The sequence below is a fragment of the Mesoplodon bidens genome, assembly GCF_964165515.1.
Source record: "Mesoplodon bidens genome assembly, chromosome: 16".
NCBI classification, from domain to species: Eukaryota; Metazoa; Chordata; class Mammalia; order Artiodactyla; family Ziphiidae; genus Mesoplodon; species Mesoplodon bidens.
Window position 1 is genome coordinate 75,857,238 of NC_138173.1, and position 138,531 is coordinate 75,995,768.

The following is a 138,531-nucleotide window of genomic DNA, read 5'->3' on the forward strand; positions in this document are numbered from 1 at the left end:
ACGCAGGTACACGAGACTGTGGCAGTGAGGTGGCAGGTGGAGGGCACCTGGAGGAGTGAGCCTGGGCCTGCTCAGGTGGCCTGGGGACAGAGGTGGGGCCCTGCAGGATTCCGCACAGAGGAGGATGGGCTCACGCTTGCCTTCCAGGGGTCCAGGTGGGTGGGTGGTCGGAGGGCATCCTCTCCGAGAAATGGAGGCAGGACCAGAGTCTGGAAGGAGAGGCTGGGCACTTGGCTGGGCTGGGGGTCCATGGACTGGTGTGGGGGACAGGGTAGGGCGAGTGAGGCGCCCGGGAGACCCTGGCCAGTCTCCATGCGCCCTCTGTCCTGGGTTTCCTCCATATATCACCACTGGCCGAGCCATGAGCTCCCTAGGATGGGCTGATCCATAAGGGGACCTCCTCACCAGTCCCCAAGGGGGCACCTTAAGATCCCCCAGGGCCCCAGCACCCGCCCCCCGAAAGCCACTTCCCGCCCCATGTATCATGGGCGGCCTGGGGGCCTCGAGGCCCGGTCTGACCCCAAGCCCCGGGACAGGTGACTGCTTTCCGTAACCCATCCTCACGGCAACCCGCTGTGCGCGTCGGGCTCAGCCGCCGTCGACACAAGAGGAAGTCCAGGACTCCAGAAGTTTCGTGAAACCCTTGGACCCCAGACTCCATCCCTCTGCCTCGGTGCACCCTGCCCTCTTAACCCTCACTCGGGGTCAAGCCGCCCCGCAAGCACCCCGGTGTCCTGCAGCAGCCGCTTTGCGAGGGATATTGGACCACAGTCAGAGCCCACGGACACGCCCCTTCCCACCTGGGCGGGGCTCCGGGGCGTGCGCGCGCGCCCGCGTCTCCCCGGTGTGGGGAGCGCTCGCATTGGACCGCGCCGCCCACGTGATGCGGCGAGCCCTGCCCGCGCGCCCGGAGCGGGGCCGCGCACGCGCCCCAGACCCTCGTGCACGCGCACGCGCCCAGAGCCCTCCGCCCGTGGAGCCGGCGTCCGGACCGCCAGGTCAGTTTCCTCGTGCCCGCTCGGGCGGGGGCGCGCGCGTGGTGCGGGCGCGTGGCGGGGCGCGCGCGGGCCGAGGGCGGGCCGACTCCCCAAGTCCAGGGACCCTGCTCCCGGCGGCCGCTGCGGCGCGAGCGCGGGCCTGGAGGCTGCCACGTGCAACTCTCAGCCCGGGGGCCGGCTCGGGACTCCGCCCGCCGATTCCCCCCGCGGCAACGGGACGCCCGGGCTGGGAGGCGTGACCCCCTCCCCCCTCCCACGATTCTGGGGGCGGGAGACCCCCCCACCCCGAGTACCTCTTCCCCAAGGGCCGGCAGGGTGTCGGGTGCTGCCCCCCATCCCCTGGCTCAGTTTCCTCCTCCGCACAGTTTGGGGGGAGTTGGTCCCTAGCGCTCCTGCCCTCCACAACCCCACCGGATTCCCTGCGTCGTGATGGCGGGGGGTGCCGGCGAACGTCGCCGAGGCTGAGCTCCAGGTCCCGGTACAGGTCCGCGCCCTGGCTTTTAGACCACTCTGGGGCTGGTAGCCCGGCAGTGCCTCATCTGTCCAAGCAGTCCCCCAGCTTAGAGCAGGTCCCAGCCTTGTCCCAGGCGGCTCGTGATGCGCTCCTGTGTTCTCCCGGGCAGCTAGCTGGTGGCCGGTTGAGTTGGGGTGGGTGGCGTGTCAGCTCCAGGCCAGTAGAGCAGCTGTCGCCCTGGTCTGGCCTTCCTGGGTGGAGCATGGTGACCCCACAGGCCGGACCCTGATAGCGGGTCTGAGGGTGTGTAGAGTCCAGGCCAGCTGGTCACAGTGTGCCGGGCATTCCAGCCCTGGCAGGTGGGCATGCACTGTGCCTCCTCTCCTGGCTGGCCGGCTCTGTGGTCAGCCCTGCATGTGATGGTGGGTGCCTGGGTGCTGGGCATCAGTGGTGTGTGGACTCCAGCGGGGCCTGCTCCTAGGCTGGAGCAGTGTGGGGCTGTGGACCAGAGAGGGTCAGCAGACACAGGGTTCCTGTGGCCTTGCCCAAATGGAGACCCCTTTGCAGCTCTGTGCAGGCGCCTTGCCTCACTGACCTGAAATCCTCCCATGAAGTTCTTAACCCCACTTCTCAGATGAGGAGACTGAGGCCCAGAGAGGTGGAGTCATGTCCAGCCCCTCAGCCTGCAGACCTCACCAGAGCCTTGGTTTTCCCACCTGTGAAGTGGGTGCTGGTTGACCTTCCTGGCAGGCTGCTGTGGGGAGTAAGTGGGCCCTGAGGCAGGCGTGGGGGGGGGTCTCCCCACGGCCACCCAGGCCTCCCTTGCTGCAGGTATTCAGGAGAAGCGGCTGCCTCCCAGATGTCCCCCTGGGGAGCTGGCCACCCCCAACACCCCCATAGTGCTTGCCATGCACTGTGTGCTAGGCCCGGTGCTGGACTGAGGGGTGGACGATGGCAGGTCCCGCCTCAGGCCGTGGCGCTGTGCCTCCTCGTGTCCTTGTTGTCCGGGTGGTGGTCCTCCCTGAGCAGTCTGGCTCTGAGCAGCCCGTCAGGCATTCCTTTCTCACTGAGTCACCAAAACTTGAGCACCTACTGTGTGCCAGGCCCTGATAAGCTGTTGTCAAGACTGACCTGGGCCCTGGCCTCGTGGAGCTGGCAGTCAAGTGGAGGCGCCCACACACACAGGTGGCTGTGCCGTCTTGGGCATGTCCCCGCCAAACCTCACAATACCCTTCTCTCACTTGGGACGGTGACGCCGCGTGACGGATGGGCCTGTGTGTGCCCACTGACGCATGTGGCCAGGATCCACTCTGCCAGGTGGGGCTCCGGGCACTGAGGACCAGGGAACAGAACAGGTGTGACCCTGCTCTCCTGGACCCTGCCTTCAGTGCTGGGGGTTCTGGCGGGTGGGTAGGTGGGCTGCCGGGCTGGCTGGGAGGCCCAGGGCTTGGCCAATGCACCCTGCCGTTTTCCTGGCCAGGAAGCCGGGCCTGGAGGGACTCTGCAGGCTGGAGGGAATGAGGGCAGGTCCGTTTGTGTGGAGCAGGTCCACGTCCCCAGGGTCACAGCGTCTCCTGCCGCCGGGACTCTGGGAGAGGGGTGGTGGCTCCCCTTCCAGGTGGGGAAGCCGAGGCTCAGAGAAGGTAGTCACCAGGTGTGTTGGGTGCCTGCTGTGTGCCGGGCCCCTCCCCCATCCTGGTCTGTCCCCCAGCAACTGAAGTCACTGTCCACCTGTCCTGCAGCGAGAGGCCAAAGTTCAGCGAGGCTCCTCACTTCCCGAGGTCACGGGGGCCTCTGGGCAGTGATGGCTCAGGGAGGAGGCCCCTCTGTCCCACGCCGCCTCTGGTCCAGGGCCCCGAGTCCCCCGGGCGGGCTGGGAATTGTTCCTGTCGGGACTCTGGAAGGCCGCCCAGGTGTGTGGAAGCCCCAGCCAGGCCCAGTTCCCGCCACAGTGACCGTTCTGCTGCCTGGGGTCTGTCTCCTCCTCCGCCCAGGCCTCAGCTGGGAGTGTGTGTCCTCTGCGAGCCCTCGCAAGGCAGGTGGTGTGTACATTTGTTTTTGTTTTTGTTTTTAATATTTGTTTGTTTATTTGGCTGTGCTGGGTCTTAGCTGTGGCACGCAGGATCTTCGTTGCTGCGTCCAGAATCTTTTAGTTGCAGCATGCGGGATCTAGTTCCCCCACCAGCGATTGAACCTGGGCCCCCGGCACTGGGAGCGTGGAGTCTTAACTGCTGGACCACCAGTGAAGTCCCTGGTGTGTACATTTGGATGTGAGGACCTAAGCCTCAGTGCCCGAGGGTCTCAGCGGGCAAGGAGGTGGCTTGAGCCTCGTGGAGACCAGCGTTCTCATCTGGAGAAGGTGACGACCCCCCAGGATGGCTGGAGTGGGGTTCCACTGTCCTCGGCCATCACCGCCAGAAGGGACTTGAGGAGAAACCGGTCCGGCAATCAGACCTGAGCCCCGCGCGGTCCTCCCGCTGCCCCAGCTTCTCAGGCCTCTGTGCCACGAATGCCCTCTCTATCCTGGATCTTCCCGGCCACCACCTTTATTGTGCACCTACTGTGTGCCTGGCCGGAGCTTGGCTGAGTCCTGGATGAGTCCAGGGGTGGGTGTCACCACCCTGGGTCTCCATTCTGCACCAGCAAATGAGGGGCTGGATCCCAAGGTTGTCAGTGGGGGAGGTGCCCCCAGATGCTTGGTGCTCTCTGAGGTGCGCCCATGCGTCCCCCAGGAGATTCGGATGCCCCCGGGAAGGAAGCACCCATGGCTGATGTGGGCAGATGGAAGGTTGGGAGCCCCCAGACTGTGTCGTGCTGTGGTTCTATTTCCTGACTCAGATTCTGAGGCAAGGGGCGGCAGGAGCCATGGAGTGTTCTAGAGCAGGGTGGAGGGATGGTCTCTGGTGCGTGGCTGGGGGCTGATGTGCTGGAAGAGGGCTCAGCCAGGACGTCCGTGGGTGCTGCTGTGGGTCTCCCCAGCATCCCGGCCTGGCTGCCCAGAGCCCCCTTCGTCAATGAAAGGTCATTAGCCATCTGCCTTTGGGCCAGCTTTTCTCCTCTGGGGCCTCAGTTTCCCCTTCTGCAGAAGGGGGGCTCTGACCTGCTGTCACCAGCTCCTCCATCCCCCCAGTCCCTCCTGGGAGCTGCAGGAGCCTGTTCCCATGGCCTCACTCGGCACAAAGACCCCGAAGCAAGGGCTGGCCCAGCTGGAGGAGGCGGGCGGGCAGGCAGCCCTGCCCTGTCCCCTTCCCATGGGATTGGTGCTCCCTGCCCCTCTCCTGGCCCCGGGGCCCCTCTTGTGACTCAGGCTTCCTGGAAGAGGCGCGGGAGAGCGATGAGGATTCCCCGCCACCCCACCCAGAGTTCCCGCAGCGACCGCCTGCGTGTCCCGTCACCGCCCCACCGCTACCTACGGTGGGCTTCACCTGCTGTCTGCTCTGCGCCTGCCCCCAGCAGGCGCCCCTTCCTGCTGCTTCCACTGGCACCCTCTGGGCGTCGTCTGTTGGCGCTGGGACAGGCCCCCCTCCTCCCTTGCCTGGACCAGGCCCTGCCGAGCCAGACATTCCCTCCCCTTTCATCTCCCCGCGGGCCAGCTGCTGAGCCTTCTCCGGGCCTTCACTTCTCTCTGGCTGGCCGCCCAGTGGCCCATCTGCTGGGAATCGCCATGCGGAGCTCAGGGGGTGCCCGAGGGTGCCCGGGGCTCCCCATGGTGACCTCGCAGTCCCCTCCGCATGGCCCTAGGGAGCCCAGAGCCGTGGCCCCGGCTCTGCCAGGCCTCTCTGGGTGCCCCTGGGCTGCCCCCTGCTCTTCCTGGGCCTCAGTTTTCTCGTCTAGAGAATGGAGAGCTTGGAGCAGACCTTGGACCCCACCGCAGACTGGGTGGGGGGTCAGGACAAAGCTGGTAGTCTTGGTGGTTAAGCCCAAGCCACCTGGGCCCGGCAGACTCTGCATTTACGGTCTCTGATGCCTGCAGCCTCGGGAGGGGCCGTCCGTGGGTGTCTCCGTTCCCCTGTCCGTCAAGTTGTGCTCTTGGGCCACACCCTGTGCAGGGAGTGGGCAGAGAGGGCCTGGGGCCCTGCTGTGACGGTACCTCCTGGGCTCAGGAACCCACGTTGGGGGCGGGGACCATCCGAACAGTGCCCCATGTTGTTCAGTACAGATTCAGTGGTGACAGTCAAACAGCCCTGGAAATTCACAACTGCTCTGGGCTCTGGGCTGCGGGGCACATACCGGAGCTCACAGGGACAGGCTGCCCACGTGCAGCATGTTGTGTCTCACTTGAAATTTCCCTCACCACTGACTGTGGGCCTCTCTCCTGATGGCAGTTGGGGGCCTGGGGCCCTGGTCTGGATGGACCCTGTTTATGAATCAGTACCCTCGTGATGGCCTCTTCTAAACAGGGCCCTGCATCCCTCTTGCCCCCGTCACCACCAGCTTGGCTGCGGTGTAGTGGGGTTGGGGAGGCAGCCTACTGGCTTGGCCTGGCTCCTGCCTTCCCGTGTCTCTTGAGGGGCCGCCAGGCCTGCACTGGCCCCTGCGGGGGACGGGAGAGGGCTGAGAAAGGTGGTTCTGACCCTGGGAGGGACCATGGGTGAATAGGACCTGCAGGAGACGACTGTCGCCTTCCTGGAGAGTGTGTCCCCAAGATTTTGAGGTCGTGTTGGCGCAGGAAGTCAAGGTAGCCTTCTGAGAGGAGGTGGTGTCTGGCTGGGGCTTGAAGGATGTGGGCATCGCAGCAGCTGGCGGGAGGGGCTCCAGGAAGGGAGAGCTGGGCGAAGGCAGCTCCCGGGAGCTCGGGGCCTGGGTTAAGAGCACCCCTCAGGGGCGCTGTCGTGGTCTCGCTCTAGGCCGGAGTGGAGCTGGTCCAGGGCACGGCCTTCATCCTCATGGCCAGCTGTGTGGCAGTGGCTGTCACTGCCCCGTCTCCCAGGCCACATACCCTGTTCAGGGTGGCAGGCGTGTCTGGCTGGTGCCCCTCGACTCGGGGCTGTGCGGTCCTTGTAGAACGGCCTGGAGCCAGACTGTCGTCCCCTCGTTTACAGATGAGGGGCCTCCAGGTGTGTGTGGGACGGGGTGGGGAGTGGACCTCACCCCAGTGCAGCCACCAGCTCGTCCGGCCCGGGGGACCCTCCCCTCTCTGGCCTCAGTTTTCCCTGTTTCTCAAATGGGGCCGGGAGGACCTGCCTCCACGGGTGGGTGACAGTCTGATAAGGAAGGGACATCTGGTGAGCAGGAGGCCCTGCTTCTGGCCTCTGGTGTTAACGTGCCGGTCCGTGCCTCAGTTTCCCCCTCTGTAAATGGAGGTGTGCACCCCTTTTGTGGGCATGTTGGGAGGTGTAAAAGGGGGCACCCCGCAGTGAGCAGAAGGTGCTCTGCTGAGGGTGCAGCCCTTCCCTGCTCCTGTCCCATCCTCCGTGGCCTCGAGGGCTGGGCCGTTCCCACGGTCGCCGGGCAGCCGCAGGAAGCCATCTGGAGGCCTTGTTTACCCCTCCTCCCAGCTTCCCTGGCAGGAAGTCACCGGAAGGGCCGTCCCGAGGGGCCCCCAGGCCTGTGAGGACAGCCAGAGGCTGGGGGTCCCTGGGTGGAGCGTAGGGGGCAGGGAACGCGGAGGAGCCAGGCAGAGCCGCTGGGCGTGTGGGCTGGAGTGGATTGAACCATTCATCCAGGGTGTCCCCCTGTCCGCCCACCTCGTCAGCTGCCCCTGCCCCCCACAGGCCCCCGATGAGGCCCAGCATGGCCACAGCCCACGAAGTCACGGTCTGCAGACAGCAGTGAGGCCACTGCAGCCTCGGCCCTGGGTGGACTGTGTGCCATTAGGGGAGGTGTGGGGTCCAGGGGGCCGGGGGAGGAGCCCTAACCTCCGGGGAGGGGTCAGAGGAAGGGGCTTTGGCGCCAGCTGAGGGTCAAGGAGGAGGCGTCTAGGGGAAGGGCTGCAGGTGGAAGGGGGCAGCCTCCGGGGCGTTGGAGGTGGGCGGGGTCTGGGGGCATGGATGGTGACCGTAGGGGTGGTCATGCCCCACAGACCCCTTTCTCTCCTCCCCTCCCCCAGCCCTCCCGCCCTTCCCCCTCGACCTCCACGAGACCCCCCGATCAGCCTGCAGGTCTGGACGTGGTTGGAGCAGGGTCGGGGCCTGGGCTTCCGCCCCTCGGGACGTGCCCAGCTGCCCCGGCATTTGCTGCAGCCCCGATGCCCACTGACTGGCCTGAGTGTGGCCGGCCGGGCCTGGGGACTGTTCCCACAGACACTGCCAGCTGGGCCTGCCTGGCGCTAGGAGGGACGCTGACCCCTCAGGGCCTCGCGTCCTGTCTGCTTGGCTGCCTTGTGCCTGCCTGGGCCTCCTGTCTTCAGAAGGAGCCTGGTGGGCTCAGGGGTCAGACAGCCCTGCCCAGCCAGCCCTGGGGAGGCCAAGGAGCGCCCCACCTTGGTCTCCTCCCCTCTCTCCCCCCCTCCTCCCCTCTGTCCCCCTCTTCCCTCCTCCCCTCCCTCCCCCTCCTCCCCTCCCTCCCCCCTCCCTCCCCTCCCTCCCCTCTCCCCCCTCCTCCCCACCTTCCTTGGAAGGCTCTGGCGCAGGTTCTATGGGCAAAGCCTCCCAGAGAGTGTGCTGGGGTTTCGGGGCCTGGGTGAGTTTACGGTACCCCACCCCGGGGAAGTGAGCGTGAGAACCAGGGTTTCGGGCGGATTGGGGATTCAGGAGCATGCTGCCGGGAGGCGTGTCCACCGGCCAGTCCTGGGTGAGACTGGATGGTCCAGGGGCATCCACGGGCATCCATGGGCCGAGGACAGACACTGTGAGCCTGTCCCAGGAGGGTCAGTGACCCTTCCCAAGCCTGCTGCTTGTGCTGCTTGCACGGACCCAGCCTCACGGCCGCCGTGGGATGTGGGTACCCCATTTGTGGAGGATCAGCTACCTCCTGGCGGTAGAGGGCAGCTGACCCCAAGTCTGAGCAGTGTCGGCCTCGCTCCGCTGCCTTGTAATGAAATGCCAAGTCCGGCGGAACGTGGAAGCAGAGGGAAGGGTGCTCTCTTAAGAGATGTTGGCTGCGTGTGTGAGCAGGAGTGGGGGGGGCAGCAGGGGGCTGAGGCTGGGCTCCCTGGCGCTTGCTGGGCGGCTGCTGAAATGGGAGAAGCCTCGGGGCGGGGTTGGGGGAGCCCTGCGCTGAGAGCCCGGAACCTGGGGAGGCTGGGGAGGAGGCTGGCTGAGGGACGGTGGCTGGCCTCAGCCCCCAGACCATTTCTTCCCGGGTGCCGCGTGCTCTGTTGATGGTACGTGACAAGATAGTGCCCTCCACGCCCCTCCCCTTCTGCCAGGGCGTCTGGGTGGAAAGTAGGTTGAGATGGGAGCTTCTCAGTGGGTCGGGAGTCCAGCCGGGGCGGGGGCTCCTCGGCAGCCGAGCGCCTCTCTTCTTCTCTTGCTGCTGCTGGGGCCGTGGTCTGGGGGCGCCTGGCCCTCAGGGTCACCACCTGGCTGCCGTGGCCAAATTGGCTGTCGTGCTAGGAACTGAGCTTTTCTTCCGGAGAGCTCCTTTGGACCCAGAGCATAGCCAGGGCATCTAGTTGGTGCTCAGTAAGTGTTTGTGGGCTGGTGAGCCGGCCTCCAAGGAGGTGGGGTCTGGACAGGCACAGGAGAGCCAGGAGGGAGTCCTGGGTAGGTGGCACCCATTGGCAAAGGCCTGGTGGCAGTGTGGAATGGTGCAGGGGCAGAGAGCTGGCAGAGGGCACAGTACGTGCAAAGGGCCGGAGGCAGGATCTCAGAGGCAAGTTTCAGGAACAGCAGGAGGGCAGGTAAGGCTGGAGCCGAGGAAGGGAGTGGGGGGAGGAGGTCAGTGGGGTGGGGCCTTCTTTCAGGCCTAAGGATGAACATAGGCTTTCCTTCTTCGTGATGTGGGTGCCATGGGAGGGTTTTAGCCGAGAAGGACAGGATGGACTCAGCTGTCACCACGTAGGGAGCGGGGGGCAGGGTTGGGGGGACCTGCGATGCCAGCGCGGGTCTGGTTCTGGGCAGATGCTCCTCAGGTTCCTGGTCACCCCAGGTGGCTCCAGGCACCTGGGCCCAGGTGTTGCCGTCTCACCACCCACGGCAGCCGTCTTGCCCCCGGCTGGGGATTGTGGGGAGTTCCCATTTCCCTACCTTGAGCTTGATTCTGTGACACGCCTGGATTTGGGATTCTGAGGACCGGTGCCCCGCAAGCCCTCCTGCCCTGGGGACCAGCTCCCTGTGGTTCCCCTGAAGGCTGGGTCACCTTTCTGCTCCCTGCCCTTTCCTGCCTTGTGGCCTTTGCTCAGGCCATGCCCTCCACCCAGACACCTACCCCATTCACCCAGTTGGATCTTTTAAGGCAAAAGGGGGACGGCGTGTCTTTCTGTGACTACTGGGTGCTGTCCAGCAGGCCACCTGGGGCAATCCAGCTCTCGAGGGATGTCCGTACCTGCTTCTGATTGAGTGGGGCCTGGATTTGGGGGAGTCGCATGAATGTGCGGTTCTGTCTGGTGGAGGAGGTTGCCTCCCTGGGGCCCCGTCGAACACCGCTGGTCTCTTCTCCCCTCTCGCATTTTAGCACTCAGAATCCGCGGGCTGAAAGCACTCAGTGCCGTGAATTCTCTGAGCCAGCGTTGCCCCCTGCCAGCTCCGTCACAGACGATTGACTAGATCTCAGACTACTCAGTTTACGTGTGATAGTTGTGTTTTTTTTTTTTTTTTTTTTTGCGGTACGCGGGCCTCTCACTGTTGTGGCCTCTCCCGTTGCGGAGCACAGCCTCCGGACGTGCAGCGGCCATGGCTCACGGGCCCAGCCGCTCCGCGGCACGTGGGATCTTCCCAGACCGGGGCACGAACCCGTGTCCCCTGCATCGGCAGGCGGACTCTCAACCACTGCGCCACCAGGGAAGCCCCAATAGTTGTGTTTTTAACTTCTAAAAAGGCTTTGACAAACCTTTCCCATCTTTGAAGGCTAGCACTGTCCTGCCTGGAACCCTGGAGGGCCCTTCCCCCTCCGTCTGCCTGCCGGGGCCTCTGTCGCTCCCCGACATGCCCAGTGCCCTTGGCAGCCTGGTGCAGCCCCGGCGGGCCGGGAAGGGGCTGACCAGGTGCCCCCAGGTGTGGACCCAGATCCTCTCTGCCCACCTACCCTGTGTCACCTGGATGCCCCAGTCCAGCATCGCTCCCCTGGTCCGTGCTGCTGCTCAGTCCCTGTGGGTGAAATAAAAACAGACCTGGAAATGACCCAAATGTCCGTCCGCTGAAGAGCAGGTAATGCAAGATGTGGTCTCTCCACGCAGTGGACTAGTACTCAGCGTCCTGATCTACCCTACAGCATGGGTGACGCTTGGAAGTATTATCCTGAATGAAGGGGGCCAGACGCAAAGGACCACACGGTGATGATTCCATTTGGGTAAAGTGTCCAGAACAGGCAAATCCATAGAGATGGAGAGCAGATTCCCAGTTGCCAGGGGCTGGGGCGGGGGATGGGGAGTGACTGCTAACAGTTGTGGGTTTCTTTAGGGGGCGATGGAAGTGTTCTGGAATTGGTGGTGGTGATGATTACACGACACTGTGAATGTACTAAAAAAACACCGAAGTGCACACTTTCAAACAGTAAAATGGAAAACGTCACGTTAGGTGAATTTTATCTCCATTAAAAAAAAAAGTAAACGGCTCCCCTGCCCCACACAGCCTGGCTTGAGCAGGCTCACAGTCTGCAAAATAGGATGTAACCCAGCTCTGTCCCAGGGTTCGAGCCCGCAGGGGCTTGATTCGCTTGCAGGAGAAAGTGAAGCAGCCCCTGTTTGCTGCTTGGGACGTGGGGCGCTCAGTGGGTGTGGGAGAACAGGTGGGCCATCCTTTCTCCACGGCCTGAGTTTTGCTGAGTGAATGGACGAGTGAGGCTTAGGGGCAGGTAGACATCTGTGTGCAAAGTCCCCGCCCTCCCCTGCCCTGTGACCCGCGTCCCCTGCATCAGCAGGCGGACTCTCAACCACTGCGCCACCAGGGAAGCCCCGATAGTTGTGTCATCATCACCCTGATGTGTGGGGCCTGTGTTCTTCTTTGTCTGGGATCTGTCTCCGGTCTCTCCCTTGCTTCAATCCCCTGAGCCCGGGCAGCAGGGTGCACCCGGGGGTGTGGGCACAGCCCCTGCCCTGCTCTGCACCCCAGGTCCCTGCCCCGTGCGGAGCTCACGGAATCGCCGAGGGGTCAGATGAAGCCAAGAGGGCACCCGCTTGGTCACCTCTGAAGTGTGCCCCCCCCCATGCCGTCCCTGCATACGTTTCTTTTTTTTTTTTTTTTTTTTCTTTTTGCGGTATGCGGGCCTCTCACTCTTGTGGCCTCTCCCGTTGCGGAGCACAGGCTCCGGATGCGCAGGCCCAGCGGCCATGGCTCACGGGCCCAGCCGCTCCGCGGCATATGGGATCCTCCCAGACCGGGGCACGAACCCGTATCCCCTGCATCGGCAGGCGGACTCTCAACCACTGCGCCACCAGGGAGGCCCCATACGTTTCTTTTTATGTTGGCCTTGCTGGGCCTGGCGAGTAGGGCTGCCGGGCCCGTGCACCCACCTGGCTCTGGGCATTTTTTTTTTTTAATTGAAGTATAGTTGATTTACAGTGTTAATTTCTGCTGTACAGCAAAGTGATTCAGGTATATATATATATATATGTGTGTGTGTGTGTGTATATATATACGCACAGACATTGCTTTTTATATTCTTTTCCATTATGGTTTGTCACAGGATGTTGACTGTGTCAGTAGTTCCCTGTGCTCTGCAGTAGGACCTTGTTGTTTGGCTCTGGGCGTTTCTGCCCGGTGTGAAGGTGCAGCCCAGGGGCCTCCTGGTCCCCGAGGGGCTGCCCCGCGGCTGCCCCCCCGAGTCCTGGCCCGGCTCTGCTGGAGGAGGCCTGCGAGCCGCCGCGTTTCCTTCTGACCGTGGCAATGGCCCGCATGATGCTGCCAGTGGAGCCTTTCCTGTGCCCTGGAGGCCACCCTCAGGCCAGCTCGTCCAGCCCTCAGCCCGCAGCCCGCAGCCCCTCCCGGGAGGAAGGCTGTGCTGTGCAGCCCAGGGAAAGGGGCTGAAGTTGGCCCCTGGGCAGGGAGGGGTGGAGGGGCTGGAGCAGCCCTCGGTGCCTGGCGCAGGTCTGCCCTCTGGCCCACAGCAATGCCCAGAGCCTCCCAGGGAGCCAGGGCCGGTGCAGACCCCAGGCTGGAAGGCGCCTCAGTCCCTCAGAAAGCTCAGGCCCGGGAGAGGAGGGGTTTCCCTCAGGTCATCCATTCTGATGGTTCCCTGCTTCCTCCCCTGGGAGCTGGGCAGGTGCTTAAGGTGGGTGGTGTAGGCAGCCCGGGTCCTGATGCCCAGCTCCCCAGGACGCGCTGTGCCCGGCCCTCTGCTGCCTTCTGTCTGGGAAGGCAGCTCTGCTGGCATAGGCGGGGCTGCCGAGGGGGCGGCAGGGGCCGCGGGGAGGGTGGCATGGCTGGGCGCTTGGCGGGCACTGGGCTCCCTGTGGCTGGGGCCTTCCCACTGCCCGCTTGGGCTGGGCACCCAGCCTCGGCCGTTCTCAGGGCAGGGGATGCCTGCATCCAGGAGCTAATCCTGCCACCCTCAGGTCATTGTCGCCACGGCAGGGCCAAGGTGGGGACACGGGGGAAGCTGTGTGCTCTGCCCCCACCCCTGCTGTGACAATCACACAGTGACCACCAGCATGGCCCGCCTGCACCACTCCTCACAGCCGGGAGTGGCACCCAGGCTCAGAGAGATGGTCCCAGACACACAGACGAGGAGGAGCCGGGGGGGGCCAGGCCAGGAGGCTCTCCGACCCTCACAGCTGGGAGGCTGGGGCCCAGGGCGCCCTAGCCTGGCGTTGCCGAAGTGGGGTTCTGTGAGGTGCCTCATTGCTAGGGCCTGGCTTAAAAAACATCCTGGAGGGACTTCCCTGGCCGTCCAGTGGTTAGGGCTCCGCGCTTCCACCGCAGGGGGCACGGGTTCGATCCCTGGTCAGGGAACTAAGATCCCACGTGCTGTGTGGCGCAGCCAAAAAAAAAAAAAAACCGCATTCTGGAAACGCGCCGCTGGGATCTTCAGGTCCCTATGTCTGTAGAGACATCCTGCGGGCAAGAGGTCCCCTTGAGTGTCCCAAGGAACCCACTGGGAGAATCATGAACCTGAACGTGGACCAGTCCTGTCAGAGCCCCCATGGGTGTCCAGCATGGTGGGAGCATTCGGGGGACGCAGGCAAGGCTGCTTGGGAGGGGAGTGTCCTTCTAGACCCAGGAGAAGAGCCAACGGCAGCTCCGTGAAGGATGAGCCTCCAGTGAACCTGTTTTACTGATGAGCAAACTGAGACACAGGGAAGTTGAGGGGTGTGCCCAGCGTCACACGGCTTGCAGCGGGGAGCCAGGGTGGGAACCACGCCAGGCCCCCGAGCTCGTGATCTGCTGGGAAGGGCAGACTCTGGGGGCAGGAGCAGCTTGAACAAGGCTGTGGGGCAGAAGCCTGGGCCTGGGGTGACAAGAGGGGACTGTCCCCTCCCCCTCGGCCCCCAGAGAACCTGCCTGGCCCGGCAGTTTGAGTGAGGCTGCACCTCAGGGTCTTCTCCCCTCTCTGGGCCTCACTGGCCCGGAGGCCAGAGGTTCCCATGGGCCAGATGGTCATTGGTGCCCACAAAGCTGTGGGGGTGGTGGTGACCCGCCGGGGCAGGTCGAGCCCTGGGCCGGAGGCTGCGTGTGGCCGGGTGCCGTGCTGGCATCTCCGGGGGGTGGCCCGGCACGGCAGGGGGTGCCCGTGTGGGCACGGGGGGTCCCTGCCACGGTCAAAGCCTCCTGCGGCGCTGTGCGCCTAGGGCCGGAGCCACTGGAGAGCGGAGAGCAGAGCCCCTGCTCGTTTCAGGGGTCGGATGTGGTTCTCTGTCCGGCCAAGGGCCCAGCACAGAGCTTGGTGGCCGAGAAGGCCCTTAACTGCCAGTGGGACCAACGTGACCCTGACACACTAATGGTGCCGATGGGCCTTTCGAAAGGGAGCCAGCCCAGAGAGGACAGGCAGCAGTGCGGGGTCCCCCAGCAGGCCCTCGGCCACAGGTAGAGACCCCGCATCCTGGGGCTGGGGCCTGCCTCGACCGCCCCTCTTGCGCCGGCTTTTTGGGGGTGCTGGGGGGCTGCGTCTTGCTGCCAGGCTGGCCCAGAAATAGCTGTGACCTTCTGCGCCCAGCTTGGCAGCGTCTGGGGCTGAGAGGCCTACGTGCGCCCGGCTGGTCCTTGCAGGGCGGTGGGGCTGGTTATTTTGGACGTGGCCTGCCGAGGCCAGGTCAGAGCTCTTTCCCGCGGCTCCTGCAGGCCCCTCTGACGTGCGTCCACCAGGGCCTTGGCCAGCGGCCCCGGCCACCTCTGTGATCTCGTGCCCCCTTCCTGCCCGCCTGACCATCAGTGGCCCTGTGCTCCGGGCGCAGCAGGGGAGGGGGGCCCCGGGGACTGGGGCAGGCGCCGGGTGATAGGGCCGCCTCCTGGAGCCCTGACATCTGTTGGAGGCTGGCCCTCAGTTTCCCTCCAGGGGCTGTTTGAAGGAGAATGTACACAGAAAATGCCCACCCTGGGCTGGCTGGGAATCCTGGCTTGGAGCCTCAGGCAAGTCACTGATTGCATGGTCTGAGCCTTGGTTTCCTCATCCGTAAAATGGGGTGGTGGGTGACTTCCAGTGCGGCTTTGGGGATGGATGTGGGGAGCGGCCTGTGACGAGGGCACAGTGCGGGGCCGTTACATGGAGGGGTGCTTGGGCCTTCTCCCGCTTCACGGGGCTGGACGCTGGGCCCAGGGATGGGACATACATGGGACGTAAGAGGAGGGCTGAGCTGCGTAAGTGGCTGAGTGTGTCCTGAGGCTGCTGGGTGGCCCATGGACCTGGGTTCAGCTGGGCTGCAGTCTCCTCTCTTGTGACCTGGGCAGAGTGTGCTTCTCTCCCGCTCTGGCCAGGCTCCTGGGTCTGGTGGTGAGCAGAAGTGGCCACCAGATCCTGATGCTCCAAGGTCCACTCACCCCTGGGGCCCACAAGCTCCCCGAGCACCGTGCTAACAGGGTCCAGCCGTGGAGGACAGGCCGGTTCTGCTCCCCACCTCCCTGGTGGGTGCAGGGTGTTTGGGTGGGCACAGGGGACTGGCTGCCCTGTCTGAGGGCAGAACCTCCCTGCCGAGGGTGCTGGGGTGGGCCCCGACCCTGCTCCCCATTGGGATCAGGGTGCCCGGGAGCGGCGGGGAGGGGCCGCATCACTTGCGGGGTGCTGGCTGCCGCTCACAGCCCTTCTCCTCCTGTGTCCCTCCTCACCCTCGGGGAGCCGTCCCTGCACTGGCCAGGGGTCCCAAGGAGTTAGCCATAGCCACTCCTCCACGAAGAGGGCTTTGGGGCCGTGGCCCAGTTTGATCAGGCTTCATTCTGCAGAGTGGGCTTCACTGGAACCTGCGTGTGTACCCCACCTCCTGCCCTGCAGGCCACGTGAAAACTCCGTGGGCACCTACGGGGTACAGTTCTGTTTTCTTATCTTTCAATGGGCCTGTTACGCCCGCTTTGTGCTGGTGACTCAGAAGGCCCAGAGAGGTGAGGAGATGGGCCCAGGGCACACAGCAGCCAGGGGAGGACTTTCTCAGCCGCCGTGGGCATCCCAGTGCGTGCGCCTCGCGGGCCTTGTCCCCTTGCCAGCTGAGGACCCTGTGGGGTCTCCAGCTGATCCTGGTGGGTGAGGATTTGGCGGGCAGCCTCCTCCTGGCCAGCGAGGAGGCCTGTTAGGCCACATGGACCCTCTGTGAGGGCCCCGGCACCCACCCCTCTTCTCTGAGGCCCCAGCCCGGGAGCTCAGCGTACGCCCGGGGTTCCCTCTGCCTGTTGAGGGTCCCGTGTATGCGCTCATGGAACAGGAGGGGTCGGGGCTCTGCCTGGGGAGCACTTAGCTCTCGGGGAGGCCAGGATCGGGGGCCTCCTCTGGGCCTCCTGGGGGCCTTCACTTGAGCAGGGGGGCCTGGGGGGCGCGAGCGCCTCACGGGGGCCATTAGCTTCCAGTGGACCCCTGAAACTCCATGCCCTGCTGGGACGCCACGCCCGTTCTGGACACCGGCCTTTAGGGGCCTCGGAGATGGGGCGGCATGGTGCCAGGCGTTGGTGCCAGCCCCACGGGGCCCAGGAGGAACGCGCCGGGGACTGTGGGTGCAGGTCCAAGTCCGAGGGCGGGGCAGGCTTTGAAGCTCTGCTCCTCCTGGCTGGAATCCCAGCCCGGCGCCCCGCACTCCAGAGTGATGGGCTCTGCAGCTCAGACAGCCAGACCCCTGGGACTGGGGGCTCTACAAGCAGGGAGCTGGGGGCGCGGCAGGGCCTACACGACACTGCTCCCAACTGCCCGGGTCAGCCCAGCTGCGCGTGTGAATACAGAATCTGGGGCCCCGAAGGGGGTGGTGAGGCCTGGGCTTAAGAAGGGTGGGCAACCCATCTCTGTGTGGAGGTCCCTGGCAGTGTGAGGCTGGAGGGCTGGGTGGCTGGGGAGGGCTTTGGGGACCGGCCGAGGCACCGGGTAGCCATGACGGGCTGAGCCTGGGTGACGGGCCCTTAGGAGGGGCCTCCGTCTGGGGGTGGCAGCCGGTGGGAACCAGTGGGGACCTGTGGATGTGGCAGGGCGTGGGGAGGTTATGGGGTAGCCGTCTGGGTGGCATGGGGTAGAGGCCCCTCCTACGGCTAGGAAATGCCCCCATTGCTCACCTGGCAGGGAGCAGGCATAGCGTGGACTTCTTGGTGGCCTCCCTCTGCCGCCAAGAAGTACAGTCCTGGGGGCTGGGTGGGCCTGAGATACCCACCCCCCATGGGCTCCACCCCTCCTGATGTCACCATGACTGGGGCAGCATCCTGGTGGGGGTGGGGCAAGTGACCCTGATCTGGAAGCAGGAGCAGCCCCTCCCCCATGGTGGGGTTCCCACTTCCTCAGTGCTTTTGTAGGGCCGAGGATCCCAGGCCTGGGCGGGGTGGGCTAACGCGCGTCTTCGCTGGCTTCCTCACAGAGGAAACAGGAGGAATTGAGCGCCGGGCTCAGTGGGGCTCTGGCAAACCTGGCTGCCCCCCAGAGCAGGCTGGGGAGGGCACCAGGGGGCTGCTTAGATTGGGGGCAGGCTGCAGAGGGCTGGGCTGTTTCTCTGGGGGTGGATGGGGGTGCGGTGGGCTCCCCACCCTAGCAAGGGAAGGGCCCTGGGACCCCCTTTCCAGCCCACAGCAGGCAGTGGGGAGACACGCCAGAGACCCGGGAGGCCTCCAGGCTGTCGCTCCGGTCCCCCACCCTCCCAGCTGCAGGGCCTGGGCTCTGGTGCCTCTGACCCCTCCCCGCTATCTCTGAGCGGGCCCCGCCTGCCCCTACTGCCCCCGTCAGCTCTGGCTGCCAGCAGTTACAGGGCCCTGGGGACTGTCCTGCCCCATGCGGGCCCCGGAGCCCGGCCCAGCAGGGGAGGGGGGCTCTCCTGCCTTCTTCCCGGGACCAGGGTGCCCGCCGTGACCTCAGACTTGTGCCCCAGCCCCCCTGCTCGGCTGCCTGGGCTGCCCTGGGAGACGGGATCCTTCCGGGGCTGCCCCTGCCTGAGCCCCCGCCTCCCGGGCAGGCGGGTGGTTCCAGGGCCTTTGACGTGGGGAGGGCGGGAGGCCAGGAGGCTGGGAGGGAGGCCAGGCTGGGGATAAAGCTGGGCTGGGGGCCGGCCTCTGCGGACTGCAGGACTGAGGATGGAGGGTGAGTGTCTGCGGGCTCGTGGCAGGCTCGGGTGGGGTGGGGACTGGGAAGTGGGCAGACCCCAAGAGAGGGCGGGGCCCTGGGGTCCCCAGGCCTTCCTGTTCATGAGCCTCAGTGGTTTCCTCCGTCAAATGGGGCGAGGGGTCCTTTTCCTTCCAGAGCCCAAACTGGACCACGTGGGAATGTACACCCTCCTCCCAGGCTCTGTGACGTTGTGCAGCCCGGGCCTCCGGGTTGTGGTACCCCCTGCCTCGGCGGTACAGGGGGAGGGTGACCAGCGGTCCTGGTCACACGGTCAGAGGCGGGACAGGGTCACGGTGCAGAGAAGGGACTCAGGGCCCGCCGGGGTCCAGCCGGGTTCTTCTGCCCCTTGGGTAGTGACCAGGCCCCCTCTGCACCCGTGTCCTCGTGTTAAATGAGGGTCACGATGCAGTGACCACACGGGTGATCACGTATCATCACGTTGGGGAGTGAAAGGAGGAGGTGCTGTGAATAACCACTCCTCGCCAGCTGCCCTGAAGGGAGCCATCCGGGGCCACCTGGCCAGCAGGGCCCTTGGAGGTGCTGGGGGGGGGGCTGGAGAGAGCCCAGCCCCCAGGCAGTCTGTGGTTGGTTCGGCCGTCAATGCAGATTCGGAGTTTGAGCCTCACAACAACCTGTCGGGCCGCGTTAAGTCCCCTCGTACAAAATGAATCAGGGGAGCTTTCAGGGATGCAGAACCCCCAGCGGATAAACAGAGGACCTCACGATCTGTTTGACCCAAACAGTCCTTAGGGTCTGTCAGAAAGCAGGTTCTGGACAAGTGGTAACTGCCGTTATTAATATTTATTGTTAATAAGTGGTAGCTTAGATTGCCATCCCTTGTTATTTTGGGTTTTAATAACCCCCTAAGGAGGTTGGAAGTATCCATCTTTCTAGGTCGGTCATAATTGTGTGCAAAGCAAGAGTTGCTGGGCTCTGAGTTGAGGACCGGGAGCTTGGTGGCTGATGCTTGTGGCTGGGCCTCCTGGCATCTGTTCTGGCTGCTCTGAAGGCCTTGTCTGTAGTAACATTCCCCCGGGCCTGGGCTCTGAATGGATGACGTTTGCATTGATTCATTGGGGTGAAGAGAAGGAACCCTGGGCTTCGAACCAGAAAACCGGGTTTCGGGTGGTTCTGCTCGGCCTCTCTGTCTGGCTTCTGTGTGGAATGGGGCTCATAAGTCTTCTCCTCTGATGGGTGTGTGTGTAGCAGTGAGGGTGACGGAGACAGTGGGGGTGGAAGGGGTCCTGCGCTGGCGAGCAGTGCTAGACGGGACACGCTGTTCTCGCGGAGCTCACGGGGAGTCTGATGTGTCCCCGCTCGGGGGCCCCTGCCATGGGTGCGGGTCCTGAGTCTCTGCCCAGAGGCCACCTCCTCAGAGAGGCCTCCATGTCTACCCCCTTACCCCCCAGTCAACGTCCTTTCTGTCGACCTCAATCCATCGCCTGGTTGTGTGTCCCCCCACCGACCCCCGCCCTGCCCTGAGGGTAGGGTCGTGAGGGTTCGCTTACCCCTGACCCCCAGTGCCCACGCGGATGCTGGGTAGGTACACATAGGAATGAAAACCCAGGCCTGGAGGGCACCGAGGGCTTCCTGGAGGAGGAGGGCACCTTCACCTGGTCTTGTGGGTGAGGAGTGTCTGGGGGCATTTTGGTCCCCAGAAAGGAAAGGGAGATTGGAGGCATGAATCCTAGAGCCTCCTCCTTCCCTCCCCCTACTGAGGGTAGAGGGGCAGGGCTGAAAATTCAGAACTTAGTTTCCTAGGCTATAGGGAGCCACGGATGCTGTGTGGGCAGCAGCAGGGTGGGCGCCACCATACCATCTCCAGCCCCAGGCCAGGCCTTGCTGTGGTGACCACTCACTGCGGGGCGGTGGGTGAATGACATGGGACCTTGATCCCGGGTCTAGTCTGGGGCTGGAGGCGGGATGAGCCCCCGTCAAACCTGTGTTGAGCCTCCCTCTGAGATAAGAACACACATGTCTCTTGCTACCCACCCTGGTGGGGAGGGTGGGCCAGCTGGTGGGGTGGAGGTGGAAGGGGGAGAAGGGAGGGGTGGGGGGGCTGGAGGTCCCTGCGATCCCCCTCCTCTGATGGGGGCAGGGTGGGCGGGCCTCCTTTGAGGACAGCTCTGTGTCCCGAGTTTGGGCCTCAGGTGGGGTCCTGAGCTGCCTGGGGGTGCTGGGGTGGAAGGGGCATAGCAGCACGGGGGAGGGACCCGGGGAGGCAAGGCCCTGACACGGGGGACGGGGTCAAGGCCTCCGCGTCCAGCCTCGGAGGCGGCGGAGGCGGCGGAGGCGGCGGAGGCGGGTGGCCATGCTGAGGCTGGAGGAGGGGCGGCGTCTGCGCTCCTGGGTGAGGGCACCGCAGGCAGTGCTGACGGCCGGGCTCCGCGCCAGGGCCTTGCCAGGCAGCTGCTGTCGTTTCCCTCTTTGCAGATGAGGAAACTGAGGCACAGAGAGTAATAACCGCGGAGGTCACCTGGTCAGTAAAGACTCTTGGAGTCGAGATGGTGTTTGATCGGGAGCTGGGGGAGGTGGGCCGCAGGGAACACGGCGTGGTCCCGGGGAAAGAGGCTCGCGATCAAGTGCCTGGAGTTCCACGGGGGCGATGCTCCCCCGGCAGGAGCCAGGGGAGGGGAGGCTGGGCCGGTGGCAGGTGTGGCCCAGGTGGGACCTGGGTAGCCCAGCGACAGGTGGCGCTGCGAAAATGCTACGTTCTAACCCTGTGAGTGACAGCGCGGGAAGCTGAGGCACAGCGTGGAGGGAGGTCTCTGCGAGGAACCCAAGGGGCTTGGCTCCAGGGGCGAGGTGACCCCTGGCTCAGTAGTGCTGCCTGCATGGGGCAGCCACAGTGTTGTGATTAGCCGGCCCGCCCATGCCCGTGGGAGGTGGGTTCTCCGGGTGGGGGTGGGGTGGAGGGCGGTCAGCAGTCCCCTTTGGGGGTGGGCGGGCTTTATGCCTGTTCTGGTGACTTCCTCCCATGTCCCCCAAGCTTAGCCCAGCACCCGGCACTGCAAGATGCTCAATGAACATTCGTAAGTTGCATGAATGAATGAATGAACGAACGGATGCTGGCTCCTCTGTCTCCCTTGGAGGGAGTCCTGAGCTCTGGGCCGGGAGCGGGGGAGGCCGCGGGGAGGACCCCGGTGGCAGAAAGGGCTCAGAGCCAGTGCTGAGGCCTCGGTAGGGGGGCAGTGTGGGAGTGGGGCGTCTTGGGCAATGATGGGTGAACAGTGGAGCTTCAAGCAGAGGCAGGCAGCCCCAGGGGTGCAGTCCCCCATGTACCTGGACACCTGCGTGAGCTGCGGCCAGTGTGTCCCTGTGTGATGATGTCACAGGCGGCCTGGCCAGCAGTAGCCACACCTTCCAAGCCATCTGTGCCCCCAGCTGTAAGCCTCCAGCAGGAAGCTGGGCCTGGGAGGGAGAGGTGCTGTCTCTGGCACCCAGGCAGGGGACCTCCCCCCAGCGGGGTGGCGGAAGGGGCACCTGCAGGGCACCTGGCAGTCCTGCTTTCCCTGTTGTACCTCCGTTTCCTCGTCTGAGCTGCTGCAGGGTGGCCACAAGGGCCCCGTTTTCCAGCCGTCAATGCCTGTCCCTTTGTCCCCTCGACACCCCAGCAAGGCAGGGCTTGTCCTACCTTTTGGTGAGGAGCCGGGGCTCCGAGGGGCAGGTGGTCACAGGCTGCTTTGGGTTCAGCCCCAGACCTGCGAGCCCAAAGCTCTGCAGGCAGATCGGCCCTTGTCCTCCTGTCACTCCTCTGCTCAGCCCCCTCCTCCGGCCCTACTCCTTTCCCCTCGTGCCAGGTCCCTTCAGGGGAGTGTCCAGGCCCAGCAGGGTGTGGCCAGGCCAGCTAGGGCCAAGGCGGGGAGGGCCAGGGGCCTGGGAGCCCGGCTGTGGGGAGGCCCAAGCCCTCGCCAGGACTGGGGCAAGGGTAGCCTGCAGAGTAGTAGCAGGCACCCTTCACCACGTGGGTGCCTGCCAGGTGGGTGCCATCGAGGCCAGGGATGCTTGGTGTGGGCCTGGCGGGCTTGGCGTGCCCATGGGGTTCAGGAGACCCAGGGTGCCTGGTCTGGCTCCACTCTGTGCCTGCCACTGATGACAGCCAGGGTGGAGCACAGCGGCCTTGCCCATACTCACGTCTGACCACGGAGGTGGCAGTTATGGCTCCTGGGTCTGCAGTGGAGCTGCGGCCGGCCCGGTCAGTGCTGGCGGCTGATGGCATGTGAGGGCGGGCCACTTGGGTTCGCAAGTGGGTACCACGCCCCACGAGGCACCATTAAAGCCACGGTGTGGTGAGGGCGGCCCATGCAGCGCCCAGGGGCAGTGGTGGAGCTCCGGGGAGTGTGTTCGCCGCCCTCTTCCCCATCTCCAGATCCTGGAGGGTAGAACAGGTGCCTTCCCCGGGTGGAAACTCAAGCCTGCTCCCAACAGCTCTGCTTCCAGGTCACAGCCTGGGCGCCCCATGACCGGCTTGGAGCGGGCCCCATCGGAAGGTGCCTTCCCTTCCTGGCAGTGTCACCGTTTATAAAGGAGGCCTCAAGCCCCAGAGAGAGCAGGCGTTGGCCCCGGGCTACACAGGGAGTCAGGGCAGCTGGTCAAGCCCTGATGATGAGGTTCCAGACACGAGGAGCATGCCTGTTCCCCTCGCCGGCCAGCTCCTCCAGGAAGCCTTCCCTGACCACCTGATCCTCCAGGTCTGCCCTTCACAGTGCCTGCTGTGCTGGCTTATTCTGCCCCAAAACTTTCCTGCCGCTGGTCCCCATCCCAGCAGGGGGCACTGAGGAGGCCCTAGAGGGAGGGATTCATAACTTGGGGAGCTGCCTGAGGGTGGAAGGTGCTGCCCAGGAGCAGTGAGCACCCTGTCACCGGAGGTGTGCAGGCTGGCGATCAGATGGCGTAGTGACCTTTGAGTTTCCTCTGGACTTCAGGGGCTGGGATCCTGTGATGGGTTCTGGATGGTTCCCGGATCTGGACCTCTGCCCAGAACGTTGGGTCACTTGTTCCTTCCACAACAAGTGGGGAGCCCTCCTGGTGCCAGGCCCTGTGCTGGAGGTGGGTGGAGTCGACAGCCTCTGAGCCCCTCCTTCAGGACACACCTACCCTGGGGCCAGGACTCTCTGCTCTGAAGGGCATGCGGCTACAGGAAGGCGGGTGTGTGTGTGTGTGTGTGTGTGGGGGGGGGTGTGTGTGGTGGGGGAGGGGGGGAGGGGAGGCGGTGGAGCTTGGTCAGCCATGGGGGCTGGACCCTCCGTGCCACGGGTCCAGAGGCAGGAGGGTTCTGGGAAGGTTTCCTGGGGGATCAGCGTGGACTTGGCCTGTGGGGTCTCCCCTCCCGGCCCCCGAGCAGCGTGTGGACTTGGGCTCATCTGGGAGGGTTCCAGGAACGGCTCCTGCCTTGATAAAAATAGACTTCTCTGAAGGGCTTGGGACTGTGCCAGCTGCAGCAGGTGCCCCCCAGGCCTGGCCAGAGCGGGTGCCCCAGGCAAGGGTGGACAGGGGTGCCAGGGCCCAGGTTTGCAGCCTCAGCAGCATGGTGGGCTCTGGGTCCTGCGTGCAGTGTCACAGAGCTTGATGGGACCTTTCACCTTGTATGGATGAGGATGCAATGTGGGGTGGTAGAAGCAGCTTGCCCAGGGCTCCTCTCTCCCAGAGGGCCAGGGTCAGGATGAGCAGGGTCTCTGGGGCCAAGCAAAACTCAGCCCAGCTTTGGTTCTTCTGTTTCCTTGGGCAAGTCCCTCGACCCCTCTGAGCTGCTGTTTTATTAATACAGTGTGGCCGACGTGTCTTGTTCATGGGACGCAGTGTCCAGCATGGTGTCTGAGGGGACAGCCTCTTCAGAAAGTGGTCAAGGTGGGAGAATGCCCTGCGTGCCCAAAGCTGGCCTTTAGGAAGAGGCTGCTGGAAGTGGGGACCCAAGAGCACTGCACTGGGAGTCCTGGCCTGAGCCCACCTTGGTTCTGGGTGGAGGAGCCCTTGCTGTGAGCCGGTGGGCAGGCCACCTGGCTTGGCTGGGATGGGGCTCCGGCGGGCCTTTCTGCCCTGTACACAGCTGTCCTATCCTCACCTCCTCTGCCTGCTTGCCCGGCTAAGGGTGGGAAGAGTGCGGGTCCCGGCATGGCTGACACTCTCTGGGTATGTGTGTGGGGAGAGCCTGGGAGGGGGCCGTGCTCTGGGCTGGGCCCCTGGCCAGTTCCTCCCACCCCGCCCCTGCGGTGCTGACCGATGATTGCAGGGGCCAGGCTGGCTGTCTGGGAGCTGGGCTCAGAGCCGGGTTCCCAGCGAGGCAAGGCCTCTGGGGACCCTGTGTGCTGGGGGCTCTCCCCACCCTGCTCCACCCCCTTCCGAGGGCCTCCGTGTGGGCCGGGGCAGGTACAGGGTTGACTGCGGCGCCAGGCTGCACTCTCGGGGCTCACAGGCTGGGGAGCACTTGTGTTCCTGACATGGTGCTTCCAGGAGGTGAAGCCAGGACCCTGCTGGTGGGGGCAGGCCCAGACCCAGGGAGGGCTTCCCATCACAGAGGGTCTTGTGGGGAGGGGGCGTCTGCACTGAGCATTGGAGGATGAGCGGGATGTGGAGACCACTCCCTGTGTGTCCAGGTGCTTCGGTTTCCTCACCTGCATGGGGGGGGAGCGGGACCGGGGGCATCCCGCCCACGGGTGTGGTGAGGATTCAGTGAGGGACAGTAGCCTCTGGCAGGAGCTGCCTGGGCCACGAAGGGGGCACACTGTGGAGGGGTCCCCGGGTTTGAGGCTGGAGAGCTGGGCAGGGCTCTGAGCAGGAGGGCTTCAGGGCCAGACCAGATGGTCGGCCACCATCCTGTGGGTGTCACCCTCGGGAACCCACCTGGGCCACAGGCACCCTCCTTCCCATTTGCAACGTAGGGAGCTCGTCCTCTGGGCCCTGGCTTGTGCTGCGGTCCCCGCCAGGAGCCTGGCTCCACGCTGAGCTCCTCACGACTTGGCGCCGCCCCCTCTCCGCAGAGCGAATCCTTCCTTGGAGAAGGAAGGCCATGGGGAGCCCCAGAGGGTTCAGCAGGGCGCCGGAGCACGGCGGGAGGAAGGCGGGGTGCGCGAACAGCGCCCCCGCCCTTGCGTTTCCCCTTCCTCCACGGCGTTTCCTCTCCCGGCTCGGCCCTCCCGCCGCCCCTTTGTTTGCCCCTGCGCGCGGGCCGGGTCGTGGTTATATTTAGGCGGCAGGTGTGGGAGCCACTACAAGCCGGGTCGCTCGCCGGTCACCGGCCACGCCGCCCACGTGATGCCCGGGCGCTATAAATAGCCCCCGGCAGCCTGGCCGCGGAGCACCGTGGGGAGGCCGGCGCGCCCCGCGAACTGGGTCTCAGCCACCGCGTCCCGGCCCTGCCCGGCCTCGCGCGAATTGGAGGCGGTGGAGGCGGGACGCCTGCGCGCCGGTGAGCCGGGGCGCGCAAGGGCGGGGGGCGTGCCGGGAGGACCCCAGCCCCGCCCCGGGGAGGGGGCCGTATCCCTCGGAACCAGCCTCCCACGCCCGTCACCCCCGCCCTGCTGCTCCGAGCACCGCGGGACAGGATGCTCGCGCCCACGGCGCCACCCGAGCCCCCTGGTCCCAGCCCCGCCCACGGTGCTCCCATGCCCCCCCTCCTTAGCTCTCCTGGGACCCCACTGAGCCGTGGTCCTCCAGCCTCCGCCCATATCATACAGGGTCCCGGGTGCAGAGAGGCTGGCGCTCTCTGAAGCCCTCTGCAAACTCCACCTTCTCAACCATTTGTGCCACTGGGAATGAGCCTCCTGGACTTGAGATTGAGAACGCCCGCGGGGAGCACTTCCCGGGGCCTGGCTTGGTCAGGGCCCAGAGAAGGCCCGCCAGCTCTCCCTGGCTGGTTTGTTCATCTGCAAACAGGGGCCGGGCTGGGGCCTCCCCTAACGGGTCTGGAAAGGAAGACTGTTCTGGACATAGCAGAGGGCTCAGAGCCGGCCCGGGTGGAGGCCGCTGGGGTCCCAGCCCAGCAGTGACGTGGGGCCGGTGGTAGGAAGGCCAGAGGGAGGGGCCTTGGGCTCCCAGAAGGGCTCCCGCATCATGGGGGGTGGCAGCCAGGAGCAGTGGCTGGTGGACTTGGGTCAGCCCTGCCTGGGGGCCTGCTCAGTGACCTCACCGAGGGGGTGTGGTTAGGAGGGAGGGCCCCTCCCTGTGGGGAGGCCACAGGCCTGGTTGAGCCATAGGCCTGGTTGAGCCACAGGCCTGGCTGCCTGGGGCAGGAAAGGGGGCTTTCACTGCTTTGCTCTCACCCTGGGGGTGTGGGCCCTAGACATCGAGGAGACAAGTGGGGTGTGTGGCTAGACCCTGACCCGGCCTGGGCAGTGATCTTGGTCCAACCTCGGCCCAGACCCTGACCCCATTCTAGCTAGGGCCGGGCCCCCTGACCCCAGCCAGTCTGACCCCTGACCCCTGCCAACAGGTGACCCTTGAGGCTCACGTGGGCAGCAGTGTGGGGTGGCTCTGGGCCCTCAGCTCTGAGGGCCGTCCAGGGACACTGGCAGAAGAGCCAGGCCATGTGCCCTTGCCCCCGGGGTCTCCCCAGGTGTCCAGCAGCTATGGGCGGTGAGGTGGCGGGTCAGGCCCTTGGAGAGACCTGTAGTCCTGTGGCTTCCTTGGGCCTTTGCCCTCCTTTCTTTCTGGTAAACACACACGCACACAGGAACAGCCCGCAGCCCCAGGAGGGGCAGGTGTTTGTGTGCTGCTCAGGGCGCCCGTGGCTGGCTCTTTCCTTGCCTGCTCTGGGAGTTGAAGCTCGCTCTGGGATGGTGTGGGATCCCTTGCCCCCCGGGGACGCCCGCGTAACCCTCCTAGACAAGGCACGGGGCAGAGTGTGAGCCTGGGAGCAGCGCTGGAGGCCCTCCACCGCATCCGGGTCCCAGCTGCGGGCCCTGTCTGCACCCAGGTTGAGGCTCCAGGGGCCCAGCCGGCCTGGTGGGCAGCTGGGGAAGGGGGTGCTGGGTGGGGCAGAGGTAAGAGTTGTCTGCCACGGGGGATGGAGGACCTGCCGGGTGAGCAGGTGGGATTGGGCCAAGCCCCGTGGCCCGGGGGGTCTGCTGACCACTGGGTTGTGCCGGAGGGACCTTGGCAGCATCTGGTTTGGCCCCTCACTGTACGGATGGGGAAGCTGAGGCCGGTGACGTGCCCAAGCCCTCCCAGCCCGTCTGCGGGTGGGAGTGAGGCTGGCTGGGTGCTCCTGCTGGGGCCCCTGGCCCTGGCCCTTTGGGGCCTGTAGAGTGAGAGACAGGCATGAGGTGCTTGATGGCTGTCTCTGTGTCCCAGCAGCGTCCCTCCTTGAGGCCCTGTCACAGCGGGACCCCGCTCCTGGCCACCTGCACTGTTACCATCTTGGCACCTGGTGGCCGGCCCTGGCCCTTTGGCCCCTGTGGTCTGTCCCCGCTTCTTCTCCGAGCTACTGGAGGGCAGAGCCGCTTGTTTACCTCCGGTGCGTGGCCAGCCCTGTGGGCGAGTGGTGAACGGTGGCCCAGGGCAGAGGCTGACCAGAGCTGGAGGTTTCCCTGGGGAGCCCTTGAGAGATGTGTAAGGTGGTGCATGGCTGTGAGTGAGGCTGCCACACGCTCACCCCACTGTGCTCTGGCGCCTTGGCCTCCGCCCCTGAGCCCCTTTCCCGGAGGACCGGCTGGCCCAGAGCAGTGTGGGCTTGGAAATGCCACAGAGGCTGGCGTTCTTCAGAGGAGGGGGTGACTGTCCCGGGGCGGGGGTGGGCATCCTGGGGTGCCTGGGCTCAGGGGATGGGGGCTGGGCCTCCGTTACCACAGACTGCCCTGAAATCCGTGTGTCGGGGTCCAGCATGCTCCCGGGGCAGGGGTGTGTCCCTCCGTCCCTCTCTGCCCTGCCCTGGTGGCTGTCCTGTCACCTCAGGGCCCTGGCTCAGCCCTAGCAGGAGCCGTCCTTCCTTGTGCTCCCAGATGGGGAAACCAAGGCCCAGGGAGGGTGGCTCGCTCAGCGTGGCCTTGCAGCAGGGCCCGGGAGAAGCACCGGCCGGGACCCCTCCCGGGAGGTGGGGCGCCTGGGGACCCCTTTCCTTTTCATTTCTTTCTCTCCCCTCCTCCCCAGACGCTGCCTGCCGCTGACCAGCCCGGGATTTATGGAGAGGGCCTCAGAGGGCCACTCTGAGTGCTGCTGCGGCCAGCATCGCCGCCGCGCCTGCTGCTGAGACCCCGCGCCTCCGGCCCTCACCATTGCCCTCGCCTGCCCATGGCCCCCGCCGCCCGGCCCGGGGCCGGATCTGCCGCCTGAGCCCCCTGCCCCCTTCCAGGACTCGCCGTACCCCGATGGGGTAACGTGAGGGAGACCCCGTGTCACAGCCGCCTGCACCCACCCCAAGGCCGCCCCGTTGGTTCAGTTCGAGTTCGTTCTTCCTTTGGTCCTTGGGGGTTTGGGGCCTTTGAGTGAAGGCGGCCGTCGACCTGTCCACGGATGCAGACGGGGTGTCCCCAGCGACAGGACAGCGCTGGCCACGGCTGCAGCGGCCGGACTCACTTTGGGCTTTTTAAAGTTTTCTTTGCTGACTGTTTTTGGTTGTCGTTACTTTTGCTTTTGCCCCCTTGTAATTATCCAGCTCTGAGAGGCAGGAGCTTGGACTTGTCCATTTTACTTCTGGGGGGCTCTTTCGTTCCTTTCGTTTTTTAAAGAGTTGGGTTTTCTTTTTTAATTATCCACCCGTTAATCCGGGCAGCATCCTCCCCCCTCCCAAGTATTTGCACAATATTTGTGCGCGGTGTGGGGGGCAGGTTTTTAAAGAAGCAGTTTCTCTCTCTTGGACAAGCACAGGGATCTCGTTCTCTTTGGGTTCTGGGGGGCTGCTGGGGCCTTCTCCCACCCGCGTCCCGGGCGCCGCCCCGCCTTCGGGGTGCAGCCATGGCGCGGATGAACCGGCCGGCCCCCGTGGAGGTCAGCTACAAGAACATGCGCTTCCTCATCACGCACAACCCCACCAACGCCACCCTCAGCAGCTTCATCGCGGTGAGTGACCAGCACGCCCGGCCGGGGGCCCCCCGAGGGCCGCAGAGTGAGACTCAAAGCTGTCGGCCCAGGGACTGCACTTGGGAGCGGAGCTGCCAGCCTGGTTACAGGGTCCCCGGGGGGCATCCGAGGGTGTCCTTCCTGCAGAGCTGGTGTGAGGGCTGCGGGGGGATCCGCTGGGCCAGCTGGGGCCTGCAGGGTGGGCAGCGGGAGTCCATGCTGCACGAACAGAGGCAGGTTCCGAGGTAGGAGAAGTGGGCGTCGCCTCCTCAGGATGCCACCTGTGGCCAGCGCAGTCCCGAGCCTTTGCTGGCCGTTTGACCTCTGTGCAGAGGCTGAGCGAAGGAGGAGGGAGGGTCCTCCAGGTGAGGACTGGCTGCTTAAACGGCCTGGACACAGGCGGTCGCAGGGCACGAAGGCCAGCTGCGTGGCCAGCCCAGGCCACAGGAAGCCCACCGGCGGTCGGGGAGTTCTTGGGTTGGAACAGGCCGGCTGGGGGCTTCAGGCCACAGATATCTGTGTGAGGAGGGGCTGGGCGGGAGTCCGAGGCGGCCACGGGAGAGAGTGACTCCTGTACCCTGGGAGCCAGCAGGTTGAGGTGTGTGCTGCTCATGGCCGCAGCAGATGGGGCCAGATGTTTCTGCAGAGCCTGCAGCTCTCCACCTGGCCCCTACAGGAGACTGGCCTCTGTAGTGCTCCTTGCTGTTTGCAGAGCCTGTGGCTGTGTGCAGGGCCATTTGTGGCCTCAGACCTCCAGCCAGTCCCTCTGCAACATGAGATAAGCTCCTTTGAGCGCTTGTCACGGTTGAACAGGGGCCTGGGCATGAGAGGACCTCAGCAACTCCATAGAGAGAGGCAGTGGGCACGCTGCCATTGGGGGACCTGGACCCTGGACATTGAGCTGGGACCCTGGAGGGGAGAGCTGTTCCCCTGTATAGCCTGTGATGAGGGTCAGGGCTGAGTGTGACCAGGATCAGGACTCAGTGTGGGACCAGGGTCAGAGCTCAGTCTGTCACTAGGGGCAGGGCTCAGTGTGTGACCAGGGTCAAGGCTTAGAGTGTGACCGGGGTCAGGGCTCAGTGTGTGACCGGGGGCAGCACTCAGTCTGTGATGAGGGTCAGGGCCCAGCCCTGGGCTGGGTGGAAGCACCCTCGGCTGCAGGCACAGAGGGACCTGAGGTGCCCCTTTGGCCTCAGAGCCCGGCCCCACCGCCCCCTGCTCCCCGCATTCTCAGGATGGCTCTGTGCTGCCCTCACTGTGTCCGTGTCCCCGTCGCGTGATGAGCAAGGTCCAGCAGCTGATTCCTCACTTCCCCTAAAATAGCTGCTGGGAGCAGGTCGGGATGGGTGCAGCCCCGGCACGTGGACCCCATGGAGTGGAGCCCTCCACCCCAGCGTATAAATATCCCTATGCCTGGCTGTGAACTGCCTTGCCCTTCTCCCTGGCAGCCTGGGGCTTCCCCGCTGGTGTGCAGGGCCTGGCTCCCTCCTGGGTGCCATCTGGGCAGGAGCCTGCCCTCCCCGCCCCGAGGCCTGCCCTGCCGAGACTCTGAAAGCCCGTTTGGGGTCTGGCTATGACTCTTGACTGGACTTGTCCCTGCAACCCTGGCTGGGAGGGCTGCCCAGAGCAGGGACCATGCAGGGGCTCATGTGTGGGCTGGTGGTGTCCTATCCCTGCCTGGGGACCCAGGATCTTGGCCTGGAAATTGCTGATGTGATCTGGGGTCCTGAGCACCCGAGAGGAGGGAGGTAGTGCTAGGAAGCTGGCTCCCGGCTGAGTAGCCACGATGGCAAGGAGGGTCGGTGGGGACACCCTCCCTGCTGCTGGGTGGGCCCAGGGACAGTTGCCCCAGGAGCATCAGGAAAGACTCTCCCACCCTCGGCAAGTCACTGAGCCTGAAAGTCAGTGAGCCACTGGTGATTCATGCTGGGCATCAGCCTTTCTGTCTGGTCAAGGGGGGCATGGCCTGGTCAGGGGGTCCCCAGCCCTGAGCCCCGCAGTCCCGGCTCAGCCCTGCCTTCCTCCCCCTGCCAGGACCTGAAGAAGTATGGGGCCACCACCGTGGTGCGTGTGTGCGAAGTGACCTACGACAAGGCCCCGCTGGAGAAGGATGGCATCACCGTCGTGGTGAGGGCTGCGTGCTGCGCACGGGGTGGGGGCTGGAGGTGGCTGGGGCCCCTCACTGGGAAGCAGGCATGCGTGGCCTCTCTGCATGCCCCTTGCTGTGCCCCCCTCGCTGTGTTCGTGCCCAGGCCTTATCTCTAAGGGTCTGGGCTGCCTCAGGGGTGCATCTCTCTCTCCCTGCCTAGCATTCGGGGCCCTGTCGCCGGGCAGCAGGTGCCTCCGGGAGGGTGGGCTGGGGGCACCCGGTGGGCCCCTGGGGAGGCTCTACCGAGGCCGTGGGGAGGGACCCTGGGGGCTGTTTCCTTGGTCCCCGGTGCTGGGGACTGGCGTCTAGGTGGCAGGCCCTGTGGGATGGGCCATGGGTTTCCCGGTGCCTCGACCAGAGCCCTGGGGCCAGCCCTCTGGGGAGGATGCCGAGCCAGGCAACTGTGGTGAGAGTGGTGGAAGGGTTGGAGCCTCGGGGTCAGACGGGCCTGCCTGAGTCCCGCCTCGGCCCCTTCCCCGCTGAGTGACCCCAGTTTCCTCACCTGTAGAGCGTGGGTGCTTGAAAGGCACCAGGTGAACGCTGTAAAGCGGCCTGTAGCACAGGGAGTCCACAGCCTTTCCCACCCCTCTCACTGCAGCAGGAGGGATTTGAGTTAGACTTACAGCAGCCAGGCAGACCGGTTTCCTCCAGGGGTTTTTGAATCTGGAGTCCGGCAACAGGATTAGATGACCCGGGGGCCTAGCCTTGGTGGGCACATGTGGATGCACTCAGCGGCACTAAGTCTGCTCCACTGGGACTTAACTGCTTCCATCCTCACTGGGCCCGGCCTGCTCTGTGCAGCTGTGCTGGGGGCTGGGGACACAGACAGGCACATGTCACCATGTTTGTGGGCCAGACCCCTTGGGCCTCCTGACCCAGAACTTCTCAGGCTGGGTGAGGGTCAGGCTTTGACCCCAGAATCGCAGTGTGGGCTGATGGGATGGGGAGTAGGGCTCCTGGGACTGCTCAAAGAAAAGAGCAGGGTGTTCCGGGGAGGCTTCCTGGAGGAGAGGGCAGCTGAGGGAGCGGAGAGGATGAGGAGGAGCCTCGCGGGGGGGCGCTCCCCGGCCCTGTGCCCTGACCCTCACCTCGTGGGCTCCCGACATCCTCTGTGCTTCCCAGAGAGCCCGTGGGCAGGCCGGCCTGTGCCCCTCTCCCCGCCTTCCGGTGCGGAGGGCCCTCACGGGCTGCTTCCTTCTGCAGGACTGGCCGTTTGACGACGGGGCGCCTCCCCCCGGCAGAGTGGTGGAGGACTGGCTGAGCCTGCTGAAGACCAAGTTCTGTGACGACCCCGGCAGCTGCGTGGCTGTGCACTGTGTGGCCGGCCTGGGACGGTGAGCTGGCGGGGCAGGGCAGCTGGCTTGAACTTGGGAACCCTGTGGCCTGGCTCACTCTCGCATGTGGGTGCTGAGCCCACACCACACATGACCTCCTTCCTTGGAAGTTCCCAGACCTGGGCCGGGAGGAAGTCCTTCCCGAAGTCTGACCCTGCTCCCTCGTGCTCTGGTTGGGACGGTGCACTTGAGCAGGAAGGAGTTGCCAGCTCCGCCCCTCTCCAGGCACAAAGGCACCGCCCCCAGCAGGTAGCCTGGGTTTCACTGAAGGACCCAGGTGGTGGAATCCCCGTTTGCAGAGGGACCGGCTGAGTGGGGTTGATAGCCAAGAGTCAGTCTCTTATCCACAACCAGACCTAAGCCCAGCGCTTTACTCTCCCTCCTTCAACCCTCCCACCAACATATTTACACACAAGGATCCTGAAGCACAGAGAGGTTGCCTGGCTCACCTGAGGTCACACAGCAGGGTCGGGGGGAGCCTGTGCCCTCCGCAGGGGAGGGCAGGGCACTGGGGGAGTCTGGGCAGCGCTCAGGCCCCAAGGGGGAAGGCCTTGCTCTGTGTCTTCAGTAGGCGGCCTGTCGGTGGGGGGGTTGGGAATAGAGGCTCGGATGATCTCGTTCTGCCGTCGGCTCTAGGGCTCCAGTCCTCGTGGCTCTGGCCCTCATCGAGAGTGGGATGAAGTACGAGGACGCCATCCAGTTCATCCGACAGTGAGTGGCCGGGGTGGGGAGGGCGGTGGCGAGCGCTCAGGGGTCTGGGCTGAGGGGGCCCTTGTCCTGTGCTCCCCACCCCGCAGGGGCCCAGTGCCCTGCCAGTGGGCACTCCTGACCCCTGGCCCCGGGGTGTCCTCTGAGGCATCCCCCGGCCCAGTGCAGCCTCCTGTTGTGGTACCAAGGCACCGCTCAGGCCGCCTGGCCCTGACAGAGGACTGGTCCCTGAGTGTGGCCTCCTCCCCTGGCTGGGAGGTATGAGTGAGGAGAGGCTAGAGTGAGGGCCTGGCTGGTCCCACCTCCGGGGCCCGCGGCTCCCTCAGCCTGGGGCGCAGGGCGGTCAGGACAGGCTGGGCTGCGTTGAGTAGCGAGCAGGCCCACAGAGGGAGTCGGGGCAAACAACTCCTGAAGCCTCCAGCACTCCTGATGTGGGCTGTCATTCTCCTTACCTGGGAGAGGAAGGACCCCCAGAAGCCATCCAGCCCAGCCCCTCTGTGGAAGGAACCTCCTGTGGCACCTGCCCACCTTCCCTAACACCCCAGGGACGACTGGCACATGGCGGCCTTTCAGAGCTGCCTTTCCAAAGCCCTGGCCCCTGGGGCCTCTGCCCAGCTTCTCAGCCCCCACAGGGTCTCCCCCCTCCCCCTCCTCGGGTGGGGGGCTCCTGTCTCTACCACTGCTCCCGGGAAAAGAGCCCTGGTGGTGCAGGGTCTTGGGGTGTCAGCAGGGACAGTGGGGTGGATGGCAGAGGACCTGGGCCTGCACTGGGCCCGAGTCCGCCCCCAGCCCAGCCGCCGTGTGCGTGCATGTGTGTGTGTGAGAGAGAGACACGCACACGCTCTGTGCCTGTGTGTGTTCTTGTGCTGCTTCCCCAGTGGCGGCTCCCAGGGCACAGCCACCTTTCTCCCAGAGGCAGGCTTGTTTACCAGCCAGGCAGCCAGGCCTGCGTGTGCCCGTGGGAGCTCAGGCCTCCTCGGGAGCCCGGCACTCCTTCATACACGCGTGCACACTCGCACACACAGGCACACGCTCTTTCTCCCCGTGAGCCTGTGTGCAGCTCTGCGCCTTGGTGCAGATCCAAGGGGCACCAGGGCGAGGGCCGGGCCTTCACCAGAGCCCTTCCCGCACCCACCTCGTTAGTGGTTCCCCAGCTTGAGGCCCGAGGCCCGAGGCCCGTGACTCAGAGAAGCACAGGCTTGCTCCTCCCCCGCTCACGTTTCCTTGGCCAGAGCAAGTCTGAGGTCACGGGCGGGTGGGGACAGATGGCCTCCAGAAGCGCCCGGTGGGCAGCCCTAGGTGCCCTCACACCCGGGCACCTGAGGTCCACCTCCCCCCTCTACTCCCCCTCCCAGCCAGCCGGGACGCCCAGGCTCCACCCCTGCGGCCTCTGGGGTCCCAGGTAGACATGGGGACCTTGGGGGTGGGGGTCAGGGAGCCAGCCTGGAGGAGGTGATAGCCAGGTGAGTCGAAGGCCAGCAGCGGTGACTGCAGGTGATGGGGGAGGGGTGTTTCTGGCAGCAGGAGCAGCCCGGGCAAAGGCCTAGAGGTGGGACGGGCTCTGCTGGGTACGAGGACCCGCTCCAGCCCCACCGGACTCTGGTGCCTCGAGGCCCTGGGGCAGGGCAGGCGGCCGAGCCCTGGTCCTGCCTGATCCCTACCTCTGTTCCGTCTGCCCAGGAAGCGGCGTGGAGCCATCAACAGCAAACAGCTTACCTACCTGGAAAAATACCGGCCTAAGCAGAGACTGCGGTTCAAGGACCCACACGCGCACAAGACCAAGTGCTGTGTAATGTAGCTCGGGACCTTGGCGCCCTGGCCTCGGGCTCCGCGGGGCTCCATCTCCCTTCTCTCCAGACGCCTTGGCACACCCGCCACCAGCGGTCCGGCCCGCCCCACGCGCCCTTTGCTGTCTCCTGTCACCGCCCCCCTGCGTCTCTGTCCACACGCGCGTGCAAGTGTGTCTGTGTGTGTGTGCTCGCACCACTGTCTGGTCCATCCTTCCTTTTGTCTACGTGCCTCGCGTCTCTGTCTCTTCCTCTGTGCCCTGTGTGTCTCTGTTTGTGCCCTCGGCTCCTTGTGTCCCTCTGAGGCTTAATTTCCCCTAATCTCCCCCTCACCCCGCATCCCTGGCTCTCCTGCCAGTGCCCTGCCGCTGGGCAGCTCTCCTCTTTGGCCCATTTGTTTGGGGGCTGGTGTATTTTTTAACCACTGGGCCCAGCCCCTCCTCTGCAGCCCCTCACCCTGACCTGTCCTTGGCACCTTAAATTATTTGGTCTGGGGCGGTCAGATGTTCTGGACACTCAAAGGCAATAAACCCGGACTCTGTGGCTGTGTGTGTGTGCTTGGAGAGTGGGGTGGGGGGCCCGGCGGCCTTGAGTGGGCAGGCGGGGCCCCGGGAGGCCCCTGAGCAGGACGGGCCGGCAGCACCTCTGGCCGGCTGTGCTGGGGCGCCCCCTGGCGTCCACGCAGGGTCCCTGCGCTCCCTGGCTTAGGGGCAGGGGCCATCCCAGATAGAACAGAGCAAGGGCTGTGGCCTGAGCGGGCTCCGCCCAGTTGCCATGGTGCTGTTTCAGGGCCGGGTCACTGGCTTGCTCCTGTGCAGGACAGGGTGGGTCACTTGGTAATTTCTCGGGGCTTGTGTCCAGTGGGGTGGCTGCCCTGCCCCCACCAGGTGTCCTTAGAGGCCCAGAGCAGGGAGCGGGTGATGGTGGCCCACTGGGCCTGCCATGATAGGTCAGAGTGTGTGGGGGAGGGGCAGGGCCCGCCTGGGGTCATGGGTTGCCCCGCTCCCAGCCTCCCCGAGTGCAGCTCTCGGCTCTCGCAGAGCTGGGGGCCGGCCCCTCCCTGGGTCGGGTGGGCTGCACCTTCCGCAGGTGGGAGGGTGGCCCACCCACCAGGTCACAGGCCCTGTCTCCCCGCCCCTCGTCTGCCTTGGCCGGCCTGGCAGTGAACTGTTGCTGCTGGTACGGTTAATGGGGCACCTCCCGTGAGCCTGGGTCTAGAGCCCCCCGCCCTGCTGGCAAGGACTGGGCCCCCTCCACTTCAGACTTCTCCTGCCTCAGTTCCCCTGGGGGTTTGCCCGGTCACCGTCGGCTCCAGGAACCTGTTGCGTCCAGGCCCATCCAGCTCTAAGCTTTTACTAAACCAGACTTCCCAGAGGGAGGGTGAACTGGGGCCGGGTGGAGGGGCGTGTGGGAGGCCTGCCTGCCCACTGCCCGGAGGTGGCCAGGGGGCAAGTGCTGGGTGAAACCAGGGAAGTCCCCCCGTTTCAGGAGAGATGGCACTTCCACCCACCAGCTGGACCGAGGGGACCCTCCCCCTCAGGCCTCTTGGTCCTGAAGGAGTGCACCCCTCCCCCCCCCAGGCAGGGGGTTGCAGCGGAGGAGAGGTGGGGGGCACCCGTGGAGGTCCGTGGACAAGATGGAGAGTCGTGAAAAGGCAAACCCACCCGGAGCTCCTCCTCAGGTTCCCTGTTCAGAGATGCACAGACCGGGAGACGGGGCTCCCAGGTGGAGAGGGGCCGCCAGCTCTACCGAGAGTTACTTCCTCCTTTCCCCAAACACACCCAAGAACACAGGTGAATCTGGGGCGTGTCCATGAAGTTGCTGTATTTTTTCAACCCACCATCCAGGTTTTGGGGTCTCCTGGGTGCCAGCCCTGTTCAGCCCCATCCCTGCCCCAAGGGGCTCACAGTCTAAGGGGGGTGGTGAGCCGGGTAGGGGGGTGCCCGGCCTCAGGAGGGGCTGATGAGGGGCAGGGGGCCTTGTTTGGCAGGCCCTCGAGGGATGGGGCTTGTGGAGGTGCCGAGGCTGGGGATGTGGGCAAGGCGCTCCGGGTGGAAGCTCTGCCTGGGTGGAGTGGGCAGGGTCAGGGAGGGCACAGGGGGTGGCGGGGGAGGCAGGGGGCAGGCTGGGCTGGGCTGGACCTCCTCTTGGAGGACGGCCGGCTGGGGTCCCGAGAGAGACACCCTGGGGGGAGGCCCTAGGGAGGACTCCGGCAAGGGAGGGTCTCACAGTCAGGGAAAGGGCCCACCTGCTCATTGCACAAGTGGAAAAACCAAGGCTGGGAGGGGAGGGACCTCCTGAAGGTCAGGTGGGTCTCCAGGGGCTCCCTGGGAGTCGGGGGACCCCTTCTAGCCTCAGCCCTCCAAGGGGTCTTGGAGGAAGGTCTTATTACCTATTTTACAGATGGGACAGGTGAGGCTCAGAGAGCTGCGACCCTCAGGCCACACAGCTCATCCAGGATGGGCCAGGCCCACCAGGAAGGTCTGACTCTGGGCCAGGCTTGTTCCGCTGCCAACCCCGGGTGCCAGCCCTGACTGGATTCGGGAGGCTAGAGATAGGGGTGGAGGGAGACCTTGAGTCCCCTGGGCTGAGGGAGACCAGCCAAGGGGCCTCTTGCCCACCGTCAGCACCCCCCAGTGACTACGGAGCTCTAAGCTGGAGACAAACTGAATGCCGTCGGGGTGCCTTGGTGAATGTCTCCACTCAGCAGTGAGCCCCGAGGGCCAAGGCTGCCCTGGGAGTGCCCTCCTGGCGCCCAGGATACTGGCAGGCCATGGCTCGGGCTCTGGCCAAGGGGAGCCCACCTGATCTCCATGAGGGGAGGGGTTGTCATTTGCAGGGTGCTGCACAGATTTCCCGTTTGTCTCTGGGGGACACGGTCTCCCTGGCCTCCCCCAGGCCTGCCAGTGTCTCCTGGGGCTTGCCTGGTTCCCCTGGGGACCCACGGAATGGTGGGCAGGGAGCGTACAGGTGTGACGCATCTTTGTTGAATCTAGATCTTTCTTTCAAGTGGAAAAATGTTATGCAGCCAAGCTCTGTGTGGACAGGGCAGGGCTGCCTGACACGGTGGGCACGGGGCTGGGGGAGGACGGCTGGAGGTCAGCGCAGTCTGGCTGCATCTGCTGAAGGAAGGAGGACTGCCTGGTGGCAAGTTCTTGGATGCCGGGCTCTGGGTCATTCTTAAGATCCTTAAAAGCTCCAGGAGAGGAGGGACAAGTCAGAGGTGCCCCCTGCGGTCCCGTCTGCCCACAGCCCCGCCCTGACAGGGCAGCGCCCTCATTCCCACCTGGGGTGCGGGGGGGCAGGTTGGCACCCAGATCCCACCTCCTGGGCCTTCCAGGCCTGGGTGCTCCCCTTCCCCACCCCCACCCCCCTCAGCCCCACGTGTTTGGGGGTCCACCCTGCCTGCGACACGGGTGTGGGTGTGGACGGGTTGGGGCCACTTACTGCAGAACAGCAGCTTCGTGTCCATGTCCTTGACCATCTGGGACACGGCCTGGGGGTGGTGGCCGATGGTATAACCTGTGTGACAACCAGGAGCACGCTGGCCGGTGGAAGGGGGCTCGGACCCGCTCCTGACCCTCCGAGGCCTCCCCCCTTCGCCACCTTTCCTCTTACCAGTGGCCCTCGAGCTCCAGCTGCAGTGGCGTGGCAGGCGCCGGGCGGGCGGGTGAGGCTCAGGGTGCTCAGGCGGGGCAGGCCCGGGGGTCCCCGAGCCCGGCCCCCGCTCACCATGAAGAGCGCTGCCCAGGTCTTGATGTGACGACGGCGGCTGTGCAGGTATCTGAGGGCCTGTGCCAAGTGGCTGCTGAGCCCCTCCTGGCTGTGGCTCATCTGCGGAGCATGCCTATCACTCGGTGGGGCCAGAGGGCTGGGCCAGCACAGAGCACAGACTGGAGCCCCAGCCCCGGGGAGCCCGGCTCCTGGCCCCCCTCCCCTCCCGTCCCCCACTGTGGCCCCAAACCAGGCAGCTCCAGAGGAAGTGGCGGGCACCGAGGCTCGCCCCCCAGGCCGGCCTGCAGGAGAGGGTGTGCTGCAGCCGCCATCGGAGCAGCACTGAGCCACGGTGGAAGGCGAGCTTGGCCTGCTGTGGGGACCGCAGGGGAGGGCCCGGGCTGGGGTAGGGTCTGAGGAAGCCGCAGCGCGGGCGCAGCCCCTCCTTGGGCTCCTGGGCCCCTTCCCACTGCTTGTGAGGCTGGGCTCAGCCCACCTACCTCCCTGGCCACGGCACCAGTCCCTGCTCGACCGAAGGCAGCACTCAGCCCCCATTGGCTTGGAAACTGGCCGCTTGTTGTCCATCTCCCTGGCCGCTGGGAGCTCCAGGAAGGCTGAGCTGCGTCTTAGTGGCCTGGCGTGGGGCGTGGGCTGGCACGCAGTAGGGCTCAGCCCATATCTCAGCAAGTTCAACGAACAACCTGAGCCCCGACTACAGGCCAGGCGCTGGGGACACAGCAGTGAGCAGGACAGACAGTGTTCTGACCACCGATGGCACGGCCACGTGTTTGCACGTGTGTGTCAGTGCACGTGTGTGAGGGGCAGGGAAACCAAGGAGGGGGCCAAACCTGCTGCCCCAGGGAGCACCCCCTGCCATCTGCAGACCCCCAGCCCCCAGCCCCCTGCCACCCGTGGGTCCCCAGCCCCGCCAAGGCGAAGGCCCATCGGGAGGCACTGACCGTGACGATGGCCCGGCAGCTGTCCTTCAGGGGCAGGAGCAGGGCCACCATGCTCTGGTGCACCTGGGTTCTCAGGCCACTTAGCTTTCTGCCTGTCATCGACGCCACCAGCTCCCCGACCAGTGCCATGGCCGCTGCCTGGATTCCATCCCGCTCCTGCAAGGCAGAGGCTCAGGGCCAGAGCCGAACCTGCCTGGGGCTCCTGACCCTCCACTCCGTGGTGGGGATGGGGCTCAGTCCCCTCAGCGGGACCCTTTCTCCTGGGCTCAGGGCTCTCAGGGACAGGGCTCTGCCTTCGCCCTCAGACAGGGCTCCTGGGGAGGGTCACAGGCCATCCTCAAGGACCTGAAATCGTTTCTCTCTCGTGCTCACAGTCACATCCTGACAACCCGAGTGTCATGAATGCAGCTGGTGGGGGCGGGGCTTATCCCTCTAATTTCCCATTGAAGGAAAATCTGCCATTTCAAACGTGCTGACAGGTCAGGAAGGTGAGGACAGGTGGGGTTGGAGAGACTGGATGTCGGCGCTAGTTCAGCCCCATGGAGAAGGGCGAGCGCCACCTGGTGGCCTCCGGCTGGTCCACCTGCGCCGGTGCACACCCAGGGAGCTGCCCTGGACCTCCACCTCCCTGCCCCAGCTGGACCGTGGCCTGGGGTCCTCCCCGCCTTCGAGGAAGGGAGCGGGGGAGGCACAGGAGGGGCACGAGATGGGGGCACTCGCCCCTCCCTGGGCGCACTCACGTCGCTGGAGAAGGAGCGGGCGTTGGTGGCGATGCCAAGGCTCTGGGCCTCCGTGCTGTGTGCGCCCAGGCGGTGCAGCTCGTCCGACACGGTGCCCGTGACGCGCACCACCGCCGGCTCGCTGCTGTGGAAGAAGCCGTCGAGGAAGGGCGGCGGCAGTCCACGGGGCAGGCGTCCCTGGGGGAGGTGGGGCTGGTGGGCCGAGGGTGCTGGGACCCCTGCCTCTGCACACCCCCCGCACCCCAGCCCTGCCGCGTAGACCCAGAACCAGCTCAGACTCTCCCCTTCCCAGACCCCCATCCAGGCCTGGGCACCTGTACTGCCCCCCGCCACCCTGCTGGATCCCGTCCTGGCTCTGCCCATGAGGGAAATGAGCTCCGAGCCCTCGTCTGTCCACTGGGAGCTGTGGACAGACTGCGGACAGGCTTCTCCTCTCCGAGCCACTGGGAGTCCTCCTGGGGTTAGGGGAGCATTAGCCCCGTGCTAGTTGGCTCCCAGGTCCTTCCTGTCCGGCCCTGTGCTGGCCAGAGGGCCCCCACCAAGTCCTGGAGACCACCCTTCCCTTCCTCCACCCCACCCTGCCTTTACCCCCATTCCTGGCCTCCCCATGGGTCAGAGAGGGCCTGGGGGGCTGGAGGAGACAAATTTGGTCAGGTGGGCACACACTGAGGTCACTGGCGAATCACATCATGGGGAGTTGGGTGCACCAGTGGTGGCTCCAGACCTTCTATGTTGCAATGACCATTTCCCATTTTTACATTACTTTAAAAGAAAAAACTAAGCTCATTTCCAGCCAATTCTTTCTGCTCCTCTTGTGTGCAGTGTGCTCATGAATTGTCTGGATGTACATGTCAGAAAGTGACATGTCAGCAAATGGATGTTTCCCGCCATCAAGCCCCTTATCAATGACTTGTGCAAACTAGACTGATTTTACAACTTTTAAGCAAGTTTTAGGCAACTTCATTGGCTTCATAAGCTGTGTTTAGTTTTACAGTATTAAATTCATTTCAGTGACAAACACTTTCTGAGCACCAACTGGGTGCAGCCAGGGGGCTGGGACCCAGATCTGGCAGTGGACTAGGCAGGCAGAATGGATTCTAACGGGAAGGACCCAAAGTTAAACACACAACATGGCGTGTGTCAGTCAGTGACGAGTGGTATGATACAGTAGGGCAGGGGTGGGACCGACTGGGGTGGAGGTACCAGCAGAGGTGGTGGTTATGAAGGTTTTTAAAAAATTATTTTATATATTTATTTATTTTTTGGCTGTGCTGCACAGCACGTGGGATCTTAGATCCCCAACCAGAGATCGAAGCTGTGCCCCCTGTACTGAAAAGTGGATTCTTTTTTTTTTTTTTTTTTGGTACGCGGGCCTCTCAGTGTTGTGGCCTCTCCCGTTGCGGAGCACAGGCTCTGGACGCACAGGCTCAGTGGCCATGGCTCACGGGCCCAGCCGCTCCTCGGCATGTGGGACCTTCCCGGACCGGGGCACGAACCTGCGTCCCCTGCATCGGCAGGCGGACTCTCAACCACTGCGCCACCAGGGAAGCCCGAAAAGCGGATTCTTAACCAATGGACCACCAGGGAAGTCCCTAAAGTTTTAATTTTAAGTAGGATCAGAGCATTTGTTACTGAGAAGGTGACAGCTGAGCAAATTCTTACAAAGAGGTGCTGGAAGAGCTTTCCAGCAGAAGGAGCAGCAAGTGCAAAGGCCCTGAGGCAGGAGCACGCCTGGGTGTTTGTGGGGTTTGTTGATCGGCTGAATGACCTTACTGTTTGGGGCTGGAGCAACTGGACGGGTGGAGCCCCCGTCACCTGAGATGGGGGCTGCAGGAGGAGCCTGTTTGGGGTGAGGGGTCCGTTGTGCACAGGTTGAATTTGAGATGCTGCTAGAATCCAAGCAGTTTGAGGGTCGAGGCTGGAGTTCAGGTCCGCGTTTGGGATACAGGTTTGGGAGCAATTGGTCTATAGGTGGTACGTAAAGATTGGAGGAGACCACCAAGGGAGCAAGTGTAGACCAGGGAGAACGGTGGGAAGGGGTCCAAGAACAGGAGGAAGAACCGGTGAAGATGACAAGGCACCACCTTCGATGTGGGAGGAAAACCAAGTGAGGGAGGGGTCCTGGGGCCAAGTGGACGGAAAGGTCACCCAGTCACGTGTGCTGACGGGTCCACTGCGGGGAGGTCACAGGTGACCTGGACGGGAATGGTTTCAGGTCAGCTGTGGGTGGGAGGGATGCTAACTGGAGCGTGTCTGCCTTCCTTCGATGGCTACACTTGCAGCGTTTTCAGTTGAATTATTTCATTAATATGTAGGCATTACATTGGTAGCATCTTCTAAAAGCAAAATATAATTTCTAACAAGGACAAAAATGGCTGGGCGCCAGTCCTGAAAACAGCATCCAGATTTTCAATGTGATTGTCCCATGACTGTCAAGTAGTTTTTAGCCTAGTTGTCTGGATCCCCTCCCCCGAGGTGAGCAGTGGGATTGGTGGAGGGGGCCCTCCTTCCGCCTGCCGAGCTGGCCCCTTGTTCCCTGGTAAGAGGACCCCTTTGTGGCAGGGATGGACTTCCCTGGCCTCCTCGCGGGACCACTGGAGAAGAAGTGAGTGATCAACTTGCAGGTCGTGCCTGAAGGGGCAGGGTGTGCCTGCTGGCTGGAGTGGGCCTGGTGGTGGCCGCCCAGGCCCTGCAGAGGAGGGCAGCACCCAGAATGGAGCACAGCAAACGAGGAGCCTGCTCCCCTGGGGAGTGCAGAGCAGGACAGCCACAGCGGCGGGAGAGAAATGCACTTCTACCGTGTGTAAGCGGTCGGTTTGGGTCTTTTGCATGTAGCTACCTTCCGGTCTCCCAGTGCACACACCGGCACCCAGTTAGTGCGATTTGTGTTTGACGGTAGACAGAAGTGGACAGTCCTGTGGGGCCATTTGTCCTCATGGGCCCCAGCAGAGGGTGCCTCTCTGGCGTCTAGGGCAGCGACCGCAGTGCCCCCCTCAGCCCTGGGGCCCGCTCCATCCCTGCCCAGTTCAACGTGTCCCCACAGAAGCAGGTCTCCTTGGCTGGGGGGCTCAGGGTGTGTTGTTTCCCCCAGCCCTGCTGTGGCTGCACCCCGCCTTGGGAACCATCCACCTTCCCTAGCCCTGGCCGTCCTGGTCTGGTAGCGCCTCTGCTCTGTCTTCTCTGTTCCTGCAGGTCCACACTCAGTGCGGGGTAGAGAGGAAGCACATGGACACTTCCTACTGATGGCCTGTCTGGGAGAACACCTGGGGACAGGTGTCTGGATGGCTGACCACTGACAGAATGAATGAATGAGTGACAAAGCAAATGTGAATAACTGATTGAGTGAAAGGAATGAATGAAAGAAATAATAAAACAATGACTCATCAATGAAGGACCCAAGGAGCAAGTGGGTGGATGGATGGATGTGTGTGTGGATGGAGGGATGGATGGATGGAGGGATGGAGGGATGAATGGCTGACTTTATGAATGGATGAGTGGGTAGGTAGGTGGATGAGCTGGGGGCTGTAGGTGGAACGGCCAGATCCCCCAAAGGCAGCACTGCGGGCCTCCCCTTCTGCCTCTTTGCAGTGCACCAGCTGTTCATTCATTGTGGGATGTGGGTTGCACAGTGATGGGTGGAATCGGGAGGGAGTGAAGCTGAGTCTGCAATGACCGGGGGTACCCGCCCATAAGATTCTCAGGGGAGGCTCCTGTCTGCAGGCCAGCCTTGGGGTGCCACCTGGTGGGCTCCTTCTAGGTGTCTGGAGGTCTGCAGGAGCGTCCGCCTATCCCCGGGCATGGTGGAGACAGCGTCCTTCGGGAGTAGACACCGCACCCCTCCCGCGGCCCTGCCAAGAGGCCATCACCAGCGCCATTCTGCAAGTGAGGAAACCGAGCCCCAGAGAGGTGATTTTGTGTCCCTAGAGCCGGGATTCCAACCCAGTGGGCCTTGTCTGCACGCCACACACCTGGCCGCTCTGGGGGTTGCTCCAGCCACGGCTCCCCTCACCCTCTTACCTTCTCTGGGTGGAAGAGGATGTCTCCCAGGCCCTGCAGGCTCAGCACGCGGACCTCAGGGCTGGGGTCCCTGAGGCTTCGGGCCAGCATGGTCAGGGCGGCCTGTTTGGGGAGCACCTCCAGCAGGGCAGGGCTGTAGAGGAACTGGGTGGCCCCCGAGGCAGGCGGGTCAGTCCTGGCATCCTCTCCTAGGGGCCCTCATCTGTGTCTGGGAGCAGGGCTGTAGGATCAGGGCCTGGCAGGCAGTTTGGGGAGGGGGGCTGACCTGCTTTCTCCAGGTATCTTGGTTAATGAGTATTTGAAACCCATCTCCAAGCTGGTTCAATCCTTCAATGTATAGCTGGGGAGACTGAGGCCCAGAGGGGGAAAGGTCCTTGTCTGAGGTCACACAGCGAGGCTGGGAGCAACATACATCAACAGACTGGCTCGTGGGGCACTTGGGGACAAAGCCCCGTGGAGGGAGGCCCAGACATTCCTCTAGTGGGGTGGGGTGGGGTGGGGTGCGGAGAAGCACCAGGCTTTGATTGGGGTCTCTTTCTACTCTTTCATTGTCTTTTTGGCTTCACGGTCCCAGGGGTGGGACCTCAAGTCATCAGGGAGGGGGGTGGGTGAAAGACAGTCCCCCCAGGCTGCAGGCTGAGGGGGGCCTGGGAGGTGCGGACCCAGCCAGAAGCCCCCGACCGCGGGCCCCAAGGAGCTGGAAGCGGGAAGGAGGGGTGTGAGGGGTTTGTTGGGCAGGTGAGGTCCTGGTGTGGTTCTGGCGGCGGCTGAGGCAGCCGGACGAGGGGGCTCAGGCTGTCTCTGAGGGTCTCCCCTCGCCGCACCCAGGCCCCCGTGAGGATGATGATGGCTGCCTTCCTCCCCCGCTCCGCCTGGCTCCATAGGTTGGGTAGCAGCTGGGCGATCAGCGCCTTGACTTGCTTGCAGCGGTTCTGCACCATGGCCCTGGGCACAGGCGAAGGGCGGGGCAGGGCCTGGGCTTGCGGACACAGCCCCGTGTCCCCCTCCCCACACAACCCAACCCAGGGGCCAGGCGGCCAGAGGTGTTGCTGAGCCTGGGTGGGCACATCTCTCTTCGACCGTTTCCTGCTCCCTTTGCGCCCACTGGCCGCCCACTGGCTGCCCACTGGCTGCCAGGCCCGGGCTGAGCATGGGATGGACAGGGGAGCAGACTTGGCCCTTGTCCCCTAGGAGGCCTCAGGCCGTGGAAGGGGCCGGGGGAAGATGCCTGCATCCTAGGCTTCCAGGGTGTGCGCGTGAGATGGGGGTGGGGCACCAGTGCTTTCCATGCCCTGCGTGCACACGTGTGAGTCCGTGGGGCTGTGCTCGCAGGCAGGCCCTGAGGTACGGCAGTCCACAGCCTAGCCTCCTGGGCAGGGGCGACCCGGGCAGTCCCCTTCCCTGGCCCAGCCCCGCCCCCACCTGGCGAGGAGGCCCATGCCCTGCGGGTCGGTGTGGTGGTGGCGAAGAGGTCCCAGGCTCCCTGCAGCTCCAGGTGGGCGAAGTCCTGCCAGTGCCCGGTGGCGGACAGCAGGCTCTTCAGTGCATCCAGCGACGTGCTGCGGCAGAGCAGAGGGGTCCCCAGCCAGCCTTGCCCGTGGGGAGGGTGCCCAGCCGCCGCGGGTGGAAAGGTGCCTTGTGGTTCCCGTCTGCACTCAGGGCCCGGAAGCACTGGGGCCTCCCGGGGGCAGCTCGTTCCCAGCCTCCTTCAACAGAGATGTCGGGGCGCGGGATGGGTGCGGGCCCGGTGGCGGAGCAGGAGACTGGAGGGGGCCTCCTGGGAGGGGCGGGTCCAGGAGGAAGCTTGAGACAGTTTTGGCACGTGGTCAGTGTTAGGTGCCCACAGCTGGCTTTCCAGGGCTGGGGCTGAGGGGACAGGGCTGGAGAGAGAGAGCTAGGAGACACCGGGGACAGGTGGTTTCCCCAGTTGCAGGGTGGAGGGGGTCCCAGCGGAGCCTCGATGGACCCTGCCGTTTAAACGTGGAGCTGAGCATGCAGAGGGTCCTGGCAGGGGAGGAGGACAGCGGGGGTGTGTGTGTCACGGGGGCCCGGAGGAGGGTCCATCTGCAGCTCCTGAGGACGCGGGGAAACCAGGTCCACCGGCCGCGTGCTCGCGTGGACTCAAGAAAGAGAGCCGGACCCGGAGCGTGGCGGGACGAGGTGTGGGTCAGGGAGCACGCTGCCTGTGCCCCGTCCGGGTCACACAGCCTGGCCAGGGGCCGCAGAAGCGAAGCGCGGCTAGGCCGCGGGCTCCAGACCTGCACAGTGGTGTCGAGCCACGGGCTCTGGGCTGCCCCGGGCCCTGCAGGCTGCGCACGGGTGGAGGGCCCGGGAATAGCTCGGTGGCCCGTCTCCCTGCCTAGCCACCCCGCGCCTGGTGGTGTCACCTGGACGTGTGAGCGCCCCCAGAGTGAGGCTGTCAGCTTGGACCAGGCACAACTATCAGATTTGCAAAACCAAATGTGAAGGGATGAAATGCCACTCCGTGAAAGTCCCCAGTGGGGCCGACTCAAATGTCAGCTGGCTTGTCATCTCGCCCCCAAGCTGTGCCACTAAAAAGAGGCTGCGTTTTCCAGGTCACTGGTCTCAGCCAGAGTGATGCCGGTTTCAGGAGAAGGTGACTCTGGGCACACTGGCATTTTGTCTGCTCTGTGATGACTCTCGGAAGCTTCTGGTCCTGGGGCACGTTGGGCATCGCCTCTCACGGTCGCTGTGTCCCTGCACCACAGCAGGGCTTCTGGAAAGATGGCGTTTGGCTGATTTGGGCGTCCTGGGGACTCCCTTGCTGTCTCTTGGGGTGAACAGCATCACTTGTGGGGCCCTAAAGCCTAAGACCACCCCCAGCCCAGGACCCCGGGCAACGCACAGGGACCCTTGTTGCCTGAAATCCATGCAGCTCCTTGACCAACAGAAGACAGAGGCCCTCGGGTCCCAGCCCGGCCATGCAGGACTCCCCACCCTTCCTCCTGGGGTGAAGCCATGCTCTCCTTCAGCCTCCCCCCAGGGATGCCTGGGGCAGAGTGACTTTGAAGATGAGGGAGGGCTGGAGGGCAGGCTGCAGAGGTGCAGGGAGCCTGCGGGGTTCGCACAGAGCTAGGGCTTCTGGTGCATCAGTGCCACGGGACACGGACCGCTGTTGTCCCGGGGGGATGAGGGAATGGGCGCGGTCCTTTCCTTTCCTCTTGGTGTCCCCCCATCTGACGTGAGCTGCAGGAGGCGGATCTGTCTCCTCATCTTTGTACGCAGCCCCAGTGCCGACCGGATACTGCCATGTCCGCGGCACAGGGCCCCCTGTGGCTCCCCACTGCTCTGGGGCTGAGCCGTGGGGTCACCTCCTTCCTGTCCCTTCCTCTTTGGGGTCCCCCTGCCTGGAAGGCTCTCTGCCCTCCTTCCCCCACCCAGTGAGCTCTAACCATCATTCAGGTCTGTGCTCAGAGGCCGGGTCGTCGGGGAACCACAGGCAGGGGGCGCCCCCCAAGGTCATCCTTTGCAGAAGCTGTGCCTCTCCTTCAGGGCACTCTCCAGGGTGTGTCATGCATCACCGGGCTGTCACTTGACCCCATCTGCATTTCCATAGGGCTGAGCTCCTGAGTGCAGGGATAGCTCTCTGGTGACTGAGCTTGGTCCGTGACACAGCAAGCACCATCCGTATTCATTAAATAATAATAGCAGGACACACAGTACCCTTAGCAAGTATCGACCAAATAATAAATAATCCGTTAGTCCTTTCTCTCCTCTTTTCGACCAAGAGCTGCGGGGAGCACGAAGTGGAAGGGGGGGCCGAGGCTGAGGCCAGGGGCCGGGGAAGGAGGCAGGTCCGAGCAGGGCCGTGGGGACTCCAGACTTGGGCAGAACACCAGTCTTCCCGTCCGTCCCTTCCTGCTCAGGAACCCCTGCTCAACCCCTGGGAAGTCACAACCCCCATGGGTCCGAGGAATCAGGAGGTCATTGGGCCTGAGACCAGGGCACCCCAAGTGGGCAAATCAAACAGAAGACGTTTGGGCTGGGCTCGGCTCATGATCTAACCCTTAACTGAGGCCCCAAGTGTTGGTCACTTGCACAGGGTCACCCTAGCATAGAGGCTACCCAGTCCCCTGCGGCGCCTGACCCGCACAACACCTGGGGAGGGACCAACCCCATCGCACAGAAGAAGAAACCAAGACCATGAGATGGAGAGACCAGCTCAGAGTGTTCACAGTGGGGTTAGGAGGAGATCTTAGATCTCAGAGATATATCATTATTAACTGCTTATTTGTTCCTTGTCGACTGCCAAAACCCAGGACTACGAACAGTGTTTTAAATAAAAGAGCTTTAAATTAAACTTAAAGCTTTAAGTTGAAAAGAGGACTAATCAGGAAGTTAGAAACAAAAGGAAGCACCCCCGTGCCACAGTGAGAGATTACTGAACATTAATTTTTTTTTTTTTTTTTTTTTTGCGGTATGCGGGCCTCTCACTGTTGTGGCCTCTCCCACTGTGGAGCACAGGCTCCGGACGCGCAGGCTCCGGACGCGCAGGCTCCGGACGCGCAGGCTCAGCGGCCATGGCTCATGGGCCCAGCCGCTCCGCGGCATGTGGGATCCTCCCGGACCGGGGCACGAACCCATGTCCCCTGCATCGGCAGGCGGACTCTCAACCACTGCGCCACCAGGGAAGCCCTGAACATTAATTTTATGTGAGCTTCCTGGCAGCCAGGGCAAGAAGGAAAATATGTTGGATTATACCTATCAGTGGATGAAGGGAGTGTCTTTGAAATGAAGAGAAATGAGATGTCCCATTAGAGTTAAAGAGATTCAGCCCATAATGGATGAAACAAGAGGAATGAGAAGTCCTTTGTGGGGTAGGGTGGACATTGCCTTGAGGAGGACCTGGCTGAGAACCAACCAAAGCAGGAAATGTCTTTAAAAGAAAGGGGTTTTGTTCATCAGAGATGCAAAGGAAAGGGAGAGTCCCACAGACAGGGCCATCCACGCTTGCTCAACTTCCCTGGCAGGAAGCCCTGCCAAACCCTCACTTGTTGGTTCCAGGGGCTGGCACAGCTTAGCAGGACGTCAGGAACCTCAGAGGCCCAGGACTAGTCTGACACTGCCTTGAGCCTTGCGTGGCTGCCACAGGTGTCCCGTGCTACCCTCATGATGCCGGGGGCACCCACAAGACAGTGGGCCTCTCGGTAGTGAGTGCCCAGATCCCTCTTCGGCCCCCGTCCCGCTTGATGGTACCACAAATCCACCTAGTGTCAGACTTGGGACCACAGTGATGCGCCTGGATGGTGCTGCCCTCTGAGGCCCAGGAGCGGCTGCTGACCTCTTCATTGTCCTTGATGGCTGGCGGACATCACTGCTGATTGGCCTGCTGTGCTCTTGGGCCCCTTGGGGTGGTATCAGCATCGCAGTTGTCCTCTGGGCAAGGGGCCCAGGTCCCATCCCAGCTCCAGGGAAGGTGTGGGAGACAGACCTGGTCAGTCAGAGACCCACATGCCCCTGTGGCCAAGGCAGTTGGTTCGGGGTGGGCCTGTGAACTAAGCTGGGCCAATTAGAGCCAGTGGACATGCCCAGGATGGGAGTCTGTCCTGTGGTTGCTGGGGCCCCGCCCTTCTCTTCCGGGAGGACCTGCCCAGAGAAAAGCCAGGACCTGCGAGGTGGGAGAGGGGAGGGCTGAGGCTGCTGGAGCATCTTGACACAACTGAGCCTGAGCAGAAGGCCCCCTGGTGCTCCCAGTGACCTCACCGGGAGCCATCTTGCTCAGTGGGGGAGCCCTGTGTGAGACAGACATATGTCTCTGCTCCCTGGAGCCCCCATTATATGGGGCACAGATGACAGCTGTAGCTGGGATGGGCTGGGGGAGAACACAGCAGGGAGGGAGGAGGACTGCTAGCCCACAGGAGGTGAGGCTACGGGGGGGAAGAGCATCCCAGGAAGAGGGCGCAGCAGCTGCAAAGGTCCTGAGGCAGGAGTGTGCTGGGTTTGAGAAACGGCAGGAAGATGCTGAGGCTGGAGCAGAGGGTGTGCATGGATAGTGGGGGCTTGTGGCAGGAACTGAGGTCCTGGAGGAGACAGGCACCCAGATGAGGAAGGACCAGTGGGCCACCGGAAGGGTTGGGCCCTTCTCAGAGTGAAAGAGGGAGGAAGCAGGGAGGGTTCTGAGCACAGGCGAGGCCTGACCTGACTTAGGGGTGGAGGGCAGTGGGGGGGTGGTAAGGGGGAGAAGGGGAGGCTGGACCTCATGGGGCGGGGGAGGGAAGCTGATGGACCAGGCAGTTCATCGTAGCTTTCTCCTAACCCTCCTGTTTCTGGGAGGAGAACGTTTTAATAGCTTATTAGGGCAGATTCATGCATTTTGCTTGGTTGATTTGAATAAAAAAGGAACTTGGTGCACATTCGAATTCAGAAGCAATATGAGAGGAGTGACAGTTTTTTTCAGTGAGTGTCTTGGGGAGAGCTGTTAAAACTGACAGCTTGTGTGAAGCTCATCATAATACCAACAAATGGAAGGAGGTCGCCCGAGGCTTTTAAAGACTCGCTTAATGGATTTCTCAAGATATGCCCCAGTGCAGAGGGAAGGCAAGCCTGCCAACCCCGGCTACGACCCTCCCACATGGGTCCAGTCCACACTGGTCAGGAGTGGGAGGGGGGGAGGCTGACAACTGTCCACCGCATCAGAGCGAAAACGTGCCAGGGTCCCGCGCCCTGTGCAAGGGAACCCGGAGGGCGTCTGCCTGCAGGGGCCGAGTGGTGGCTGGGCAGGCACCTCTGCCGTTCTATGGGCTCTAGTTCAGCAATGCACGGACATTCTGTGTGGCTCAGAGGAAGCCTCTGACCCTCTCTGAATCTCAGTTTCCTCATCCATCAAAGGGGGAAGACAACATTCGTCTCGCAGAATCCCTGGAAGGACCACACTTGGGTAAGATGTGGTGTCCCATGTGGGCACCTGGAGTCCCCGTGTGTCAGCTGTCATGGGGTGTCTCTGCTGCCAGGCACCTATGGTCACAAGGAAGCGTGACACACGCCCACCCTCTGCGCTGACTGCTGTGCTGGCCACAGCTGGTGTTTGGAATCATGTCTGTTGGGGATTCAACTGTGTCCCCAGAAGCTGTCGAAGTCCTAACCCCGGGTACCTGAGAATGTGACCTCATTTGGAAGCTAGGTCTTTACAGGTGGAATCAAGTGAAGACAAGGTCATTAGGGTGGCCTTAATTCATCATGACTGGTGTCCTTATAAGAAGAGGGAGGGACTTCCCCCGTGGCGCAGTGGTTAAGAATCCGCCTGCCGGGCCTTCCCTGGTGGCACAGTGGTTGAGAGTCTGCCTGCCGATGCAGGGGACATGGGTTCGTGCCCCGGTCCGGGAAAATCCCACACGCCGCGGAGCGGCTGGGCCCGTGAGCCGTGGCCGCTGGGCCTGCGCGTCTGGAGCCTGTGCTCCGCAACGGCAGAGGCCACAGCGGTGAGAGGCCCGCGTACCGCAAAAAAAAAAAAAAAAAAAAAGAATCCGCCTGCAAAGGCAGGGGACACGGGTTTGAGCCCTGGTCTGGGAAGATCCCACATGCCACGGAGCAACTAAGCCCGTGCGCCACAACTACTGAGCCTGCGCTCTAGCGCCGGCGAGCCACAACTACTGAGCCCGCGAGCCACAACTACTGAAGCCCATGTGCCTAGAGCCCGTGCTCCGCAACAAGGGAAGCCACTGCAATGAGAAGCCCGTGCACCACAACCAAGAGTAGCCCCCGCTTGCCGCAACTACGGAAAGCCCGCGCACAGCAACAAAGACACAACACAGCCAAAAAAAAAAACAAAGAGCACTTGTATACAACACACTGCTCACTCTTAAAAAAAAAAAAAAGAAGAGGGAAATTTAGACACAGAAACACACAGTGAAGACGGAGGCAGAAATGAGAGTGATGCATCTACAAGCCAAGGAACACCAAGGAGGCAGGAAGGACCCTCCCCTGCAGGTTTCAGAGGAGCACGGCCCTGCCAACCCTGGATTTCAGACCCCCGGGCTCCGGCACTGCGCAAGAATAAAGGCCTGCTGCTCTAAGCTGCCCGGTGTGGAACTCTGTCACTCAGCCCTGGGAGGCCAGTACACCGTCTCTGCCCAGGGGTCTGGGCCTTACCTCTGGGTGCTGCGCACGGCTGCCTCCTGGGCCTCCTGGCCGGGCTGGGGCTCCTTGGGCAGGTTCAGCTCCAAAATGTAGTGCATCTGGGTGAGGAGGGCCAGGAAGAGTTTGGGGTAAGCCTCCTGCACGGCCTTCTTGAACTCTCGGGCGAACTGCAGCTCGTGCAGCGTGTTCATGGCCTGTCGGGGCAGCAGGGGACACTCAAGGGGTCTGGGGTCCAGGCCTGCGGATTAACCTTCTGACAAAACCCACGTCCAACCTCGCCTCCCTGTGCCTGCCCACAGCCTCCAGGACCACAGCCAAGTCCTTGCCCGAGACGTCCCTCCCTCAGGGCCCGGCTCTCTCTCTGGACCCTCCATGCCTCCCCTCTCCCGCTGCCCTCCCTGCAGGCCTGGGTCCTCCATCCCACAAGCCCCGTCCACTCTGCCCTCTGCGCTGCCACTGCCTCGTGTCAGGCCCCTCAGCCCCATGGGCTTTGCTTCTCACAGTATCCCCAGCACAGAGGCTGGCACACAACAGGTGCCCATGAACGAATGTTGAGGGGACACGTGGCCCAGAAGGCAGAGCTACCAGACAGCAGCCCCGGGGTCTCCCGTGCCCAGAGGGGCATTTGGTCCAGAATGTTCTCAGGGTCAGGGGCCAGCACTGCGGAGCCACGACAAGGGGAAGGCAGGGGCTTGGGGCGCGGCGGGACCCAGGGAAGGCCACCCTGCTGACCCCACGCTGAGTGTGGTCTCCTACAGGGAGGGCCCGGGGGCTGGGGGCATCAAGGAGCAGGGCTGACGGTCGGCCAGGCCCGGAGACAGGGTGGGGCTTCCTGCCGCCACCGGGTTCAGCTGTCACACCCCTCTGCTGGGGGCGGCCGCTTGTCCAGGGTGCTCTGAGTGGCGGGGGACGGCTGCATGCTCACTGCTCAGGGGGCTTTTGGGGTGGAGGTGGGTTCTTAGCCTGGAATAAAACAGGGCTGGGGCACAGCTGCCGCCCCTTCAGAGTGCAGCCCAGGGGCAGGTGTGGCGAGTTAGCAAGTGAGCTCCCTGTTCCTGGGGCTGTGCAAGCAGGGCCTGGGCTTGTGCAGAAAGCTGCGGGGTGGGCGGTAGCGGGGGTTCCTACAGGAGGGTGGGAGCTACCAGAGGCAGCCTCTAAGATTCCTCCAGAATGGACAACCTCCAGAACCCAAGTATGGGGGCAGGGGTTCATGGATCTCTCCACGCCCTTTCTCGTGCCTGAACCTGGTGGGCGTGGTCCAGAGCCCTCGACCAGGAAGTAGGGAGCCGGGCCTGGACCCAGGGCCTGTGTGGTCAGTCCCCGGCTGGGCAACCTCGGAGGACCCCTCTGCCAGGCCAGGCTGGGCAGGGTGGGTTTCTTCTGAAGCCTGGATATGGGGCTCCCCGTCCGCCGGGACTGGGCACACGGTGGGTGCCCCACGCCCATGTCTGGCTGAACGCACACAAGAAGGCAGCTGGGGACAGCGTCTGAGGGTGTTGGCAGAGAGACTCACGGCCATGGAGCGCAGGTAGGCCTTCTCCGTGGGCCGGGGGCTGCCGTCACTGGTCCTGGTGGGTAGGGGCCGCTCCAGCACCCAGGCTAGCAGCTTGGCCAGCACCAGGCAGCTCACGGCCGCTCGGCCCCCAGGGCTCTCCACAGCTGGAAGGTATGGCTGTGGGCAAAGGGTGGCCGTGAGGGCAGCGCTGAAACTCTGGCCTGGCCAGGCTGGGTCACAGCAGCGGGCCGCCATGCCCAGGGCCTCAGGGGTCTGGAGTGGAGGCCAGGGGAGGAGGCCAGGCTGGGTCCTGAGCTGAACCCTGGCAGGACAGGTGGGTGAGGGGTGGATAAGAGCATATTGAGGTGGGGGAGGGGCACGAGGGGCGGGGCCTGGACAGCAGTGTGGCCCGGGGGATGCGGCAGCGGTTGGGCCAGCGGCCCCGGTCCGTGTTTCTGGGTGTCCCCTCTATCAGGCCCCTCTTACCCCAGCTGCAGACTCTGTCTGTCACCCTCCATGGCTCCCAAGTACTGTCAGGGCAAGTCCAGCTGGTGCCCAAAGCCATCGCCCTCTGCCCCTGCCCTCTGACCTCCAGGGCCCCGCCTGCCTTCCCTCTGACCTCCAGGGCCCGCCTGCCTTCCCTCCTCTCCTGCCTCTGGCCTCCTCACCTGGCCTATTCCCGCTCAGCTTTTAGGGCTCGCCCTACAGTCACTTCCTCCTGGAAGCCTGCCGTGGCTGCTTCCTCCTAAGCCTGGGTTTGCTGGGGTCCAGCTCCCCTGGCACCAACCTGGGTCAACTTAGGGGCCATCACTGGTGTGTGCAGAGCTTTTCAGTGTCCTTGTGCCCATTTTGCACATGAGGAAACTGAGGACTGGAGACAGGATGTGCTCTGATCAGGGCCCTGCCTCGTAACGGGGAGATGGTGCAGGAGGTCAGGCCTGCCTAGTCCCATGGCCTTTCTGCCTGGTTCGGGGGGGAAGCATGGCCCTGCAAGGCTGGGCGAGGCAGGGGGCACCAGGGCTCTCCAGTGTCAGGGGCCATGACGGCCCTCTTGTTTTCTGTGCTAGGTGTCTTTGGGCCTGAGTGCTGGATGGAACGGGCTGGAGGGGCAGGAGGGACCCTGGAATGATGGGGTGTGGGTGGGGAGGGCATAGTTGGGGGGTTTGATGAGCTGCAACCCCCAGCTTTCAGAGATATCCCAGGAGGGCTGCCCTTGAGCGCTGGGGAGGCCACCCCAGTCCCATCTGACCCTGGCTGAGTGGGCTCAGAGGACTCTGGGAGATTCCAGACTGAGGTCACCGCCCACCTAGAAGGAGTGGCGCCTTTGCAGTGAGAAGGGCCTGGACTCAAATCCATGCTCTGCCCCGTGCTGGCTGGGTGACCTTGGCCAAGTCACTTCACCTCTCAAGGGCAAAGCTGCCTCAAGGGGCTTAGGTGAGATGGCTCCCCAGGGGCGAGGGTGCACAGAGGGCCGAGGCTTCTATTCTACTCCCTGTGGGTGTCGGCACCTCTGTGCTGGGCACCGTCACGGTCAGGCAACGTCCCAGGGTACTGAGCAGAGACAGAACCAGTAAGAATCCTGGGCGTGACCCCCCTAGGGTTTGACTTCGGCAGTAAACAACGGTGCGTCAGACCCTACCCCATGTGCGTAAAGCAGGGCGGGAGGGGGCACGGCAGGAGGGGGCACGGCAGGAGGACACACCTGGGTGTCCTCCATTGTAAGCAGGGCAGTCGGGAGGCCTCCACTAAGAAGGGGGTGCCTGCGGAGACCTGAGGGCATTGGGAGAGGCTGCAGCTCTGAGACGGTGGCCTGCGTGGTGTGTTCAGGGCCCGTGTGGGCGGCGTGGCCTGAGCAGTGGAGGGCAGGAGGACAGTGAGGTCGTGGGGCAACGTCACGACTTGTTGGGTGCCGTAAAGGTTCTGGCTTTGACTTTGAATGACGTGGGGGCCGCTGGAATGTTTGGAGTGGAGAAGATACATGATCCGACCTAGTTTTAAAGGACCACTCTGGCTGCTGGGACGGAGGGGCTGGAAACGGGCCAGGACGCGCAGAGAGAGCTCGTTATGTCCTAACTAGGGTGGTGGTGTCGGCGGCTGGGGGAGATGGAGGCAGGTGGACCGCAGGGCTTCCCAGAGGATGGGCTGTGGGGTGGAGAAGAGAGCCAAGGCGACACTGAGAGCTTTGGCCTGAAGCTGGAGGATGAATCGCCACGTCTGACACAGGAGCTGGCAAGACGAACAGGTGCAGGGCAGGGTCAGGGGGTGGCCTGGACGTGGCAAGTGGACGCCCATTAGACATCCCCGTGCATCTGGCCAGGGTGAACACTCGGGAGGCGCCTGGGCTTAGGTGATACTTAAACCAGGGGGACGGAAGTGGCCACCAGGGCAGGGAGTGTAAGTGAAGATGGGGCCTGAGGCTCAGCCCTGTGGCCCCTGCGTTAAGAAGCCAGGGGTACAGGAGGAAGCAGCCAGGAGGCTGCACAGGAGCGGCTGGGCTGGGGGGGGAGGAGCCAGGCGAGGGTGGGCTCCGGGAGCCAAGTCAGGAAAGTGTTCCCAGCCCAGAAATAAGCCCACGCAGACGTGGTCAATTGATTTACAACAAAGGATCCAAGAACATGCAATGGGGAAAGGACAGTCTCTTCAACAAATGGCGCTGGGAAAACTGGGCAGCCACGTACGAAAGAATGCAACTGGACCTCTATCTTACAGCACACACAAAAATTAACTCGAAATGGATTGAAGACTTGAATATAAGACCTGAAACCATAAAACTCCTAGAAGAAAACCTATAGGTGGTAAGCTCCATGACGTCAGTCTTGGCAATCATTTTTTGGGTCTGACACCAAAAGCAAAGGCAGCAAAAGCAAAAATCAACAAGCGGGACAACATCAAACTAAAAAGCTTCTGCACAGCAAAGGAAACCATCTACAAAATGAAAAGGCGACCTAGTGAGTAGGAGAGAATATTTGCAAATCATATTTATGAAAAGGGGTTAATATTCAAAATACTTGAAACACACACACAACTCAATAGCAGAAACAAACAAACAAAAACTCGCCACACAATCCGATTAAAAAATGGGCAGAGGATCTGAACAGACATTTTTCTTTCTTTTTTTTTTTTTGCGGTACGCGGGCCTCTCACTGTTGTGGTCTCTCCCGTTGCGGAGCAGACGCGCAGGCTCAGCGGCCATGGCTCACGGGTCCAGCCGCTCCGCGGCACGTGGGATCTTCCCGGACCGGAGCACGAACCTGTGTCCCCTGCATCGGCAAGCGAACTCTCAACCATTGTGCCACCAGGGAAGCCCTGAATAGACATTTTTTTAAGGAAGACATACAGATGGCCAACAGGTACGTGAAATGGTGCTCAGCATCGCTCACCATCAGGAAAATGCAAATCAAAACCACAATGAGGTATCATCTCACACCTGTTATCAAAACGACAAGAACTAACAAGTGTTGAGAAGGACGTGGAGAAAAGGGAACCCTTGTACACTGTTGGCGGGAATGTAAATTGGTGCAGCCATTATGGAAAACAGTAGGAAGATTCATCCAAATACTAAAAAGTGAATCACCATGTGATCCAGCAATCCCTCTTCTGGGAATTTATCTGAAAAATGCGAAAACACTAACTTGAAAAGGTATATGCACCCCCATGTTCATAACAGCATTATTTACAGTTGCCAAGATATGGAAACAACCTAATTGCCCATCAGCACATGAATGGATAAAGAAGATGTGGCATATGTATATATACATATATATAAAATGAAGTATTTTTCAGCCATAAGAAAGAAGGAAATGTTGCCATTTGAGACAACATCGACGGACCTTGAGGGCATTAGGTTTAGTGGACTAGGTCAGACAGAGGAAGATAAATACCACATGATCTTGCTTACATGTGGAATCCAAAATGAAAACAAAACCCAAACCAAACAAACAAAAACTCAGCTCATATCTACAGAGAACATGCTGGTGGTGGCTAGAGGTGAGGGGTCAGAGGTAAGCGAAATGGTGAAGAGGGTCAAAAGGTACAGACTTCCAGGTATAAAAGAAGTAAGTCCTGGGGACGTAATGTGCGTATGGCGACCACAGATGTTAACGCTGTATTGTGTATTTGCAACTTGCTAAGAGAATAGCTCGCCACAAGGACGAAAAATCTGTAACTATGAATGATGATGATTGTTAACTAGACTTACTGTGGTGATCATTTCACCCCACCGCCCCTCCCAAAAAAAAGAAATAAGAAAGAGAAAGAGCTCCTAGGAGTGAGAGTGGTTGCCATGAAGACACAGAGGAACCTGAAAGCATGTCAGAAAGTGACAGAAGCCAACCTGAAAAGGCTACATACGGTATGATTCCAGCTCTATGACATTCTGGAAAAGGGAAAACCATGTAGACACTCAAAAGATCAGTGGTTGCCAGGGGTTTAGTGGGAGGGAGGGATGAATAGCCGGAGCACAGGGGGTTTGGGGGCAGTGCAACTCTTCTGTGTGAGGCTATAACAGTGAATGCTTGTCACTCACTGTACATGTGTCCAAATCCATAGAACGTACACCCCCAAGAGTGAACTGTAATGTCAACTATAGACTTTAGTTAATAATAATATATCAATATTGGCTCATCAATTGTAAGAAACATACCACACTAAGGCAAGACGTTACCAAGAAAGGAGGCTGGCAGGGGAGGGAAGTAGATGGAACTTTGCACTTTCTGCTTAATTTTTCTGCAAACCTAAAACAGCTCCAAAAAAAGAAAAGTCTATTTTAAAAAATGGAAAGAGACATACAATGCAATACTAAAGAAAGGAAAACTGGTGTTACTAGATTTAGATTAGAATAGACAATCAAGATCTAAAAATCTGGGCTTCCCTGGTGGTGCAGTGGTTGAGAATCCGCCTGCCAATGCAGGGGACACGGGTTCAAGCCCTGGTCCGGGAAGATCCCACATGCCGCAGAGCAACTAAGCCTGTGTGCCAAAACTACTGAGCCTCTGCTCTAGAGCCCGCGTGCCACAACTACTGAAGCCCGCGCGCCTAGAGTCCGTGCTCTGCAACAAAAGAAACCACTGCAATGAGAAGCCACTGCAACGAAGAGTAGCCCCCGCTCACCACAACTAGAGAAAAGCCCGTGCGCAGCAATGAATACCCAACGCAGCCATAAATAAATAAATAAATAAAAATTAAAAAAAAAAAAGATCTAAAAATCTACATTAATATCAGGCTGGTGAAAAAAGGTCTCCAAAGACTACATGCAGCATGCTACTCTTTATATAAAATTATTGAAACTATAAATAAAATGTTTTTAAGAATATGTTTAGATGCAATCACACTATATAAAAAGAAAGCAAAAGAATGAAGACCCTTGGGTGGATGAGCCAGGGGGATGGAAGCAGTGACAGTGGGCAGCCCTGTACTTAGACGTAGTCCATAACTAGGGCCCTGGCTTTTGTACGGGTGACAGCTTCACAAGTGTGCATTCGATTACTGAGAAGAATCCTTGCTGTAAGTAAAGAACTAAATTAAAGCAGGCCATGCATAGAGCTGTGATGGATGAGTGTGACAAACCAAGGATTACTCCTAGTCCAGCTTTGAGGGCCAGTGCAGTAAAAGCAGTTGCCCAGGGGTAAAAGAGGAAAAAGAGAAAACGAGGAAGCTGGGCAATGATTCTAAAAGTTCTGTAGAAATGCAAAGGGCCAAGAATGGCCACGACAGTCTTGTGGCAGGAGGAGGGGGAGGCCTTTCTGGATCAGGGGAGGTGGATTAATATAAAGTTGTAGGAATGAGAACCTTGGGTGTTGGCCTAGGCACAGACAAACAGAGCAGTGCCGAGCAGGGAGAGCCCAAAGGCAGGTCCCTAGCACACAGCTCTTCTTTTTTTAAAAAATTATTTATTATTTTATGTTTATTTGTGGTTGCATTGGGTCTTCGTTGCTGCGTGTGGGCTTTCTCTAGTTGTGGCTTGTGGGCTCAGTAGTTGTGGCGCATGGGTTTAGTTGCTCCGCAGCATGTGGGATCTTCCTGGACCAGGGCTTGAACCCATGTCTCCTGCATTGGCAGGCAAATTCTTAACCACTGCGCCACCAGGGAAGTCCCTCAGCACACAACCCTTGACTGCAGGAAGCAAGCACCCAGAGCTGCAGGAACAGGGTGGGGCACTCGATAAAGGATGCTGGATGTTTAGAAGAAACTGGAGCCCGATTCACATCTCCATGATGTGGGTGGTTGGAGAGCTGAATGAGAAAGGCAAACTCTAGGATTTTTTTTTTTTTTTTTTTTTTTGCGGTACGCGGGCCTCTCACTGTTGCGGCCTCTCTTGTTGCAGAGCACAGGCTCCGGACGCGCAGGCTCAGAGGTCATGGCTCACGGGCCCAGCCGCTCCGCGGCATGTGGGATTTTCCCGGACCGGGCACGAACCCGTGTCCCCTGCATCGGCAGGCAGACTCTCAACCACTGCACCACCAGGGAAGCCCAAACTCTAGGATTTTTATAAGGTAATGTCTGAGAATGAATGATGGAACTTGGAACTCCTTTTCATCAGAGGACCTAGTAAGGGAGCGAAAGGAAAGCTGCAAAGTGGAAGAAGATATTTAGCATAAAATCAACTGAGACCTTGTATCCAGATTACTGTACGTAAAGAATTCCTAGAAATCGATAAGAAAAAGAGGGACAACCCAACAGAAAAATGTGCAGGATATTTGAACAGGGATCACCAAAGATGCCGTTCCAATGGCCAAAAAGGGCATGAAAAGATGTACAACCTCATTATTTAATCAGCAAAGTGAAAATTAACATGGAAATATGATTAACACTACCCACAAGATTGGCTAAAATTTTGATGGTTGACTAGAAAGTTGATGTTAAGTGTTCGTGAAGTTGTGGAGCAACAGGAACTCTTAAAAAAATACTGTGGGAATGAGAGGTGGTTTAAGCACTTTAGAAACATTTTGCATCATATATGTTAGTGTTGGTGCCACGCCTACACTATGGAAATTGAATGCAGATGTGCCTCAGAGCACATGTATGAGCAAATTCACAGCAGCGTTAACCACAGACCTAAACCCAAATGTCCATCCATGGTAAGAAGGGTAACTGGTGTTCATAGGATGGGATACTACACGGCAACCAAAATGAATGAACTCCAACTATATGTAACATATTGGGAGGCGTCTTAAGCACAGATGTTGAGGGAAAAAGCCAGATAACGAAAGAATACTGGAAGGGCTCATATCACACAATTCTGTTTATATTTTAGGACACGCCACAATTATTTCATGCGCTGCTAAGAAAGAAAAGTTATCCAAGATGGGAGTCTAATAGGGGCCCCACCAAAAAGGTTGGACCCCAAGGGCTGTGTGTACAGTGTAAATGTGATCAAGCAAAACAAAAGGAAATAAAACCCCTGCCTTGCAGAAAGTACAGCAAGAAAACCCGTGCTCACTCAGCACAGTGTGGGGGAGGAGGATGGTGCTCCTGAGAATCCAAACCACAAAACCTACTTTGGGGTCTGAATCGCACCACCATTGTGCCCCCCACCAAACACCCTCCAGCAGAGACTTTTAACTTTGAAGTGGTCTCAGGATGAGAGTGCCCCCATGTGACTGAGACCCCTACATCGATCCAGGTGTAAGGCACCATCAATGAAAAATGTGCTCCTACTTCATAGATGTTGACATGTGAAAAATGTGCTTCTTAGAACTGAGGAAGTAAGATATGAATTCCAATACAGATAAAACTGAACTATAGACCTGGGCAGCTGAGGACAACGGTGGCTGCCTCGGTCCCCCCCCTCCCCCCCCTCAAAATTTCCTTGAAAAACAACACAGCAACAAGAAGAGAAAAGTAAAACCACACAATGTGACCTCAGAGAACACCCAGACTTCAACACAGTATAAGCAGAAGAGAACTATGCCAGCCCCAGCCTGCAGTCTCTCACACTCCCACCCCACCCCTGCTCCACCATGAGACTCTGTGGCAGATAAAAGGAGGATGAGAGAAACTATGGAGAGGAGAGAAGACAGGACCTGGCAACAGGGCTCAGAGTTGATCTAAATCACCTTCAGGAAGACAAGGTCCATCTTAAGTCTGAAAATATGAAACAATAAAGAAGAAAGACACCAACTAAACCAGAGCACTGACCACAGGAAAGGGACTGAAAAGAATGTTCATTTGAAGGGTGGCCTTCAACACACACAGCTTTGGGGAGAAAAAAGGGGCAAAAAAGAAAGATGTACCCTTTGAAATTGGTTGGTGAAAGGTAAAGGCACAAAAAGGAAAAATTTAAGGTCCTACAAGAGAAAAAGGACCTCCCAAACTGGAGGATACATAACCCTTTCACCTACCACCAAAACTAAAAATCTGCTAAGTTACCTGGACTTTGGTATACTGACAGAAGAGGGTGCCATTGAACTTGAAATTCTACAAAACACTCTAATAGTGTTGTATATAAACAGGAGAAAAATTAATAGATCCATAGAGTTACTGCAAAACCCCCTAAAAGCACACACCCAGGGCTTCCCTGGTGGCACAGTGGTTGAGAGTCCGCCCCCTGATGCAGGGGAGACGGGTTCGTGCTCCGGTCCGGGAAGATCCCACATGCCGCGGAGCAGCTGGGCCCGTGAGCCATGGCCGCTGAGCCTGCACGTCTGGAGCCTGTGCTCTGCAACGGAAGAGGCCACAACAGTGAGAGGCCCGCGTACCGCAAAAAAAAAAAAAAAAAAAAAAAGCACACATCCAATGAGAAAATTCCTCCCCTGAAAAACAACCATGATTCAGATAAAAGTGTAAGACAACACCCCACATGCAGGCCAATATACTCAAGCAAGCCTTTAAAGATATGAAAAACCACCTTGAATTATAAATTCAAAGAGGACCAAAAATAAAAAAGCCTCTAATAAGAAAGGAAAAGAGAGTTGATTGAATTCAGAAGTGAAAAAAAGAATTCAAGGTGCTCAAGAGAGAGAAGACTCAAATGAAAATTAGAAAGGGGCATTGAGGAAAAGTAGAAAGACCACCAAGACGATAAAAATGAATTTAAGAGAAGTAAAAAGGGTCACAGAGAAAGTAGGAGAAATGGAAGACAGGCAAGGAAAGGCTAGCATTTGAATTACTGGAGTCTCTGAAGAAGAAAAACAACAATGGAGCAGAACTAATATTTAAAACTATAACCAAGAGAGAAGTAGGTGAGGGAGATTAAGAGGTATAAACGTCCAGTTACAAAATAAATAAATCACAGGGATGAAATACACAGTGTTGGGAATATAGTCAATAATAATGTAATATTTTTGTGTGGTGACAGATGGTAACTAGACTTATCATGGTGATCATTTTGAAATGTATAGAAGTATAGAATCACTATGTTGTGCACCAGGAACTAACAGTGTTGCAGGTCAATTATCCTTCAAAACAAATAAACAACAAACTCATAGAAAGAGAGACCAGATTTGTGGCTACCAGAGGTAGGGGTTGGGGGAGGGGGAATTAGATGGAGGTGGTCAAACGGTACAAACTTTCAGTCATAAGATAAAGAAGTACTAGGGTTGTAATGTACTCCATGATTAATAGAATGAACACTGCTGCATGTTATATATGAAAATTGTTAAGAGAGTGAATCCTGAGTTCTCATCACAAGGAAAAAAAATTTTTTTTCTTTTATTTTATACCTATATGCCATGGTGAATGCTCACTAAACTTACTGTGGTAATCATTTCATGATCTATGTAAGTCAAATCATTATGCTGTACACCTTAAACTTATCCAGTGCTGTATGTCCAATTATATCTCAATAAAACTGGAAGAAAAAAATTACAACCTGGAGAACTTTCCAGAAACAATAACATCAAAAGACTTAAATCTACATATTCAAAAGACTCACCAGGTACCTGGGAAAATTAACACAGAATGATCAATTCTGAGACATATCTTAGTAAAATTGTTATATTTCAAAGATAAAGAAAAAAGTTCCAAGGTCTCCAGACAAAAAGATCAAATAACTTACAAAGGCAAAAAAAAATTTTTCTTTTCATCAGACTTTTCAAAAACAAAGCAAGGCAACAATTGAGCAGCATTAAAAAAATACTTAGAGACATCCCTGGCAGTCCAGTGGTTAACACTCTGTGCTCCCAATGCAGGGGACACGGGTTTAATCCCTGGTCTGGGAAGTAGAATCCCACACGCAGCATGGCACAGCCAAAAACAAAACCATATTCCTTTAAAAAAACCTGAAATTTTTTGAAATTTGAAGCATGTCTGTTTCCAAAGTTAAATTTTTTTGAAGTTTTAAATATTTTTAAAATCGAGGTACATTTAACTTACAGTGAAACACACATATCTTTAGTGCGTAGCGCAATGAATTTTGACAAATGTACAGACCCATATGTCTCATCCCATCAAGAGCTACACCATTTCCCACCACCCCGGAAAGCTCTCTCATGCTCCTTCCTAGTTAATCCCCATCCCTACAAAACTGATTTAATTTAGTTCACCATAGGTTACTTTTACTTCTAGAATTTCATAACAATTGGAATCATGCTGTGTGTACTTTTCTGTGTCTGGTATTTTTTTCACTCAGTAAAATAGAAATTTGTCCGTATTTTTTTTAAAGGATTCATTTCTTTTTAAATTAATTAATCAATTTTATTTTTGGCTGCACTGGGTCTTTGTTGTTGTGTGCAGGCTTTCTCTAGTTACAGCGAGAGGGGGCTACTCTTCCTTGCGGTGTGTGGGCTTCTCATTGCAGTGGCTTCTCTTGTTGCAGAGCACGGGCTCTAGGCGTGTGGGCTTAGTGGTTGCAGCACACGGGCTCAGTAGTTGTGGCTCGTGGGCTCTAGAGTGCAGGCTCAGTAGTTGTGGCACACGGGCTTCGTTGCTCCGCGGCATGTGGGATCTTCCCGGACCAGGGCGCTCGAACCCGTGTCTCCTGCATTGGCAGGCGGATTCTTAACCACTGTGCCACCAGGGAAGTCCTTGTCCACATTTTTGCATGCATTCTCAAGTTCACTTCTCTATTTCTGCTCTGAATTTTATTGTTTCATTTCTGCTGCTTGGTTTCACTTTTTTTAAAAAAAATTAATTAAATTAATTTTATTTTTTATACAGCAGGTTCTTATTAGTTAGCTATTTTATACATATGTGTATATATGTCAATCCCAATCTCCCAATTCAGTTTAACTCACTCTTGGTTTACCTCGCTCTTGGTTTCAGTTTAACTCGCTCTTCTTTCTCTAGTTTTCTCAGGTGGATCTTTGGGAGGGAATGAGTCTGCCTAGTACAGGTTGTTTCCAGTTTGAGGCTCTTATGAATAAGGCTGCCGGGAACATGCTTGTATGTGTAATTTTGTGTACGAATGTTTCATGCCTCTGGGGTTAATACCTAAAAGTGAAACTGGTGAGTCATAACTGTATAAGACAATGTCGATTTTCCAAGGATGTTTCACCATCCCACCAGCAGTGTGTGTTTCCCCACCAGCATTTGGTAGAGGCTTTCTCTTTCCTTTGAGCTCTGTCCTGGGTGGGTAGTGGCAGCTCCCGGGTTTTAATTGACATTTCCCTGAGGATTCAAGATGTTGACTGTTGTTTCTTTGGCTTTTGGTCATTCATATGCCTTCCTTTGTGAATACCTATTTAAATCTTTTGTTCATTTTTGCAATTGGTCTGTTTGTCTTTTTCTCCCTGATTTTGTAAGAGTTCTTCATTTATTCTGAATACAGTCCCTTGTCAGATATATGTCTTGTGAATATTTTCTCCATGTCTGTGGTTTCCCTTTTTTCACTTTCCTCATAGTATTGTTTGATGAGCAGAAGCTTTAATTTAGATGAAATCCAATTAATCTATTTTTTTTTCTTTTTATGATAAGTGCTTTCTGGATCCTAAGAAATATTTACCTACCCCAAGGTTGGCAAGATTGTCTCCTGTGTTTTCTTCTAGAAATGTTTTCGTTTTTTTATATTTAGGCCTTGGGTCCATCTCAAATTAATATTCGTGAATGGTTAGAGACAGGCATTAAAGTTCTTTTTTCCCCCTAGATACGCAATTGTTGTAGAACCATTTGTTCAAAAGACTCCCCATTGAATTGCTTTGGTACCATTGTAAAAAAAATTAATCGACCATATAAGTGTGGTTTTATATTGGAGTTTCTATTCTGTTCCATCGATTTATTTGTTTAATCTCTGTCATTTCTCACTGTCTTGTGGACTATAGCTATATAGGAAATCTTGAAATCAGGTAGTGTAATTCTTCTAACTTTGTTCTTTTTCAAGATTGTTTTGGCTATTCTAGGTCCTTTGAAATTTCCATATAAAATTTTAACTTATAGATTATGTTTAATTCTATAATAAAGTTAGTTGAGATTTTGATTGGCATTGCATTAAATCTATAAATCAATTTTGGGAGAATTGACATCTTAACATTATTGACTCCTGTTATCCATGATCATATAGCTCCATTTATTTAGGTTTTCTTTAATTTCTTTTTGCAATGTTTGTAAAGATCTTGCACATATTTTGTTAAATTTATCTGAGTCTTTTATGTTTTTCACGTGGCTGTGTCATTGTGTATTTTTTTTTGTCATTGTGTTTTTTATTTATTTATTTATGTATTTATTTATTTATTTATTTATTTATTTATTTATTTATTTATGGATGGCTGTGTTGGGTCTTCGTTTCTATGCACGGGCTTTCTCTAGTTGTGGCAAGCGGGGGCCACTCTTCATCGCGGTGCGCGGGCCTCTCACTATCGCGGCCTCTCTTGTTGCGGAGCACAGGCTCCAGACGCGCAGGCTCAGTAATTGTGGCTCACGGGCCCAGTTGCTCCGCGGCATGTGGGATCTTCCCAGACCAGGGCTCGAACCCGTGTCCCCTGCATTGGCAGGCAGATTCTCAACCACTGCGCCACCAGGGAAGCCCTGTCATTGTGTTTTTAAACCTTACTTTCCAATTATTTGTTGTTAGTATATAGAAATTCAATTGACATTTGCATATTGATTTTGTATCCTGAGATCTAGCTAAATTCAGTTATTAGTAATTAATAGTTCTAGCATTAAAAAAAAACTTTGTGAGATTTTCTGTGTATGCAATTATGTTGTCTGCAAAGAAAGATGGTTTTACATTTTCCATCGCAATCTGTGTCTGTGTTCCTGTTCCTCTTATCTTACGGCGCTGGTTAGGACTTCAGTGAAATGTTGACCAGAAGTGGAGAGAGTGGACATCTTTGCCTTATTCTGATCTTAGTAGGAAGGTGTTCATTTATTTGTCACTAGGTATGTTAGTTGTAGGGTTTTCATAGATGTCAGTTTCCTCCTATTCCTACTTTGTTGAGAGCCTTTCTCTTTGTGGTATTGTGATTTATAGTAAAAATATATATTTGGTCTTCATCTCTATTTTCCTCTGGCACAGAACTTCTAAAACCCTTTCCTAAGTGATTAGAGCAGTAAAGGTATCTTTTGTTGTTCATAACAAGCCTGGTTCCACTTTTGGAAAGCCCTTAGGTAACCACAGGATGGGGGCAAGTTGCTAGGGGAACCAATCATGGTTAGAGGGTTGGAACTTTTATTCATTCCTCAACTTTCAGAGAGGGGAGAGGGGCTAGAGATTGACTTTAATCACCAGTGGCCAGTGATTTCATTAATCGTGCCTATTAACGAAGCCGCCGTTAAAAGCCCCAAAGGACTGGGATCCGAGAAATTCCAGGTTGCTGAACATGTGTGGACTTTTTGTATATTGCTGGATTTATCTGTTAATATTTTGTTTAAGACTGTTGAGTCCATCTTCATGAAGGATATTGGTATGTAGTTTTATTGTAATGTCTTTGTCTGGCTTTGATGTCAGAGTTGTGCTGGCCTCATGAAAACGTTTTGGAAGTGCTTCTTCTTCCTCTATTTTCTGAGAGAATTTGGATAGAATTGGTATTACTTCTGCCTTAACTTGTGATAGAAAATTAACCAGCAAAGTATCTGGGCCTGGAGTCTTCTTTGTGGGAAGGTTTATAAAATATGATTCCAATTTCTTTGATACAGGACTTCTCAGACTTTCTGTTTCTTCTTGCGTCAGTTTGGTAGTTTGTGTTTTCTAAGGAATTAGTCTATTCAATCTAAATTGCCTAATTTATTGGAATCATATTTTATTACCATTCCATGTTTAAAGGATGTGCAGTGATATTCTTTCTTTTCTGATATTGAATACTTTTTATTTTCTTGATCAGCCTATCAAGGAGCTTATCATTTTATCAATCTTTTTGAATAACCTACTTTTGGTTTTATTCACTCTCTACTGCTTGTCCATTTAAAAAATTTATTTGATTTTTACTCTGCTTTTTATTGTTTTCTTCCCTCTACTTACTTTGGGCTTAATTTGCACTTTTGGGGATAGTTTCTTAAAATGGAGGTTTAGAAAATAGATTTTATACACTTTTTTCTTTTCTAATATAGGCATTAAAAATATAAATTTCTTCTAAGCATTGTTTTTTGTTGTACCCCACAGATTTTCAAATTTTCATATTGTGTTTTACTTATCATTCAGTTCAAAGTATTTTCTAATTTCCTTTGTGATTTCTTCTTTGACCTATGGATTATTTAAAAGAGTGTTGTCTAACTTCCAAATATTTGGAATTTTTCCAGATGTATTTTTGCTATTGTTCTCTAATTGATGTTCTGGGCAGAGAATGTACTCTGTTTGATTTCAGTCCTTTTAAATTTATTGAAACTTGATATATGGCCCAGCAAATGCTCTATCTTGGTGAATGTTCTATTTACATTTGAAAGGAACGTCAATTAGATCAATTTGGTTAATTACGTTGTTCAAGTCTTCTATGTCCTTGTGATTTTCTGTCTTATTTTTCTATTAATTACTTGTATTGCTGCTGCTGCTGGTGTTATTTCCACTAAATGCCATTTAATTACTACTATTCTGCTGCTACTATATGATAATAATAACTAATGTAGGGAGTGAGGGCTTCCTGTCTGTCAGGCACAGTGCCAAACACTACACAGATTCTCTCTTGTCATCTCACAATGGACATTTGAGGTTGGTACTTTTACCGCCATTTGATAGACGAGGAAACTAAGGTACGGAGAGGCAAAGTAGGTCACCTGACACGCAGCTGTGATTGGTTGAATCTGGACTTAAACCCAGGTCTGCCAGGGCCCCATGTCCCTTTTCCCGGCCACACAAACCCTTCACGTGGTGTGTGGTCAGAGATGGACCAGCATGACACCCATCCTTGGCTGTGGCAACTTCAGTCCACACCGGCCTCTTCCTTCCTCCCTTGGTCTCAGATCTGGCCTCTGCATCCTCTCTGGGCCCCTCAGTCACAGATCCAGCCCCCAGTGTGGGTGGGAAGGACACTTACTCTGTGCCAGGTGCCTAGAGACCAAGGTTCAAATCCCAACTCCACAGGGACCAGTCCCATGACTGTGGTCAAGTCCCCTCCCTCCCCCTCCCTCCCTGATCTCCTCCCTCCTCCCAGGGCTGAGCGGGTGCCCACCCACATTGGTTTGCTGCCTGCTCCCTGGGTGTCTCCCATCCCCCATCATCCCGGCAGAAGGCCCCGTGGCAGAGCTCCCTCCCTACCTGGGCCAGCTGCTCTTCCCAGCAAGCTTTCTCTCCCTCCTTGAAGAGCTCCTCTGTGGGAGGGAGGGCGGGTCACTGGAGGCCAGACCCGATGTCCACGGCCAGAGCCGGGTCTCGGGCTCCATCTCCCCTGTCCCTTGGACACGACTGATATCCTGCCTCGGCCCATTCTAGCTCCATCGGGGAGGTGAGCTCGGAGGATGGTGAGCCGGACTTGGGCTCAGGGTCCAGAAAGCTGGGCTGGAGTTGTGGCCCTGCCGCCCTTGCTGTGTGACCTCAGGTAGCTCATGTTCCCTCTCTGGACCTCAGGCTCACCAATGGTAAATGGAGGGTTCCCTCTGGGCATGGTTGCTTGGGATGTACTTGGGTCCCCTCAAGGGTGGGAAAACAAGGCTGAGAGAGGGGCACATTGGGAGGCTGCAAAGCTTTTACGGAACTTTGGAAACCCAACCTCAGAGGGAGCGGCTGCTTCAGGGATGGCCCTGGGGGTTTCAGAGGTCACCCAAGGCAAAGAGGGACCTCCACCCAGCCTGCCAGTCCCAGGCACGGGGTGCAGAGCTGAGCCAAGAGTCCACACTCCCAAGCATGGCCTCTGAGGCCTCCCCGCCAGGCTTCCTTGTAGAGAGCAGGGCCTACCACCCCCCTTTCCTCCCCCTGACCTCAACCCCTCGCCGAGGCTGCTGACCAGCTCCTCCCTGAGGCCCATTCCCTCCTCAAACTCCTACTCATCCCTCAAGGCATGGCTCAGACTTGGCTGCCTGCTCTGGGAAGTCCTCCCTTATGGCCACCAGGGCCGCCCGGTACCTCCCCCGCTGGGCAGAAGTGAGCTTAGCTCATGCTTGTGAATGGATGAATGAGTGAGGGATGAGAGTTGGTGTGGGCCTGCCTGGCGAGGCTGCGAGCTCCTGAGGGCAGAGCCGGGCACATGACAGGCGCTCAGTGTTTGCTGTCTTGCATTAGCTGAGCCTCATCCTGGCAAGACCCTTCCCTGTAAGTCCTCTCTGGGGGTTCTCAGAGACCCCCGCTATCCAGGCGGTCCTTCCAGTGGCTCAGAGGCAGCGGCTGCTGAGGAGACACAGAGACCTGGACCCCACAGGCCCAGGAGGTGCGGCTGGGTGAACCAGGCCCGTCGCACAGCCTCTGTGAGCTTGGCCTCCCCGTTGGCCGGTGATCCGGGGAGAGGACCAGGTGGCAGGGCAGGCCTGCCTCCTGGGCCTCCTCGCTCCATCCCGATTCTGTCCAGACCTGTTGTCGAACTGCTGGCAGAGGGAGCACAGGCTAATGGGGATGGGGCAGCTCGGCTAGCCGCTGGTGGCCTACCCTGGGAGTCGCGAAGTGGCCCGGGCTGGCTGAGGGGAGGTGGGCTGTGGGAGTGCTCGGGCCATAGCCCAGGGCCCTCTGGCACGGGGATGCTTCACTGGTGCACAGCCTGCATGTGTCCCATGGATCAGCAGCCCTGCACGCCCCCTCCTGCTCCCTCCTCATGACCTCCCCCTCCCCCTGCTGGCCCGGGGACAGAGGGTGGCGAAGCCCAGGCCCTGAGCACAGGACATACCATTAGAGGTCAGGACACCCATCACGTAGAGGAGGCTGCGGTGCGGGAAGATGCCCGACAGGAACTTGGTCTCCAGGTGCTGGGCCACCAGCCGCCACCAGTGCCTGCAGATGGCCACCAGCACATTGCTGGCCACGTCCCGGAAGCCCTCCTCCAGCTCCCGGGTGCGGGCAGAAAGGAAGAGTGGTCTGGTTTGGTGGGCAGGATGGCTACCGTCAACCTGGTTTTTCGATAGGAAACTGAGACTGAGGAAGCCCAACATACGCAGCTGGCAGGTGAAGATCAGGACCAATCTCAGGGCTCAGAACTACACGTGTCTGTCAACATCCCTGGTCCTCTTACTGGTCCAGGGACCCATCGTCATTCTTCTTGCTTCTGAGCCTTTGCTCGTGCTGTACCTCCTGCCTGGCTTACAGTTCCCACTTGCCCTGTCTATGCAAACCCTAGCCCTGCATTTGGTGGCATGTGAAAGTGAGGGGGTCTCTGGTCTCTCCCCACGTGATGCTGGTCCCTGGGATGCTGTTTGATCATCCTATGAAATTGTTATATCATTTATAAATTAAAAAAAATTTATTTGTTTTATTTATTTATTTTTGTCTGCATTGGGTCTTTGTTGCTGCGCGCGGGCTTTCTCTAGTTGAGGTGAGCGGGGGCTACTCTTCGTTGTGGTGCGCGGGCTTCTCATTGCGGTGGCTTCTCTTGTTGTGGAGCACATGCTCTAGGGCATGCAGGCTTCAGTAGTTGTGGCACATGGGCTCAGTAGTTGTGGCTCACGGGCTCAAGAGCGCAGGCTCAGTAGTTGTGGCACATGGGCTTAGTTGGCTCCGCGGCACGTGGGATCTTCCCGGAACAGGGCTTGAACCCGTGTCTCCTGCACTGGCAGGAGGATTCTTAACCACAGCGCGACAAGGGAAGCCCCTCCATTCATTCTTTTATTCACTCATTCATTAAAAAGCCAGACAGAGCTTTCCCCCAGTCATCTACCCAACCATCCATCCCCTGTGACTTTAGGCAAATCATTTCCCTACCCTAAGCCTCAGTTTCCTCATCTCTGGGGAACATAATAATCTTATAGAGAGACTGTTTAGAGGATGGTGCACACGTACTCGTCCGCTTTCCTCCCTTCCCCCTTGGCTCATTGGACACATGAGATTGACTTGCCCCAAATCATGGCGCTGCTGTCTGGAGGAACCAAGGTTTGATCCCCCTTTGGGATCCAGCCCTTCCCTCTGCTCCCCACGACTGCCGTGAATGGCCTGAGCAGCTCCCACCTCCAGGTTGTCTACAAAGTAGTCATGATGGTTTCCAGCACCAGGTTGGGGTCCCTGTGAGGCATGTTCTTGATTTTCTTTTTTTTTTTTTTTTTTTTTTTGCGGTACGCGGGCCTCTCACTGTTGTGGCCTCTCCCATTGCGGAGCACAGGCTCCGGACGCACAGACTCAGAGGCCATGGCTCACGGGCCCAGCCGCTCCATGGCATGTGGGATCCTCCCGGACCGGGGCACGAACCCGTGTCCCCTGCATCGGCAGGCGGACTCTCAACCACTGTGCCACTAGGGAAGCCCCGTTCTTGATTTTCTTGATAATGTACTTCAGGTGGAGGGTGTCTGAACTATTCAGGTCCCGGAGCATCTTGAAGCAGATGGTTAAAGCAGATGGCAAGAAAGTGTGAGGATTGGTGTGCTGTGGGAATGTCACATTGTCACATAACAGGGCTGGGTGGGCAGGGAAGGGGTAGGGCTGGGAATGGGAAACAGTGATCGGAAAGGGAGGACTGGGAACTGAACACATTGGGAAATCCTGGGCCTCCAGACTGTTCTGTCAGTCCTTCCGGGGTTCAAGGTAGGATGAGAAGCAAAAAAGCAAGCAGGGAATGCATCTTTGTTCACCCATGCACATTTCCATCCATTCATTGATTCATCCTCCTTTTCATGCATCCATTGACCCATTCATCTATCACCCACCTCTCCATCCACCTGCTTGCACATCCTTAAGCTCATCCATCAATCCATCCATTAATAAACGTATCCGTCTACCCATCCACTCATAAATTCATCTATTCATCATCTACCCACTCTTCGTCCATTTAAAAATCCATCTACCCATCCATCCATTCATCCATCCATCCACCCATCTATTCACAAGTTAATCATCCATCCCTCTGTCCCTCCATCTATTCATTCCTTCAGCCTTTCATCCTCCATCCAGTCACCCAACATTCAATGACATTCATTCACTGTGTGGTCATAGGGCTGTGTGTATGGCTGAAAGGGGAGTCAAGGCCCAGCTCTGTTCTGAAGGAGCCTCCAGCCCAAGGGAGCCCTACCCAGTATTGGTGGACTTTAGTTCTCTGGGGGAGTTGTATAAAAGGCCCTGGGCACACAGAGAGGGGAGGGGTGATAAATCCTGACTAAGGTGGAGAGTTGGGACTCTCTCCTCAGAGGAGGTGGCACTTTAACTTGGCCTAGAAGGATGAGGGCAAGCCATCATTTGAATGAGGGGAAAAGCATTCCAGTGAGAGGGCCAGGGGTAAGCTGAGGTTCTAAGGTGTGAAAGGTGTTGGAGTGGAGGGTGACGGGTGAGAGAAGGCATTTTGGATGGTGCCTCAGGAGACATGAAGAGGCCAAGGAGGATGGGCAGGAGTCTCTGCTGAAAGCTGCACTATGTCCACACTTCCTGACACCCAAAGGTCCCCCCAGAGAGTGGACTTCCTCTGGCCCTCGTCCCCAGGACTTCTTTGGGTGGAGAGACTGAGGGGGTCTGCTGGAACCTGACTGCCCTGCCTGAGTCCTGGGGCCAGTGGTCACCTGCGCTGTAGGCTTTCTCCATGAATGTCTTGTGCTCCTTGGGTACCAGGGCGGCCTGGCTGCTCCGTGACTTGCAGAGCAGGATGGTGGTGGGGTGCATCCGTCTGTCCCTGTGGGCAGAATCCTGAGAAACTTTTATATAAGACTGGTTCTTCGTGGATTCAGAGATGTGGGAGGAGATTCTGAAATGGAAAAGGGGTTCCTGGGTGTATGCATCTGGGTGCCCTTGTGTGCGTTCATGGATGCAGGTGCAGTAGACGCCGAGAGCCCCCTTGGTCTGGATCAGGCTTGGCAACATTTTTCCATGCACCCACCCTTCTGTTTAATAGACTGACTGAATCCTGGGAGGAGGGCAGGGGTCTGGAGGCCCAAGGGACACAGTTGAGTGGGCAGCATCACCTGTGGGCCTGGTGGGGCCTTGTTTCCCAGCAAGTGTTGGTGTGACAGACAGGGCTGGCAGGAATTAGAGGGCTCAGGGCATGGCAACCCCTCTTAATATTGAACTATGAAATGTGTGTCAGATAAAGTCACTCAGAATCCTCCCATGGTTTCCCACGGCACTCAGAAAAACTCAAAGTCCTAAAAATGATGAAGATGGCACTGGTGCTTCCATCCAAATGGACTCACAAGGACAAGATTCACGCTCCTGCCTTACACAACTGGAAAACTGGAAAAAATATACAAAACCAGGAATAACAGATATGAGGCAGAAAGCAGGGCAGGACAATGATTCCTGATGGATGGAAAACCAACAAGGCTAGCTCCAAATTGCTGCAGCTTGCTGCCTGAAAAATTTCTAATTTGCAGTGCAGGGGGAGGGAGCCCAAGAAAACCTAGTGGTCTACTTGAGTTGAGGAAAGAGAGGTGGAAGTTTGGGGAGGCCAAAGTGGCCAGAGTTTGCAGGGAAGAATAATAGCAGAGAGCTGCATAGGGAGGGACTGTGAGCTCTGGACATTTTCAGAGCATCCCCTCCCCCCCACGTCTTTCTCTGCATGCTGATCAGTACGTGTGTGAAAAGAAAGCACCTGAAGAAGCAGAGGAAACAATTCTTGGAGTTACGCAGTCTGAGAGTAGTTCCTTGTTTCATCAGTCAGAGTGGAAAACCTTGTAATTCATAGGGCATTGGTCAGAGTACTATGAATGGTATTATCTCAATAGTGGGGAAAAATGTCAGCCCTAGACAAGAATGCTTTGGCCTGCCCTTATAAAGCTTAAAGGAATGCCTCGAAAGGACCAAATTGTTTTTCAGTAATTTAATTATATGCCAGAACAAAGCTCAAGAATATTTATAAAGTACAGGAATATCCAGTACCCGAAAAGGTAAAATTCACAATGCCTAGCATTGAATAGAAAATTACCAGGCACACAGAAGCAGCAAGAAAATATGACCCATTATTAGGAGAAAAATCAGCAGGTCAAAAACAACACAGAAATGACACAAATGATAGAATTAGTAGGCAAGGACATGAAATATTCTTATAATTATAGTCCATATGTTCAACATGGTAGATTAAAACATAAGCACACTCAGGAAAGGCATGGAAAATATAAAAAAGATGAAAAACACAATGCTTAACATTAAGAATACACAGAATGAGTTTAACAGCAGATTAGACACCAGAGATGCAAAAATTAGTGAACTTGAAGACACAACAGAAACTATCCAAAAATGTAACACTAATAGAAAAAAGATTGGGAAAAAAAAAAAAAGAACAGAGCATCAGTGAGTTGTGGGACAATTACCAAGGGCCTATGTGAGTCCTCACAGGAGAAGAAAAGAGGACAGAGAAATATCTGAAGAAATAATATCTGAAGTTTTCAAGTTAATGCAAACCATAAACACACAGATCCAGGAAACGCTGTGAACCCCAAGGAAAAGAAACAGGGAGAAAACTACACTAAGTTACATTGAAATAAAGAGGAAATCTTAAAAACAGCCAGAGGAAAAAAAGACATATTTTATACAAAGGTATAAAGATAAGAACGAGAGCCATAAGGTTAAGAATTAGTTCTTGTCAGAAAGAGTGCAAACCAAGTGACAGTGGAGCAACATTTTAAAATAGAAAAGAAAAATAGAACAAAGAAGAGATGGGACAAAGAGAAAACAAATTGCAAGTTGGTAAAATAGAAACCAATAATAGAGAGATGGGAAATCCCCAAGCATTTGGAAACTAAATAACACATTTTAAAATAAGGCACAGGGGGCCTTCCCTGGTGGCGCAGTGGTTGAGAGTCCGCCTGACGATGCAGGGGACACGGGTTCGAGCCCTGGTCTGGGAAGATCCCACATGCCGTGGAGCAACTAAGCCCATGAGCCACAACTACTGAGCCGGCACGTCTGGAGGCTGTGCTCCACAACAAGAGAGGCTGCGACAGTGAGAGGCCCGCGCACCGCGATGAAGAGTGGCCCCCGCTTGCCACAACTAGAGAAAGCCCTCGCACAGAAACGAAGACCCAATACAGCCAAAAATAAATAAATAAATAAATTTATAAAATAAGGCACAGGCCAAGAAGAAATCAAAAGGGAAAGTAAAAAGGATTTTGAACCGAAGGAAAATAAAAACACAACATATCAAAATGCATGGGGTGCAGCTAAAGCAGTGCTTAGAGGGAAATTTATAACTTAAAATTTATAGTACTAGAAGGGAATAAAGGTTTGAAATCAATGACCTAAGCTTCCATCTTAAAAACTAGGAATAGAAGGGCATATTAAAGCTAACACAAGAAAATAAAAAGTAGAACAGAAATTAGTGAAATTGAAAACAGAAAAACAATAGAGAAAATCAACGAAACCAAAAGCTGGTTCTTTGAAATGATGAAAACATTTGATAAACTTCTAGCACTATTTATCTGAGGAATACAAGGCTGGTTGAACATTTGAAAATCAATCAATGTGGGGACTTCTCTGGTGGTCCAGGGGTTAAGACTCCATGCTTCCACTGCAGGGGGCACAGGTTCAACCCCTGATCAGGGAACTAAGATCCCACATGCCACGTGGCATGGCCAAAAAAAAGAAAATCAATCAATGCAATTCACTATATTGGCAGACTAAAGAAGAAAATCGTATAACCATCTCAATAGATGCAGAGAAAGTATTTGACAAAATTCAACATCCATTCACAATAAAAGCAGGCATTAAGAGAACTTCCTCAATCTGATAAAGGGTACTTACAAAAATCTTACAGCTAATATCATATTTAGTAGTGAAAGATACTGTTTTCCCCACATAATTGGGCATGAGGCGAGGATGTCTGCTCTCACTACTCCTATTTGACATTGTACTGAGGGCTTAGTCCATAGAAAATGGTAAGAAAAGAAATTAAAGGCATGCAGACTGGAAAGGAAGTATCCATATTTGTAGAGGACGGTATTATCTAAATAGAACATTCCAAAGAATCTAAAAAAATACCCTACTAGAACTAAAAAGTGAATTCAGCAAATTTGCAATTATAAAGTCAACATACAAAAAAATCAGTCATGTTTCTATATACCTAGCAGTCCTCCGCGGCTGCCCCCCCTCCTCAGGGTTCCAGGCAGAAGGGAGGAGAAAGTGGGGTCCAGAGAGAGGCTGGGCCCCGAGGGGGATGAGCTCGAGGGACGAGCTCAGGGGATTTCGTGGGTCCTGGCCCCAGACCTTCCCCTTGGGCCTTCTGGGCTCTCGGAATGCACCTGGATTACGGTGAGGCAGGTTTTTTGCAACCTCATTTCCACAGGAGAACTTTCCAGCAAGCCCCGGCCGGGTAATGAATGAGCTTCCTTAGAGGGAGTACACTCCTATCCCTGCAGGGTTCCAGGGAGGCCGGATGTTGGGAGGTGGGGGGATTTGAGCATCACATGGGGGGTGCGGGTGGGAGTGGGAGTGGAAGTGGATGAGTCTCTTCTGTGGACAGACATCAGCCCCAGGGGACACGGGGAGGGACACCTGTTGAGACCTGGGATCTGACCCGTGTCCGTCTCCCACTACCCCTCACCATGTTTGAAAATGGTAGATGTCAGGGTTGCAGGTCCCTGGCTGGGTCATGCTGCATGCCTTCTTCCCCCACGAACCTCTCAGGCATTGGGGAGCTCCTTCAGTACTGGGGGAGCCACCTCTGCTGGATGTGGGCTCCCAGCCTGGTGGCCACTTTTCACAACAACCTGGGAGCCAGATTGCTCACCACCCTGGGATTGGGATGATGCTCAGAGAGGGTCGGGAACTGACTGGAGGTCACACAGCAGTCGGTGGTAGAGCCAGGTTCAAATTCAGGCCCTCAAACCTCAGTTCAGGGTGAGCATGGTGCCCATGGACCACCTCACACCCGCCTCCCCAGGGTACCAGGCCCTCCCCAGAGCAGAGCTCACAGGGGCCTCGAGGCTGCTCCCGCCCGCGCCTCCCTGTTCCGCCGGCAGATGGCGCTGCGGGCCCAGGCAGGACCCGAGGCGGAGGGACACGAGGGGAGGGCGGAAGAGACGTTCTGCAGTGATGGGCTCTCCCCCTCCCCGCAGCCCTCCCGAGCCCAGACAGCAGGTCGTGGGGAGGGGGCCCTGGCATCCCACCGCCCAGGCAACTGGCACACCTGGGGGTGTGACCCCGCTACCCCCTGGGAGGCGGCAGCTACGGGTAGAGCGTCGGCTCACTCCCACCTCCGAGCCTTTGCACAGGCCCCTCCCCCTCCTGGGCTCCCTCCAGCTCCGGCTCCTGCTGGGAACCTGACAGGAGGCTGCTGTTACTGCCCCAGAGAGGAGGGGGCCTGACCCAGGGCCCAGAAGACCAGCCTCTGCCCTGCTACCCGGACCCTGTCTCTCTGCCCACCTCCCCTCCACCGCAACTCAGTTCCCAGCTGCAGCCAGGTCAGCCCTCTGAGGCTTGTGCAGTGCCTTCCTCCTGGAATGCCTTTGACAAAGATTCTTGGGTTCCAGAACCTTCTCCTGGGCCCATCTGTGCACTTCCTCATAAAATACTGTTCCAGCAAGAAACCCCCCTCTGCTGTCCCCTGCCCTCCCCCCTGCATCTGATCAGGTTCCTCTTCCTCCACCCTCCCCCAGGTGAGGTGTGAGCACCTGGCCTGCCTTCAGTGAGAATCCTGGTACATCGATTTAGCTAGAATCCCCCTACTCCCGATATTTCCTCTTAGTAATTTTCCATCTATTGACCGCCCCCCCCGGCCCCGCCCACACCCCATCCTGCTCCTTGACCGTAAATCCCCGTGCCCCTGTCGTATTTAGAGCTGAGCCTGGTCTCTCCCCCATACACCCCCATCACTGTGGTCCCTGCACCTGTAGTGATAACCACCCTTGAATAAGTCTGCCATACCATCTTCAACCAGTGTCAGCCCCGCCCCCCACACCCCTGTTTTCCTAAAGAAACTCCTCGCCCTTTCCTATTCACCCTTGGAGACCCCCAGCTCAGGTCACCTCCTCTGTGACGCTACCCCTGATTTCTCTGGGCTCCCATAGCATTTACTGTCGCTGCTGAGGTTGGTTCAACATGAACTCTGAGCTCGGGGACACAGGGCGGTGGAGGCTGGGGTACCTACAGGAGGGGCCAGGCAGACAGACTCTCCCTCCGGGATGGTTCCCGGGAGCACAATGGCTCCATCAGACCACCTGGCATCCTCCTGCAATGTTTAATGCCACTGAGCACACTCAGCCCAGCCTCAAGGAGCAGGGCTGGGATTCCAATCCTGGGCTCTAGGGCTTCGTGGCTCAGGGAGCTCCTGCCCCGCTGCGTCTCCTGTGGGGTGACAGTCAGACCCCCCGCCTCACAGGCCCACGTGGTCCCTGGGGTGTGGGGTCAGGCCGTGTCCTGCCAGTCCACCCAGGCCCACTTGGATGCCGTCCCCCCCTGCCAGAACCCTCCCTGCCCCCTGCCTGGCCCTGCTCCAGGCAGCCTTTGTCCCTCCCCCAGTCTCCCAGCCTTGGGGATCCCCCGTTGTCCCTTTCTCCCCACTAGACCCTGTGCCCCACGAAGGTGAAAACCCGGAGTCCCCTCCCTGCCGTGCTCTAGCATGTAGTAGGCACGCACAGAATGCCTGCTGGGTGAAAGCAGCAGATGCGCCCCTTTGAAGAGGCTGCCCAGGGAGGGGTCCTGCCTCGTGTCTCTGGGGCCCGTGGAATGGGGGAACAGAGTCAGCAGAGCCCCTGGGCCCCCATGCAGGTGCACTGCCGGGGGCGCCTCCTCATCTTCCAGGCTCCCTCCTCCCTCCACGCCAAAGTAAGAGGGGGAAAAAGGCCAAAGTAAGAGGTTTTCTCCTCCACTTTCTGAAAATGAGATTTTAAAAATAACCAGGAGGCGGTGGCATCGCCAGGAGGGGATTATGTGGGGAGCGGGGACTGCGCGGGCCTGCCTGCCCCTCCTCCTCGGTGCACCTCAGCCTGGACCTCCCACTCTGCCCCTCCCTCTCCTGATGGCGGAGGTGGGAGGGAAGCCCGCAGTGGGGGAGCTGCTGAGAAGGGAGGTGACTGTGGTGGAGGAGGAAGGAATGCTTGGGTTGGGACCCCAGGCCCCACTGGCCTCCCCACTCTCCCTCGGTGCCCCCTCTCTCGGCTCACTGCTCAGCAACCACCTGGCCTCCTGGGCTGTTTCTTCTTCCTTGGGGTACTGTGCTCCTTGCTGCCACAGGGCTATTGCACGTGCACGTCCTCAAACTCTCTTTCCCTCCCTTCATGCGACATCCCATCTTTACCCTCAGCTTCAATGTCGTTTTCCCAAGAGGCTGACCTTGACTACAGGATGGTCTATGGGTGTTCCCCCTGTCACTGCCAACCTCATGGTTCCCTGACAGTCTCCTCCCACATCCTCATTATGATTGGTGTTTATTTATTGACTTGACTTTTACTTCTCTCTCCCGCTGTGAGCCCCTTGGGGTGGGGGCTGAGGAGCAAATGATATAGGTCTCTCCCACCCCCATCACCTGTGCTCTTCCTATTTCTGTAGTTCAGGGCCAGCTCCTGTGTTTCTTTGTCTGAAGTGCTCTCTGGCTGCTGGTGGAAGATGCCAGGGAATCAACTCTCCTGGGAGCAGCACTTAACCATGACTGATGGGGTGGGTGGGTGACAAGCCCCTCACCCCTCAGACAGGATGGCCCAATGAGACTGAGCCCCAGTGGCTCCCAGAGGTAACCACTTAGCTGATAACACCCTTGATCACCAGCCTCCTTTTGTCCCTACCACGTGCGCTGGGATCACTTCCCACATGACCTCCTGTCCTCAAATCATTCCTTAGGGCCTGGAGCTAGGCTGAATAATGACCTCCCAAGGAGATCTATGTTCCAATCCCTGGAACCTGTAATTGTTACCTTATATGGCAAAAAGGGGCTTTGTAGCTGTGATTAAGTTAAGAATCTTCAGATGGGGAGATTATCTGGATTATCTGGGTGTCCCCTTAAAGCAATCACATGCATCCTTATGGAGGGAGGAAGGGGGAGTTTTGACACAGATGGAGGAGGAGGAGGGGGCCATGTGACCACAGAGGCGGGGATGCCAAGGGATGCTGGCAGCCACCAGAAGCCAGGAGAGGGAAGAGCAAATTCTCCTGGGAGCCTTGCGGGGAGCACGGCCCTTGACTGCATCCCAGTGATACTGTTCTAAACCACCAAGGGCGTGGTGATTGTTACAGCAGCCCTGGGAAACAATGCCATGTGGTTCAGGGGGAGCCCAAACTAACGCACACTGGGTCTGTCTTAATTATGGCGCCAGGCTGGCAGTTGTTCCTCCATATGCTGAGCACCTGGCCGCCTAGGTGTGGACTACATCCCCCAGCCTCCCTTACAGCCAAGAGCGACCACGTGACTTAATGCTCACCCTGGCATTTGATTTGAGAAGTGAAAGGCACAGTTTCCCCTCACATTCTTGAAGGAAACTGCTGGCCTGTGACTGCCCCCCCGCCCCCCCCCACCGTGAGAATGCGATGGGGGCATCAGTGGATAAGACCACACCCTTGAGGGGCGGAGCCACAGCTGGAAGGAGCCTGGGCCCTGGATGCCCTGGGGAGCAGGGCCGCCTCAGCCTGGATGCTTGGACACCTGGACGGCTGGACAGCTGCAGGAGGGAGACCAAGGCTCCACCTTATTGACGCTGCTGTACTGGGGGCTGTTTGTTAGCACAGCTGAGCGATCACCCTACTACACTGGGGTTGAGCAGCCACTAACAGGCCTGTCCTGTCCACAGTGCTCAGTGACCATCTGTAGGATGAGAATGTCAGTACCGGGTTTCTCTCCTGCATCGGCCCCACCATATGGATAGCGAGCCACCAGCCGGGGCTCACCAGGCTGAACTGAGCTGGTACGACGCTTGCCCCCAGGGCCGGTGCTTGGTGGCCCACGTCACTGGAGCACGGGACCGTTGAAAGCACGGCCGGTCCTGTGAAACACAGGCATCACTCGCCCACGGCTGCCTTGGAGGCCCGAGGGCTGGCTGTGCTCCTGCCCACCAGCACCTTGAGGACCGGGTCCTCAGCCTCCTGGGCCTCCTCTGAGTCCCAGCCTAGGGTCTGGCTGGGCACGCGCTCCAGAGTGCTGGTGGGGTGGGTGGGCGGCAGCGAGTGCCGGGCAGGGTATCAGCCCTGTATGGGGGCTGATGGGGCTCCGGGCCGTTGCTTCTCAGGATCCCCAACGGGCCTCCCTGGTGGACGTGGGACCCAGAACCGGTCCTCGGGGCTCGTGCTCATGCCGGGGAGCACCCTGGCCATCGTGCCGCGGGCCCACACAGGAGGGTGAACAGGAGGGCACTGTGCCGTCCTCTCTTGCCAGCTTGGGGCATACAGGGGGATTCTCTTCATTCCCTGTGCTGCCTCTGTCGTTTTGTTAATGAACGTAGAACATACTCACAAGGGCTTTCAGAGGAGAGCTGGAGATCGTCCGGCCCCTCGTGAGGGAGGGACTCCTGGGGCCGATTAACCTTGGCGGGTCGGTGGGGTGGGGACGGAGGTCTCTGAGTGCCGGGGTGGGGTCCCGACTCCTGAGCAGGGTCAGCTAAGCTGTGGGAGTGTGGGACAGGGGGCCATGTGCCTGCTGACTCTCCCGCTCCCAGACCCAGCCCACTTCCAGGTGGAGCTCCTTTAAATGCAGGGTTCTCGCCTCCCCCTTCCCCCGACGGCCCCGCCCCCAGTCTCCCGGGCAGCCAGGTAAACAAACCTGACCCCAGGCTGCTGACATGGCTTCCCCTGGTTCCCAGGCTGCTGACATGGCTTCCCCCGGTTCCGGGGACCCCAGCCTGGCAGGTCTGCCCCCTCGTCCTGTAGACACTCCAGGTGAGACGCATGGTGGGGGGAGGGATGGAGGAGAAGGGGGTGCCCACCGCAGCCGGGGCTCTGAGAAGGTGGGAAAGGCGGCAGCGGCTCCTCCAGGGTCGCAGACTGGGGCAGGGCCAGGGTGGGGGCAGAGACCTCATCCCCAGATGGTTCTTCCTGCTGTCCTGCAGCCCTTGGACCCTGAGCCTGGAGGTGGGCCAGGGTCCTCCTCACTCCTCAGGGTCCCCTCCTGTTCATTCTCTGGCCCCCCTCCTCCACCCCCTCCCTAAAATCCCAGTGCTGGTCCTGGGTCCTCAGAGGTGCACACCCACTACGTGCTGGGGAGGGCAGTCATCCACGCCCACCCAGGGTCATCTTCCTCCACCCCTTGAATTTTGGACTCTGGCCACTGACCCTCTCTCCATCTCTGCTGTCATCACATTGGTGATCTCTTCCTTCTCCTGGCCCGTCAGTCCCCCCACCCAGCCACCTACACCCTGGTCATGTCCTTGGCCTTGTCAGCATCCAGACTGCAGCCGGGTCCTGACCCCGATCTCAGGACCAGGACCCCAGCACTCTGTGGGCGGAACCGCAGTCCACTGTTTCTAGCCTGTTTCCCGCCTCCTCCCGCCTGTCCTGCTCCCCCCACCCTGCTCATCCAGCTCTGCCATGATTATCACACCCTCACACACACCCTCCTTCCCTGGCCCTCTCTCGTTTGATGGTACCAGCCCCCCCCCCGCCCCCCAGCTCTCCGCCCACTCCTCGCCTGCCCCCGTACAGCTGAGCTGAGCTGGGGATAAACTCAACCACGCTACCGCTCTCTTTAAATTCCTGACTGCAAGCTGCAGGGGGACCTCCGTGAAGAGCTGCGGGTCCCACTGCGTCCCTCCTCCGGACCAGTCCCTCCTCTCTCCTAGCAACCACCTTGCACCTCCCTCCACAGCCCCCATCCCTCTCTCCCTCCTCACATTCAGTTGCTGGCCTTGCTCACTCTTTGACAGAGAAAGAAGATTCCCACAGGTTCCCGGCACCTCGGGCGCGCCCAACCGCCCCTGTGCCCTTGGCCCGCTTCCTGCACCACCCACCCCTCTCCCAGCCAAGGCCAGCTTTCCGCTTGTCCCAGCCTTGCCTCCTGCCCAAGGCCATGACCCCAGCACCTCTCCACCCTCCTCTCCTGCATCCGGACATTTTCTCTCTTCATGAGATCTTTCCCATCGACATAAAAGCATGCGGTTATATATCCTGTCTCCTGACCCCACTTCCCTTTTAGCTACCGCCCTATTTCCCTGCTCCCCATTTTTAGCAAAACGCCTGGAAAAGGTTATTTATACTTGCTGTCTCCCAGTCTTTCCCTCCCATTTGCTCTGGAACCCACTGGACCCAGTCCCTCAGCTCTGGTCGGGGTCAGGGATGACCTCCACGCTGCTGAACCCGCCGCGGTCCGTTCTCTGGCCCCGCTGGACGTGACGCATGGGCGGAGCCCGGCTTAGGACCTCCCCTCCTCCTCGCTTGGCTCCCAGAACCCCTCGCGCTCCCAGCATCACTGCCGGCCCTACCTCCTCTCCCTGACCTGGTGAGGGTAGGGCCCAGGCTGACTTCTCAGGCCTCTTCTCTTTCTTCTCACGATCTCATCCAGTTCTGTGGCTTTTTTTGTGTGTGTGTGCGGCTTGTGGGATCTTAGTTCCCTGACCAGGGACTGAACCCGGGCCCTCGGCAGTGAGAGTGCAGAGTCCTAACCACTGGACCGCCAGGGAATTCCCTGTGCCTTTCAATACCATCTCCCCGGGGTCTGTCTATCTCCAGCCTGGAGCCCCACCCCGCCTCAACTCCAGACTCTAGCTAACTGTCCTCTGCACCTCTTCCTCAGCCTGTCTGAAGGTATCACCTGTTCAAAATTAGACTCTTGACTCCCCATCCCCAAGCTGCTCCTCTCTCAGTAAATGGGGCTTCCTTCCTCCAGTTGCTCAGGCCAGAAACCTCGATGTCTTCCCTTTTCTCCACTCCCCCCAGCACCAGCCCCTCCATCAGCAGATCCTGTGGGTTCCACCTTCAAGACACAGGCAGAGTCTGAGCACTTCTCTCCGCCACCCTGGCTGGGCCCCCAGCCCCTCTGCCCTGGATCACTGTCCTGGCTGCCTCACGGTCTCTGTGCTGCTGCCCTTACCCCTCACCTGTCTGCACCACAGCCACCAGACTCACCTGGCTAAGTGCAAGTCAGAGGGTGTCACTCCTCTCCTGTGCCCTGGGGCCCACCCCTCTCCTCTCCTGGAGGCCCGTCCACAGTTCCCCTCTTCTCCGCAGCTTTTCTCACCTCCAGCCCACAGCAACACCCCATAGCCCCTCCCGACAGCCCACCCACCTGCTGGTCCTGAGTGTGAGGCCAGGCCAGTGCTTTGGACACCAGGGCAGTGCTGTGCCTCCAGTTGCTCACCCTGGAGGTCTTCAGGGAGGAGGTGTCCTGGTGGACAGGGCAGGCTGCCTGGGATGGGGGCACCGCCATTCTGCCCATCAGAATCTGAGGCTCCTGCAAGGCTGCCTTGGATCTGTCCAAGGTGCTGAGTGCTATGGGCCCCAAGCTGGCCCCTCTGGCCTCACATCCTGCTCAGAGCCAGTCCACCACCTCTCTCACCTGTGTCTGCAGCTCTGGGAGCAGCTGCTTTGGTGTTGCCTGCGGGACTGAGCCACAAAAGCACTTTCCAGTGACAAAGAGGTTCGTCATGGCCTCATCTGTGAGGGCGGCAGATCAGGCTTGATTATTTCTATTTTTCGGAAGGGGAAATTGAGGCTCAAGGAAGTTAAAAGACTAGTCCAGGCTCTCCCAGGTGGAAGGTAGGACCTCTGACCCAGGTCTGCCGGCTCCTGGCCCTGGTGTGGGAGAAGCTGAGTGTGTGTTGTTCGCAGCTATGGTGGAGCCTGGCACACAGTAGGTGCCCCAGGGTACTTGTGTGAATGGAGGAGAATCACTGTCCAGAGGCCTCCTGAGCCAGGTGGGTGTGGCACAGTGGAGCGTGATCACATCACGCTCTGGGGTTGCGAGTCAGTTCAGTGTGTGTCTTCTCTGGGTCTGCATCCTCACCAGTAAAACGGCCTGAGTACTGTCACCCCCTCGCTGGGGTGCTGGGAGAAGGACCTGAGAATTCATGGTCAGAGGTTCATTCATCACCTCCTCCAAGGCCCCCCAGTCCCGCCTGTCCCCGGGGAGCTGCCCGGTCTGTCCTGTGTCCCCTGAGGCTTGTCTATACCCAGAGAGGGCCCATGGCTGCTTCGTTCAGTTCAGTACACGCAGAGCTAAGGCTTTGCTGAAGGGAGGACGGAAGGAAGGAAAGGTCTCCTGAACGAGGGGCCCAGAGCTGGCTCAGCAGCCCAGACAAGGTGTGGGCGTGGAACAGCAGCTTGGGCTGCTGCCTGGGGCCATGGATGGGCTTCAAGGGTGCAGGGACCCCAAACAAGGGCACACTGAGAGTGGACCCCGAGATTTCACCAGACTCCCTCAGCCTGGGAATCCTCATGTGAGTCACAGAGATCAGAGATGTCCTCATTTCTCTTGGGACGTGCTCCTGGGGTGGGGCTGGGTGCTGTCCAACAGGCACAGACCAGCCCAGCTTCCAACCTGACCCCTCTCCCGGGTGAAGCTGCTCTGCCCCCTGCGTCCCAGGGTCTCTGCACCCAGGCAGGGCTCCTCCCCGCCTCCATCCACAAGGCCCTGCATTGGCCCCTCAGTGTCCGCCCTGCTGAGCGCTCATCCTGTCCTTGTCCGACTTCATCCTGGATCTGCCCCGACCTCCAGCTGGGCCGCCACGGTCCATCCTCTGCAGGGGCCCAGGATCACCTTTCAACCAAGAGCCACCAGGTCACCCCTGCCCCAGTCCACTGTCTGGGGATGAACCCATGTCCACAGCAGGCCCTGTGTGGTCCCGCCAAACTATCCGGACTCCTCTCCTTCTGGAACTTTCCGCCCAAATAGTATTTAGTAGCCATAGTCTACACCCTTAGGGCCTTTCTGCCCCTCCTAGCTCCTTGGTGCTGCCCCTGGGGATGCGCCTCCCCGGCCCCTCTCAGCCTCCACGTGGCCTCTCTTGGTCTTCACGGTTCAGCCAGGTGGGGGGTTCTCCCTTCTCCTCTTTCCTCGCCACCCCGACAGTTTCAGGTGGTCGCGTATCCCGGCTGCTCTGTGACCCCTTCCCGCAGGTCCCGCCGCGACCCCGGAGACCCCGTTCCCGGACATCTACTGCGGGGATGCACAGCTCTGGGAGGCGCACTTCCGCGGCATCGGGCGCGCCTACTGCGCGCTGGGCAAGGAGCGCGACTTCGCCATCCGCGTGCTCACGGAGGACTTCACGCTGCCTTTTCCTTTCGCCTGGCCACCAGGGCCCGACCCGGCCCGCGGGCCGCTCTTCTACGACCCGCACGACCGCACGGGCTTCGACTTCCTGCTGCAGGGCCCGGACGCGCCGCCCCCCGCGCTGCTGCGGCCCCTGCACAACACGGCGCAGGCGGCGGTGCGCAAGCAGCGCCTGGAGCAGCTGGCGCTGAGCTATGAGCGCGCGGGTGGCGGCCCCCGGCCCGGCCTGGCGCGGCTCCTGCCCGCGCCCACCGCCGGCAGCACCCTCCCGGGGCCCGTGGGGCCTGAGGCTGCCTCCCCGGGCGGGGGCAACCAGGCTGGGTTAGGTCCCCGAGAAAATGAATAAAGAGTGCCTCTGCTTCTCCCGCCCCGAGGCTCTTTGCCGGACACACCCGGACGGGCATCTGGTGCCAGCTAGAACCCCGGGGCCGCCCGGGGGGGCCAGACAGCGTCAGCGGTGGTGCGAGAGGTCCACTTTGTCCCAAGGGGATAATGAGTGAAGGAGGGTAAGTGGGAAAGGCCGCGGGGGCGGGCTGGCCAGGCCAGGAGTGGATGTGGGAAGGAAAGGACCCGGGATAGCGGGGGTGGTGGCCCTCTGGGGCCCGGCCACTACCCTGTGGTGGGCATTAGCGCTCCCATCCTGCAGGTCAGGACCCCAGGTCCCAGCTCCTCCGGGATCAGCTGGGATTTGGTTCCCGTGTGTCTGATTCCAAGTTCAGCAGGCTTCCTGTTTTCAAAGGCAGAGATGCATCAGGATCTGGGGTGGGGGGTAGGTGGAGAGGCAGAGGGAAGGGCAACGGGTAGCAGAGCAGAGGGGAGGGACACCAGGAGTTGGCGCACAGGGTGGGTGGGGGAGGGGATGTGACAGGGAAAGGGATGCCTGGGTGGGAACACCACAGGCACAGTCCCCAGACTGCTGCTTTCCTGCTGGCCGTCCATGCTGGCTCTGTGAAGGGCGTGCCTCCTGCTCCCCCACACCCCCCTGCCTTGTGGGGCTGAGAGAATTGGCTGGGCCGGAACGGCCATCAGTGACCTGGCTTCCATCCTGGGTGCATCTCCCTCTGTAGGTGACAAGCCCTGGCAGAGGCCTGTCTATTGTGGGAGGCCAGCGGCCAGGCAGAGCTGCTGCATGCAAGACCCCAGTGGTTTCCTCCTCTGACCAAAGGCCCAGGTTTCCTCTTGTTGGGGGTTTGGATTCCAGGTGTGCAGGCGAGGTGGGGCGGGCTGGGAGGACACATTCTCACTTGAGTGCAGATGGAATCAGAGCTTTTCTTCCTTTCTTCTAATCCAGGAGTTATTTATAGCTTTCTGGTGGTGGGCAGAAATGGTTTCTCCAAAGTCTTGCTTGGTTTGCAGGAGAACTGGTGACAGGAAATGCGTAGCTCTGGAGGAGAGGGGCTCAGGCTCTCCAAGAGGGGTCCTCAGCTTCCCTCTCCTCTGCTGGTGGCCCCATAAGAACCCCAGCCCTGCTGCAGATTCCTTTCCTCTTGTGGGCTCCTCTCTCCAGTTTTATAGAGACGCGCAATGGTTACACTGTAATCCTTACGCATGTGAACCCTGATGGGGTAACCGCAATAACAGCAGTAGGGGTCATCTATCCTATGTTGTGTGTTAGTTGTTTGGGTTTTGCCCCAGAAGCAGTCCCTAAACGTGGATTTGAGTGCAGTGGTTTATTTGGGAGGTGACACTTGGAAACACAGGTAGGGGACAGAGGAAGTGAGACAGAGAAGGGAAAGAAACCAATAAAGGGCGTGACGTACAGCTAGTTAGGCCTGTGGGCGACTGGAGGTCCCTCTGGAGATCCCGGGAGATGGCGTGGGGCACACCTCACTGCCATCCCACCCCGGGGACAGGGAAGCCAGTATTTTTTTGTTTGTTTGTTTAAATTTATCTTTGGCTGCATTGGGTCTTCGTTGCTGTGTGTGGGCTTTTTCTAATTGTGATGAGTGGGGGCTACTCTTTGCTGTGGTGTGTGGGCTTCTCATTGTGGTGGCTTCTCGTTGCAGAGCATAGGCTCTGGGCGCGGGCTTCAGTAGTTATGGTGCCCGGGCTCAGTAGTTGTGGTGCACGGGCTTAGTTGCTCCGCGGCATGTGGGATCTTCCTGGACCAGGGCTCGAACCCGTGTCCCCTGCATTGGCAGGCGGATTTGTAACCACGGTGCCACCAGGGAAGCCCTGGGAAGCCAGTGTTTAATCACTATCTCCCTTGTCCTGTGGGGACCAAGCACGCACCTTGCCCGAAAGCAGCAGAAATGGAGAGTAACCATTTAGAAACTTTTACAACAAGTTGTCAGAGTAGTTTTATGACTGTAAAGCGTAATAATAAGAATTTGGGGTTTATATATTTAGTATATTCTTTAAGTAGAAATTTTTCTAGAAATGTAGTTTATGAAAGTATTGGTCTGTGACAGATTGAAAATAAAAAAAAGACGGTCCTTTATCACCATTAGTTTGAGAAGCACTGACCTAGGGGAGAAAGACCCCAAGTAAGTAACCTAGTAAAGAAACAAATGTGATTTTAAAACAAAAACAAAACAGCAGTAAGTACTATGAAGAAAATGAATAAGGACAACCCCATGTCAAACAGGGTGGTCATGAGGGCCTCTCGGAGGAGGTGGTGCTTGAAAGAGTTAGGAGCCAGTCATGTGAACGTTGGGAGAGGGTGCTCCAGGCAGAGGGGCAGCCTGGGCAAAGGCTGGGCAATAACAAAAGCTTCAGGGCTTCCCTGGTGGCACAGTGGTTGAGAGTCCGCCTGCCGATGCAGGTTCGTGCCCCGGTCCAGGAAGATCCCACATGCCGCGGAGCGGCTGGGCCCGTGAGCCATGGCCGCTGAGCCTGTGCGTCTGGAGCCTGTGCTCCGCAACGGGGAGAGGCCGCAACAGTGAGAGGCCCGCGTACCACACACACAAAAAATAAATAAATAAAATAAAAAAATAAAAAAAGCTTCAAGGGTCATAGGACTGGACAGGGGCTGTGAGGCCAGAGCACGGTGAGCAAGAAGGGAGGCTCACTATTCGGTGAACGGCCTCCCCCTTATGGGGGCACAAGGCTCTCGAACCCCAAAGCCGTTTTCATTCACTGCATCATTTCATCCTCCCTGTAGTTCCATGAGGTCAGTGGATGGAAGAGGACCCTGGGGCCTAGAGAGGGGAAAGGACGTGCCCAAGACTATAAGCCAGCATGTTATTAGAACTCCACATTATAGTCACAGAAGGCCTGGCTTCAACAGGCTTAGACCACAAAAATTTCAAAAATGGTTCATGTAACTGGAAGGTCCAGAAATCAATTGAGCTTCAGGTAAGGTTTGATCCAGGGGCTCAAGGTTTGATCTAGCCCTCAGACTAGCTACCTCAATGGTGGCAGCATGGCTGATGCACCTCCTGCCTTTTCAGCCTCCCTGGCCGCTGAGAAGGAGAGAGGCCACTGGTTTCCCAGAGCTCTCATGGAAGAATGAACCTGCCTCAAGCCCCAGGAAGCCTCCCTGAATGGCCTGTTGGTCCAGTAAGGTCATGTGCCCACTTCTGAACCAGAGAGTACCCTGTATTGATTGGCCTAGGCATGTGTTTCCTGAACGAATCCCTGTGACCAGAAGGTGGGATTACCTTGACTGGATTCTAAGAACAAGGCCAGGAACACTATGGTGGACCAGCTTGAGGCGGACAGAAGGGATGGTGGGGAGATGACCGCTGTGTCCATCATAGCCAGAAGATGTGAGCACTGGGATCTGGCCCCAGGCCTGACTTTTTCTGCCAAATCACGCATTTTCTCTTCCAATTAAATATGCTGTTCCCAGGGAGAAGCTTGGTCAGAAATGGCCACAGCAGGTCCTCTGCTGTTTCATGTGAACCAGGGTTGATCATATAATTTGTCTGCTGACCACCCACTCAGTGTCGGGTCCAGTGCTAGGGCAGAGCATTTGGAGAGGGAAGACTTCCTGCATCAAGAAGCCCCTGGGTTGGGGGTTGGGAGACATCAGGACATCTGCTCGTTGCCCCTAAGACGCGTGTCTGGGCAGTCCCTTCTGGGACACAGGGTCTCTTGCTGCCCTCCACCACAGGGAGAGCCATGGAGCCCTCACCTTGCCCTTTTTGCTCTGGCTGCTGGGATGCTCAAAGCACACCTGTGCCCCGCTGCTCTGACCTTCCTCAGGCATGATCTCCCAGGCAGCATGCCTCTCCCTCTGGCTTCACTGTCATACTGGGCTGGTTTTCAAGTCTTAGGCTGAGGGGTTAGAATTTTAAGAATGATGTTTCCAATTATTTTTAGAAATTGGAGGGAAACACTTTCTTTTGAAAGTTGCAGACCCCGGATCTGGGTGGCAACCTTTCACCCACACCGTCCTCCCACTGGCTTGCCAGAAGATTCTGCTGTCTTCTCAGAACCACACCTGGTGGTCTGCACTGAATATTGTGGCTGTTGTGTCAGGGGCCGACTGCTGTGATGTTGGGCCCTGGTACTCCCTGGGGTGGGCAGGGGCTGCAGTCCAGGCTCCGGGGGACGACAGACCTCTGCTAGGATACTGGGTCCTCCACCCACTGGCCTGGCAGCCTTTGGTCATCACTAATCTGGGGCTTCAGCAGTAGGTAGGAGCACATTCACGGTGCCTCCAGGCGGGTTGCTGGGGGGTGGAGGGGGCGATCTCATTGGTCTGGCCCCTGGGTCGGCCTGGCACACGGTGAGAGCCCACAGAGAGGCAGCTGATTCCACCGGGATGGTCCACTCTGCCAGCGGCTAGCACTTGTTCCCTTGTCTTCACCCAGGGTGGCCGCTCCTCCTCTGTCCAGGGTCCTGTTTCTCCACCCTGGAGCCCAGAACACACCTCCTCTCCACGCCCCCTGCTCAGGGCACCGGCAGCCTCGCCAGGTCGTTCACATCAGCATCACCGCTGGCGCAGCAACATGTGGGGCAGGGATGGGACCTGTCAGCATTCACTCGGGACCTCTGCTTGTAGAACCTGCTTGGCAGCAGTGGGAGCTCTGAATGTGCTAATGTGACCCGGGGCTGTAACCTTGCTGAGCAGAGGGGCTGGGCATCCTGGGGGGCCCCAGGAGGAGGGCAGGAGTCAGGGTAGAGGGTAGGTTCCCTCTACCTGCCAGCCACCGTGGTGTTCCCAGGGAGACAGGTGGCTTCACGGCCTTCCGTGTCCAAAGGAGGCAGCTCCCTTTAATCCCTGGGCTGCTGGGAACAGGGGTCAGGCCACACCCCCCGCCCCGCCTCTGCTCCCGTTTCCTGGGAACAGACTCTGAGAAGCAGTGAGGATGTTTAATTAATTGCAATTACAATCTTCAAAGGAAGCCGGGAGTTGAAAGTTGTTCCTAATAACTGTGTTATGATGTCGGCCGGCTCCCCAGATTGATTGTGTTAGAATTTCCGATGGAGGATTAATTGCGTTGCTGCGAGGACCACTTTGTGTCCCTCCCCCTTACATGTAGTCCGTGTTCAGCCTGGAATGACAGTGAGGGTGGAGGCCGGTGGCAGCTGCGCCTATGAAGAGCTCAAGGCCAAGGTCAGGGCCTCCCCCTCAGCTCTGGCTCAGCAGTAGGGCTGTGGGACCAGGGCCAGAGTGGCTCCCTGCGGCCACTAGTGTACTCCACCAAATGTCTCCTGTCCTGCCTCTGGCACTTCCCCAGGTGGCGGCTGCTCTGCCAGGCCCCTGTGGTTGGGTGGGGTCGCTGACCAGGTCTGGCCAGGGAGTCGCGGTAACCATGCCACCTGTCCCTTCTGGGCCAGAGCGCTTCCTGCCAGGGCAAGACCCCCTGGAGTCCTTTTTCCCTCTGCCACGTGACCGGTGGCACTGGGGACAGTGCCTCTCCACCACCCTGAGTCCAGGAAGCACCTGCAGCGTGAGAGAGAAATAGCCCATTGTTACCCCAGCCCCTGAGATTTGGGGGGCTGTTTCCTCCTGCAGCGTAAGCTAGCCTCTCCCGACTGACCCAGGCAGGAGCAGCTGCCGAGTGTGCAGGCTCAGTGCAAAACGAGACGGGGGTCGGGGGGGACCCTTGTTCAAAATTGGTAAAATTGCGGGAGGGCGACAGCAGAGCGTTAAACCAGGCTCATCCTGCCCCGAAGCACCTTCTACTTCTTTCCACGGCGTCACCGAGCACTCGTCGGGCTCTCTGCTCTGGGACCTGGCAGGGAGTGAGGCCAGGAGCCCCTGCCCTGCGGGGTGGAAGGTGCAGGCCCACAGGAATGCTGCCGTCCAGGGGTGCTGAGAGGCTCGAGGGGCATCGGCGGGCAGGCGGGGGATGGAGGCCATCAGAGAAGGGAGATTTGATCAGAGCCCCCAGGGAAGGCGAGGGGGGAGGCAGACTGGGGGAGGGGAGCCCAGGTGGGCAGAAGTGGAGGGTGCCGGCTTCTCCTGTGGGGTCAGGACCTGATTAACGGGACTTTGGCTAGTCCCATGGGTGGGTTTGGAGCAGAGAAATGACACATCTCATTAATGCTTTAAAACATGCACTCATAAGGGGGGTTGGTGATTTTGCCCCCAAGGGGAAAACCTGGTTTTTTTTTTTTTTTTTTGATTTTAATGCTTGGCTTATTTATTTATTTATTTATTTATTGGCTGTGTTGGGTCTTCGTTTCTTTGCGAGGGCTTTCTCTAGTTGTGGCAAGCGGGGGCCACTCTTCATCGCGGTGCGCGGGCCTCACACTATCGCGGCCTCTCTTGTTGCGGAGCACAGGCTCCAGAAGCGCAGGCTCAGTAGTTGTGGCTCACGGGGCTAGTTGCTCCACGGCATGTGGGATCTTCCCAGACCAGGGCTCGAACCCGTGTCCCCTGCATTGGCAGGCAGATTCTCAACCACTGCGCCACCAGGGAAGCCCGAAAACCTGGTTCTTGATGGGGGGTGAAGAAACTTTATTCTTTATGCTTGAAGCACAAATATGCATACAGTACATGCAGAGGTGCACAGTTCATCTGTGGTATGAAAATTTCACGGGGGGGAAATCAGGAAAACATGTCTAAAAAGACTCCTTAGGTGTTGGACGGAGATAACGAAAGAAAGGCTGAGAAACACCAGTCTAGAAGGATCACTTGGCTGCCATGGGTTGAAATAGGTTCGGGGTGGGCTCCATGGAGGAGGGGAGAGCTAGAGTCTGTTGCAATAATCCAGCTGAGCCACGCATCTCCCGAGCGGAATGGGGGTGGCGTCCGTGGGGTTTCCTGAAGGTTATTATGAACACAGAGAGGGAGAGAAGTCAGGTAGCCCCAAGGTTTGGGCTGGAGCAGCAGGAAGGATGGAGTTCCCGTCCCCTGGGATGGGGAGGCTGCGGAGGAGGCCGTCTGGGGAGCCTGGGGGACCCCGAGGAGGCGGCAGGCTCAGCACGGTGGAGGCCTGCAGGCAGATGGGCGTGCGGGACACAGGCTCAGCACGGTGGAGGCCTGCAGGCAGATGGGCGTGCGGGACACAGGCTCAGCACGGTGGAGGCCTGCAGGCAGATGGGCGTGCAGGACACAGGCTCAGCATGGAAGGAGGACCTGTCCGGTGCTGGCAGAGATGCTCGAATGGCCCAGGAGCGGTGCGCTTGGAGCCCCTCGGCTTGGCAGGCCCTCAGGCTTCTCATCTGTGTAATGGGGGCGCTGACACTCGCCCCTGAGGCTGGTAGTTTTCTGTGGGGTGGGGACTGTCACCCGCAGGAGCTGTTGAGGCCCATTTGAGGCCCCAGTTCTGGGCTGTTGCCGGGGCGATGAGTGTTCCCATGGCCTTTAATCACTGAATGCTAACGAGCCCTGAAATTAAATTAAGAAGAGGAGCTGACGGCCCAGGCATCCCTTCTCTCCCACCACCACAGAGTTAATGGGAATCCTGGGGACAGGGGTGGGGGGGTCGGGGGGGCAGAGAGGGGCTGTGATACGGTAGGTTTCACCCAGGAGGGTGCAGGCTGGAGGTTTACAGGGTATCCTGACATTCAGGGATCTGCTGGGCTCCTGTGGGCCCCAGAGCATCCCAGCCCCAGACCAGGCTGGTCCCATCGTTCCCCGCTTTCCCAGTGGGGGAGATTAAGGTATGCCACCATGGCCGGGCAGAGTGACCAGCAGGTTTCTGGTTCCAAAGTCCATGTTTCCTGTGATGGCCCTGAGCCCTGGCCGAGCTCCCTGACCTCTCCGATCCCTGGTCTCCTCATCTGTGGGACAGAGTGGGGGTGCACGGTGCGGGGTTAACTGTCGTACTAACTGGAGGAGAGGAGGGAGGTGTCCGCGCTCAGCCTGGCCCCAGCCGCAGGACTGCCGGCATCTCCCCTAGCCATCGAGGTCTTGGGCCTGGAGCCTCAGGCTCCTGTGTCTGTGACGGGCGAGTGTCCCTGGGGTGGGCCTCAGTCCTCTGACCCCCACCCTGCCATCAGTCACCGGCCACACTGGCCTCAGCCGGTTCCCAGGCCGAGAGTGCTGGAAAGATTCCCCGGGAGCTCCCTCCCTCTTGTTCAACTGGTGTTTGTTCCAAATGCGTGAATATGCGCCCACCCGCTCCAGGCAAACTTCCTGCACTTCTGCAGCCCAGTTCTACATTAATCACAGCTAATTGTTAGCGGGAGTCGTTTATGTCAAGAGCCATTATTCCTGGGAGTAAAGAGAAAAGAGCTGCCTTTCAGGAAGCCTGGTGTTGCCCGTCGCCAGGGGAGGAACCATGCCAGACCCTGAAGGGGTCCCCGGCCTGGCCTGCCCGGCCCACTCCCCGCGGCTCCAAACTGCGTGTGACAAACGTGGGGTCTCTGGCCTCTGCTGAATATTCAGGGAAACGAGCACCTCCATCCCGCTCACACTGTTTTCTGGTTGTTGTGGGTTTCCTTGAAACTGAGGAGAGTTTTTTCTTTTTTTCCTTTTTTGGCAACAACAGCTGGGAATAAGTTGACACTTTCTAAAAACTGCCACTTCTTGCTTGGGAAGGTAGCAGGAGGGGGGCCCCCCCGCTCGCCGAGCCCCCAGGCCAGCCCCAACCTTGCACACCAGGCTGGGTCTGTCCCAGGTTCGCTGCTGGGAGGTCAGGCTGGGCGGGGTGTCGGGGAGGGAAGCGGTGGGCTCACCCCCCAGGACCCAGAGGACGCTCAGAGGGCTTTCTGCACGTTTCACGTGTTGAACGTTGTTTCTGTGTTTTCCGTTTTATCGGGTCTGAAATCAGTTTATTAACTGGAATGTTTGGTCGGTGTTTTCTTATAATCGGGGTATAATCGGGGTAACAGTCTGATGCCTGTTAATCCTGCCTGAGGCCACACCTGTGAAGACTGGGGCGTGAGAACAGGTGTGCGGAGCCCCCAGCGCGAGTGTGCATGAGGGTCTGTGCACGTGGGTGGGTGTGCAGATGTGAGCCCGTGTGCATGCTCGTGTGTATGCATGTGCACATGCATCTGTGTATGTGTGCAGGCATGTGCATGTGTGTGTGTGTCTGTGGTCACAAATAACACAAGGGCCTTCACAGTTCCTGAAGCCCTGCTCCCCTCGCCCCTCTCTGTCCCCCCAACTCTCTGAGCTCTGTGATTTTAGGCCCATTTTACTGATGAGGACACTGAGTCTGAGAGGGCTTAGGGACTCTCCGAGGCCCCCAAGCTGAGAACCAGCCCAGCTGGGACATGTGTCCACAAGGCCCCCTCGAAGGCACAGAAGTCGCTGCTCGGAGGGGCTGGGGGTGGGGGTGGGGCAGGACACAGCGTCCTGCCTCCTTCCGCCTCTCCCGTCCCTCCTGGCTGGTCTCTGCCCTCTCACCAGCCCCACCCTGCCCAGCGGGGCCCGGCCCTGTCCTCCCTTTAAGCCTTCTAGTGGCTACCGCACCACTCCCGCACCTCCGCCCCCTGTGCCAGCACCGTGTCTGTCTTCCCACCTCCGGGTCTGTGCTCCCGGGCGAGCACCTCTAAGCCCACAAAAGCTCAAAGGTGAGGTGCAGGTGCTGTCCCCCTGGGCCCCCTGTGCCCATGGCCCCGGGGAGTCAGTGACTCTTCCCTCACCCCCATGCCACCACTGGGCGCCCGGTTACCTTCCTGCTCTCCGCTGTCCACCTCTCTGGCACAGGTAGTCTCCTGGTCACGCCCACCTACTTTGCACACCTCCTCCAGGAAGCCTTCGTGGATGCTCCCACACCCCGAGCTGGGATCCCCTGGGGTTCTCCCTTGGGACTGTTGTCACGCTGAATGATCCTCTCTGCTGTGTGCCATCTGCTCCTGGTAAGGCTGAGTCTTGCGTGTCTGTGTGCATGGGGCCAATGCAAATGCTCTGTGGTCTCCTACGTTGGTGAGGTGACCCATGGACTAGAACCTTGGCTAGAGTTGGAACCCCACCTCCAGCCCTCAATGCTGATTCCTGCCCCGTGTCACTGGGGGGATGGCAGGTAGGTCCTGCGCTGTGGCTGATGCTGCACCGTGGGTCCGGGCTTCCTCTGCTTCGGTGTTGAGAAGATCCTGAAGCGAGTTCTCAGCCCAGCCAGACATGCGCCCTGATTGATTGGTGATGTCTGCCGCGGGCGTGGGTGGGGAGGTGGCCGCCTGCATCCTGCTGAGGCCAGCCAGCTCTTGACCTTCCCTCCTACTGCAAACCACCTGAGGGCAGGGTCCTGAGGCCAGGGTTCGGGCTCTCTCGTGTCTGTAAGTCTGTCCTGGCACAGGGATCTTGCCCAGTGGCTGAAGGAGGCCAGAGGAGTGGGGCGGGAGCGGCCAGAGGAGGAACAGCTGAGGCTGAGCCCCAAGGGTGAGGAGGGCGGGAGAATCGCACCTGCTCCTGCCTGGGGCTGGGTTTAGCCTGGGTTCCCGCTCCTCACGCTGAGGCACTGCGTCAGGGGCAGCACGGCGTGGGCCCTGCACTCTCAGCTCTCCTGGCAACGGTGCCCCAGCCCCAGCCATTCTGGAGCCGGAGAGTCAGCAGACAGGGTGGCAGCACAAAACCGTCTGTCCCACGCGCCCAGCAGAGCCCCGCCAGGCACGGCCCACACCACAGAGCCCAGACCCTGAGGGCCATTCAGGAGGCCCGACAGCCCCTCCCCATCGTGGGGCGCCCGGTGTGGGACAGCCCATGAGGGAGTGGACTCAGGCCCCAGGCAATGGTGCCCCTTTCTGAAGGCCCCGCAGCCCGACGATGACAGCCCAGCTCCTCCCACCTCTGTCCTCCCCACGCCCCCTTGTCCATGGACTGGTGAGGCGGCCCAGCTCTGTCGTCACCACCTGCCTCCTGGAGAGAGCCCGGGCCTCCGAGTCAGAAAGCCTCAGGCTCACACTCAGGCGTGTCCCTTATTAGCTGCCCCATCTGGGTGACGGTCTCACGGCCTCTGAGTCCCTGTAAGATGGCGGTGCTCTGGGACCGAGCGAGGCGAGGACTGTGAGATTGCAGGCTGGGACCCCAGAGAAGTCGGGGAGCCGGGTGGGAAAACTGATCCTGCCGCCCTGCTGGGAGTCTCCAGGTCTCCAGGCAAGCGGGGCCACCTTCTTAGCACGTCAGAGTCTCAGTGAAGGACCAGATGGTGTTTTGAGCATTTTAATAAGAGCTATTTGCAGTGTTGTCGCCATAAAAAAATTCCTGCTTAATGAGCAAATGCATGTCAGTAGCGAGTTAAAGGCGCTTGGATGTTTTAAATATTATGTACGTCGTGTTCGTGTTAACAAACCTGATTTTTAATTACACCTTCCCCTGCTGCCTGGCTGGGCTGAGTGTAAGGGAAGGGAGAAAAAAAATCAGGCACAACAAGCGTGGTTTGCCGTCAGAAGCGACAGCCAGGCTCTCTGGCTCTCCCCTTCGCAGACACGACACTGACGGTACACAGACACCGGAGCCTGCCAGGGGTTCCGGCACGGCTCTGCCCTTGCTGACTTTCACTTCTCAGTCTCAGGCTGAGCCCTGATCCTGGTCAGAGAATGAGTGCTGATCCCTGGCTAAACACTGAAGCTGAATCCTGGCCATATACCGAGCCCTGACCCCTGACCACAGGCTGAGCCCTGATCGCAGTCACACATTGAACTCTGACCGTGACCTGAGCCCCGATCCTGGGCACTAACTGAGCCTTGATCCCAGCCATGCACGGAACACTGAGCCTGTTCACAGACTGAGCCCTTAGACACGTACCAACGACCTCACTCGCTTTGCTGGTGGAAACAGGAAGTCCCTGAAGGCTTCAGGAAGTCCCCTCCTTCTCCTTCTCCCTCCCCCACCATGTCCTCAGTGCTGCGAAACGGGGGTCCTTGTTCCCTTTTCAAAGATCTCGCCTCCTGGGGTCCATGAACCCTAACCTGAGCCCATCACCTCCTCACCTACGCCTGCCCCAAACCTCTCTCCTCCTGGGCCACCCCTCTGGCCGGGTTGGGAATCCAGACCCTGGCTGCGTGCCGCCTTCTGTCCTCACGGGTCCCCGAGCACCTGAAGGAGGGACAGCAGCTTACGTCTAGTTGTATCCCTGGCGCTGGCACTGAGCCTGGGAGGCAGGAGACTTTTATCACAGGTTTGCTGAATGCACGAGCGAGCTGGCCTGGGATCTCAAGGGCTGCAAAGGAGCATGGCTGGGTCCACGCCCAGGTCAGCCAGGCCCGTGAAGAACTGTGCCTGAGAGCACTGGGGAGGCTGGCCCAGGGTCAAGCTGAGGTTCACGTCCAGGCGTGCCAGAGTCTAATCTAGTGCACGGTGGTGGACTCAGGCCTTCTGTGGGCATTCACTGAGCACCTGCTATGAGCCGGCCCGTTCTAGATCCTGGCGACATGCCGTGGGTGAGATGCCGTCCCTGCCCTCCGGGGGCTTGGGTCCCAGTGTGGGGAGACACGTGGGCAGATGGTCCTGGGTAGTGAGCAGTGGCGGCTGGGAGGCGGGATGGTGGCTGTTAGGGTTGGCGGGGCAGCTCACACTCTTTGAAGACCCAGTGATGTGACATTGCAGCTGAGCCTGAATGGGGAGGAGAGGCGCTGGGGACGTGGCATTTGGGCACAGGGACAAGCAGCCTGAGTGCCCAAAGGAGCCAGGAGACCTGCGTCCAGGCCAGTGTGTAGTGTTAGGCCCAGCACCATTGGTCTCCAGGCTTACTTCCACACGCGTGCGGTGGGATGATAATTCACTCAGCAAACTCCATCTGTGTGCCAGGCACTGTTCCAGGAGGAGACCAAGCAAACGAGGCGGCCTGCCCGCCTGGAGCTTACACCTTAGTTCATCAGTTCTCAAAGCGGGGGCCCGTGGAACCCCAAGCGGGGTCCCCACCACGCTCTCAGGGGACCCACAAGGTCAAAGCCACTTTCACAAAAACACTCAGATGTTGTTTGCCTCTTTTGTGTTGGCATTTGCACAGATGGCACAAAAGCAGTGACAGGTGAAGTGGCTGATGCTTGGGCACAGATCAGGGTGGTGGCACCCAACCCTGTTCCCAGTCATGGGAGTCTTCAAGGCCACACATGTGCAAAACGGGCCCCCAAAATTCAGCTTCACTTAAGACTGCAGGGCAATCCTTTCACAGTTGTGAGTACCTGTCTGTGCAAACGCTCTGAGGGGTGGGAGGTGCCCGCCGAGCACCTCTGCTGTGTCCACCACCGTTGTGTTGGAAAAGAGCCCTGGGGCCTCTGTTTTGAGTTACAAGCTCAACTAGCCACATTTTCCTGGGAGAATGCGGTCCTGGTGGTCGTCCCCAAGTGTGGCCTCAGCACCAGGATGTCAGCACTGGCTCTGTGACCCTCCAAGGGCCCTCCTGGGCCTGGGTCCTGGGGGCCACAGAGGACAGGCCAGCGGAGAATGAGAGTGAGCCGCCCACACAGCCCAGTGTCCCTGGGGGCGGTCGTTACCTCCTGGGACCTGTGCTCTCATTGGGAACACGGGGTTGTTACACCCTCCTTGAGGTCTTCTCTGACGTCCAGAGTGTTTGTAAAGTGCTGGCATTTGTAGAGGTTCTAAAAGTGGCCCAGTCGCTGGGAATAAGAACCTTCTCACAAACCTTATGAAATGGGCCCCAATAGTCTGTTTTCAAGAGGAGGGAACCAAGGCTCAGAGTGGGGAGCTGACCTGTTTGGGGTTCCAGAGCGAGTGGGCGGGGGTTGCTGCCCAGGCTGGCCACCCCCCTCCTTGGGGCTGCACGGTGCCCCTTCCCTGCCTGCTCTCTGAGACCCATGGGGTCCTCCCAGGCTGGTACCCTAGCCTGGTTTGTAGCTCAGGCCTTGCAGACCCGTTTCTCAGGGTGGCTCTCCCATCCAGGGCTGGCTCCGTGGCCACTGTCATGGGAACTGCCCTCTCATCACCACGTGCTGCTGACTGCGGAGGCCAGGTCAGGTGGACACAGGAAAGGCTGGCACTGAATGAGCAGGGGTGAGGGGCCGTGGGGTGATGGCTTCTGGGTGGGCCTGGATGGCTGAGCACCTCTGTCCCATAGGTGGCCGTGCGTCTTTCCTGTGCCAGGCTAGAGTGGGGGAGCACGATGAGGGGCTGCAGGGCTGGCCTCGGGGGACTGGTGGGCACGAGGAACCAGCGTGGGGCTTAGGGGTTTCGTGGCGCTCTTTGATTTCAGCCAGGGGCCCAGGAATGCCCAATGCTCCTGACAATTACCGGCCCCCTCCCCACTCCCCGCACCTGGCATGGCACCAGGTAAGCTGGACACGAGGAGGAAAGCAGGGCGAAGAACGGAGGGCCACTTGTTGACAGCTGCCCGAGTACCCTGTGGCCTGGGCAGGGTTCTAGTCAAGGCCAAGTGGGGGCAAGGCTGAGACGTGAGCCCATGTGGTAAAGAGGCTGACATGCGTGGGCCAGGGAGCCTGGGAGAACTGGGATGGAAGCTGTGGGATGGAGGGAGTGTGTGGGACAGTATTCCATCAGGGAACAGCCTGTGCAAAGGTCCTGAGGTGGGAATGAGTTGGTATGTTCAGGGGAGAGCAAGGAGTCTTAGGGCTGGAGCTGAGAAGCTAAGGAGCTGGGGGAAGATCACCAGGGGTCTTGGCCACGGCTGGGGATTTGCGTTTTCCCGTGAGTGAGATGGGACCATGGAGGCTTTGGATGGATATTCTTAGAGGGTCTGACTTCTCATGAGTCACAGACCAGGGTGAGGGTAGGAGTGGGGACAAGGGGGCCCAAGCCTGGGACAAGACTCCACTGAGGTGGAGAGGTGGCCGGGCCTCTGCAGAGGGGCATGGGGGTTGCAGGGATAGATAGCAGCTGTTGGGGGCTCTTGAGGCAGGCATGGCACAGTGCCATGCAAAGAGTTCTAGGCTCAAGGCGGGGCTCTCCAGGTATCTTTTTTCACGGAGGCCTCACCCCTCTCCCAGTAGCCCTGCTGGTGGCCTGGGACTAGGTGAGGGTCATTGGGATGGACGGACAAGAGGCAGGATGGATTCAGGACAGGGATCCAAGGTGTCAGGATGTGCGGACAGGCAGACAGTTGAATGGGGGGCCGTGCTGGGAGAAGAGGGGTAGGCCTCAGGGTGGACACCGCAGCTGGCTCGGTGGGGCAGCAGGTGGGAAACACACCCGCATCCCTAGGGGAAACCTTGGATCCCACATTCCTCACATGCTGTCCCGTGGGTGGTCCCTTCCCAACCCCTCAGGAGTCACCTGATTCCCAGGCACCTTTGGCCAAACCAGGGGGCCGGGCTGCTCTCTAAGCTTGGTGAGCCCACCTAACCCCAGGCTCATTGGAAGGTGGGGCCCCTCTTCCTCCCTCCCCTGGGCCCAGCGCGCCTGGGGTTCTGCATTCATGTCCTCCCTCCCCTGGGCCCAGCGCGCCTGGGGTTCTGCATGCCTGTGGAGTTGAGGCCGCTGGCCAGGACATGGGCTCGAAGGCAGCCTGCATGTCGTGAGGTCACTGGGTTCCCAGCCTGGCCCTGTCCTTGACCTTTGAGTGAACGTGGACCCTCACTGCCCTCTCCGAGTGGTCACCTGCTAGAGAAGGGCCAGAGGACCCTCCGGGCCCTCCAGCCATGGTCTCCTGGGATTCCAGGACTTTCATGGGGCCTGACATGCAACGGCCCCCCCTTCCGCTGGTGATGGGACAGGGCTGGCTCATCAGAGCGGCTGGAATATCCGCTCTCGGAAGGCACGTGCTGCACAAAAACAGCAGCCTGGTGCCGATGAACATGTGCTGCCTCCGGGGGGCGGTGGGGAAGGGTGGAGGCCCCTGACAGGCTCAGGTCTGGAGGCCTCGCAGCTCCCGGGGGAGGGTGTCTGTGTCGCCGGCACCGATGTGGAGATGGCAGACGGGAGCTGCTGCTTACGAAGCACCTACTGTGTGCCAGACGCTTCTGCGTGTCGTCTGCTGCTTCTCAAGGACCTGCCAGGTGGGCTACTATCCCTTCTCCCAGGTCAGGGAACCGAAGGGAGGGGGCCCAAGTGATGGCCGGGTCACACAGAGGAGGGGTCAGAGCTGAGCTGGTTGGCCTGGCCACAAGGGAGGTGGTGCTGCTGTTGGCGTGGGTGGGACAGGCCCACTCATCTATCCACCCGTCCACCCGTCCGTTCATTCATCTCCCTCGCTTCCTCCCTTCCTCCCTTCCTCCCTTCCTTCCTCTCTCCCTCCCTCCCCCTCCCTCCTTTCTTTCTCTCTCTCTCTTTCTTTAATTGAAGTCTACTTGATTTACAATGTTGTGTTAGTTTCTGTTATATAGCCAAGTGATTCAGTTACATACATATTCTTTTTCATATACTTTTCCATTATGGTTTATTGGATATTGAATATAGTTCCCTGTGCTGTATAGTAGGACCTTGTTGTTTATCTATTTTATTTTATTTATTTTTGTGAGATCATACTTCCCTGACCAGGGATTGAACCTGGGGCCACGGCAGTGAAAGCGCCAAGTCCTAACCACTGGACGGCCTGGGAATTCCCTATCTATTTTATATATAGTAGTTTGTATCTGCGAATCCCAAACTCCTAGTTTATGCCTCCCCCACCCCCATTCCCCTTCGGTAAACATAAGTTTGTTTTCTATGTCCGTTAGTCTGTTTCTGGTTCGTAAATAAGTTCATTTGTGTCATATTTTAGATTCCACATATAAGTGATACTTGTCTTTCTGACTTACTTCACTTAGTATGATCATCTTTAGGTCCATCCATGTTGCTGCAAATGGCATTATTTCATTCTTTTTCATGGCTGAATAGTATTCCATTGTGTATATATACCCCATCTTCTTTATCCATTCATCTGTCCGTCCATCCATCTTCCCACCCCTCAGTTACTGGCCTCAAATTGGCCTGGCTCATTTTTACCCTAGGCCACACCAGGGAACTCTCTGGGCCTCAGTTTCCCCTTCTGTGAAACAGAAGGGCCCCATCTGGGGCCCACAACATGCAGGCTGAGAGTGAAAGTCACTTCCTGAGCTCTGCCCCCTGTTAGGAGACCCCCAACTCCTTAGTGTAAATGGAGACCCTGCAGCCCAGCCCGCCTGCTTCTCCCCTCCTGTCTTGCCTGCATCTCCCTCCGTCACTGCCCATTCAGACTCTTCCTCTGTTCTCCCACTCCTGGGGGCTGCCTGGAGGACTGACTGATGAGATCTGTCTTCCTCCATCCCTCTCTCTGCTTCCCTAGCACAGGGGTGGATGGCATGGACTCCATGCCAGGCTCTTGACCCACCTCTGGCTCACTGATCACCCTGTGCCTCAGTTTCCCCATCTGTGAAATGGGGAGTCCCTACCTTAGCAGGTGGTTGGGAGGATTCAGTGAGACCATGAACCCAAAGCCCTAGAACAGGGCCTGGCCCTATTGACTGTTCCTATGATCCAACATCTCCTGGGCGCCTACCGAGGGCTGGGACCAGTTCTGGGGTACAGGGGCCCAGAGGTGAGTGATCCTCATCAGGCCCCACCTTCAGGGTCTCAGGTCCAGCTGACCGTCTGACAAGCTGGGGGACACCAGCCATGCAGTGTCATCAATGACTGTACTTGAGGTGGGCAGCTCCCGGTGGCACGTCCAGCTCGGGTGGCCCTACTCCCGCCTGTGCCAGGCCCTGGCGTCAGGCTGCTCCTCCTGCCATCCCAGGGGTGGCTCTGAGGGGAGGGGCCCACAGCTGGAGTAGAAGCAGGGCCCATCCATCCTCCCTTCCTAGCCCCCTCATGTGTGATGTGGGCCCTGGGGGGGAAGGACCCTGTGTAGGGCCACTGCCTTCCCCCAGAACCTCCTGGCTTCACCCTGGTGAGACGGACGGTCCTGATTTGTGGGGTGAGGTGACTTCAGAAGCCCCAGAACGTCTCCCGCACTCAAGCATCCCCCAGACTGGCCTTCTAGGGCCTCAGAAGCTGCCTGAAAACACCACTTCCCCCTGGGAGCTCAAGCAGCGTGTCGGGGCAGAAGCGGTTTCGGAATCGCTGGGAATAAGCCCCGACACCTGGGTCCCACCCCTTGTGCACCAGGGACTCTCACACTGCAGAGGACTGGAGGGTCCCCGGGGCCCACTCGCTACGTCCGGGTGGGGCTGGCAAGGTGCCTCTTAGTGAGCAGAGGTCTGAGGATGTCCCCACTCCCCATGAAGGTGCTGTCAGGCTGGCCCACCCTGCACGCCTCCTTCCCCACCAAGTTCATCACGGACAAATGCCCGAGGGGCAGCGGCACTGTGGGTGGGGGCAGCACCACGTGACTCCCCACCTTGGGGTCTTCCCTCATTGCTTCACCTTTGCCCTCCCAGCCCACCCAATGGCAGCTCCGGGGACCTGTCTGCTGGAGGTGGGAGGGGGGGGTGCCGCCCCACGGAGGAGCCGGCCCCGCACAGGACATTTCTCATCTGTCCGTTTTTTTTTTTTTTTTTAAATAATAAATTTATTTATTTTATTTATTTATATTTGGCTGCATTGGGTCTTCGTTGCTGCACGCAGGCTTTCCCTGGTTGTAGCGAGCGGGGGCCACTCCTTGTTGCCGTGAACGGGTTTCTCATTGTGGTGGCTTCTCTTGTTGCAGAGCATGGGCTCCAGGCACACAGGCTTCAGTAGTTGTGGCTCGCAGGCTCAGTAGTTGTGGCGCACGGGCTTATTTGCTCCGTGGCATGTGGGATCTTCCCGGACCGGGGATGGAACCCGTGTCCCCTGCATCGGCAGGTGGATTCCCAACCACTGTGCCACCAGGAAAGTCTCCTGTCCCTTCGTTTTGATCAGCCGGCTCCACGCTGGATGGGGGGCTGAAGGGGGAGCCTGTTTGGAGGGCGGATATGCCCCATGTCCTTTCGGAAGCCAATACTTTTGAAGGAACCTGGAATCTGACACTGGCACCGACACTGTTCACTGCTGGAGGCCAAGCTGCCACAAATGTAAATTTCTAATTAAAACAGAAATTAATCCTCTTCCCCAGCTATACCTGTATCTCCAGCTGGATGAGCCAAAGCTTTATGCTACTAATTAATGTTATCACCCGTTAGCTTTATTTACATAAGCAGATATAATTCACAGGGCTTTGCAGGAGCTGATGGGGAAACTTAAAAAAAATTTTTTTTGAGTTAAAAAAATTAATTACCTTGATCCTCCCTCTTGTATTCTAATCACAGACTTGCAGGGTCCCTCTTTGGCGCTCCCCGAAACCCTGGGTTGGTGTCTTCTTTGATGAGTGGGAGCTTGTTCCAAATGGAAGGACAAAAAGTTGAAAATCGACGTGGAGCTGCTTGGAGGGAAAGACAGTACCGGTCTTCACATGAAAGGCCCAATGAATGTGATAATTATTTATGGTTTCTGGCGTTGGGTGTTTTTGCTACCCAGTTAAATAAACTCTAAATACCACATTAAAATCTTGCAAAGATCCTGGCAGATTAATAAATCATACCAACTGCTCCGGCATTTGGCGTGGTTTTTGCGGAGGTCTGAGTCTGTTTGGTGACTGCTCTTTCAGTTGCCTCCCTGGAGGGTCCACACCTGGGGGTCCCCCCAGGGGAGAAGCAGATGAAGTGATTGGGGCAGGAAGCCCTGCCCCCTGGGCCAGAGGTCCCATCCCTCCAGCGTTGTGGCAAGGACCCCACTCAGCTGTCCCTTTACACTGAGGAAGCAGAAACGCAGATGTTCTAACAGGCTGCCCGTTGCCTGGAGACTTGCATAAAACATTACGAGTTGTCCTGGTGGGAGCAGTGAAGTTGGTCTAACAGTCAATCATAAGACACTTGGTGGACGGTGCTCTCCATGGCCGGCCCTGTGGGTGTGAATGTGACCTTTTTTGGAAATCTGGTCTTTGCGGATGGAATCAAGTTAAGATGAGGTCGTAGTGGAGTGGGGTGGGCCACCCATTGATGTGACTGTGTCCTCATAAGAAGAGGGAAGTTTGGACGCAGACGCAGAGGGAGGACGGTGCCACGTGAAGACACAGCGGCGGGAGAAACCACGACGATGGAGGCAGAGCCTCGAGCTCCGGAAAGGCAAGGGGGCTGGAAGGTCCAGACCTCGGCAGAGGCAAGGAATGGACTCTCCCTCAGAGCCTCCGCAAGGACCCACCTTTCGACACCTTGATTCCAGACGTGTGCCTCCAACCTGGGAGAGGATGAATTTCTGTTGCATAAACCCACCCAGTCTGTGGCACTTTTCCCCGCAGCCCCAGGCAAGCAATACAGCCCCATGGAGCTTCCTGTCTGGAGGGGGAGACAGACAGACAGTCAATACTCACAGAAGCATAACCAGCCTCCTGGGCGGAGCTCAGGGTGTCCTCAGGCGTGTGGAGGAGTGCAGGCCACCTGCTCCAGCTGGGGGTCAGGAAAGGCTTCCTGGAAGAGGGGAGGCGGGGCTGAGGCTGGATGCCGGCAGTCGGGTGCTCGGGCCCCGTGAGGGTGGCCCGTGCCCAGCTCTCCGGCTCTCGAGGCCTGAGGCCCCGTGCCTTCCCTAAACCTCACCCTGGACCTCCCCACCTCCCCACCTCTGCCACTGCCATCCTGTCCACCTGGTCGCCCTTCCACAGACTCCTGCCTTTGAGGTCCTAGCCCACCTGGTGGCCTCACCCAAATGCTGCCTCATCCACGAAGCATCCCCAGGTGTGGTTCCGGAGGGGCCTCTCCTTCTGCACCCCCAGCTCTCCCTCCCTCCTTCAATGACCGCCCACTCCAGCCACATGGCTGTTACTCCTGTTTTCTTCCGCTCCCAGACTTTAAGCTCCTCGGGGCCTCATTCCACACTGTGTCCCCAGTCTGTTCCCCCTCAGGGCACACCCAGGTGGTGGCACAGCTTGGCCAGACTCTCTGGTGTGGCCCCCTCCCCCTCCAGTGAGTGCAGGAGCACAGGGCACACTTGGGTGCCAGGCCGGCTCTGCCCAGCACTGAGCATCAGACTTCGGGGACGCCACTTAACCCTCCGGGGCCTCAGCTTCCACACCTGTGACACGAAGGCGGTCCCATCGTCCTGTCTGCCTCAGGGCTGGCGTGGCGGCACTCACCGTGGGAAGGTGTTGACCATGCACCCCTCGCTCGCCCCAGACTCATCATCTCCTGCCTGGGGAGGAGACCTGACCGTGACCGTCCCCTCCCACCAGCTGGCCTGCGAGCCTGGGATCAGACATGACCCTGAGAGGCCCGGGTGGGTGAGAAAGGATGGGGTTTCTTTCAGGGGACGAAAGGCAGCGTAACTTTGAAGACCCGTCCTCCCCCCACCTGTGCAGAGAGCAGCTGTGCAGAGTCTGAAAGAATTTCCTACCCCTAGAGAGGTTCTGGTGTGTTTCTTCCCCTCCTTGAATGAAGGCAAGAAATGCTGCTGAGTAGAGAGTAATTACCCAAATCGAGGCGGAAATCAGTCCTGAAAGGGAGAGGGATGAAGGCGATCAGCCAGGAAGCCGCGCCCGCCTTCCTGCCCCACCCGCTGCTCTGCTTCCGCGTCCTCCCGTCCCGGCCACGGGATGCTGTCGTCAGAGTGCTTCTGGCTCTAGTGGCCTGGCCCCTCCCCGCCCCCCGCGAGGGTCCCGGCGTTCTGAACACCCCACCCAGGGTCCGTCGAAAACAAAACTCTAAAATTTTGCATCCTAGCATCACAAAATGGTAAAGAATCGTACAGGGATGGAGCCATGTAATTCTTTTCCTTTCCTCTTTTTAAAATTATACTAGTTGTTTTTTTTTTTTTTTTTTTACCTGTTTAACTGGGAAAGATTACATGACACCTGGGAGCAAAAGAAAGCAAAATGCAGATCGTGCACGTCAGGGCTGTCTGGAAAGTCTCCCTTTTCAGCGGAAGCTGCTGGCCGTGATGTGGGGTTCACACGGCGGCCGTACAGCCCCACAGGCTCCGTGCTGCCTCCCCGCGGGGGCTGTTCCCAGGGGCAGATCCACCTGAGCTGTTCAAGGGGCCAAGAGCCCATTTCAGAGCCCGATTCTGAGCTTCGGGAAGCAGTTCTGTAGATGCCTGGGGTCAAAGGTGAGGGGCCCCTCGGCCACCCCCGCAGAATCACAGCAGGTCACGTAGGCTCCCCTAGGTGAGGGGAGGGACCCCTGCTAGGAAACCAGTTAACTCTGAAGAAAACGAGTAACTCTGTTTGCAGAGCGCTGTTTAACACAAAACCCACGTGACTGAGGTATAATTCACATATCATACATGGTCCGTGGACTTACAACGTGCCGTTCAGAGCTTTTAGTGTATTCACAGTTGCGCTGTCGATGTTAGAGCATTTTCGTCACCTGATGAAGAAACCCCAACGCCCTCCACCCCCGATCCCCGCCCCATCCCCTTTGCAACCACGAATCTGCCCTCTGTCTCCAGGCATCTGCCTGCTTTGAACGTTTCCTACAAGTGGAATCACACGTGTGTTTTCTCCTGTGTCCGGCTGCTCTCACCAAGCCTCTTGTTGCCAAGGTCGTGCACGTGGTAGCCTGTGTCAGGCCTTCATTCCTTTTTTAGGGCCGAATCACATCCTGCTGTGTGGATGGACTGCACTCTACCTACATCAGGTGATGGGCATGCGGGCTGTTTCCGCCTTTGTCTGTTACGGATATGGCTGCCACGAACATCCGCGTCCACGTGTTTGCGTGGACGTACGTTTTCGTTTCTCTTGGGTGCGTACCTAGGAGCGGCATCTCTGGGTCATGAGGTAACTGCATGTTTACGTTTTGAGGAACCGCCAGGCTTTCCCAGAGCAGCTGCATCATTTCACACCCCACCGGCTGTGTGTGAGTGTCCACGTTTCACCTCCCGGCCAACACTTACCACCTATCTGCTTGATTCTGGCCACCTTAGTGGGTGTCACATGACATCTCACTGCACATTTAACAATTAAGCCAAATCTTACAAACTTGCTTGACCCCTGAGCCCCCCTCTGAGGAGCCCGGATGCAGAACAGGGTGTGGCCCCCACCCCCAGCTCCCCGGGACACGCTGGCCTGGCACAGCACTGCCGGGGATGCCTGTGGCTCTGTGGTGGCTACGTACCGTGACTGGGTGCCCAGGGCCCGCACGGGGCGGCGCTTAGTGTCAAGTAAACGCAGGAGTGAACGAGCGAGGGGGGAAGCAGTGGACGGTTGGATTTCCCCACGCCTGCGGAGGCTGGACAGAAGGAAGGGTGCTGGAGAGGGACCGGGAGACCATGGACAGCGGCCGAGAGCAGTGGCGCCCTCGTGGGTTCCTGGCTGAGCGGTCCTGACAGCTCTGCCTGGGTTCCTCATCTGTGAAACAGATGCCGCAGAGGGTTGTCCTCTTAGGTTGGCTTCCCCTAGAAGCAGGCTCTGTAAGTTGGTGATGAATGGTCCCCTCATTCTTTCGGGGACCTGAGGAGGGAGGTGAGTGTTGGTGTAGCTGCAATGGGAGTGTCCAGTCCTAGCGAGGCGGCAATAGTGGAATTTTAGGTGCCAAAGTGGACCATCAGAGAGGTGTTTTAGTTTCAGGATAGGCCTTCATGTTCCTTTTTGTGCAATGCCTCTGAAGCAGGGGAGGGCAGAAGCTACTGTTGCACCCATTTGCTGGATGTGGAGACCGAGGTCAAGTGAGCCCAAGGGGAGTCGCCTTGGGTCCTTCCTTTGGACCACTTGGAAGAGGCACAGGCTTTCAAGCCAGTTCTCACCTCCTGGATTGATGATTTGCCAACAGAGGCTGGGTTTGCTGCTGTACAAACAGTCCAGTCTCAGTGAGGTAACAATGAAAGGGTCTGCTTCTTTTCATGAAAAGTCAGCTGCAGGTTGGCGGAGGGGTGAAGCTGGGGTGGGGGCGGGGTGCTCCACGGAGTCATCCAGAGCCTCTGGATGACAGGGCCCCCTTCGGGGGCGCTGAGGACACCGCAGGAGGGGAAGACAGAACTCCCAGCTGGTCTGTGCTTCGGCCCAGAAGAGACACGGCGTCTCCCCTCGCAGCCCACTGGGAGATGGCGGGCAGACAGAATGTCTGGGGACTCCACTGTCCTCTCACAGACCCCACAAGGGACTCAGGGAGCCTGTTTCCTTAGCTGCACCGTGGTGGGGGGGACCCCATCTCCCGCTGAGGTTTGTGGGAATAAAACATGATCGTGGTGTAATCAGGTGGTGCTTGATAAATGCTTAGAGCCCAGCCCTGGGGCTAGATTTGGGGGTGGGGGACCCCCATGCCTTGGAGCCCTGCATTGCCCGAGTGAGTGGTGGAATTCGGGGCCGGGAAGGGGAACCTGGGGGTGGGTTCTGGGGCGGCCTGCATCACTGCGGGGGGGGCAGCGGTGGCTCAGTGCTCCATCCAGAAAGTGACATTTGGAAGGAAGCGGGCCTGGGGCCCACTTTGCATTTGACTGTCACTGCTGAGTGCTCCCCGGGGCCAGCCAGGCGCGCTGGCAGGGACATTAGCCAGGCTGCAGGAGTTGGCACAGACTTGCAGGCAGGATTTAGGGGCTCCAGAGGGCTGCTTAACGGGCCGGGCTTCTTTTTCCTCCTGCCCCAGCGGGGAGGGAGGGAGGGAGGCCAGGAAAATGCTCTCGGGATCTGGCTCTCTGTCCTACCAGCAGCCCTGGCCCTCAGTCCACGGACCACATGCTGGATCAGGGCTGATCCCACCCCTCACCCCACCAGCTGTCACCCAGACTCCCATGTGACACCCCAACCCGGCCTCTCCCGTGGGCCTCCCCTCCCTCCTCCACCCTTTGGGTTATCTGCCCCCCTTCCCCACCCCAGGCCTAAGCTTTGGGGGCCCCAGGGATGGTCTGCACTGCAGTGCTACAGGCTTCAAGGAAGAGGGTTGGGTTGGGGAGTCGGGGCCGGGTTTCCCCTCACGCCCTGATTCTGAGGGGCATGGCGGTCCCTCCCCAGCTTCCTCCCCAGTCAGCCTGGAGTCCAGCGTCCGGGGGACCCCCAGCTGTGCAGTGTGCCAGCAGACACCTCATGGAGCAGCACCTCGTAGATGCTGGCGGAGAGGCAGGGCCCCGATGGGGAGGCTGGTGGGCGGTGCCCCCCGCCCCGGGCCAGGTGCAGATGCTGGGCTGGGCTCTGGTCCCTGGAGGTGGTCTCGGCAGCCCCTGCCTTACAGCCTGGGGCTCAGATCTGTGCTGGCGTTGGTCCGAGAGGAAAGGGCTTGGCTCTGGGCTCTCCGGCAGAAAGGGGCCTCAGGGAAGGGGGTGCTGAGATGACGGCCCAGGCCTCACCTGCCTCCCGGCCACTTCCTGGTCAGCCACACCTGCTGCTCGGGCTGCGGGTGAGGCAGGGGGTTGATGCATCCTCCGCGGGACACTTCTGCCGGGGCATGTGGCCCTCTTCACTGGCCCTGGAGGCTGGGGACAGGTCCTACCTTCTCGGTGAGTCCCCAGCCTGTGGGGATGCCTCCCAAGGGTCTGCTGGGTGTGCCTTGCCCTGGAAAGCCTCCTCCTCTGTGTGGCTCTGGCCGAGCGCTGGTCACCGCTGGTCACTGCGGCCTCAGCTGCATCTCCGGGACCAGGACCTCTAGGGAGAAGGCCGTGTCCCCTCTGGAGGCCCGGGCCTCTCCTCTGCAGCCCAGGAGATGCGCCAGGCTGCCCAGGCCCCCAGGCCTTCACCCACGCTGACCCCTCTGCCACAGCACTGCCTCTCATCCCCTGCCGACACTGGCCAGCCTGTGAGACCTGGCGCCAGGGTCGCTTCCTCGGGGCGCTCTGTCCTGGTTCCTCGCGGGTGAACAGCCCCGCCTCCATGTCCTGCACCTTCAGGGCTCCCAGCAGGGAGCCTGGAGCAGCAGGGGCCCCTCCCACTGATGTCCTGGCCTCGCCCGCCAGCTGCCTGAGGGCCCAGAGCCGTCTTTATCCATCAAATCCAGTGCGTTGGGACTGACCTGGGAACTGGGGAGGGCACCATGTGGCGAGCAGGATAAACAGGCGAGTGGGGTGGAGGACGACACAGCAAACAAAGAACAAGGATCTCAGACAGGCGAGCGCAGAGAGCCAGGAGGGAGGAGGGCCGGGGCCCTTCACACGGGCGGGGCGTCAGGAGCCGTGTGGACCCAGCTGTGTTTTATCACACCTGCTCCCAGCTCTGTCCTCCAGGTGTAGAGGGGCCTGGCTTAACCTTCCAGAACCATCATCTGTATTGTCCTCACCATCACTGTACCAGTCCCGGGGAGCCGCCCTTTCCACTTCACAGAGGGCTTTTGCATATGTCACCTCATTCACGGGGTTCTCACATCAACCAATGGGGCCAGCAGGGGCGGTGTTGTACCCGTTTTACAGATAAGGACGCTGATGCCAGAGAGGGGAGATGGGCCTGCCTGCCGGCTGAGGGTGGACAGCTCCACAGATGGGCGCTGAGAATGGATGGACATATCAGGGAGGGCTGCCTGGAGCAGGCATGCTGAGGAAGTGGCTTAGAATTGGCCAGCTTAACACAGAGGCTCTGGAGCCCCAGCTCTGCCCCACTCCTCTGAGGCTTCCAGAAATCCCCTCGGCTCTCTGGCCTCAGTTTTGTCATCTGCAGCATGGGCACAACCTGGACTTTGCCCAAGGCCCCTTCTTCTCTGAGGTTTTGTGACCTTGACTTGAGGCCCAGCTTCTTTCCTGACCCTGACTCTTTTCAGATGAGATGGCACGGCCGACTGAGGGGCTGTGTTACAGCTGTGGGCAGTGGAGCCGTGGCATCATGGGAAGGGCCAGTGGAGGTGTTGGTCTAGGAAAGTGTTGTCCTGAGCAAGCTGGACTGGAGCGAGGGGAGGAGCCGGGAACCTGCTGGTCGCTCAGCCTGGTGCCTGCAGCTGCCTTGATGATGGGAGGGGAGAGGGATGCCCTCGAGAGACGCCAGGGGGAAAATCTGCCTGCTCTTTGCAGTTGGCAGCCGGTTGCCTGGGGACACAGGTGGCCAGGTGGCTGACCCATCCAGCACCCCAAGGGGATCTCTCTAAAGCCACAGATAAGATTAAGTGCTGGAGCTGGGGCCGCCTGTGTGGATCTTAATGGCTAACTCCAATTTGTGGAGTGTGAGCAAACCTGGCGGGAAACGTGAACCATCCATCGGAGGGGAAAACGGTCTGACAGCCACATGGCCAGAAAGGCTTCTGTTTGGTTTTGGGGCTGGGTGAAAGTGGGGGAGACACCCTATTTCTCTTTCAGGACTAGATGCTGGATTAGCACCCTGGCAGATGTTTGTGCCATCAACAGAGTCTTGGTGACCTTGTGCAGGACTGTCACATACAGTCGCTCAGGTTGTGCATCTCACAATTCTCTTGTGAATGGCGACCCATGCCATGTGACTTTATTTTGTGTGACGTTTGAAACCAGGGCTGTCCAGGGTTCCTGCCCTCCCCCGCTCTGCCAGTAAATGCTAATGCTACTCTTCCCGTAGGTCTGTCCAGTTCAAATGTCCCCACCTTTGGGAAACCTTCCCAGAGCCTCCTGGGTAAAGCTAACGGCTGCCTTCTCTATTGTGACAGGCCACAGGTGGCCATAGAGTTCCTCCCCTCCTGTGTCCCTGTCCCTTTGCAACGTGACCTTGCAACTCTTCCTACCAAGAGGCAGAGCCAGCTCCCACCCCTGGATGGTTTTGGCTCTTTGGCCTGCTTTAGCCGATGGTACACAGTAGCACATGTGAAAAAAAGACGCTTGAAGAGTGTTTAAGCTTTGGGACGTGCCCTACCTTGCAGCTCTTGGGCACCCAGGGATGACCACATGAATGAGCCGGGCTAGCCTACTGTCTGATTAAGAACACACGGATCAGTTACCTCTAATATCCCTTTGGACAGCCAGCCAGATGCCGGACATGGGAGTGAGGCCGTCTGATGGTAAATGCACACCTGAGGCCAGACAGCATCAGTGGTGCAGAGATGAACCATCTGGCTGAGTCCTGTTCAGATGACCAACTCACAGGATTGTGAAAAAATAAATGATTATTGTTTTAAACTACTAAATTTTGGGATCATTGTTACACAGCAGTAACTAACGGATACACCTGTGTTCCCACAGCACTTTATTCCCACATCACTATTACTGCTTGGATAATCCTTGTGGTAGTGACATTACTGTGGTTAAATGAACAAACTTCAGAGTCAGAAAGACTTGGATTCAAACTCAGTTCTGTTGAATCCTAGTCTGTGGCCTGGACATGTCACTTAATGTCTCTGAGGCTCAGATTCCTCATCTGAAAATGAGGACTAAAAATCCGAGATTCCAAGCTCACTGGTTATTGTAATGATTAGACATACACGAAGAATTTAGTCTTAGTACACAGGCGGCACTCAGTACACCATAGCTGGTATCTTTCCCTGCTGGTCTACACACAACTCCTCATGGCTCTTCCCAGGATCCCCTTGACCTGGGTGGGGGAAGGGCTTGTCTTGCCCTAGGGGTGCTTGGGCTGAGAACTCCCATGGCCAAAATACCCCTGCTCCTCCGAGGCCCTTTCCTCCACACCCCAGGAGACTCACCCTTCCAGGGAGAGCTGCTCTCCCGTTATTTCTGGGAAGATTTTTATTCATCCTTCATCTTGGCATTTATTGTTGACATTCCAAGAACAGTCAAACAAGATGAATGGCCCGTCTCCAGGACCCAGAGGCGGCTAGCCTCCCTCACTGTAATTCAATTCTACCTATTGACAGCATCAGAGGTGCCAGAGCCGGGGGTGGGGGGGTTGGGGGGGGTGGGGGTCGGGGGTCGTCCGGGAGAAGGGGCTGCAGGCTCTGGCCCTGCGCGGGACCGGCTGCTGGAGGGAGTTAATGCCCTTAGAACACCTGGCCTGGGGAGGCTGGGGCGCTGGCCAGCCTGTGCGATGCTGAACCTCGGGCCCGAGTTAGTCTGTGCAGCCTGGCTGGAGGTTGAATGCCCTGCCCTGTCGCTGTTATCATTGCTCTTGTGTCATCATCTCTGACCTCGGTTTCCCTTCCCGTCGGACAGGGTGATACTCTGCTGCTTGCACTTAGCCGGTGCTCCTTAAATGTGGCCTCTCGTCCCCTTCTCTGCTTTGCCCCGACACAGTACCTTGGGCTGGACGACGCGCCCTCTTCCCTGCTCACCTGTGGTGGGCGATGCTTGCTCAGTGGTGTCATGGTCGCCCCTGGTCCCTGCACTGGGACTGGGGGTGGGACTGGGCCACAGATGGGGAGACCCTGCCTCCCTCTTCAAGTGGCCACAGTCTGCTTTGGGGCCAGAGAGAGGCAACACAGCTGACATTGGCCCAGGTTTAGGTCTTCAAAGGGCGCTGTGTCCATTGTCTCACCTGACCCTCCCCACAGCAAAGGATTAAATAGTGGCTGTGGCTCAAGCAGACTTGAGTCGTGGAGCCCTGGCTCCTCTGCTGATGGGCTGTGTGGCTTTAAGTGGTTGCTTGACCTCTCTGGGCTTTAGTTTCCCATCTGTCAAACGTGGTGATAACAGTGTTGGTGTGAGGCTGGAAAGAAGAGGCACAGGCCCCAGGCTTGCATGGCACCTGCTGTGCTCAGTAAGTATAAGTTCTCCATATCTCTGTCCCCACCTGCAAAGGGGTGAGTCCCCTGTCCCTGCAGGATCCCAGATCGGCTCTGAGCAGGTACCAATGTCTGAGGATAATGAAGTAGCTGGGGTTGTAGCTGGGACCTTGAAGGGTGGGAAAGACATGTGCATGTGTGTGTGTGTTCCTGTGTGTGTGTGTGTGTGTGTGTGTGTGTGTGTGCCTGGGCTCCCACCCCTCTGTGCTCCTCTCCTCACACAGCTTCCTCTGTCGCTCTGGTCCATGCTGCCAGGGAAGAACCCTTCTGTGGCCTAAGTGACAGGCTCCCCAAGAGGATCCTAAAAGTGTAAGAAGGCAGCTTGCTTGCATATCCCCAGGGCCGGTAGGCTCACCACCTCACAGACAATCCACTGTCTTTGCACAATGCTGGATTGTGCGCAGGTCCCTCCTTGGACTAAGCCAAGCCACACTCTTCTCCCTGCCCCTGGCTCTGCCCACAGGAGCCCCCTAGACAGCGCCCCTGCCCCAGGCCCCCTCCAGGTGAGCTCCCCAGTCTCCTAGTCTGGCCCTGGTCGCCTTCCTCCAGGCACAATCAGTTGAAGGCCCAGCTTGCCCTGAAGGAAGCCCCAAATTTCACAAGCATCTTCCTTCTCCTTCCCCCGCACCACGTATTTGGGTCTGGACTAGTGTGGCAGAAAATGCACTTGTACATACATATGCACTCATAGGACACACACACGCACACATAGATCCAGACACACATAGCCACGATTGCACACACAGGCACAAATGCCGCTTTGTGAACACAACTGGTGGCCGTGGAGAGCCAAGAGAGCCAGGAGGCAGCCCCGAGTGGCTGAAGGGTAGGTCACGTGTGCCCAGCCTGGTGTACCCTCCTCCTAGCCTCGGGGGGCAGCCTTTCCAGTGAGTTTTGTGGGGTGAGGGGTCCTGAAGTTGCCTCTGGACTCTCCCCTGTACCCCTGGTTAAACATTTCCTGGGCCAGGATGCCACCTCCTGTACCAGCTGACTGTCCCACCTGTCGCTGAGGGCTCATGGAGACAGGAAGGGCCTCCTGCATCCTCAGAGCTGGCTTCTCCAGCCCCCTCCCACCTGGGCTGCCAGCCCCCGGGGCCTTGCCAAGCCCGGGCTGGCACAGGCTGGCAGCTGATGTGTTTATTTGCCCGGCGGCGGGGATGGGTGAGAAGGCGTGGTGGTAATTGGTACATTTTGTAAGCAATCATCTCCTGGCACCTTCTGCCGCAGTGTGTGGGCCGGCTGATCCTGTTAATCATGGCCCGCGGCCTGGGGCCCCCTTGCCTGACAGCCTCATTTCTCTCCCCTGGAAGGATGGAGCTGTTCTGACCCCTAACAGCGTTATCTGTTATTCCTGGGCACATGGCTCTCTCCTGGCACGTGGATGGAGCCAGGGCCTAAGCACAGGACCCGGCAGGTGGGCTTGTGGGGGGGCAAAGGTGGCAGGCAGGGGATGGCTCTGAATCGGGGCCTGCAGCCGGCCAGGCCCAGATAGGATGTCAGAGACATCATCTTGGTTGATTCTCTGCACAGCACTGCATCTATTTCACCAGCAAGGAGACAGGCGGGAGAGGCTGAGGCCCCACGCAAAGTCACGCAGCTGGAGCAGGTGGCACGGATCCCAGGTCCCCCTGGTTATAGCCAGCTGTGGTCAGACCTGGAGTTTGAGCCCACCACAAAGGGAAAATCGGAACCCATTGTTCAACAATTATTACTATTATTAATTATTAATAATTTCAAGATGGTGAAGCTTTCCCTGCCCTCAGTTTCCTCACCTCTAAGAGGGACGCAGGACGCAGCCCAACACCAGGCCTGGGGTCCAGCGGGGGCAGTGAGCGGGTGGTATTAAGCAGGGCTCCCGCGGGGAAGCATGTCTGGCACCGTTATTAATGTTCTTTGTGGAGAAATGATGGCACGCGTGGGAAGACAGCGACAAATTAACCCTACACTGTGAACAGGCAGCCCAAAGTGTGCCCATGTGATTAATTCCTGCACGCATGCACACACGTACCCAGCACTGCTGGTGCTGGGTCTTTGCAGGGTGTAGACCTTACCCGCCCTGGTCTCCACCTGGGCTCACTCGGACTTCTGTACTCTCTTCCTGGGCCACACAGGCTGCGGGGGTGGGGGGTTAATAGGAAGAGCGGGAAGGAAATGGGATTTGTGTTTCTGGGTAGAAGGTTCGCTCTTATCTCTCCATGGGGAGGCCAGACCCAGCCTGCTGTGTGGGTGGCGGCTGGACCCTCAGCTGACGCCCTTGGGATCTGGGTGGCCAGGTTGCTGGCCCCCAGGAGCCACGGCCGAGGGGCTGGCAGGCGCAGAGCTGGGGCTCCCCTGGCTTTGCTGGGCAGGCAGCCCTGGCTTCTCCCGATGGCCTGCCTAGTGTACCCCGCACCCCAGGCAATGCCTCCTGGGGTCCACGCAGCCAGCCTCACGCGGCAGCTTTGCTCCACGGGGCCTATGGGTGCTCTGATGCGTGCAGTCCCTCCCCCCCACCTCCATGGCCCTGCCTCAGTTTCCTTTGGGAGGACAGTCCCTGTGGCCTCCTCACTGCGGCCCAGCCTCCAGCCTCATCTGCCCCCTCCACCGGCAGCCACGGTCAGCGCTCCGCTGTGTTGCCACCTCTCCCTGCTCTAAAACCATCAACGGCTCCCCACCCGCTACCTGGCAGCGTCCCAAGTTGTGCATTTCTGGAGCTGCTGTCCTCTTCCAGACGATTTCCTCCCTCTTGGCCGTCCCTAGCGCCCTGTTCTGATGCCCGGAGCCCAGCTCCCTCATTTATCCCTTCAACTCCTTTCTCTGTCCTTTGGAAAGCAGATCAGAGTCATCTATATTCCTCGGTGCCTTGATCCTCAGCCTGGACTTGGAGGGGCTTGGGTGACAGGCCCCCAGGGCTTCAGCCTCATCCTCCATCGGCCTCCCCCACCCCCAAAATCTTCAAACTGTGCTCTGGGTCGGGGGAGCGGGGGAGGGAAGGAGGGCCAGATATGCTGGGAATCACCGCCTACCCCTCGTGACTCTTGGCGATTCAAGTGCTACCAGCCTGGTGCAGGCTCCGCCAGCCCTTCATTAAGAATCCCACTGGACTCGGTACAGCCCAGACCTCAAAACCCTGAGCTTGGGGCTGCTCTCTCCCTGCACATGGAGTGATTTGTGTTCCCCAGGCCCCTACACGTTCCCGCATCTCTGTTTCTGGGTTCCCCCTCCCCCAAACTGGCTGCCAGGGAGCCCCCTGTGGTCACCTCTTGGAGGCCCCCAGAGATCTTGTCTGAAGCTGAATCAGCTCAGGAATCGAGTCCTGGGACTTCCCTGCTGGTCCAATGGTTAAGAATCCGCCTTCCAATGCTGGAGATGCGGGTTCGAGCCCTGGTCAGGGAAATAAGATTCCCACAGGTCGCGGGGCAACAAAGCCCGCACACCACAACTACTGAGCCCGTGTGCCTCAACTAGAGAGCCCACGTGCTGCAAACTACAGGGCCCACGCGCTCTGGAGCCGGTGCGCCACAACTATAGAGAAGCCTGTGCACTGCAACGAAGGTCCCACGTGCCGCAACTAAGACCCTACGCAGCCAAAAATAAATAAATATTAAAAAAAAAGAAGCGAGTCCTGCACATTCCTGCTGGAGACATGAGGGTCCCCACTCGCCACAGGGACCGATGCCCTGGCCCTCGAAGGTGGGTGAGGGTGCCTCTTAGTTTGGGGATGGCCCTCTGTGCACTAAGACACCTCATGCCCTGAGCTAGGAAGCCCATCTTTGAGGGAGACAAAGGTTCTTTCAGCTCTGGCTCTGCCAGGGGAGTCCTGAGGTGCTTCTGGGTGACCAGGTCCCAGATCTGGTCTGTCACTGATGTGACATGAACACAGATCCAGGAGCCTGGCTTCCTTGGTTCAAGCTCCAATCACCACTGTGACTTCAGGTAAGTTACTTAACCTCTCTGAACATGTTTCCTCACCTGTAAATTTGGGAATCTCTACATTTGTTGTGACTTTATAATAAGTTCAAGGTGCTTAATGTATAAAAGTCTCCTGGACTTAATTGGTTCTGTTGGTGGGGTTTCTGGGGCCCTCTCCCAAGCCTGCTGTGGTCCCGGCCACCGAGGCCAGGCCTGGTGTTTGTGCTAACCCTTTTCCTAAGAGCTGAGATCATGGCCTCTCTTTGGGGTTTTGAAAAGCAATGGGACCTCTCCATCCTTTTGCAGAAGAGCAAGGCTTTCTAAGATCAAACCACGAGGCTCTGATACAATCTGAAAGGGATATCAATCTGTCACAGATGTGCAGGTCTGCAGCGCGAGCCCCTGGAGATGCAGATGAAAGCTCTGCCTAGTCAGTTGTCTTGTGTTCTGAGTCGTCTCTTTGACCCCATAAAGAGGGTCAGGTTCCAGTGACTTTGAGGATGGCTGCTGCCAAGCCCTCTTCTAGAACACCTGGGGGCAATCGTGGAGGCCGCCACCTCTCACTCCTGGGGCCAGGTGGGGCGGACACTGGTCACCTGACGGCCTACAGGAAAGAAGAGGGGTTAGACCAGTCAGCACCACGGACAGCGCCACCAGAAGCCTTAACTTGCTGTTGGCCATGAGCCGGCAGCCTCAGAGCGGATGTTTCCAAGGCAGCAAGGGGCAGGGCCGGGTGTGCAGGCAGCCTGTGGGGCTGTCGCAGGAGTAGAGATGCTGGCAGCCAGCTTCCTGTCAGATGACCACTGGGGAGGGGATGGAGCATCCTGCACCCCATTGAGGACTCCCTGAGCACAGTTACACTGGGGCTGGAAGGCCAGGGTGCAGGGCTGATGGGGGAAGCTGGGAGGACACCCTGGCTCAGTGGCCTGCATGGACAGTGTCTGTGTGCGGACAAGTACCCACTTGGCCAGGACATGTGCTGTCGGTCAGGGAGCAGCCTCAGTGGGACCCCATGGAGGGGACTTCCTTGACACTGCACTGTACCCCTTTGGCCATGCATGTCCATGGCTCCTCTGCTTGGCCATCCTGGAAGCCCCAGGACACTCAGTCTGCACAGTGGCAGCTGGGAGGATGGGGGTGTCCATTCCCCTGAGCAGGGCCCCACCGGTGGGTCAGGAGAGGGCAGACAAATGCCCAGCCTCCCGTCTCCAGGGGACACTTCTGATGGGTCCTCAGCTCCCAAGTTACGGCCTCTGAGACCCCGAGTCTTGTGCATCTGAGGTGACCCCTCTCCTGAGCTCGGCCAGCTCCTTACTCATGGCAGGGGCGTAAGTCAGACCACCGACAGTCTAGGTGTGAATGCACCCGCTGGGCAATCCGGACCTGCCCTTGGCCTGTGTGAGCCTCACTTGCCACGTCAGTAAAGTGGGGGCAATGATACCTTACTCCCCGGGCTTTGCTGAAGAATGAACAACGTAAAAGTGGATAAAAACGAGATTTTGCCTAAGTGCTGCATGTGGGGCTGGGCGGGGGGCTGACCACACCGTGCTTATGCAGCCCTGGCCTTTGCTCCACTCGGGGGGCCTGAGGCCCTTATGCTCAGGCTCTCCTCAGTGGCTCCCAGAAACGCCACCATGTAGGTTACAGCCCCCACCCCGCCGTTTCCTCCTCCTCCCGGCCGCCGCCAGCTGCCCCTGTGGCCTGGTCAGTCCAGGAGGTGGGCCCTGCTCCAGGCAGAGCTGCTCTGGAGGCTCCGTCTGGGAGGGCGGACCTGCTTGGATGGATGACTTGCCCATGCTAAGCGGGGAGTGGGGCCCGTGGGAAGATGGAGAGAAATAATGGCCTTCCTCCTAACGACTGCGCGGCTGCAGCAGGGAGCGCTAACACGCGGGCCGTTGATGTGCCCTCATAAAACAGGGGCTGGAATTCTCTCCCGTCTCTGCCCGGCACAGCCTTGGGGATTGAGTGTGCTCTCAGTCACCTCTGGAGGGACGATTCCTCCTTGGAACCGCGTGGCCTGAAGGGCTGGGGATTCCAGCTGAGGCGGGGGGCGGGTTAACATCCCAGGGGGTGGCAGGGTCAGTGAGGGGACAAGAGGCCGCAAGGGGGACAGCTTGGTGAGGCCACAGGAATTGTCCAGAATGCTGATTTGAGGAGGCACCGGTGGGGATGGACGAGGGGGGTGCCGAGGCCCTGGGAGATCGTGGCCGGCTTGGTCAGCGGGGTCTGGGACAAGCCGCAGGGGGGACAGCAAACTCCGCTCCAGCTGCCTGGCCTCTGGCCAGTCCCCTCCCAGAAGAAGCTGCTCCCTGCCCAAGCTGAGTTCTCGGGGTATTGGCTTTCCAGGGCTCTCATCTGAGTGGTCTATGGATGGTTCAGAGGGTCCAGGACCGCCTGCCAGTTTCCTGTGTACATCTCTCTCTGGGGAGAGATTCCCAGCTTTCCTCAGGAACTGAAAAGGGCCCACGGCCGAGAGCAGACCAAGCATCCTTGTTCCGTCAGCTGCCCCAGGTGGGCACATCCACATCTGTGTCTTCATTGGTCACTGTCCTGCCCAAGCCCCTGATGCCACGGCGGCGCCCCAGCCCCACTGGACATCCTGAGTGGCCGAGCTCCAGAGAGCTGCCCCCGGTACTCCACCTGGAAGTCCCCCGGCTTCTCACATCCCATCTCTCATCTCCCTGCCTTCTCCGCTCCCACTTTGCTGGTGGCATCACCACCACTCCCGTCTCCTGCCCTGGAGTCCTCAGGGGAGTCTGCTGCTTCCTCTGCTCAGGACCTCTCAGCCTGCTCCGCCCCTCCTCACACCACACATGGAGGCTCCCATCCAGTCTCCAGGCCTCTCCCTTCACCCCCTGCCTGCCTCCGTCAGCTGCCATGGTGGCCTTCTTGGAAGACATACTGGATCTTCTTTCCCTCCCCCCTGCTAGAAACACATCCTCTGCCCTGCCCCACTTCCCCATGGGCTGCAGAGTGAAGTGGGGCTCCTAAGTCCTGTACACGGTCCCTATCATGGGCCCCACCCCTTTCCAGCCCTGTCCTCCCACGTCTCTCGCCCCCTCTCAGCCCAGCCATCCTGGCGTCAGAAGCTCCCAGGACCCTCCAGAAGGTCCCAGCCCACCTCCATAGAAGCCTCAGGGCACCTGGCTGGGCTTCCGCACACCCTTCCAGGCAGACAGATATGGTCTCATGGCCGGATCCAGGTCTGAGTCCACAACTGGGGCCTATTTGTCAGAGATGCTTCAGAGGAGGGCTCCAGGGCTGCTCAGCCTCTGCCACATGGAAGTGTCCAGCCTGTCCTCAAACATATTCTAGACAGAGCGTCACGCCTTTTCCAGGGGGCCGGTCAGTGGAATATAGTGAGCCCCACTGGGAGGCACTGCCCTGCTCCGTCTGTGGGTGCACTGGCCTCTTGGCCTTCTTTTTATGGACTTCAGGGCCATTTTGGTGATGGGTGAAGTGCTGAGGCCTGAGAAAAATGCAAGAGTGTGTAGGGTGTGAGCAGGGCAGGGAGGGAGAGAGGGAAGCAGTGGAGCGATTATTATGGAGCTGGTGCTGGTCATAAAGTTCAATCAATTTAAAGCCTGTTTTCTGGATATTAAACTTCACTGCCTGTTTCATACCCCTGGTCCTGAGCATGGGAGCGGATGTCTGAGCCCGAGCCATCCCCTCAGATGTGCCTGGCCTGAGACTGGTCAGGGCGCCTGAGGATGCCAGGGTCTCCCACGGGGATGCTGGGACAGGGTGGGTTGAGCTCTGGCCTCAAACCGTGGATGGGGGAGCTGGTTCTGCGGCCCCCACTGGGCTGAACGGCCTCGAGCAGGGCTGGTGAGATGATTCAGTCCTCAGGGCCTGGAGAGGCCCGTCAGGAGGCAAGTGGGCAGAGCCAGTGGCCCCCGGGTGGTGGTGGCAGTTCCCGCCCGAGCTTGCTGTGCCCCAGCGGCGCCTCCCAGCCTGCACAGGAGCCGGAGTGGGTCTCCTCTCGTCTACAGGTAGGAAAACCCAGGCTCCGAGAGGATGTGAAATGGACACAGGTCACACAGTTGTGATAGCAGATTTGGGGTGCCCAGCGGGCCCACAGATCACACACACAGTGGGTCATCCACACCGGGGTCCTCTCCTGCCCCACAGCCCACAGAGTGAGGTAGCCCCGTGTTGGGGGAGAGCTGAGTGCTCCTTTCACAACGACAGGAAGTGGCATAGCTGTTTGCTAGTTCTGTTCCGCCCTACGAACACCGGGGTGGGGTGCCCTCTGAGCCAGGGGGCCTCTGGAGAGAACTCCTGACACTCAGGGTGTGTTTCATAAATGGGGGAGGGGTAGCCGTGGGGCCTTGGGGTCACCTGCTCCTTCCAGAGCCTGGTAGTGTCCATCCACCTCCCCCTACCAGCCCCCAGCTCTGTTTATGGCGACCTGGACCTTGCTAGTTCATGGAGCCTGGGCTTCTCACACTGTAAACTGCTTGGAGTGGGCCCGACTCAGCCTGGGGCTGGGCTAACACTGCTTTCTGAGGTGTGGACGGGCCCTTACCCGCCTCTGGGAGGTCTGGGCACCGATCGGGCTCCGGGAGGCAGCGGCAAGGTGCCCATGAGCCCCACCCTTCATCCCTTCATGTAGCAAGCGTTCCTCAGGCACTGCCAGTGTGCTGGGGGCACACAGTAGGGGACCTGCCTGCTCTGGAGGGAGAGAGGAGCCTCAGTGGGCAGTTCCAGCCCAGAGTGGGATGTCCTATGAGAGGGGAAGCCCAGGGGCCCATGGAAACCCAGAGAGGACCTCGAAATGGGTGATGAGGGATGAGTAGGAGTCTGTCAGGAAGAGAAAGAGAGGGGCATTCAGTGCGCATTGATAAGTCTGTGCGACGGCACAGATGCACAAACCGGCTATGTGAAGCTTCAAATAACCCCAGAGGAGGAACTGAAAGAGGGGCAGGTACACTGAGGGAGTCCAGAGGGGGAAGAGATGTCATCCACTGGAAGAGGATGTGTATCTGGGAAGGCTTCCTGGGGGAGGTGGCTCTGATTCAAGGCCCTGAAGGGTTGGGAGGGTCAGAGGTGGTGCGTATTCCAGTTGAGGGACTGCATGGCCTTTGTCTTCCTGAGGGATCACTATAGAGTCTCATCTCCTTTGTCTTTGCAACACAGCATAAACCCACCCTGGTGGGTCCCAGAGGCACCTGGGACCTCCTGGACTCATAGATGTCCAGCCCCGGACACAGGAGGGGTTTCCCTCCCCAGCTTGGCTGCTAACACCCTATGGCTCAGCCTGTGGGGGTCCAGGCCTGGAGAGAGATCATGGGAAGCCATTGTCCCTTAGAGGGGTGCAGGGCTTAGCAATCACACCCGGCTATGTCTACAGATATTTGATTGGATAACAGTTGTTACCAATGAAGCTACGTGTCTCTAAGGCATGCACTGTGCCCTGGGCCCAGGCTATCCACTTTCCCGTTACCTCTGATTCTTGCTAGTTTGGGGCATCCTCAGACACATTTCACAAATGAAGAGGAGGCTGGACAAGATGGAGTGACCAGCTGAGTGACCAGTGCCAGTCCCACTGAGTGGGGATGTCAGGACTTGAACCCACGTCTCTGGGGGCAAATGCCACGTTGCTTCCGGAGCAGGTGCTGAAGCCCCTTGCTCCCGGGTGGAGCCAGGTCATGCACTATGAGCTCTCGCCCCCGGGCCTCAGTTTTCTCATCTGTCAAGGGGGTGCTGACCTGGCTGCTCTCTGGGCTCCCTGCCAACACCCAACTGCCTCTCACGCCCCAGGCGGGCCCTGCCCTGCTGGCTGTGTCCCTTTGCTTCCAGCACCTATGCTGGCTGCCTGCCCAGGGCCGTGTGTCCCCTGGAGGAGAATGATCATTCCGGGCTCCCTCCAGGAACCAACCCTGGGGCATGGAGAAGGCTCCACTCTTGCTTCCAAAAACCCTGGCACGCTTGCCAGGAGCTGTGGGTGGCAGAGGGAAGCTGACAAGTGGAATAAACTGGGGCCCCATCACTTTTTAGCAGACGTCCCCCTAAGCAGCTGGCGGCCCCGTGAGGAAGGCATGCCAGGATGCACGTCGGGAGGAGGGGGTCTCTGCAGGGTCCAGGGATGGTTCTAGGAGGCCAGGCCTGTCCCAACCTTTCCTGAGGCTGCTTGGATGGTGCTGTGGGACTCTTAGCTGCCACCCACCCTCCCCCCTCAGGCCACCACTGATGGGGGTGCAGCCCAGAAGGCCCCAGCTCACTGCCCCAGCTTGCTGGGGGGCAACATCCTGGGGCACGTCAGCTGGGGCCTAGCTGGCCGAGGCTTCCCGTCCCTCCTGCCCCGTGGCCGGCTGGAGCCTTCCCTCGTGAGCCGGTGGCTTGTGGTCTCAGGATTCTGAGAGTCTGGGTATGTCCGCTCATTCGAGAGAGAGTTCCTGGGGACTTCTGGGAGCCAGCCACTGCTGGAGCTGCTGGGATTCAGCAGTGGACGGAAGAAAGCCCCGGCCCCCAACGGCTGTCCCTGCAGCGGAGAGAGGGCTGTCCTTTTCAGGTCACATGGCCCTTCCCCTGTGCCCAGCCTGGAGTAAGTGCTTTGTGGAACACAATGGCCTTCAGTCCCGGTGACGACCCTCTAGACAACAATGCAGCCTCCACTTCGCAGGTGAAGGAGCCGGGAAATGATGGAGCTGGCCCGTGAACCCAGGCCGGCTGGCTCTGTCGCCCCGGCTCCCAAACCCCGGTGATGTAGGCAGAAGGCAAACAGGAACATAGTACCCAGAATCCAGAAAGCTCTGTGACACACAGGGGCAGGGGGTCCGAGCTGCTCTGCTGGCCTGGTGGGCTGCTGGGGGGACTCTCGGAGGGAGACTTTGAGCAGAGATCTTGATGAGGAGAGAGGGTGAGCCCCTCTGACATGGGGGCAGACAGAGAGTTCCAGGCAGCGGGAGGCCCAAGCAGAAAGGCCCGGCCGGGAGAGCGTGCTGGAGTCGGGTACAGGGGATGAGGGCAAGGAGGGTGGCCAGGGGAGGGCTGGCTCCGGGGGCAGCCAGGAGCCTGTCCACCTTGGCACAGCTGCTGGAGTGGCTCCCAGTCCTAGACCTGGTGACACATCCCACTGTGGCCCTGCATCTCCTATCAGGCGAGGCCTGACTTCTCGGTGACACATCCCGGGATCTGTCCTCTGCAAACTCCCAGCCTCATGACCCCCACCCCCCATTATGATCCCGTCACTCAACCATCAGCACAGCACTCCCATTCTCTCCAGCGTCCTCCACACTAAGAGAAGAGTCACACTCACCCGGGGCCCGGCCGGGGTCCCCTCTGATTTCATCTCCCACCCCCTCCCTCATCACTCATCCCTCCTCACCTGTCCCAAGGCCACCTCCTCCAGGGAGTCCACCAGGATCCCCAGGGGATGGTGACTGCTGCTTTCTTTGAGCTTCTGCAGTGTTTTCACTGGGATTATTGCACTCCACTGCCCAGTGTCCCTTTTTGGGAGCTCAGTCCACCTTTGGCCCTGGAATGAGTGCTTCTTTGGGGTTGCCGAGGAGCAGTGGCTGGAACTGGCCCTCTCTTATGCCCCGCGATTGCCCAAATACCCCTCAGTAGGCTGCTGGGCCCAGGGTCGGTGCCCAGAGACCCCAACTCCGAACTCAGGACATTGGCTTTCTAATGGAAGCTGGGGTTTTATCCTCCCGATGGCCCCCACTGACCCGCACAGACACAGCAAAGCAGAAATCCTGACTTGAGGCCTGGGCTGGAGGAGGTCATCATGGGGGGGGGGTCCTCTCTGGGTCCCGTGTCTCCTCACGGGTGCTCTTTAGAGAGCCATGAGGCCACCCCTGGGTCCCGAGACAGGGGGCCTGGTCTGCAGGGGTCCACACCCAGGCACGCATTGAGTGCAGCTGGCAAGGTGACCAGATTACCCAGGGAAGCTCGGAACGTGGCTCCAGGGCAGGCAGGGGCTGGATGGACCTCGGGGGCTGTGCAGTGACTGGGCAGGAGCCCACAGGAAGCAGGGCTGTGGGCCAAGACCCACATTCACACTGGGAATCAGAGAGATGTGTTGGGGGTAGACTGGCCGAAGGCCAGGAAGAGGCTGTCCTTCCGGTCTGGAGGCCGAGTCAGGTGTCTGGGGTGGGCTGGGCTGGCGTGGGAAGCAGCACCAGGAGCCGTCAAGGGCGCCACCATTTCTCAAGAGCCTACTGTGTGTCCAGTGTCCCCCCCCAGACACTTGTCACTCTTTTCTTGAATGCTCCCATACCCCCAAAGCAGTTCTTCTTAGGGTCAACCTGAGGGAAAGGGGAATAGCTGTGGGAATGGACAGGCTGAGTTTGAGGCGCCCAAGAGACCCCCGGGAGTGGGGCCGTCTGGGTCTGGAAGCCGGTGGAGCGGGCTGGGCTCTAGGTGAGAGCCCCAGGGATGGGCTGGGTCAAGAAGCCCCCAAGAAGGGAAGCCACACCTCACACCCCATCAGGACCCGTCGGTCAGCCCCGTTCTGACCATGGGCGAACGGAGGACCCGATCCCCTCGCCCGGGCCTCAGTGGCTGCCACGCACGGGACACTCGGCTCTTCCCTTGGGTCGAGCGGCTCCGGAGTTGGCTGAGGGTTTTGTGAGAATCCTGATGGATTGGTTGAGAGTCTCACAAATTATTTGAACTCAATTACCAGGAAGGAGGAAAAATGAGTCAGAGCTCGTAGTGCGGCACGGGGCAGGGCTGGTGTGTCGGGGGGCGGGGTGGGTGGGTGGGTGGCGGTCCCTCTGTCCTCCCCTCGCGGGGCCCTAAGACGCCACTCCAGCTGGGAGGGTGGGAGGGACCAGGGGCTGAGAGCCAGGAGGGCCTGCAGGAAGGGCCCCTCAAGTGGACACAGAACAAGCAGGGGGCGTGGAGAGGCCCTGCACCAAATTTTCTTCCAGTTTTGTGGAGATTTCCCCCATAGGAGGTGCTGAGGTAACTGACTCCTGACCCTGGTCCCACACTGAGCCCTGACCCTGGTCACACTCTGAGCCCTGAGCCCAGCCACATGCTGAGCTCTGTCCCTGATCATAGGCTGTGTCTTGATCCCTTCTCTCCAAACCTCCCCCCCCCCAAAGAAATCATAGTCTGGCCACAGGGATGAGGTGGACATTCCAGACATAGTTAATTATAACACTAGTCTGGATTAATCTGTGCTCAGCAAGTCCAGGAAGCCATCGGCTCAGGACAATCCAGGAGGGCTTCCTGGAGGAGGAGGATCAGTGGTGTGGAAGCTGGGCCTTGAGGGTCACAAAGAACACCCAGCTTGGTGATGAGAAGCATGTGAGAATATGGGGCGGGGAGTCAGGTGGGGTCCGGGGCAGACTTGGGGAGACCCTTTGCACTGTACCTCTCTCCCCTCTCTTGTGCTTCCTCTCCCCTCTGAGGGCCTGTCTGCATCTTGGGGTTTCTGCCACGGCTGCTCTGGGCTCTGGGGCAGCTCTGGCTCCTGCTCTGCTGCCCCAGCCATCTAGGGCACCCTGCACACAAACTCTTAGAGTGAGTCCTGGCCATGCTGGCATCAGAGGGGCCTCTGGACACGGGACAAGATAGCCCAGTGCACTGTGGCCGTGGGGTCCTGGTGCCTGGAGAAAGAAGGGGGAGGGGGTTCAGTCCCAGCTTGGTCCCCAGCGACCCAGAAGCCCTGTGAACTCTGGTTAGCTCCTGGCGTTTCCCTTCACACTCGGGGAGGGGCCGAGTCACGAGCCAGGGGCTACCCGAGGCTGCCAGAGGGTCCACGAGGACCCTGTCTCTCAAGGCTGCCTCTGCTGGAAACCCTGGGTCAAGCCCTGGCTCATCACCGATCCCCACGGCCGTTGTGGACCTGGAGATGGGGAGCTCGGGGCAGAAAATTAGAGGACTGTCCTTACCAGGAACATGGAACCACGGAGGCTATTTATGGGGAGAAAGGGTGGAGAGTAGGGCTCTGAGTCCCCCCACCCCCATGTGGAAGTGGGCTGGGTGTCATCTCCGGGGAGCACGGTGGGGGCCTGGGCCGTCCGTCCCCCGAGAGGGTGGGAGGGAGGGCGAGGGGCTGAGACAGAGAGACAGACACAGACAGGTAGAGGACTGAGGACAGCACCAGGAGAGGTGGAGGAGAACACGGTCGAGGGAGGGGCAGGTGGGGAGCAGAGTGTGCTACCTCTTCCCGTTGGGCCCTTTGCGACCTCCTGGTCTCATTTCCATTTTGAAGCTGAGACACCAAAAGCCTCAGGGGTTTGGAAGAACTCGCATCAAAGCAGAGCGGGCAGCTGGTAAGTCTCTGCCCTGGGGGTCAAAGGGCAAGAGGGGGGGCTCCACTTTTCCCCAGGGTTCTGTCGGGGGTCCCCCAGGAGCTCCGCCCTCCCAGCCGGAGCCCCTCCTTCTCTCTCGTCCTGCCCCAGGTCCCACTGCTTCCCACTGAGCACAGATCCGCCATCAGACTCTCTGGGTGCAGATCTGGCTCCTCGACTTTCCAGCTGGGTGACTTCAGGCAGCTTAATGGACCTCTCCGTGCCTGGGTTTCCAAATCATAGCTACTTCATAAGGTGGTGGTTAGAATGAAAAGAGTTAATCCACAGAAAGCATTCGGTCACTGCCTGATAGCCTGGCCGTGTTATTCACCCTGGGCCCCACGAGGTGGGCGGGGAGAGGGCAGAGGGCACCTGTCCTCGGTCACTGGTGCCCTCAGCCTCCATCTGCCGGCTACACCTGATCTCCTGCCAGAGCGGGGTACCTGTCCGAGGTACTAACCCCGCTGTGTTTGGCTCTCCCTCCCTCTGCCTGACATCTGGGGACCAGAGGCCCCTGTCTGCTCAGCCCCCTCCACCAGCTGCCTTGAACCTCAGAGCCTGGACTCCTGGTCTGGAAGTGCCCCCAGCCCCACCCAGTCCATCCTTAGTCCTGCAGCCCAGGCTGGGGGGAGGCCTACAGCCCTATCCTGCGGCCCCCTTCTCTGTGAGCTTGCGTGGTGGGGCTGAGGGGCACATGCCTAGGATGGAATCCTGGCTCCCTTCTCGGCTCTGGGAGAAATGAGAGAACTCCTCCCCCTCTCTGGGTTCCAGTTTCCCCATCTGTAACTGGGCGGTTGGACTCAGCAATGTCCAGCCCTAGTGCTTAGCTAATCCCATCATATCCTGCATGGGTGTGTGGGGGGTGGCCATCTTGTGTCCCAGGCCCCGCCATGGATGTGGATCCTCAGGTGCTGTCCTGGTGCCTGGGACTCACCCCAGAGCTGGCTCCATTCCAGGGTCACTGCCTCTGATCCAAGCGGCCAGGAATGCTAGGCCTGGAGGCGCAGGATGAGGGTCTGGGGGGTGGCGACAGAAGGCAGGGAGTCTGGCTCTTTCCCGGGACCAGGGAGAGGCCACTGGCCTGCCTGTCCCTTGCCGCTCCACGTAGCACGAAGTACAGGCACGTCCCAGGGTGGGGTTCATTGCTGAGCCCATCAACATAGCATCTGTCATGGAAGAAAAATGTTTTGTTTCTAAGACCTTTCCTTGATCTTATATTGCAAGGTAGAAAAAAACAAAAAACCAAAAAACCACAAAACAGAACAAACAAAAACCAAAGGCGGCCAGAGAATGAGATTTCAGGAGGGAACCTCTGAGGGAACGCCAAGCAGCGGGGGGGAGGGGCTGGGCCTTGGCTGGATGCCCTTCCTGGATGCCACCGTTACAGCTTCGGCCACAGCAATGGTGCATAACAAAGTGCCCCCAACTTAGTGGCTTAAAACTACAAGCATTTATTATTTCTCATGAGTCTGCTGGACTGTGTGTCTGATCCGATGTGTCTGAAGGCTTCCTTCTGCCCATAATTACATGACCGCGAGGGGACACGGGTGGGCACACTAACGAGACCAGCCTGCTGCACACTTACCTGAGCAGAGCCAACACGGAGGAGGTGCTCAACACACATTTGTTGAAGGGAGAAGTTACTCTTTCCAGACTCAGCCCAAGGGAAGCCCTCCCTGATTATTCTCTCTGGCATGAAGCATGACTGCTTCCCGAGAGGCAGGGAAGCATGGCGGTTCAGAGCACAGACCCCAGAGCAGGTAGCCTGGGTTCGAATCCCGCCTTGCTCCTTCCTAGTTCCTCTGTGCCTTGGTTTCCTTATCTGTAAAATGGACAATTATAAAATGGGTAAAAGCAGCAGTCCCATAAGGGTGTAGCACTGGTAAATGCTTAGGAAGTGTTAGCTAAAGTGAAAGAAGCCAGACACAAAGGGTCATGTATTCCACTTCTACGGAACATCCAGAATAGGTAAATCCACAGGGACAGAATACAGACCTGTGGTCAACAGGAGCTGGAGGGAATGGGGCATGGGGATCGACTGGGTATGGGGTTTCCTTTTGGGGCAACGAAAATGTTTTGGAACTGGATAGAGGAGGCATTTGCACAGTATTGTGAACCTACTAAAAGCCACTGAATTTCTCACTGCAGAATGGTTCATTTTATGTTATGTGAATTTTGTCTCAATAAAAAATTCTGGCTACTATGCTTCTTCACCAGACCTCCCCCCAATACTGATTGAGTGCCAGACTGTGCTGGGGACACAGAGGTGGACAAGACAGATGCACATCCAGCTCTCAGGGAGCCTACATTCTGTTTGTTCATTTATTCATTCAACAAACTCCTGCACATGATTATGAAGGCCCCAGGACGTGCCAGCCCCTGGGGTGACACTCTAGCGTGGGCCCCTGGTTGCCCTGCCTGCCTCGAAGCCGCCCCTGCCCAGTGTTTGTGCCGCTGGGCTGTGGCCCCTGCTGGACCCCAGGCTGTCCCAGGATGCAGTCCGCACCTGCCTGCCCCTCACCTTTCCTGCTCGGGCCCCCGGGGGCTGGGTCCTTAGGGATGCTCAGAGGTCACTTGCTGGATTGAACTGAAGACAGCTCATCGCAGGCCAGCCATTCCTCCAAGATTCCTGAACCCCAGCTCCGTGGCTACCTTCACGTGTCCTCCCCAGAAATCAAGGGGTTCGGATGGGTGATACCCGGGGTCCCCTCTAGCTGCACCACCTCTGGGCCTGTTCTGCAGTTCTGTGACTTAGTTCCATGCTTATACGTAAGTGTGCAGCGATTCTATTCTGGGCGTCTAGGATTCTGTTTTGATTACACGACTGGTTCCTGTGATCCCATTATTTTATTCTATGATCCAGGCGCGTATTCCATTATTATCGTCCATGAGTCGATGACTCTGCAGGTCCTGTGGAGAAGCATTCGGAAGCTGGGCTGTAGGGAGAGGAAGGGAAGGATGGCGGGGCCAGACCAGCAGCTCCATCGACAAATCCCGGGCCGTGTGCGTCAGGTGGGCTGTGCTCCACCTCGGGGCGGTTTCTGGGGCAGCTGGTCGTCCTGCCACTGTTCCGCCCCAGGAGGGCAGTAGCCAGGGGCAGGGGGGCCGTTGAAACCTCTCTGGTGGGAGTGGCTAGTCTGCACCCCGATGCGGTGCACGTCTGCGGGGTCCACGGAGTGGCCTTCCATGCCACCTCTTCTGTCACCTTCCAACGTGACCACCCTGCCCTCTGGGCCCTGGGCCCTGCAGGCTCGGTCCACTCAGAAGGGATAAAAACCTCCAGGTCATTTTTCTGACAAGGTGAGGGAGGGGCTTGGCGGCCTCCCGCCTCGTTCTCACAGAGGAGTTACGACGGTGGTGGAATCTGGGGCGTGGGGCAGGCTGGTCCAGGTGATGAGGGTGGAGACGCCGCGGCGGGAGCTTCCCAGGCGGCTCGGGAGGGCGGGGTCCAGCTTCCAGGCACAGTGGGCGTCTCGTTCCCCTTGGCCACCAGCGGGGACATCAGGGAATGGTCCCACCCTGCAGCCCGGCCAGGGCCCCCTTTTGTTCCATCTGCCAGTCCGGGGGGAACCACAGGCTGTGTCTCCTGCAGGGTCTGTGGGGCCTGCGGGAACCTTCCGTCAGTGGCCCCAGAGCTTTTCTCCGCGGGATCTTGGGCGTGGCTCCTTAGACCTTTGCCCGACCTCCGTTTGGTCTCCCTTTCCGTTCCCACGTGGGCAGCATCAAGGGAGGTACTGGCCATAGGAGCTTCAGGAACCCGTTCTGACCTGGCTCCCCCGGGGCCGCAGTGATGCGACTTCCCCCTCGCGCCTCCATCCCCCCCTCGCAGAGCCGGCGCCCCGCCCAGCACAGAGCACCACTGCCCACGCCTCCCTCCTCTCCCCCTACGTGGCCCCCTCCTCATCTGGGAGGCTGTGCTCCCCTTGCGTGAAGACCGTCCCCCACCCCGACCAACCGACGCAGGCGGACGGAAGGCCGGCCCTCCGCGTCCAGACGGAACCCACACGGGAGCCACGCACAGCCCCGAGCTCCGAGGGCTCAGGCCGCTGCGGGTCTCGCCCTCCCTCCTGCCCTGTCCTGCCCCCTTCACGCGCCTCTCCCGAGAGCTCTCCTGCAGGAATGCCCGGTGCCGGGGAACCAGCCCCACGGCACGGGGACCAGGAGTGGCCCGAGGAAGTGGCCTGGCAGGGCGGGAGGGAGGGGTCTGGACGTGGCTGCATAGCCTGCCGGTGGCGGTGCAGGTCCCTACGCTGAGGCAGGGGGTCGGCCACCACGGGCTACAGCAGCGGGAGTGCTGGGCTGGGGGAGGCCCAGTGCGGGGGAAGCTGGAGGAGGCAACATCCTCCTGCGAGAGCCCAGGAGTGTCATAGCCACGAGGACCGAGCAGTTAGTTGGGCAGCGGTTGCTAAGAGCTCCTGACGCACTGAAGAGAGAAAATGACAGGCTGGGGTCTGTTAATCACCAATTTAAAGCGAGCTGTGAGGGTCAGAGTCCTCCTTGGAAGCACTGGAAGAGAAACTCATTTCCTGCGTTGGGGGCAGAGCGGGTTTGGAGGCTTAACACCTTGAAGGCCGAATTCTCAGGCCGTTGGTCCCGCGGCCCAGTTGGGGCCTGACGGGGAGGGAGCGGGCCCTGCGATGGGGGGTTTCTGGATGATGCACTGAGGCCCCTGAGGCCCCGCCCTCCCCCTGCTAGGAGGTTACTCAGGGGCACCAGGTAGGGCTGGTGCTTGGGAGACGGCCTCCTCGGAGCTGCCTACCCGATCCATAGTCGGGTCGAATCTCAGAGGAGGCCACCTGGGGGTGCCGGGCCTGCTGGGGGTAGGAAGTGACGACACACCCAGGAGCCCCAGGGCCCGGCCAGGGCAGCTGCAGGGCTGGGGAGGGACGCCGGGTGAAGTGGGGAGGCAGCACGGAACTGGATGAAGGGGGCCTGCTGATCAGGGACACGCTCCCAGGACGCCGGATTGAACCCCCTGGCCCCACCAGACTCCTGTGTTCCTGGATGGCCCTTGGAAACTTCCAGTTAAACGAAGTGGAGGCGCCAGAACTGCCCTGGTGAACCTCGAGGGAGGGATAATGAGGTTCGAGGAGGTGGGCACGCTGGGAGGGGCCGAGGCATAGGACTGAAGCCTGCTCTCCACGCTGACCAGGACCGCCCTGGCGCTGGTGTGGCATCGCGGAGAAGATGGCAGGAGCTAATGGCGGGGGATGCTGATGCAGCTCTGGGCGATAAGGTCCCAGACGTCAGAGGCCAAGGCGGCACCTTCCTGCAGGAGCAGGTGGCGTGGCCCCCAAGACACGGTGCTCCTGGGACAGGGTAATTGGGCTGCCAACAAGAAGCTTGCTAATAAATGAAATCTAAAGGGATGCAGGATGGTTAAGCAGAGGCAGATGTCAGTGGCCTGGCTGCTCGACCCCCCAAAGTTCTCAGACCCCGAGCTATTCACGTAAGGGTGCCCTAGCGGTGGGCACTGTTACACACGGCCGATGTCTATGGTAGGGGTGCCCACCCTTCCCAGAGGTCCCGTGGCCGCTCTCTTGGTAACCCACTCACTAAGTGCGGGGGGGACAGGAGTTTGGAGGGTGTGAGTGTACAGTCAAATGGTGCTGATACCTGGGTCTCCGAGCCCCATCCCAGCCCCTGTAGAGAAGGAGCACGTGGGGTCAGGTACTAAATGCGCCCTCACCTGTGTCCAGTCTGCCGTGGGTCCCCACACCTGCCTGCCCAGTGGTCATTGCCTTGCTTTCTGAGTGTGGATGGCAAGGGGCCCGCTTGGTGGTCGGTGGAGCCTGACGCTGGTTGCTCGCCCCCCCTCCACCCCCACCCTCGGAGGCCCTGGCTGCACGGCCCCTCCGGAGCCCACTCTGGCCTTCTGCACCCTGCGCCGACGGTGGCTGGACCCGCCTCCCTCTGTCACCACGTGCTTCAGCGCCTGCCTCGCACAGTTGGCAGGGCAGGCCCGGCTTCTTCACCCTGTCACCCACAGCGGATGCCATGGGAGTCACCAGGTGTTCACTGGTCCCTGCACTGCGCTTCGCCCTGACGCTTCCCCTGCCACGTCCGCGTGCCCCTGGACTGACCTCTCCCTCTTGGACGGTGGCTTCCAGGGCTGGACCCGGCCCTCAGGACCTACTGATCGGGACAGAGCCATGTCACCCTCAGGCGTGTCCTGGCACCCCCGCTGGTCATCTTGCCCACTGTCTGGCTTACTGACTCCTCAGCTGCTGGCAAACTGAAGTCCTGAACATTTCAACCTCCTAAAAAATCGGGGTTGATTCAGGGCCCCGCTGTAATTTGGCGTTGGAGCCCTAGTTGAGGGGTTTGTGTTTGGGGGCACACGTGTGGGTGTGTGGATGGGCATCTCGGTCCCTGGGCACTTGGCCGCCTGAGCTGGAGGCGTCTCCACCGGCAGAAGCAGAGTCCTGAGAGCCGGGCGTGCCTTAGTTCTTGTGCAGTCCTCGCTCGGCCCGCAGCCCGGCCCGTGGGAGGCCCCCGGGCACTCCTGTGGGAACGTGGACGTGGCAGGTGCTCACTCAGTGAGCGTGCGCATTGCCGCAGGGTTCTGCTCCCTCAGTTTCCTCATCTGCAAAGTAGGCGTGCAAGTCCACAGCCCCTTATCTGCAACGTGAATTCCAAGTGTGCAGAAGACAAGCCTCTGTGTGCTTGGTTTGGTGTGGCCACGTGACCTGAGCCATGCGCTGGGGGCCCTGTCTCAGCCCAGGGTGTGAACACTCCTGGGTTTTGCTGCAGAGCCGTCAGTGTGTGTGCCCACTGGGCTGCTATGATAGAAGGGCCAGCCCGCGTTTCTTTTCTAAAATCGAAAACATGCCGTATTCACGTTCCTTCTGGCCCCAGAGTTCAGACTAGGGATCACAGATGTGAAATAACAGTCGTCCTCCACGGGCAGCGGGCTGAGCTGGTGCAGGCGGGGCGCTGACGGGCGCCATCCCTGTGGCCACCCTTTTTCCTGTGTCCCCGCTGTCAGCGCTGGCAGGCCCCTCCCTCAGTCACCTCTTGTCCTTGAGGCTGCCTCTCTCAGGGACCTGGGCTGCGGATG

At 59.0% G+C, this 138,531-nt stretch overlaps 3 protein-coding genes across 4 annotated transcripts; 2 read left to right on the forward strand and 1 right to left on the reverse strand.

Annotated features, from left to right (window-relative positions):
* Positions 1-924: 924 nt before the first annotated feature.
* On the forward strand, positions 925-35,714 carry PTP4A3 (protein tyrosine phosphatase 4A3). Of its 2 annotated transcripts, none has more exons than XM_081258384.1 (6): positions 925-998; positions 28,285-29,193; positions 31,228-31,320; positions 32,546-32,676; positions 33,313-33,387; positions 35,065-35,714. In XM_081258384.1, the coding sequence occupies exons 2-6, from the start codon at positions 29,089-29,091 to the stop codon at positions 35,180-35,182; spliced, it is 522 nt and encodes a 173-aa protein (XP_081114510.1). In that variant the 5' UTR covers positions 925-998; positions 28,285-29,088; the 3' UTR covers positions 35,183-35,714. The 2 variants fall into 2 exon arrangements, with proteins under 2 accessions (XP_081114510.1, XP_081114511.1); XM_081258385.1 differs by lacking the exon at positions 925-998 and adding an exon at positions 25,439-25,606.
* A 1,406-nt stretch (positions 35,715-37,120) lies between these two features.
* LOC308630044 (maestro heat-like repeat family member 5) lies at positions 37,121-74,411 on the reverse strand (the record flags this gene model as incomplete). The annotated part of the gene is given in 23 exon segments (XM_081258425.1): positions 37,121-37,333; positions 37,420-37,563; positions 37,646-37,719; positions 38,230-38,367; positions 38,619-38,715; positions 38,790-39,005; positions 39,136-39,258; positions 39,845-40,000; positions 40,585-40,761; positions 44,602-44,745; positions 45,432-45,546; positions 46,024-46,060; positions 46,063-46,160; positions 52,711-52,892; positions 54,212-54,327; positions 54,330-54,370; positions 55,954-56,041; positions 69,671-69,805; positions 71,308-71,575; positions 72,579-72,607; positions 72,610-72,646; positions 72,876-72,952; positions 74,114-74,411. Coding segments are annotated over 23 exon segments (3,003 nt in total).
* Positions 74,412-83,275: 8,864 nt separating this feature from the next.
* On the forward strand, positions 83,276-88,012 carry LOC308630045 (uncharacterized protein C8orf90; the record flags this gene model as incomplete). The annotated part of the gene is made up of 2 exons (XM_081258426.1): positions 83,276-83,342; positions 87,513-88,012. The coding sequence occupies 2 exons, from the start codon at positions 83,276-83,278 to the stop codon at positions 88,010-88,012; spliced, it is 567 nt and encodes a 188-aa protein (XP_081114552.1).
* Positions 88,013-138,531: the final 50,519 nt, after the last annotated feature.

What these genes read in the sequence shown, in the direction of transcription:
- PTP4A3 (XM_081258384.1), top strand. Translation starts at nt 29,089, where the DNA reads ATGGCGCGGATGAACCGGCCGGCCCCCGTGGAGGTCAGCTACAAGAAC. An exon ending in CCCTCAGCAGCTTCATCGCG is followed by an intron (nt 29,194 to 31,227) that starts GTGAGTGACCAG and finishes TCCCCCTGCCAG; the next exon opens with GACCTGAAGAAGTATGGGGC. An exon ending in AGGATGGCATCACCGTCGTG is followed by an intron (nt 31,321 to 32,545) that starts GTGAGGGCTGCG and finishes TTCCTTCTGCAG; the next exon opens with GACTGGCCGTTTGACGACGG.